At 39.3% G+C, this 144,179-nt stretch overlaps 1 pseudogene; it reads left to right on the top strand.

Moving 5' to 3' along the window:
- Positions 1–66,842: 66,842 nt before the first annotated feature.
- LOC101787755 (peptidyl-prolyl cis-trans isomerase A-like) lies at positions 66,843–127,127 on the top strand (annotated as a pseudogene).
- Positions 127,128–144,179: the final 17,052 nt, after the last annotated feature.

Below are 144,179 nucleotides of genomic sequence, written 5' to 3'. Positions count from 1 at the left end.
CAGACTGGCAAAATGGATCAAGAAACAAAATCCAACAATATTCTGTATACAAGAAACACATCTAAGGTAAAAGGATACTCACAGACTGGAAGTCAAAGGATGGAAAACAATACTGTTTACAGACAATGTCAACTTCAAACCAATAATGATCAGAAGAGATAGAGGTCACTACATACTGGTTAGGGGAAAACCACAAGAGGAAGAGATAATTACGTTAAATATATAGGCACCAAATTCCAGAGCATCCAGTTATATAAAACAAGTATTAATAGAAATGAAAGACCAAATTAGCAGTAACACAATTATAACAGGAGACCTTAACACACAATTGACACCAAGGGACAGATCAATCAGACAGAAAATCAGCAAACAAATTACAGAACTGAATTATACCCATGAACAAATGGACTTGATAGACATATACAAAGTGTTCCATCCAACAACATCAGAATACACATTCTTCTCAGCAGTACAAGGGGCATTCTACAAAATAGACCATATATTAGCTCACAGACCATATTTAGATAAATGCAAAAGAGCTGAAGTCATCCCTTGCATGTTACCAGATCATAGCACCATGAAATTAGAAATTAATGATAAGGGGCTGGGGATTTAGCTCAGTGGTATTAGCACCTGCCTTGTAAACAGGCGGCGGTCATGAGTTCGATCCCTGGTACCAGTAAAAATGAAAAAGACAAAAAAAAAAAAGAAGTTAATGATAAAAGATACAGAAAAAATCCCACAAACACATGGAAATGGAATAACACACTCTTTAGGAATCAGTGGGCCACAGGGGAAATTAAACAATACCTACAAGCAAATGAAAAGACAAATACAACTTACCAGAATCTATGAGATGCAATGAAAGCTGTCCTCAGAAGAAAATTTATTACACAGAGTTCCCACATCAGGAAAACAGAATGAACACAAATAAATAACCTCATTTTACACCTCAGACATCTAGAAAAAGAAGAGCAAGTCAAGCCCAAATCCAAAAGAAGGGAGGAAATTATAAAAATCAGAGCAGAAATTAATACAATAGAGACTAAGAAAACAATCCAAAAAATCAATAAATAAAAGAGTTGCTTCATTGAAAGAATAAATAAAATTGATAAGCCCCTAGCCAACCTTAGTAAAAAAGGGAAAGAAACAGCTCAAATTCACACAATAAGGAATGAAAAAGGCAAAATCACTAGACTCTGTGGAAATACAGAAGATCATAAACACCTATTTCTAAAACCTCTACTCTCATAGGTTTGATAACATAGAAGAAATGGACAGATTCCTAGAAATATATGAAGTACCAAAGCTGGCTCAAGAAGATGTAAAACTGCTGAATAACCCAATTTCTATTAATGAAATTGAAAATGTAATTGAGTCCTTACTTACAAAGAAGAGCCAAGGCCCAGATGGTTTCACTGCGGAATTCTACAAGAAACACAAAGATTAATGTCAACACTCCTCAGACTCTTCAATGAAACTGAAAGGGAATCAATCCTTTCTAAGTCATTTCTGCTAGCAAAAATTACTCTAGTACCAAAACCTGAGAAAGACCCAATTAAAAAGATAACTACAGACCAATCTCCCTAATAAACACCGAGGCAAAATCCTCAGTGAAATATTGACAAATAGGATGCAGCAAATCATCAAGAAAATTATACACCATGACACAGTGGGATTCATCGAAGGCATACAGGGATGGTTCAACATATGTAAATCAATAAATGTAATCCACCAAATCAATAAAGCCAAAGTAAGAATCACATGATCATTTCCATAGATGCAGTAAAAACCTTTGGTAAGGTCCCACATTCATTTATGATAAGAACCTTACAGAAAATTGGAATAGATGGTCTTTACCTCAATATGATAAAGGTCATCTATGACAAACCAACAGGCAGTATCATACTAAATGGCCAAAAATTGAAGGTCTTTACTTTAAAATCAGGCACAACACAAGGAAGTCCCTTATCACCCTTCCTATTTAATATGGTGCTGGAAATACTGGCCAGAGAAAGTAGACAAGACAGAGAAATAAAAGGGTTAAAGATAGGAAAATAATAAGTTAAAGTATCATTATTTGCATGGGGCATGATACGCTGCATAGAAGACCCCCAAAACTCCATTGAAGGAATCTTAAATATAATAAATAAATTCAGCAATGTAGCTGGATACAAAATCAATATTCAAAAATCAGTAGCATTCCTTTACACTCACAACAAAAACACTGACAGAGAAATAAGCCACACCCTTCATACTAGCAACCAAAAAAATGAAATATTTAGGAATTATTCTCATGAAAGAAGTGAAAGTTCTAAGTAGGGAAAATTATAATACACTGAAAAAAGAAATTGAAGAGGATCTCAGAAAATGGAAAGACATCCCTTGCTCATGGATAGGAAGAATAAATATTGTGAAAATGGCCATTATCCCAAAACTGTTGTGCAGATTCAATGCAATCCCAATGAAAATATCATCAACATACCACATAGATCTAGAGAAATCACTCTTAAAATTCATTTGGAGTGAGAAGAGACCTAGAATTGCAAAGGCAATTCTAAGCATCAAAGTCAAGGCAGGAAGCATCACAATCCCTGACTTGAATTTATACTACAAATCATGTGGTAAAATCAACATGGTACTGGAATCAAAACAGAGCTGAAGATCAATGGAATAGATTAGAACGTACAACCATAACTACAAACACACTCAACCACCTTATCTTTGATAAAGGTGCCAAACAGTTTCACTGGAAGAGTGACAGTTTCTTTAATAAATGGTACTGTTTAAACTGGTTTTCCATATGCTGAAAATTAAAACTAGACCCATGCCTATCACCATGTGCTAAATTAAAATCTAAGTGGATGAAAGATCTGAATATTAAAACAGAAATACTAAATCTATTGGAAGATGAATTGGGTAAAAACCTTGAAGACATAGGAGTAGGTGGAGAATTCCTGAACAGGAATCAACCAGCACGGGAAATATTTCCCAGAATCAATAACTTGGATCACCTCTTATTAAAAAGTTTCTGCATGTCAAAAGAAATTTCTAGCATAGTGAAAAGAAATCCAACAAGCTGGGCAAAATTCTTAGTGAACTGTCCCTCAGACAAAGTACTTATGTCTAAAATATATAAAGAATTTTTAAAAATCAGACCTCCATAAAATCAAAGACCCAATCCAAAAATTGGCATCTGAGATGAATACACAATTCTCCGATGAAGAAATACAAACGGGAAATAAATATATGTAAAAATGTTCATCATCATTACTCATTAGAGAAATGCAGATTAAAACCACACTGAGATTTCATCTCACTCCTGAAAGAATGGCCAGGATCAAGACAACCACCAGTAACAAATGCTGGAAAGGCTGTGGGGAAAAAGGAACTCTCCTGCACTGTTGGTGGGAGTGTGGACTGCTGCAACCATTGTTGATGTCAGTCTGGAGAATTCTCAAAACCTGGGATTGGAAGTCCCATGTGTTCTAGCTATTCCACTTCTAGGCATATTCCCAGAAGAATTGCAATCATCATATCACAGTGATATATGTGCACCTATGTTTATAGCAGCACAATTTGTATAGTCAGCTGTTGGAAACAATCTAAGTGAACATCAATTGAGGAATGGATAAAATTTGTGGTATTTTAATACAATGGAGTACTACTCAGCTATAAAGAAGGATCACATGGAGATATTTAGAAATAAATGGGCACCGCTTGAGAACATACTCACAAGTGAAATAAATCAAACTCACATGTATGAATACCGAATAGTTTCCTTAGTGTAAGAAATGATAAGAAAACTTAAAAGTATATGGTAATAATGATTCCCCATTATATTGCTTTGAAGCCTTATAGTATTTTCACTCATTAATCTGAATGTCTTTATTCTGGGTTGTTTGATTTTATTGTCTGTGATTGTATGAACAGCTATTTTGAAGAAAACAAGACATCATAATAGCTAGTGCCAATTTAATATCATCTTGTTTTGAATTCCCATCAGGTTTTTGTTCTTCTGTTTCCATCTGTTTTATCATGTTGTATTTTATTGGATTTTATTATATGTGATAGTGTAAACAAAAATTTTTGTAAGCAAGGAGATAATGTAGAAACCATTGTTTGTTTTCTGTTAGTTGGTTTTAAATACCCTGTGATACTTTCATTCTCTTGAATGGTTTCACACTGTCTTGATGTGTTAGATGCTATAACATATGAAGTTATACTCAAATATTTCAAGCAAAGAGACACTATGGTAAGTACTATTATGTCGGGTTTTCTTGTGGTGAAACACTATGTTGTTTAAATTGTTCTGTTCTGACCTGTGTTATGTAGTTATGTACTCTTTAACTCAATCTCCTTTTTTTTTAATTAAGGGAAAAATAAATAAAAAATAGCAGGATATATTATAGTAACTTTTGACTTCCTATTAACTTGATTTGAACCCCTGTATTGCTTTCACCATCTTTTTATGACTGATTTTACACTATTCTGTTTTGTTTGATAATATCAAGTTTGAGTGTATAGGCTACTCCTTTGAAGACAATAAGATTCACTATGATGCCCATTGTGGTTTGACTATTATCTTCTTTTGAAGTTGTAATGTCTCCAATGTTTAGATTTTATTGGTTTTTATTCTGTATTCTTTTATTCAATTTTATTATATCTGATGATACAAGCAATTACTTTTAAGGTACCAAGAGGCATTATGGTAACCATTCTTGATCATTCAGACTTGTATTCTGTTTTTACATCATGTACTATGTCCATCCTTTGTTTTGACTGACTCTGCTTTGTTTTGTCACATTTGGTTTTATTCTTTTCAAAAAAAGTAATAATTGTAGGAGTAATAAAACCCAAAATATGTAATTGTTATTGTAAAAATGAGAGGAAAAGAAAGTGCTCTAAAGGATACAACTGCATGTATGTTTAAGTGTGTATGATAGATAACCATATTACTAAGTTATTGTTGGATCACTGAACACAACTGTTTGCAGTGTCACTGTTTGAATGTCCACTTTGTATGCTTTAATTTTGCAACTTAAACAACTATTTCTAAGATGACAGTATGTAATCTATTAATTAGTGATTTCTTAGTGTTTATTTTTTTGAAGTTCTGTATTACTTTACCCTTTTTCTGTTTATTTTTCTTCTTAAATAAAATTTTTAAAAAAGAATTCTCATTAAAAAACTTAAAAAGCAAATGAAACAATCCAAATGGAAAATGGATAAAAGACATAAAGAGATATTTTACTGAAGAGAATATACAGATGGCAAAAAACATACAAAAGATTTTCAACATTATTCGTCATTAGGAAAGTGCAAATTAAAACCAGAAGGTATTGCTACCTGTATATCAGAGTAATTAAAATGAAAACAAAAAAGTGATAACACCAAATGCTGGTGAGGATGCAGATTAATTATGTTCCACATACATTGATGATGGGAGTGTAAAATGGTAGTCATGCTGGAAAACAATTTGGTAGGTTCTTATAAAACTAAACACACAATGACCATGTGACTCAAAAATTGGACTCCTGAGCATTTATTTAAGTACCTTAAAAGTAATTGCTTGTATCATCAGATATAATAAAATTGAATAAAAGAATACATTATTATTATTATGTTCACAAAACCCTTGCACATGATTGTTCATAGAAGCTTCATTCATAATAGCCCCAAACTGGAAATGCCAAAGAAGTCCTTCAGTGGTAAAATGGTTAAGCAACCATTCAGACTCTAGAAAATTAATAAAAGGAACAAACTATTGATGCATACAATCACTTACATGGACCTACAAAGTTGAACCTTAAATACTGTATGAATCAATTTATATAGTATTTTTAAAATAATAAAATTATAGAAATGAAAAACATATTAGTAGATTTTAGTGATGAGATAAAGGCGATAAATGTGCAGAAAAGTATAAATTATAAATATGCGAAATAATGATTCGTGTAGTGATGGAGTTGTTTTTTGTCAACTGGGAGATATATAAAATTCTACATGTGATAAAACCACAAAGATATGTTCAGCCACAAAGATTAGTGAAACTGGGACAGTTTGCATAAAATTAATGTATTGTTTTAATATCCTATTATATTAGATGATATTGTACAATAATTATATTAAATGCTACTACTGGAGGAAAGTGGATAAAAGACACATGTAATCTCCCTGTATTGTTTCTTTCAAGTTTATGTGAATCCATAATTATCTGAAAACTTTTTATTAAAAAACTGAAAATATTGATTCCCATATTCTTATTTAGGGAATAAACAATCTGATAATAACTATCTGGTCTTTCCAAATACTTTATTATTCCTGTTGAATTTCACATTTTTTTATTTCTTTAATCATAGGAGACATGCTTATATATTATGTATCTGAAAATTCAGTTATATGTATTTATTTCTATTTTTATTTTTGGTATCAGGGATCGAACTCAGGACTTTGTGCTTGGCAGGCCTATTATATGGTTTTCACAGACCTATGATTCTGCTGTTATTTCTGCCAATGCTAACTAATGTTGTCATATGTCCCATAACACATGTGCCATGCCCTTTTTAAGTTTTAACGTTATTTAAGGGAAATAAATAAATAATGAAACCCAGTTACAAAATAGGTTTGTAGAACAGTTACAATAGTTGGTGCATTACATATTGTCATCTTTGTAGTAGTTATTCACAGAGTACAGGTTTAGGAATGATATCTTGTCTAAACAATAGTAGCGTAAAACATTCTTTTCAAGAAACAGGGACAAGCTAGCTGTATGGCTATCTTAACTGTCTTGTGTGTATTAGTTTTTCTTTTTCCCTTTCTTCCTTTCCCCATTACAGTTTGCCTTTCCTTTAAACAATTTCTTCCCAATTCACAATATGTATTGTACATTGGATCCTGTTTATTTGTTCAGTTTCTTATACTAGAGAAACAATATGATTTTTTTTTTTTTTTGCCTTTTTCGTTTTTACCGGTACCGGGGATCAAACTCACGACTGCCTGCTTACAAGGCAGGCACTTATGCCGCTGAGCTAAATCTCCAGCCCCGAGAAACAATATGATTTTTACACATATGAATCTGATTTATTTCACTTATGAGTATGGTGTAAAGTTGAATGCATTTACCTATAAAAGTCTAATGTAAAAAAAATTCTAGAGACTGTAAAAGTCTCCAATTTATCCTTCTTTATGGCTGAGTAGTGCTCCATTGTATAAAAAATCTTTCATCCATTCCTTGTTTGATGGGCTCATGGGTTGTTTCCAAATTTAACTATTAGAAATTGTGCTGCTGTAAACATGGCTACACATATATTGCTATGGTATGATGTTTTTAATTCTCCTAGGAAATTTCCCAGAAGGGGAATATCTGGGTGGAATGGAGTCTCTAGTCCTAGTTTTTTGAAGAACCTCTACTCTGATTTCCACAGTGCTTGTACCAGTCTTCATTTCCACCAACAGTAGAGAAGGATTCCTTTTCTTCCAGAGCCCCACCGGCATTTGTTATAATTTGATTTCTTGATAATAGCCATGTTTTATGGAGTGAAATGGAATCTCAGTGTTGTTTTAAAGCACTTCTCAGTGCACTTCTCAAATAACCAATGATGCTGAGCATTTTTTCATATGTTTATTTGTCATTTATATTTCTTCATCTCAGAAATGTGTATTCATCTCATGTGCCCTTTTTTGGATTGGGTCTTTGAATTTGGAGAACCTGAGTTTTTTCAATTCTTTATATGTTCTAGATAGAAGTCTTTCATTGGAGGTACAGTTGACTAATTTTTTCCCAGTCTCTTCACTCTGTTGGTGTTTTCTTTTGATATGCAAAAAGTTTTTAGTAAGACAAGATCCCAGTTGTTGATTCTTTGAAGTATTTGCTATGAAGTTTGGGTTTTGCTCATGAACTCTGCCTACAACTGTATTGTCCAGATTTCTACTTAATTTGTCTTACAGTAGATTGTGTTTCTGTTTTTTTAATATTTAGATCTTTGATCCATTTTGACTTTTATTTAGAACATGGGTCTAGTTTTAGTGTTTTGCATATGTAAAGCCAATTTTTCTAGCACCACTTACTGAAGAAATTATCTATCTTCCAATGAAGTTTTTGGCTCCTTTGACAAAGGTAAGGTGGCTAACTGTGCTTGGTGATGCATCTTTATACTCTGTTCTGTTCCACTGATCCTCAGATCTGGTTTGTTTGTTTGTTTTTTTTTTTTTTTTTTGACAATACCATATTGATTTTATTGAAATAGCTCTGTACTATAATTTCAGGTCTGGGATTGTAATGGATTCTGACTTGCTTTTGTTGCCCAGAATTGCTTTTTCTATTCTAGGTTCAAATGAATTTTAGGAGTATTTTCTTTAGATCTGTGAGGTATGTTAATGTTATTCTGATTTTTATTGCATTAAGTCTGAATAGCAGTTTTGGGAGTATGGACATTTTTGCTATGTTGGTTCTTCCTATCCAAGAGCAAAGGACATATTTCCACTTTCTGATATCCTCATCAATCTCCTTTTTTAGGGTACTGTGATTTTCATTGTAGAAATTTTTACGTCTTTTGTGAGATCAACTCCTAAAAGACTTCTCAAAACAGACCCTAATAGCAAGAAGAGCTTAGAGTGAAGTATGTCAAGCCCTAAGGGAAAATATTCTTCAACCCAGATTAATGAGCCCTGAAATATTATGTTTCAAAATTGACAGAAAAGTGATACTTCCCTGCAAAGAACCCCTGAAGAAATATATGCTCTGAAAGTCATATTAGAGAAAATAATGACCACAAACACAGGAAAACTAATAAAAAGAAGCTAACATACAGGTCAACAGTTATGCAAACCAGAAGACAGGGAAAAAACAAGGAAACAACACATAAAATAAAATCCATTGCATATCAGTTATAACCATCAATGTAAATGGTCTCAACTCACCAATCAAAAGAAACAGGCTGGCAGAATTGATAAAGAAGCAAGATCCTAGAGTACACTGCATTCTAGAAAGACATATAACCCAAAAACAAACTCATAGACTAAAAGTCAAAAGATGGAAAACAATTCTCCATGCCACAGGAACCCAGAAAAAAGTGGAGGTAGTTACTTTATTTGCAGACAATGTGAACTTTAAGCCAAAACTGATCAAAAGAGCCAAAGATTACTACTTACTTATCAAAGAAAAATGCCAAGGAGAAGCAATAAGATTCATAAATATTTATGCACTAAACATAGGCTCACTCTACTACATAAAACAAATACTAACTGACATAAAAAACCAAATAAATACTAACATAATTGTAGTAGGGAACATTAATACCCCATCCTCACAAAGGGGTAGATCAATTAGACAAAAAAACCAACAAAGAAATATTAGAATTAAATCAATATGTGAAAAAATTGACTTGGTAGATGTCTATAAACTATTCAACCAAAACATGAGAATACACAGCTGCACATAGGACATTCTCCATAATAGATCATATATCAGTTGACAGCACATGCTTAAGTAAATGTAGAAGAATCAAATTCATGCCATAATACTATCTGATCACAATAGTAACTTTATTTTGATCATTGTTGGTTTGAAGTTCACATTGTCTGCAAACAAAATAGCTACCTCTGCTTTTTTCTGTGCTCTTGTTGCAGAGTATTGTTTTCCATTCTTTGACTTTCAGTCTATGAATTTCATTTTGAGTTAAATGTGTTTCCAGTGCATAGTATATTGTTGGATTTTGTTTCTTGATTCATTCTGCCACTCCATTTCTTTTGATCGATGAATGGAGACCATTTACATTAATGGTTATAACTGATATATATCATCTTATCATTGTCACTTTCTTAATGTTGGTTCCCTACTTTTCCCCTCTGTTTAATTGCTTGCCCTGCTTGGTGGTTTCTTTCTGTTGTTGTTCTGGAATTGTGGTCATTTTTATTTCTGCATAGAATATCTTCAGTACTCTTTGTAGTGTTGGTTTGGTGGTCATGAAATTCTTCAGTTGTTCTTTGTTGTGGAAGTATCTTATTTCTCTATTAATTTTGAAAGATAGTATTACAGAATACATTGATATGGGCTAGAAATTGTTTTAATTCACTGCAAGCTCTTCTTGATTTGAGGGTTTGTGTTGATAAGTCTGCTGTGATTCTGATGGGCTTTTCTTTATAAGTGATCTATCTCTTTTCTCTAACAGCTTTTAATATTCTGTTCTTATGCTGAATTTCTGAGACCCTGATAATTATATGTGTGGGTATAGATTTATATTGGTTATGGCTAGTTGGAGTTCTATATGCCTCACTTATCTGTGTGTCAGATTCTTTTCCCATGATTGGGAAATTTTTGCTATTATTTCTGCAAATTTTTTATGCCATTTGTGTTGACTCTTGCTTTTTGATTGACACCAGTTATTCTTATATCATTTTTCTTTGCATCATGCTGCAGCTGTTGAATTGTTATTTCCTTATATTTTGTTATTTTCAGAAGATCTTTCCTTTCATGGTTGCTAGCTGAGATCTTATCTTCAGGGTTTGAAAGTCTGTCTGAAATTTTATTCAAGAAGTTTTTCCAGCCTTCAGTGGAATTTTTAATTACCTGGATATCTGTTTGAATTTGTTTCACACATTCTATCTCTTTCCTATATTGATCACACTTGGCTTCTAATCTCTTCTTGTCATCATCTATTTTTTAATTGATTTCTAGTTGAGATTTGCTGAGCAGTTCCTTTATGAATGTTGACATTTATTTTTTAACCTGAGGGATAATTTCTGATATGATTTCCTCTATAACATAATGGACTTGTTTTTTAAAATTTTAGTGTCTTTCTTTCCAGAAATGTAACCTGTGTGTCTTCTATTTTCCTATATTTCATTGTCTCTTGAACTCTTTCTGGGAGGGCTGGAGGTCTGAGGTTGCATTTTGCTTCTATGTCTTGTCATTTTCAATTTTTAAAGTTTTTACTTTGTTTTCTGTGTTGATCTTTGTAAGTTTTTTTAGTTGGAAGCTTTATCACTAGTATCAAGGCCTCTTTAGGTAAGGTTTGTTCTTCAGGGATGTCTTCTGTGTGTAGGAAGTTCTTAGTTTGTGTCTGTCCCAGGATCCTAACTTTCCAATTAGTTAATGAGATGTTGGTATCTGTTTGTCTGTCTCCAAGTTCTTTGGTGCTTGGATGTAATGAGGGTACTACCATAGAACTTCTCAGTGTTGTTATAGAAGTGAGAAAAACTGAATAAAATAGATATGAAATCCTAGCTAAAGTAGTATAATTAGCAATAGCATCAGGCACAGTTTAGAACCTGACAAATTGTGATAACTATTAATTTTGTACCTTTAACCATCAGAGCAAAGTCTACCATTATATTACAGAATCTATAGTAACTTGGGAGCTTATATGTAAGGTGTTTCCCCTTGGTAGAGTTGTTTTACCCTGTGGTGGGAAAATTTTAAAAAGAGTGGATAAAACAAAGATAATTGAAAAGTAGAAGCCAGGCTGGAGAACAATGAATGATCACACAACGTTTGGGAAACTAGAGAAGAGGGTGAAAGAGAAAGAATAAAGGAGTAAGCAAAGGTTATCTGAAGTTAGTTATCTGAATGAGTAAACAACTTCATTATCCGGAGTTGTTCTCTGGGTTTAGGGGATGGGATTAGTATTTTGTGCCTAGATTTCTCCCCAGTAATTTAGAAAAGAAAATCTGAGAGAGGGGGAGAGAGAGAGAGAGCCCACCCATCTGCTTCTATTCTGTGTGTCTTTGTTCCCAAGCACTATGCTGGTTCACCTAACTTACCTCCTGTTGGCTAATTTTGTTACTGTTGTTTCATGTTACTAGTCCTGCCAGTGCATCCTGTGCACCCTGGCTGGGGGCCCTACTGTGTGGCTGACATTCCTATCAGACTCTGTGTCTTTCTGAATAGTTCACCTGGATCTCAGCTGTTGGGAGTGGAAGGACCAGTTTCTGGGCCTTCTTGTGCTATTCATCTGGATCCCAGCAGTTGTGTTGGCATATTTGCTTTTATCCAGTGTTTCTATATGTTATGTTGGAAGAAGTTATTATTTGGATACCTCATATATGCATATAATATTGCCAGACATGTAAGGTGCAGTTCCATTTCTATACTCTGATATTTTCTATACTTCTTTCCCCTCACATCCTCCTAAATTCACCATTGAGATCCTGACTACCATCTGCATATCTCCCATGTTCATGCAGTTAGGCAGAAAGGCAACCTTTTTACTACTGGGTAGCACAAAGCCTATTTGATTTCTATCTTTAGAAGCTATGAATACATTTCAGTTGTGAATCACTTTCCTTTACATCCTAGTGATACCTTTGATTTTCTTCTTTGTGTTCCAAAATTTTGATTTGCTTTGTTTTCTGCTCTTACACATTTTAATGCAGATATATTGATATATTAATATATCTGATATATTGACAGTTTAGGCTAGAAGTACCATACCCAATTTCATTCTCAGTCATTTTCTCCTGCAAATCACTGAGTGTCTCTCTCACTGTTATTCTAATGTTGCTGATATGCCTGCTACTGTCTATAGTATCTGGCCTTATAGTCTGACATGGGCATGTTTTCTAATCCCCCTTGCCAGTTAAAGTCATCTTGATCAGATCTACAAGTCTCCAGGCAACCGCATTCTTCCCTAGTGAGATGTGCTCGATACTTAGCCAAAAGCCTATCATTCCAGTATCTTAAGTCATCATCCAAAAAACAAATCTGCACAGCTTCAACCCTCCTTTGCATCTCCAGTTGTGCTGGCTGCAGCGACCCCCATAGTTAGCCTCAAGGGACCTCTGACCTCCAAGGTAGACCTGCCATGACCAAAATGTGACAAATTCTCTTCCTTTGGTTTAGATGGGACAATATAGGAATTTTTCAAAAGGAAATTTGCTAGAAAACCAAATGAAAAATGAAATCAGAGACAGGGAGGCAAAGAGGGAGAGAGAATACAAAAGCTTAGGGGAGGATGCATTACAGAGTCCTGATTCCTTATCCTGAGATAAGTACACTCTGGCTGAAGCTGGCTTGCTTGGCACAGCTCACAGTGCACACAGGATATGAAAATATAATCCTTCAACCTTTTCATAAAGTAATGAATGGAGATGGGTGGGGGAAGTGCTTACAGAAAGGCCAAAAGAGTCTGTCTGAACTATTTTGTTCCATGGAATTTGTACCCAAGGAAGTGTAAGGGCCACTACAACAGCTTTAGGAGGGACAAGAAACCCTGTCTAACAGCCCTTGCCACTCCAGAAACCTCCCCACAACCTTGGCAAACTAGTTTTTTGTTTTCATAAGTTTTTAGTGGGTTATTTAGCATTTCTATATACAAGATCATATCATCTGCATCAGAGGTAGCTTTATACCTTTTAGTCTAATCTGGATGACTTATTTCATTTTTTTGTCTAATCGCCCTGACTGGAACTTCCAGCATAGTGTTGAACACAGTTGGCAAGAGTGGGCATCTGCATCTTGTTCTATCATAGAGGGAAGCTTTCAGTCTTTTACTATTAAGTATGAGTTAGCCATGGGGTTTATGTAGATGCAGGCTCACTAACTCTCTTTTTAAAAAGAGAATAAAACAAAACAAAACAGAATAAAGCAAATCAGAACAGAACAATGCAAGTAATGCAGGACTTCAAAACAAGACACAGGAAATCAATAGTAGTTATCATAATGTCTCTTGTTTTCTTCAAAATATCTGTCCATACCATCACACATAAGAAAATCAAACAGAACAAAACCAGTCAAAACAAAAGAATGAAAAAGCATTATAGGACTTCAAAACATGATAACAGGAAATCAACAATGACTACCATAGTGTTTCTTGTTTTCTTCAAAATAGCTGTCCATGGCTCACTAACTCTTTCAGTGACTCATGTTTTCTTGAAAAGCCCTGCTGTGGTTTTTGCATTTACTTTTAGTCTCTTTTGCTTTTGCATATTTTATAAAGTCTAGCCTGTCTCTACAACCCTAGAGAAATTGAAGGGAAATCTTTGATCTTTCATTCATCCATTCAGCATACATTTGTTAAATGCCCACCGTATGCCAACACTGACTTGAATTCTTGGGGGTAGAACATTGGATAAAACAAAGACTTTATTTTCTGAAGTGTACATTCTAAGGTTGATAAATAGTCCAGATAGTTAAAAGACAATAAGGTGAGAGAATATAGAAATCTGTTGACAGGGAAGAATATGGTTAGGTACCAGGTAAGGCCTTTTTCTAGGGGTAACATTTTGGCTGGATCTGAACAATAATAAGAAGAGCTGGGAGAAGAGTGTTGCTGCAGAAGGCACATGCAGACAATTGGAGGTGAGAGCATGCCTGGTAACCTCCTCCTTGTTAGTCCAGTGTGGCTGTGGAGAGTAGGAGGTATTGAGGTCACAGCTGGGCATGGATCTTGCTGGCAAGGATATTGGAGTTCACTGAGGTGTTAAACAAGGCATGCTGTAATATAACATATTAGTAAGCCAGCTCTCTGGCTGGACTCTAGGTTTTGTCAAGTCCAGGACTACTTGGCATTGGCAAAGAGAGCCAGGGTGCTTAGCAGGCTTTTGTCAACCTCTGTGACTGCACCTCACACAGCATCCAAAAAGGTTCTTCTGAAACATAAGTCCGATCATGTTTCTCACTTCTGGAAAACCTTCCTATTGCTATTTCTCAGTAAAGTAAATACCCTCTTAGTGGACTTTAAGACTGTCTTTGTCCATTTTCTTCTACTTAACAAGACCACAGAATAGGTAATGTATAAACAATATGAATTTATTCAGCTCCCAGTCCTAGAGGCTGGAAAGTCCAAGACTGTGGGGTTGCATCTGGTGAGAACCTTCTTGCTACATCACAACATGGCAGAAGGCATCACACCAGAGAGAGAAAGCAAGAGCAAGGGGAGAAGAAAAAACACTGGAAGGGTTACAAACTGATCTTTCTGTCTGGAACCAATTCCCACAATAACTGATTGCCTCTTGTGATAATGGCATTAGCTCATTCATGAGGAAAGAGCCCTCATAACCCAATTACATCTTGAAGTTCCCAACTGTCAATATTTTCAACACATCATAAACTTTGGTAGATTCATGCAAACCATAGCAAAGGTGCTGTAATATGCTTTCATTCCCATAACTCTGTCTTCCTTCCTGTCACTCCTACTTTTGCTTTGTCTCTTCCAGCCATATCAGGTCCTTGACTAGTCTTCAAACAAGGCAAGCATGCTCTCACCACAGGACTGCTGTACTGACTCTTCCCTTTATCTGTAATGCTTTATGCTCAAACACTGCCTCTTTAGACAGACATTCCTTCACTAATACCATTTCCTTTGTGACATTGTCTGCCAATTTCTTGTTCTTTTGCTTGCTCTACTCCAGACACATTGATCTACTTGCTGTTGTTTTTGAAGTTCAGCAAACATATTATCCTATAGGTTTTTCTCACCATCTCCCTTGCTCCAGGTATAAAAAATTTCATTAAGTATACTACTGTTGTGACAGAAACGGGGTGATCAGGCATGAGAAAACAATGAATAAGTTGACCAGCTGGCCTGGGAATAAACTAGACAACTAGTAGATGGTGGCTACAGATCTTTTGTGATTTTTCTTGTTTTTTGCAAATTATTTCTCATAAAATTAGTATATATGTATAGTAAGAAGTTTTAAAACTAAGAAATGTAGCAGGCTGACAGTTTCCTAAAATACTAAATTGAGATATGATATAATACAATTATTTCACTCTGTTATCTATCCCAAAAAATAAAAGCTTGTCCAAAGAGTTGTCATATTTATAACAGTAATATTGATAATAACTAAAAAGTATAAACTACCCAAATTCCCACCAACAAATATATGATTAAACAAAATATGGTCGATTCATACAGTGGAACAGTATTCAGCCATAAAAAGGAATAAAGTATTGAGATATGTTACAACATAGACAAATTTTGAAAACATGTTAAGTGAAGGAATCCAGACATGGAAGACCACATGTTTTATGCTTTCATTTATATAGTGTTCAGAATGAGCAAACCTATAGAGACAAGGCAGAAACTTGATTAGTGTTAGCTAAGGGTAGGTGGAAGGAGGAATGGGGAGTGACTGTCAATGGTTCTAGAGTTGCTTTTGGAAGTGAAGAAAACATTTAAAAAAGGATAGCAGTGATAGTTTCACAACTTTTGTGAACATATAAGATGTGATAAATATATGATAAGTATTCAAAAAATTAAAATGTATTGTAGCAAAAAGCATATTATCATTAATTCCCTTCAAAGTACACTTATCCCACCATTCTTATGACTTTCTGAATCAGTTCTAAAGGTTCTCTTCCATGGGTGCTTTTATTTGTGCTGTTATGGTTGCTTCACTATCCTGAAGCTACTGAAAACATTTACCTTGCATGGTCATTTTAACTTTTTTTTGGTCTTTTTCCTTTTTATTGGTACCAGGGATAAAACTCACGACTGCCTGTTTGCAAGGCAGGTGCTTATGCCTCTGAGCTAAATCCCCAGCCCCTTCATGGTCATTTTAACTTGGGAAAAGAGCCAAAAGTTACACAGTGCCAGATCTGATGAATAATATGATGTGGATGAGGAAACATCATGGTGTTTTTATAAGCTTACCTTTCTTTTGGATGGCACTTGTAGCAGCATACCCCAATTTTTTATTATCCCTCATAAAAGCACTTATGAAGGTGGGTTTGCAGAACTGCTTCAGAAAATGTCAAGAATGGTGAAATAAGGGTGTTCAAAGTGAAGGGGAGTAATTTAAAGAGTATTAATAATGATGTGTCTTTTACTTTAACAATTTTTAATTTAACACTTCAGTGTATATTTTGATCACACCTTGTGTGTATGGGAGGTTGGCATATATAACTAGATGCTCAGGTTAACGTCTTTGGGACACCAACACTAGGTTTTTTTTTTTTTTCCTGTTTGGTGCAATTCTGCTTTAGTGGCATTTCTCATATATTGGTTGTTAGAAACATAGCTTGTTCTTTACATATAGGCTGGCATATGCCCTTCCTCCCTGGAAAGATTCTATGAAATTTCTAACCTCATTACATTCATGTCCTGAGAGAAATGAACAATACCACACTTTTTTACTTCTAATATGGGTATAGGTCTATAACCATTCATTTGACTGGATTCTATTGATAGATATCTATACAGGAATACCCCAAGGACATCAAATATTGAGCTCAAGAACTGACTGATCATTTAACTTAAACTCCTGGCCATGCTGATAGGAGCAGACCAGTGTAGAACCCACTTGAGGCAGATCAAGAGGAGCCAATGCATGACAATATGAGTTAGAGAGAGTCCTAGGTAATAAATAGTAGCTCAGTGGGCAGACCACAAGAGCTGCCTGTGCTCAATCCATAATGTGATAATAGCTGGGGATTTACTCAGTGGCATAAATGCCTGCCTTGCAAGCGCGCAGCCGTGAGTTCAATCCCTGGTACTGATAAAAAATAAAATAAAAAAAGAAAGAAACATAATGTGATAATATTGTAGCAGTTAGTGACAGAAAAATGAGATAGGCTCAGCCATAACCTTCATTTTATCTGAGCCCACACTGAGTCAGGAGGTATCCTGGTTATTAGAAATTGGAAACAGAGTAGTAGTACTCAGAAATAAATGCATCAGTTGTTTTTTAGGAAATTGAGGAATTGGGTCTAGTGGGCCCAGATATTACCTAGCCCAAGCCTGGCCCAGTTCTGTGGAATTTATTGCACAGTTCCCTAAGTTTTCCCATGTCATAGCACCACAGAGAATGATAGCATTTGTTTAATACATTGGAATCAACAAGAAATTATTTATGGTTGGAGGTGACTGGTCCAGACTCCAACTGCCTCAGTCTCTGTCCCAACACCTGAAACTGAGGAAGTTAAAAATCTGTGTTATGGCCCACAGGTCAGGAAGCTCTGCTTTATTGAAGAACATATGCTTTGAGGGCACCTTGGAGCCCAGAGACAAGTGAGTCAAATCATTGTTCTCTGGCTGTGTTCCTGCTTAACCTTAGATATATCTATCTAGAGATCCAGAAAGTTATCATCTTCTGGAGACCCTGAAATTCACCATATGATAAGTGCTGTCAGCATTATCTTTGAGTCAGGCTCATGGACAAATTATCCACTTTCCAAGTAAATTGCCATCTACTTAAGAGTATTTTTATGATAGAGGGTTGAAATTGTAGTTCTGTATCAGACATTCAGTTAATTGTTGTATCTTGTAATTGAGATGACCATCCTTGAAAGGAGAAGAATCACATTCTGATTCAGAAGTGCAGATTCCAGGACATTACATATAAAATGTATGCCAGAGGTTTATCAGATCTTCAAATTCCTCTACTTGGGAACTGGCTTTCTTTGTAAAAAAGGAAGAAAGAATATTTCAGGTGTTGGAAAATCTCTGGTGGTGAAAGGCAATGGTGTTTTTAGAGGAATTCAAATATTTTCTCTTTCTTTCTTCTTTTCTTTTCTTTCTTTCCTTTTCTTTCTTTCTTTCCGTACCAGGGAGGAACTCAAATATTTATGAATCTGAACCTGCTTGGAATCTACAAGCCTCATTCAAGTTGAGTGCAAAATGGCATTTCAGTCTTACTCAGGGCTAAAATAAGATGCAAATAATTCTTATTAGGTATGAATTAATCTTTGTCTTGTATGCTACCTAAACAATGAGATCTTTTATTCTGGTTGGCCTCAGGCCCTGAATTTATATTAATTTTCTTCCTAAACCTGGTTTCCTTTTATTTCGCTCTTGTTCTGAATCATAGTAGACCACTACAGCAGCTCCACCTGCAGGTCACACCCCTGAAATGCATATTGATCACTTGAAATTTGAATCTTTAAAAAGATAAATGATAGGAAACAGGAAGATAGACTTTGTGGAGATAAGAAAGGGACCTGGGATTGAGGGAAATGAGAGAAAGGGAAAGGAAAATAAAAGAGGATCAAGATGTAGTATGAATGTTACCAATTCCCCACAAAGAATGTATTTATTATGTACCCAAACACGTACTAATAAAAAAAGAGAAAAAAAAATATGTGTTCTGATTTTAAGAGATCTAGGCTAGTGGTTTGTGGATTTTGCTAGGCATCTGAATGTCAAGAATAAAAAAAAACAAAATCCAAATAAAAAGTATGAAAAGGAAGCAACTGGTCCTCTGGCCTAACCAAGACTATCTAAAGAAAAAATTCTAGCAATGGAAGCCTGGATTATTTTTTCAATACTGTTCTGATACCCTTAACTTTTAGGGGCCACTGGCTTTACTGATACCAGACAAAGTGCTTCAATATTTGAATGGCAACCTCTCACGTTATCAGATTTTGATAAGACTGAGACTTTCACATTCTCACTGAAGTTTTATAACCCATGTCTCAAGCCTAATCCTGACTCTCATTAGCGTCTGCACGAGGCAGTGAAGTGCCATCTAGACTATGGTTACACCTGAGAATTTTTGAAAGTTTTCTATCTTTTAAATGAACACACAGAGCTCTCAGTCTAGAATGTAAGAACCTTAGAATACCAAGCAGGATAAATACAAAACCGTACACCTAGATATATCATACTTAAACTTCAGAAAAATCAAACATAATGAAAAAAATCCAGAAGAATTTTTAAAAATACATTTTCTGTAGAGAAGCAAAGATGAGAACATCATCTGACTTCTCAGAAACCGTGCAAGTAAGAGGAGAGTAAAATGAAACAATGGAAGTATTGAGAGAGAAAAAACTACCAACCTAAAATTCCATACTCTATGAAATTGTACATCAAACATGCTGTTTAGAAGCAAGCATGGTGGTGCATGCCTATAATCCCATGTATCAGTCAGGGTATACTAGAGAAACATATATAATACAAGATATACAACTGTATATGAAATTGCAAGATTGGCTCACAATGGTTAACCACAAAGTTGAATAAGGGAGCATGCAGAGGGTGTCTGTGAACCAAATGTTGAAGGGTCCAACCCAAGGGCTGGAGCTTACTGCAGTGTCCCGTGCAAGTCCATATCAGGAGGCCATGGGTATGCAATGGAATGCTGAAGAGTCTACAAAGAGTCCCAGGCAGAAGCTGAACAGTCTGTTCCAGAAGCCAGGAGAAGACATCCAAGCTGAAGGTGAACACCGGAGCTCCTCCAAAGAAGCAGCAATCAGTCCGTCCTCATTTACCTTTTATTGTGTGCAGGCTGCTCCCCTGGGATGGGTACAACACTCACACCATCTGCATGCTCTCCCCTTGTACAGGCTGAGGATGTTACAGACTAGGGACCCTGGCCCCTTGCTGAATCACTTAGTTAAAGTTCTGACATTCTCAAATTGACACAATGAACAATATCCTTGAATGGTAATTGCTTGTTCTTTCCAATCCAGGATGTAGAGCTGCTGAATCATTTAGTTAAGGTTTTAGACTTCTCAAGTTGACACAATGTACAAACCATAACATCCCAATAATTGGAGAGGCTGAGGTAGGAGGAGGATAACCAGTTAGAGATCAATCTGGGAGATTTTGTAACTTAGTAAGAACCTGTCTCAAAATTTTAAAATAAGGTTGGAGATGTAGCTCATTATGAAGGCTCTGGGTTTGGAACTTCAGTGACACACAACACAAACACACACACACACACAAACACACACACGGTGCTTGGTTACTTTTCCCTCATTGTCGAGACAAAGTACCTGATGCTCAAAGTGAAGTAAGGAGAAGTTTATTGATGTTACAGTTTTTGGAAGATTCAGTCCATACTCAGCTGGCTACAAGGCAGGGTGGCCTGGATGAGGGGCAGTCATTCATGGTGGCCACAAACAACAAGAGCAAAAGGGCAAAAGAGGATGGAAAAACATCTCTCTTTCCCTCCCTTATATTGTATGGCATTTACCCGCCCCCGCTGGTTGGGTGCAGCACTCACACTGCCAATCCCAGCGCTAGACAATGAACCAATCACAAATGCTAGATTCAGCCACCTCCATGACTGCATGAGGCTTGGGGGCCACCCAGACACAAACCATAACATTCCACCACTGGGCCCCAAAGACTCATGCACATACTTTATGCAAAAGATATTTAGTCCATCTCCAAGAGTTGCCAAAATTCTAACAGTTTCAGCATTGCTGAAAAGTCAAAGTCCCAAGTCTCCTCTGAGATCTAAGGCAAACTCTTAGCTATAAGCCCCTGTACAAATGAAAAAAAAAAAAAATTTAAACACTCCCAACATTCAATGGCACAAAATAAACATTATCATTCCAAAGGGTACAAACAGGGAGATACAAAGGAATGGGACCAAAGGAAGTCCAAAATCCAGCAGGGCAAACATTAAGTCCTGGAGTTCCATACTCAGCATCTGAAACAATTCGATTGTGAGCTCCAAAAGACTTGAGTGAATTTACCTCCACCACACTTGCAGGGGTTTTAGCTCTCATGGCTTGTCTCTTTGAGCCACTCTGCTCCCTCCTTGCAGTTTCCTTACATGATTCTCCCTCCTGGCCTTTCCAAATTTTGAGGGTCTCCACTGAACCTTTGGCTTCACACTTACAGCTTCACATGCTACCCTCGCAGGGGCACACTGCCTGACCTCCCAGGTCCTCTGAAATCAGGGTTGAGGCCTTTTTAATCTCAGAACTCATACATTCTCCATGTGCCTAAAGTCAGCACCACGTGGATGCTGCCAAGGTCTGCTGCATCTGGAACACTAGCCAGGATTTTCTCTCTCTTGGCTGTAGGGCTCAAGTATCTGGATTGCTAAACACTCTGAACTTGATTGTGAGGAATGGATTCTATATGTTGCCTCCATTCTGGAACCCGGTGTGGCCACTGCCATTTTGGAATATATTGTAGCTACTGTCAACATTCTGGGTGCATGGTACTATGCAGCTTTCTCTTCTAAGCAAAGTCTTTGATACTGCAAAAGGTAGAGGCCCACCATTGATTCCCATGGTGCCCCCAAGCCATCTTTTTCTATTTTCCTATTTCTTCTCAGCAATAGAGATCTCAATTCTATATTTACAGTCCACAGCTTTAGTGGCGCTTTCTTTCTGGCCAAACTCACAACATTTTAATCACCCTGCTGGGCCGTTTGCTCTTGATTCACAATGTAAATCTGGCTAAAAGCCCCCAACAATGGCCATGTCACCATTTCAACATTTGACTGCCTTGAAACTTCTTCTACCAGATTAATCAGACTGTTACCCTTAATCTCAATCTCAGGCAACATCTCTGGACATGAACAAAATGCAGACAAACTTTCTGCAAAGCCATAACATACATCAACTTGAGTCCAATAACCAATGCAGTCCTTCCCAGCAGAAACCTCTGGATCCTGGTCTTTACTGGTTGTCTGGTCCCTTGAGTTCTAACCAGAATCTCCCATGCAGAACAGCCTAAGATGTTCCTGGGCCACTCTTTCAGGCAACATCATGGAAGCCTTCCAAAATATTCCCAAAGACTCTTGAACCACATGGTCATTTATAGTCACAACAATGACTGCACTTCACTGGTGCCAAATTCTGTCTTGGTTACCTTTTTCTTATTGTTGAGACAAAATATCTGATGCCCAAAGTGAAGCAATGTAAGATTTATTTAGCTCACTGCTTGTGGAAGTTTCAGGTTGTATTCAACTGGCTCCAAGGCAAGGTGGTCTGGCTGAGGGGTAGTCATTAATGGTGGCCATAAGCAACAAGAACAAAAGAGGAAGGAAAAGCAAGCCTCCTCATCTCCCTTATATTGTATGCCAGCTACCCACACCTGGTTGGATACTGCACTCACATCACCAATCTCAGGGCTAGAAAATGAACCAATCACAAATTCTAGACTGAGCCACCTCCATGACTGCGTGAAGCTTGGGGGCCACCCAGATGCAAACTGTAACATGGAATGAAGGATAAACACTCTCTAACAAACTAAAATTGAGAAAATGCTGTCAGAAAGATGGAAGAATAAGATTTTTTGGACACATGTTGTCTTAAGACATCAATTTGAAAATCAAGCCATGTAGAAAAACAGCTTCACAGGATCTATGACAACTAGATGAGAGGTCACAGCACTGGGGTATAATAGAAAAATAAGAAAAGACTCATTGAAGAGCATGGAAAATACAGTTTCCTAACACCAGGTGTGAGAGTAAAAACAAAGGAATGGGAATCAGACTTAGCTTTAAACCTCAAGTTGGCTAACCCCATAAAATCCATCACTAGGCAGGTTCCCATGCCTGAGACTCCAGAGAAGTCCCACAGACTCACTCACTAAGCTTGAACCACAGCCAAGGTAGCTCTCTCAGGCCCACAATCACTGGCAGCAGCTAGTCACATTGGAGGACTCAGTCTCCCTGCTGATCCCAGTTCCAGGTTAGTGTCAGCTTCCCCAGAATTTAAACCTACTCCCATGGACTCAGCCTCCAGGCTCATTTCAGAATTATGTTGGCTCTCAAATACCCAGGATTTATGTCCCCACCTGTGCCAGGTTGGTACTTTGGGACCTTGGGTCCAGGCCTAGCTTCATGGCATCAGACACCAGACTTGCACCTGCAGACTCATCACCTGGGCTAGCCCCTGTGGATAGACACTAGGGCAGACCCTGCACAGTAACCCCACACTTCAGCAGTTCTAGGTCTGCTCTGGTAGACCCAGGCTCTGGGCTAGCCTTCACAGGCCTCCTTCACAAACGTAGAGCCCATGGCCCCAGGCTCCAGGACCACATCTGTGGATCCATGTTTCAATACAGCTAGGTCCAGCAGAACCAGGGGCCAGGCTCTAAAAGTACTCATGAGTAAATTTATATTTTTGTCATTTTTAAAATAATGTGTAGAACATAAAAATATACAGATAATGGAATGTAATATATGTATGATGTAATGTTTAAATTGGGTTTAACATATCTATTTCCTCAATCATCTATAATTTATGCTGAAAACATTCAATATCCTTTCTTCTAGCTTGTGATATTAATTACATTATTATTTATTTGTATATATCCCACTGTGCAACAGCACATCAGAGCTTCTTATGGAAGGAATCTGACCACCACCATCCTGATGAGAGACCCTCTAAACCACCTTCTCCCAGCACAGATACACCTGGCAACTGAAAATGCTATCAGCCCTAGTACTCATAGTAGTCATTAACTCCCTGTCCTTTCTCAAGCTTTGGCCTTACACAATTGTGCCCCTTGGTGCTCTCTAAAGCCTTGTTCTTGGCAGATAGATGAGCCACCCCTCTCACTGAACTCTCCACTCCCCATGAGCATAACTTGTACAAAAGCATCTGGTCTGATCTCTAGTGCCAGAGTGATCCCTCTCAGGTTTGTTCTGCAAGAAATCTGTCCTGTTGAGCTCATACGTCAGATTGTTTTTCAATTCCCTAACACCTACTCTTATCTTCTCATGCAAAAGAGGTGAAATATCTATACACTGAAAATTGTATAACAGCCGTGAGAGATACATTCAAAAGGACCAAATAGTTGAAAAGATATTCCATATTCATGGATTAGAAGAATTAATATTGTTAAAATATCTAATGATCCACAGATTCATTACAACTTCCATCAAAATTCCAATGACATTTTTTCACACAATACACAAAAAAAATCCTAAAATGCATATAAACTCACAAAAGACTTGCTATTGGTTGAGTTTTTTCTTTTCTTTTCTTTTTTGTCTTTTTTCTTTTTTATCGGTACCAGGGATCAAACTCATGACCGCACACTTGCAAGGCAGGCGCTTATGCCACTGAGCTAAAACCCCAGCCCCTGATTTTTTTCTTTCTTCCTTTTTTTTTTGTACTGGGAATTGTAATCAAGTGCTCATACTTGCTAGGCAGGTGCCGTACCACTGAGCTATATCCCTGACCCTTGGTTGATTTCTTGGTGATAACCATTCTTTCTGGGGTGAGACTCTAAGGAATCTCAGGGGTATTTTAAAGAGGATAAAACAAGCCATAACAAAACAGAACAAAGAAGATAAGGAAACAATGTAAGCAACATAGATTTCAAAGCAAGACAAAAGGAGATCAATATTGGCTGCCATCATGGCTCTTTTTTTGTTCTAAATAGTTGTCTATAACTTCACACACAATGAATTCATACAAAACAAAATAGCATAAAACTGATCAAAAACAGAATAATGAAGGCATTACAGACCCTCAAAAACAGATATAGGAAAATCAACAATGGCTACTGTAATGTCTCTTGTTCTCTTCAAGATAGATGTCCATACCTTCATGTATGTTGAAATTAAATAATCCAAAATAGACTAAAGCCACTCTAAACAAAGAATAAAATCACTACTGGATTTCACAGCATGATGATGGGAAATCAGCAATGGATACCATAATGTCTCTTTTTCTTCAGAGTAGCTGTTCATATCATCATGTACAATATAACTGATTCTCGAAAATGTTTTAGGAGAAGTTATAGGCATGTATAAGCCTCAATATGTACATCTATCCTTTCTGTATTAGAGGGAAAAAGAAAACAAATTACTAGAAAAACAAGAAATAAAAAAGACAAATAAATGACAATAGCAAGGAGCCCAAAACAATGATGATATAGGCCTTAAAAATAAGGTGGTAGGAGCATAACTAAGGTTGTTATTTTACATTGTGACCTTTAAAAGAGTTCCTCAGATCACCAGACACAAACATGCAAAATTGATCCAGTCCTATGAATGCTAACCATTTTGTACAAAGAACTAATATCATTTGTAGCACAATCATCTTAGCTATCTTAAGTGTGTTTATAAAAATTTAGACTTTTTCTTTCCCTTCCTTTTTTCCCTCCTTTTTCCTGCCATATTATTTTATACCTTTGAGAATATTCTTACCCTTTCATAGTATTTATGGAGGACTTTGTATCTTATATACTCTTATGATTTCTTACATGAGGGAGACAATACAGTATTTACACATGTGAGTTTATTTATTTCACTTATTAATATGGTCTCAAGTTGCATCCATTTACCTATAAAAAATTATGTGATCATTCTTTATAGCTGAGTAGTTCTCCATTGTATAAAAGTACCACATCTTTTTAATCCATTCCTCAGTTGATGGGCATTTAGGTTGTTTCCAAGATCAGACTATTACAAATTGTGCTGCTATAAACATGGGCACACATGTATCACTGTGGTATGATGTTTTCAGTTCTTCTGTGCATGCCCAGAAGTTGAATAGCTGGGTCAAATGGGATGTCCAATCCCAGATTTTTGAGGAATCTCCAGATTCACCTCCAGAGTAGTTGAAGCAGTCTACAGCTCCACCAACAGTGCAGAAGAGTTCCTTTTTCTCCACAGCCTCTCCAGCATTTATTGTTAGTAGTTTTCTTGATCCTGGCCATTTTTTCTGGAGTGAGATGGCATCCAATGGGGATTTTTAAAAATTTTATTTAAAAAGAAAACAGAAAAATTGTACAAGTAATACAGAATTTAAAAAAAATAAACAGTAAGAAATCACTAGTTAATAGATTACATATTGTCATCTTAGAAATAGTTGTTCAAGTTACAAAATTAAAGCATATAAAGTAGACATTCAAACAGTGAGACTGCAAACAGCTCTGTTCAATGATTCAACAAAAACTCAGTAATATGGTTATCTATCTTATACACTTAAATATACATGCAGTTATATCCTTTAGAGCAATTTCTTTTCCTCTCTTTTTTATAATAAAAAATTATACATTTTGGGTTTTATTACTCCCACAGTTCTTATTACTTTTTTAAAGAGAATAAAATCAAATGTGACAAAACAAAATAGAGTAAGTCAAATCAAAAGGATGGATATAGTACCTGATGTAAAAACAGAACACAAGGTGATCAACAATGGTTGCCATAATACCTCTTGCAATTTTAAAAAGAATTGCCTATATCATGTTATAATAAAATTGAGCAAAACAGTACAGAACAAAGCCAATAAAATCAAAACATTAGAGACAATACAGGACATCGAAAGAAGATAATAGTCCACCAGAATGGGCACCTTAGTGAATCTTATTGTCTTAAAAGTAGTTGCCTATACCCTCAAACTTGATACTCTCAAGCAAAGCAGAAGATAGCAAAATCAGTCAAAACAAGATGGTGAGAGCAATACAGGGCTTCAAATAAAGTTAACAGGAAATCAAAACAGTTACTGTAATATACCCTTTTTTTAATTTTTCCCTTAATTAAAAATAAATAAATAAATAAAAGGAGATTGACATAAAAGAGGCCATAACAATACAACAGCACAGGTCAGAACAGAACAATTTAAGCAACATAGTATTTCACCACAAGATACACCAACATAAAGGTAGTTACCATAGTGTCTCTTTCCTTGAAATATTTGAATATAACTTCGTATACTATAGCACCAAACAAATCAAGAAAATATAAAACCATTCAAGAGAATGAAAGTATTACATGGGCAGAGGAGGAGCTGGGCAGATCTGGGGTGCCCTCAACGGCCTCTCTGCGTGTCTGGAGGACTCTGGATATCTGCGCCCAGACTGCTGGAGTTCCCTCAGGCTTCCAGGTGCAGTGAAGGAGAGAGGTGGGTTTGAGGCTTCCACATCAGCCTCCCCATTCCCGGCTTCACTTGGAGACCTGCTGAGCTCCCCATAGGTGGGCTGGCCCACACTACCAGCCTAGCCCAGCCTGTTTAGCTGCCGCGCCTGGCCATTGGTCTGCAGAGGAGGAGCTGGGCAGATCTGGGGTGCCCTCACCGGCCTCTCTGCGTGTCTGGAGGACTCTGGATATCTGCGCCCAGACTGCTGGAGTTCCCTCAGGCTTCCAGGTGCAGTGAAGGAGAGAGGTGGCTTTGAGGCTTCCAAATCAGCCTCCCCATTCCCGGCTTCACTTGGAGATCTGCTGAGCTCCCCATAGGTGGGCTGGCCCACACTACCAGCCTTGCCCAGCCTGTTTAGCTGCCGCGCCTGGCCATTGGTCTGCAGAGGAGGAGCTGGGCAGATCTGGGGTGCCCTCACCGGCCTCTCTGCGTGTCTGGAGGACTCTGGATATCTGCGCCCAGACTGCTGGAGTTCCCTCAGGCTTCCAGGTGCAGTGAAGGGGAGAGGTGGGTTTGAGGCTTCCACATCAGCCTCCCCATTCCCGGCTTCACTTGGAGACCTGCTGAGCTCCCGATAGGTGGGCTGGCCCACACTACCAGCCTAGCCCAGCCTGTTTAGCTGCCGCGCCTGGACATTGGTCTGCAGAGGAGGAGCTGGGCAGATTTGGGGTGCCTGCATCGGCCTCTCCATGTGTCTGGAGGACTGTGGATATCTCTGCAACCAGGGAGGGTCCACAGGTTCCTGAAGCACTGCAGCCTGTGGTGAGTACCCTAACCCGGCTGCGATTGAAGAATTGTGGAGCTTCCAAGGGGCAGGTGGGCTCACAGTGTCCCTGAGGCCCAGCTTGTCTGGAACTGCGGAGTTCTGAGCAGGCAGAGGAGGGCCACTGGTTCTGTAGGCCTAATGGCTTGGGGTAGCGCGGCGCCAGAGTCTCAGTAGCTCCAAACATAGAAGGGGATTTTCAACAGATCCTGAGGAAGCTTTCAAATAACACTTGAAACACAGAAATATAGCAAAATGACAAAACGAAAGACCAAATTACAACCTCAAACCTCCAGCCCATCTCAAGAAACCCTAGGAGCAATGTATGTAGAAGAAAATATATCCCATCCACCTCATATATCGGACACAATAGCCACTGAAATTGACAAGCAACTCCAGGAAGCTTTAAAGAAATTCAAACTCGAAATAATCTCCCAGATAAAAGAAGAAATGATAAAAGAAATGAAAGAGATTCTAAATATATCTAAAGAAAACAGACAAAAAATTGGAGGAACTAAACAAAAAGATAGAATCCCTAGACGAGCAATATAAGAAACAAACAGAATACATAATGCAGATGCACAGAGATATACAGGAAATAAAAAACTCCACTGAAAGTTGTAAAAACCGCCTTAATGAAAGTGAAGATAGAATTTCAGACCTTGAAGACAGGATTGCAGCTAGTGAACAGGAAAGGAAAGATCTTTTGAAAATAACAAGGAACCAGGAAACAACAATTCAACAACTGCAAGACGATGCAAAGAAGAATAACATAAGAATGATAGGGATTAATGAAAGAGAGGGAGACAACATGAAGGATGTCAGGAGGATATTTAGAGAAGTAATAGCTGAAAATTTCCCAAGCATGAGATCAGAAACTGACATCAGGATCAGTGAAGCATATAGAACTCCAAACAGTCATAACCAAAATAAAACTACACCCAGACATATAATAATCACCATCCCAGAAATCCAACACAAGAATAGATTATTAAAAGCTGTCAGAGAGAAAAGACAAATCACTTATAAAGGAAAACCTATCAGAATCACAGCAGACTTCTCAGCACAAACGATAAAGTCAAGAAGAGCATGGAGTGAAGTATTCCAGATCCTAAAGCAAAATGATTTCCAACCAAGACTGATGTATCCTGAAAAACTATCATTCAAAATAGATGGTGCAATACGATACTTCCATGACAAAGAACAGCTGAAGAACTTCATGAACACCAAACCAACCCTGCAAAAAATATCGAAAGACAGTTTAGATACACAAAGGAAAAAAAGCACTAAGCAAAGCAAATAATTAAACAGAACAGAAAGATAAAGATGCAACAGCAGAGAGATACCATTCCTACAATTACCAGCATTTAACAGTAATAACCATTAATGTAAATGGTCTCAATGCACCAATCAAAAGAAACAGACTAGCAGAATGGATCAAGAAACAAAATCCAACCATATGCTGTTTACAGGAAACCCATCTAACCCAGAAAGATACTCACAGACTGAAAGTCAAAGGATGGAAAACAATTCTTCATGCAGCAGGAATCCAAAAAAAGGCAGGAATAGCCATTCTGTTTGCAGACAACGTGAACTTTAAACCAACAATGACCATAAATGACAAAGAAGGTCACTACATACTCGTAAGGGGAAAACTCCAAGAGGAAGAGATAACTATCTTAAATATATACGCACCAAACTCCAGAGCACCCAGTTATATAAAACAATTATTAACAGAAATGAAAACTCAAATTATCAGTAACACAATTGTAACAGGAGACCTTAATACACCACTGACACCAAGGGACAGATCAACCAGACAGAAAATGAGCAAAGAAATAACAGAACTGAATCACACCTGTGAACAAATGGGTTTGATAGACATATACAGAATGTTCCACCCAACAACATCAGAATACACATTCTTCTCAGCAGTACATGGATCATTTTCTAAAATAGACCATATATTAGCTCACAGAACATATTTAAGCAAATGCAAAAGAGTTGAAATCATCCCTTGCATATTATCGGATCATAGCGCTCTGAAATTAGAAATTAATGACAAAAGATACTGCAAAAATTCCGCAAACACGTGGAAACTAAATAACACACTCTTGAGTAATCAGTGGGTCACAGAAGAAATTAAAGAAGAAATTAAACAGTACCTAAAAGAAAATGAAAATGCAGATACAACTTACCGGAATCTGTGGGATGCAATGAAAGCCGTTCTGAGAGGAAAATTTATTGCACTGAGTTCCCACATCAGGAAAGCAGAACGAATACAAATAAATAACTTGATGCTACACCTCAAACAGCTAGAAAAAGAAGAGCAAGTCAAGCCCAAAGCCAAAAGAAGAGAGGAAATTATAAAAATCAGAGCAGAAATCAATGCAATAGAGACTAAGAAAACAATCCAAAGAATCAACGAATCAAAGAGTTGGTTCTTTGAAAGAATAAATAAAATCGATAAGCCCCTAGCCAACCTTATTAAGAAAAGGAAAGAAAAAGCTCAAATTCATGCAATAAGAAATGAAAAAGGAGAAATCACTACAGACCCAATAGAAATACAGAGGATCATCAACACCTATTTTGAAAACCTCTACTCTCAAAAGTTTGATAACACAGAAGAAATAGACAGATTCTTAGAAGCATATGAAGTACCAAAGCTAGATCAAGAGGATATAAAACTGTTGAATAACCCAATCTCTGCTAATGAAATTGAGAATGTAATTGGGTCCTTGCCCACCAAGAAGATCCCAGGCCCAGATGGATTCACTGCAGAATTCTACAAGAAATATAAAGAAGACCTAATGCCGACACTCCTCAAACTATTCAATGAAATTGAAAGGGAAGCAATCCTTCCTAAGTCATTCCTGGAAGCAAATATTACTCTAGTACCAAAACCTGAGAAAGACCCAACTATAAAAGAGAACTATAGACCGATCTCCCTAATGAACACAGATGCAAAAATCCTCAATAAAATATTGGCAAATAGGATCCAGCAAATCATCAAGAAGATTATACACCATGACCAAGTGGGATTCATCCCAGGAATGCAAGGATGGTTCAACATACGCAAATCAATAAATGTAATCCACCATATCAATAAAGCCAAAAATAAGAATCACATGATCATCTCTATAGATGCAGAAAAAGCTTTCGATAAGGTCCAACACTTATTCATGATAAGAACTTTACAGAAAATTGGAATAAATGGTCTTTACCTCAATATAATAAAGGCCATTTATGACAAACCAACAGCCAGCATCATACTAAATGGCCAAAAATTGAAAGCCTTTACTTTAAAATCGGGTACAAGACAAGGATGTCCTTTATCACCACTCCTATTTAATATAGTACTGGAAGTACTAGCCAGAGCAATTAGGCAAGAAAGAGAAATAAAAGGGGTAAAGATAGGAAAAGAAGAAGTTAAATTATCATTGTTTGCAGATGACATGATACTCTACATAGAAGACCCCCTAAACTCCATTGAAATACTCTTAGATACAATAAATAAATTCAGTAATGTGGCTGGATACAAAATCAATACTCAGAAATCAATAGCATTCCTATACACGAACAAGAAAAGTACAGAGAGGGAAATAAGAGAAACTGGACTATTCACATTAGCAAGCAAAAAAATGAAATATTTAGGAATTACTCTTACGAAAGAAGTGAAAGACTTATACAGTGAAAATTATAATACACTGAAAAAGGAAATTGAAGATGATCTCAGAAAATGGAAAGACATCCCTTGCTCATGGATAGGAAGAACAAACATTGTGAAAATGGCCATTCTCCCAAAACTGTTATACAGATTCAATGCAATCCCAATTGAAATACCATCAACATACCTTATAGATCTAGAGAAATCACTCCTAAATTTCATCTGGAACCAGAAGAGACCTAGAATCGCAAAGGCAATTCTAAGCAGCAAAGACAAAGCAGGAGGCATCACAATCCCTGACTTGAAGTTATACTACAAAGCAACAGTAGTAAAATCAACATGGTATTGGAATCAAAACAGAGCTGAAGATCAGTGGAATAGATTAGAAGATACAACCACAACTACGAACACACTCAACCACCTTATTTTTGATAAAGGAGCCAAGCAGATTCACTGGAAGAACGACAGTCTCTTTAATAAATGGTGCTGGAAAAACTGGCTCTCCATTTGCCGAAAACTAAAGCTAGACCCATGTCTATCACCATGTACTAAATTAAAATCTAAATGGGTCAAAGATCTGAATATTAAAACAGAAACACTAAATCTATTGGAAGACAAAATAGGTAGAAACCTTGGAGACATAGGAGTAGGTAAAGAATTCATGAACAGGACTCAAACCGCACGGGAAATACTTCCCAGAATCAATAACTGGGACCACTTCTTATTAAAAAGTTTCTGCATGTCAAAAGAAATCTCCAGCATAGTGAAAAGAAAACCCACAAACTGGGAAAAGATTTTAGTGAACTCTCTCTCAGACAAGGGCCTCTTGTCTAAAACATATAAAGAATTAAAGAAACCCAGACCTCCGAAATTCAAAGATCCAATCCAAAAATGGGCATCTGAGATGAATATGCAATTCTCAGATGAAGAAATGCAAATGGCAAATAAATACATGAAAAAATGCTCATCATCATTGGTCATTAGAGAAATGCAAATTAAAACCACACTGAGATACCATCTCACTCCTGAAAGAATGGCCAGGATCAAGAAAACCGACAACAAATGCTGGAGAGGCTGTGGGGAAAAAGGAACTCTCCTGCACTGCTGGTGGGAGTGTAGACTGGTACAGCCTTTGTGGAGATCTGTCTGGAGATTTCTCAAAAAGTTGGGACTGGAAATCCCATTTATTCCAGCTATTCCACTTCTAGGCATATTCCCAGAAGAACTGAAAGCATCATACCACAGTGATATATGTGCACCTATGTTTATAGCAGCACAATTTGTAATCGCCAGATCTTGGAAACAACCCAAGTGCCCATCAACTGAGGAATGGATAAAAAAGTTGTGGTATTTCTGTACAATGGAGTATTATTCAGCTATAAAGAAGGATCACATTGAGATATTTATCAATAAATGGGCGCAGCTTGAGACCATACTCATTAGTGAAATAAATCAATCTCGCATGTGTGAATACCGAATAGTTTCCCTAATGTAAATAATGATTCAAATATATAAAAATATGTGGTAATCATGATTCCCCATTAGGTGGCCTTGAAGCCTTATAAAGTTTTCACTCATTAATTAGAAAGGCTTTATTCTGGGCTTCTTGATATGAAAATATTTGAAGCTAGAGTATATGAAGTTTTATCCAAATATTTCAAGGAAAAAGACACTATGGTAACTACTATTAAGTCAGGTTATAAGGTGGTGAAGTACTAGGTTGTTGAAAGAGTCATGCTGTGACCTCTATTGTTATATTGTTATGTCCTGTTTTATCTCAATCTCCCCCTTATTGTTTCAAAAAAAATTATTTAGTCATTTCTTATGTTTGTCTTAATTAAAGAAAAAATTCAAAAAAATTAGGATATATAAATAGTAACTCTTTTCGATTTCCTATTAACTTGTTTTGAAGTCCTGTAGTACTCCCACGATCTTGTTTTGACTGATTAGACTCTGTTCCATTCTATATGATAGTATCAAGTTTGAAGACATAGGCAACTACTTTGAAGACAATAAGATTCACTAAGATACCCATTCTGGTTTGACTATTGTCTTCTTTGGAAGTCCTGTAATGTTTACAATGCCTAAGTTTTATTGGTCTTGTTCTCTACTGTTTTGTCCAACTTTATAATATCTAATGAGATAGACAATTCTTTTTAAGGAAACAAGGGACAATGTTGATAACCATTGTTGATAAACTTGTACTCTGTTCTACACCATGTGCTATGTCTATCCTTGGTATTGACTGACAGCTTTGTTTTGCCATATTTGACTGTATTCTTCCCCCCCCAAAGAAAGTAATAAGCACTAAGGAGTAATAAAATCCAAGATGTGTAAAAAAAAAAAAAAAAAAAGACAGGCATGTATCCTGGGAGAGGCACTGAATCTGTCATGGGAAAAGTGGATCCCTGGACCTGCCCTTTTTTGAATCCTACTTTCTTGCTAATCTTATTTTTGCATTTAGGAGTTGTTTTTCAGTCCAGGACATACTGTATGTCATATAACTTTAATTATACAGAACTAGTCCAACAGACCTTACTGAGGTTTAACCCCAGACTTATGTTACTAATGTATACTTTCTATGGACAATGTAGCAAAGAAGACCTCAGGCTCCAAGCTTAGTCTGCATGTTGTTGAATTTAAACTCAGTCCCTTAATAGCTAGGAATCCTAGATAAATTATATAGCCTTCCTGAGGTTCAGTTTCTTTCACTGTAAAATGAGGACAATAAGAGAATTTCAGAATGGCTATAATAATTGAATGAAAATTAACATATATATTATATATAACCAGCATAATAACTGACACATAATAACTATTCAATAAATAATAACCATTAGATCATCATTGTGTTCACTATCATTACTATATGGAGCTCTGTAAAGATCCTATTACAACTAAAATCTTCCCCAGAGGTTCTGACTTCTGCTGACTTTTGATAAGTTCCTGACTTGTGGTTACTTATTTCTGTGGTAGGGCAGTGTTTTTCACCTTGATCTAGTGTTGTCAGCACTTAATAGTGACCTCTCGAGTAGCTGGACTGTGCACTGTGCCAGTAGCTGAAATGGCATCCAATTATATGGCTTCTAGGGGTTATATTCTTAGAGCTTAAGTTGAAAAAACATTCTCTGCCCAAGACTGGGAGGAACAGGGCCATCTTTCTTGTGTCCAGGGCCGATAGCTAGTGGAGTACATGGTATGAACTACTATTGTGAGAAATCTCTTGGGGAAATGAAGGGGGTTCCCACTTTTCAAAAACAGTCAGGAACAACACCCTTAGGACATCCAAGGTCTAGACATCTCACCACACAGCATAAATCCTGCTATTCTTTATTCTCTTTCCATTGAGCTAATTCAGAGCAGCCTGCACATTCAAAAAGTTAAGGCCTCAGCTGATGTGTATCTCCATCTGTGACCCTGAAAGAAGCAGATAAGCATAGGAGTGTCTCTCAGTATCTCATTCTGCCTGGCAGAACTCCTAGTATGAGCCATTCCTATTTCCATCTACATTGCTGGAACCCTCCAACAACATAGCTGGAACTGAACTATGACACCCTGAATGACTTGCAGCCTAAACCTTAAATTACTGCACAGTGTGCTTCTCAACTTGTTGGTTTTCTTGGCATCAGCCTTCTGATATGTTTTGCATCCTGCTCCTACCTCTCATGTCATCTTGTAACCTATGTCTGTCCGCAGACAAGTTCTTAGATTCAACTCCAATTTTTCAGCTTGTACTCTTTTTTCCCTCCTTGGCTTACAGCTAGGGGTCATTATGGTTACAGGGCTGTCAACTCATCCAAAAAAGCAGTGATCCTGGGGTCTTCACCCTAGTGTGGGCCTTTGGCAGCAGTGATCTCAGCAAGTGTGCAGTAACCTCATTAGCAGGCTGGACATGACCCTAAAGGATTGGCAATTTTATTTTAGCCATATGACCAGTTCTGGGAGTGTTCTACTACATGGTAGCCAGCATTCTGTACATTCTTTGAAGCTACAAAATGTAGAGACATTTGGGAAGGCATACATATCCATACCTAGTCCAACAGTTTGGGTGGCACAGAGAGCAATCATTCTTGGCTACATCAAGTTAAAGTTTCCTGGAACAATCCTCTTTCATCTTTCCATTTGGATAATGTTGAGAAAGGTGACTATGGTCGTGGAGTATGAGCTCCCTCAGAACCTTGTGATTACAAGGTTTCCTGGTTTTGTGGGCTATTATTACCTTCCTAACTACAGTATCCTGGCTTGTTTTCATATCCAGTGCTCCTGCTCAACTGAATCCTCACCATCTGTCTGTGGAACCACTGCAGTGGCCTAACTGATCTTTTTCCCTGCCACCCTTTAACACCTATAATCTGTTCTTCATAAGTCACCAGAGTGGTCTTTTAAATACAAATCATACACAACACTACCATGTATAAATCCTTTCAATATATTATGGTAATACCTAAAAATCAAAAGACATCATCTTTTGGAGCTATATAATAAAATATTTGTGAGTTAAAGGATATACTGTCTGAATTATGCTTAATTCAGTATATTTGAAGGAGTGGAGGGTGTAGTTGATACAAGATTGATCCTATGTTAATTGTTGCAATCAGGTAAAAAGTACATGAAGATTTATTAGTATGATTTACTCTAATTTGTTATAGATTTGAAAATGACAATGATTAAAACCAAAAAAACAACAACAACAACAACAACAACAAAAATAAGCAGCAGCAACAACAACAACCTAAGGCAATAATGTCTAAACATATTTAGAACAAAATCAAGTCATAACCTTGAACTATAAGACCCTGCTTAATGTTGCTGCTAACCACTTCTCTGAATTTATCTTTCAATGCTTTCCTAGTTAAGCAATTCCCTTTAGCCACACTAATCTTCTTGCTTTACATTAAACACAGTTTAAAATCCACCTCAAGTCCTGTTCCTTTGACCCAGAATATCTATTACTATTGCCACATGGTTTGCTTCAGTTCATTATTCAGCTTCTCAGATCCAATATCCCTTCCTCAGAGAGGGTATCTCTAACCATTTCTTACTGCAGTCTGGCAAAGATCTACTACACATTGCCCCCTATAGATATAGACATATCTTCTTATATAGACATTCTTACCTGACCATCCAACCTAAAATAGTCTCTACCCCTGGTCACAATAAAGTATTCTGCTTTGTTTTCTTGTGAATTTCTTAGTAATTGAAAGTTAATTTTTATTGCTCATTATACGTCTTTCCCCAAAGAATATAAGCTCCAAGAGGACAGAAATAAATGCATAGTATATAATAGGTGTTTCATAAATATTGGTTAATTAAGAGAATGAGTGACTTCCAGGCTGGAGATTGATAGATTACTGGCTTAGTTACTTTTTACTCGTTGCTGAGACAAAATACCTGAAGCGCAAATTTGGGAAAGGAAAGGCTTGTTTCTTACAGTTTTTGGAGGTTTCAGTCCACACTCAGTTGGCTCCAAAGCACGGGCATGGCTGGGCCGCAGTTCATGGCGGTTGCAAACAGCAAACAGGAACCAGCAAAAAGCAAGACACACCTTCTTCCTGCCGTTACATCACATCTTGGCTCCACCCTTTTGTGGGTGGAGCACTGACACCATCAATCCAAGAACTAGACAATGAACCATCAGAAATGCACAATGCAAACTCATGAGGCCTGGGGGCCACAGACATAAACCATGACAATTACTTTGTATATTTGGGAAGACAAGGGCCCACATTGGCCCTTATATCTGACAGAGAGGAGGTGGATGCCTCCAGTAATTTTCAGGGACATCATAACTCATTCATGTGTTATGTTTAATTTCTGCTTGAGCTGATGACAATAAGGTGTAGTAAGTGAAAAGTTTGTTGAAGTGTCTGGCATATAGTCAGCTCTGAATAAAGGCTAGCTGTTATTATCCAAATTACTAAAAGCCTAGAATTTTGACTTGCTTATTTACCTCTGGCCTTATTCTAGAACTTCTTGGACTGCTGACTTTGAAGTAAGTAGAACTGAGTTTTAATCTTGGAAAAATCACTTAAGAATGCCAAGTCACTAAGGTCACACTTACGTGCATAAACTTGAACTAAACACTTCATCTCTCTGAGCCTCTAATCTCTGCTTTTTATCCACTTAGATTTTAAACTGGTAGAGAAAAAATTTAAAAAAGAAAATTGCTTCTCTATTACAGCAGAAACAAAGGAATCAAGATGACAGGAAACACAAAATAAGGAAGACCAAGATATAACTATATTAATTATATATATATATATATATATATATACACACACACACACACACACACACACGTACACACACCCCAAATTTACCTACTAAATCATAGGGTTCTGCTTTATTTTTTTAATTTTTATTTAAAGAAAGACTAAAAAAATAGAACATGGGTAGAAATAATACATACGTTCATAGAAAAAATAAACAGTAAGAAATCACTAGTTAATGTTTACATACTGTCCTTTTACAAATAGTTGTTCAAGATACAGAAGTGGAAAATATAAAGTGGGAATTCAAACAGCAAGACTGCAAACAGTTCTGCTCAACTATCCAACAAAAACTTAGTAATATAGTTGTCAATCCTAAACACTTAAACATACATGCAGTTATCCATATCTTCAAATATGTTGAGACTGAACAAACCCAAGCAGTCTAATATCACTCTGAACAAAGAATAATGCTATTCCTGGGTGTCACATTATGACACTTCTGGATCAGCACTGGGTACTTTAGTATCTCTTTTTCTTCAAAGTATCTATTCATTTCATCATGTGTCATATTATCAGTTCTCATAAACTGTTTATAGATTCTACACATGCATGAGTCTTAACATGTATTTCTATCGTTTCTATATTAGAGGGAGAACCAAAACAAAGCAAGACAAAACAAAACATATTCCTATAAACACATGAAACAAAAGAGTCATATAAGACCATTGTACAAGGAGTTCTACCATAGTTCCTGTGTTGTCTCTTGTTATCTTCAATAGAATTGGCTATATCACCAGATGTAGCAAAATTGAATATATCAGTACATAATAGTATTAATAAAAACACAACTGTATATAGTATAAAACTTCAAAAGCAGGCAGTTATCAAACCAGAATGTGTATCATTGAGTCTTGTCATCTTCAGTGTAGTTGCCTATACTCTCAGACTGATACTATCAATCATATCAGTTTTGAATAAAATCTGTCAATACCAAATAGAAATCAAATAAACCAGATTTAACAAAGATCAGTCATGATAAAACAGTAAAAGTCCTACAGGGCTCTAGATTAAGATAATAGGAAATTAAAGATGATTACTGTGCTATATCCTGATGTCTTAGGGATAGCAGTCTGTATCCTCAAATCTAATGCAAGTATACAAGCTGGGACAGATAAAATCTATCAAAAAAAGAATAAAATCTATCTAAGCAGAGTGGTGTGAGTAATGTGGGTTTTAAATCCTGATACACTATTAACCACATCTTCTGCCATCTTTTTTTGAGACTCTCCCTCCCTTTTCACTTCCCCAGGGTACACTGTACGTTTTTGGGTCTGAACAAGACCCTTGGTTTTAAATTGTGGGGAGGGGCGGCAACCTGCTATTTACCTAAGTGGTTCCTAACCTTCTCCCTCCTGGATTTCATCTCTAGTTGTATTCCTTTACCTATTAAAGCCTGTCTTTCCAACCTGTCCACAAATACTGGTCTAGTTGCCCCTATTGCTCTCTGGTTCTGTCACATAGAGCATTGTTTTCTCATATTTGATTTTCAGTCCATGTACTCTTTTTCATGTTAATTATATTTTCTATAAATAGCATCTCGGTGGACCCTGCCTCCTGATCTACTCACATGTGGTTCTTTTGTTTTAATTTAGTGTATCAAAGCCATCTATATTAGAGATTATAGGCAACCTTCTCTGCCTCATTTCTGTTATGCTCTTTTTTTGCCATCAGTTGTCTGCTTAACTTCTTCATTCTGTTTTCTGCTCCATTCATTGAGGCCTCTCTGCCACTGTTCCTGGAATCCTAGTACTTTTCTCTCTCTCTAGAATGCCCTACAGTATTCTCTGTAGAGTTGGATTGGTGGTTGCAAATTTCCCAAGTTCCTCTTTGTCTTGCAAGCATCTTGTTTCTCCATTAATTTCTACAGCCAGTTTAGCAGGGAATATCAACCTGGGTTGGAGGTTATTTTCTTTCAGGGATTGGAATATTTCACTCCAGGCTCTTCTTGCCTTGATGGTCTGTGCTGAGAAGTCTGCCATTATTCTAATGGGCCTTCCTTTACAGGTTATGTGTTTCTTATCTCTAACAGCTTTTAATATTCTGTTCTTATATTGAATTTCTGGGATCTTGATTATTATATGCCTGGGTGTAGCTCTGTTTTGGTTGTAGGTGGCTGGAGTTCTGTATGCCTCTTACATTAGAATAGCATTTCCTTTTCCTATGTTTGGGATGTTTTCCTTAATTATTTCTGTGAATAGCCTTTGTAGTTCCTTTGTTTGTACCCCTGCTTCTTCATTCACATTCTTTATTCTCAAGTTGTAGATCCTCTTGTCATCTTCTATCCTTTGTATTGTTACTGCTTGTTTCCTTGTTATTTTTAAAAAGTATTTCCTTTCATAATCCCACATTGCAAAACTGTCCTCCAGTTTGGATAATATATCCTTAGTTTCTTTCAAGCAGATTTTCCATCTTTCCATAGAGTCTTTAATTTCCTGGTAATCTCTTTGAATCTGCTTCATGTATTCTATATTTTGTTTATATTCTTCATCAAATGGTTCTCTCCTTTGTTTGAGTCCCTGCCTTCTTCTGTCTGTGACTGCTTCAGGGGTGCTTAGCATCTCTTTTATTAATCTTCTTATTTCTTGCTTTACTTGGTTAAATAGTCCACTTTTGAACTCATCTATGAGTTCACAAAGATATTTCTTTATGTCCACTTGTGCCATGTCTGATATTGCATGTTTGCTGTTCTCATTCTCCTTTGTATTTACCTGTCCTGGGTCAATGTTCTCAGGGTTGGGACCTGGGAACATTTTGTTGTTGCTTCCTCTTCCCATCTTTTTGTTTCTTCCAGGAGGCCCTAGTTTCTTTCCTTGTGGGTTACAATTCTTCTGAAGCATGCTAGCTAGGTGACCCTTCCCACTGCAGTGTGCTAGTGAGTTTCAGACAGGGGAAGCATATGCTGGACCCTCCCCTTTGGATCAGTCAAGCTGCTGAGGCCTGCATTGTGTTACCATGCTCTGCCTCCCTTCCAACTCAGTCAAACTTCTGAGGCTTCACTGCATTAGTGTGTGCCACCATCATAGGGAATTGATTTCAGATAATCAATTGGGTCTCAACCAGGTCAAATGACCCAGGCCTAGCTCACTCCACTGATCCTGTTCAGGAAGGAAATAACTGACTGAAGTCACTGCTGCCCCTTGTACTTGCCTGTCCTGCCCAGTCACAGAATGCCATCCACTCTAGCCCCCCTTTCTGTGGAATGGCTCCACACTCCTCACTACCACAGGTCAGTGCTCGCTCCCCACCAGCTCGGCTCTCCATTTGGCTGGCCAATCCCCGACCTCAGTGTGATTGCACCTCTAGTGAGTCAAAGTGGTGGGATCTCAGAAGGCTCGGTAAGTTGCCCACTATGGCAGGAGCACTGAACCTTTAGCTGTTCCAATAATAGCACTGGAACTGTATGTTTGATTGGTTCTTCTCACCTTAGTTTCTTCTTGGGATGAGAGAATTCATCTCCCTCTGTTCAGATCTCCCCACTCTGTATTATGTTCAATTCTAAGTTAACTATTTCAGGGAACCTCTGTAGCCAGCTGTTATCTATCCACCATCTTTGCTCTGCCTCTTGGGGTTCTATTTTAAGTACTGGTGAGCAATAATAGATAAAACAAAATGGCACAGGAAGGTAAGCAATGCAGAGAGACAGAAAATGGTATGCTGGGCAATACTAGCAAAAAGAAAGCATTATTAGCAGATGAAATAGCATTAAGGGGACAGTGAAAGAAATTTTATATTGATTGAAAGGAGCAATTCTCCTGGAAAATACAATACAGGGAGAAAATTATATGCATCTAAAGCAATAGTTTCAAATATATTCAGCAATAATTACAAAGAGAAAATACCAGAGACTGGGTAGCTTATAGACAAGAGCAATGTATTTCTTATATTTCTGGATACTGCAAAGTCCAAAGTCAAGGTGCTGGGGATTTGCTTTATGGTAAGGGCCCATTTCCTGGTTCATAGATTATACCTTTTCCCTCTTATCTTCACATAGTGGAAGGGAGTAGCTAACCATCTGGAAGGTCCTTTGTTTCTGTTTTCTTTAATGGCGATTGAACCCCGGGTCTTGGGAAAGCTAAGTAAGTGCTCTACCACTGAGCTATGTCTGGCATGTTCAAATTTAATTTGGAGACAATGTATCATTAAGTTGCCTAAGATAACCTGAACCTTGAGACATTTTTGCCTCAGGTTTTTAAGTAGTTGAAATCACAATTGTGTGCCACCAAACCTGGCTTGGGGCATTTTACTCCACAAAGTCTTTGCTCCTAATACCATCACATTAATGATCAGGTTTCAAAATAGGGGATCATGGATATGAACATTCAGGTGATAGCAACATTCATAATTTGGATATTTTAAAATATATTCTAAATTAATAAAGAATATTATACATTTTTAGAAATCAATAGTTATGAAAACATTGCTTATCAAAGCCTAAAGGAAGCACCCAAAGTGATGCTCAGAAATAATATTTTGAGTACATTATTAGAAAACAAAGAGATGGGCTACCTGGGTATAATAATACAGGCCTATAATCCCAGAATTCTGGGAAGCTAAGGCAGGAGAATTGTGAACTCAATTTCAGTTTAAATGACTTATCAAGACCCAATCTCAAAATAAAAAAGAAGGAATGTGAATGTAGCTCAGAGTGAAGGTCCTGGGTTCAATTTCTAGTACGAAAAACAAACAAACAAAGAAAGAGACACTGATTTGCAAGATTGAAACCACTCATATCTCTCAATTTATACAAAAATCCACTCAAAATGAGTCCAAACTTAAATGTGAGACTTGAGGGGAGTCTAAGATCATTGTTTCCACGGACCAAGGAACGTCCCAGCTTCCTGCCACACTCGACTGGATCCACAGGTCTTGGGCCTGCCTGTACCAGCCATAGTAGCCCTCTCTCAATCCAGGGAATGGGGCAGGCAGAAGTGAGTGTCCGTGAGCCATCCCAAGCCCTGGAAATCTATCATTGCTCTCACAGGCCAGGGACCTTCCTACCTTCCTGCCACACTAGACCAGCCCTGCAGGTCTTGAGCCTGCCTGTGCCAACCATAGTGACCTTCTCTCAATCCGGGGAACTAGAACACTGGAGACTCCACAGGTTTCTGGTCTGACTAGGCCATGCAGTGAACTTCTCTCAATCCACAAAACTGAGTGGCTGGAATTCCAGGAGCTGAGGGCATAGAAGATAATTTCAAATAGGTCCAGGGGAAGCCTTGAAACAACACTTGAAGTAGAAATACTGGAAAATGACAAAACAAAAGACCAAAATGCAACCTCAAACCTCCAGCCCATCCCAAAACACCTTAGGAACTATGTACAGAGAAGAAAATATATGCCATAGACCTGAAATACCTGAAATAATAGCAACTGAAATAAAGAAGCAACACTGGGAAGCTTTAAAGGAATTCAAACTAGAAATAATCCCCAGGTAAAAGAAGAAATGATAAAAGAGATGAAGTAGATGCTGAACATATCTAAAGAAGACACAGTTTAAAAAATTGGAGGAACTAAACAAAAAGATAGAATCCCTGGATGAACAATATGAGACACAAACAGAACGCATAAAGCTGGTGCAAAGAGACATACAGGAAATCAAAAATTCCATTGAAAGTTGTCAAAACTGCCACAATGAAAGTGAAGGTAGAATTTCAGACCTTGAAGACAAGATTACAAATAGTGAACAGGAAAGGTAATATATTGAAAAATAACAAGGAATCAGGAAATAACAATTCAACAGCTGCAAGATCATGCAAAGAAAAATAACATAAGATTGATAGTGATAAATGAAAAGTAAGGGGACAACACAAAGGATATTAAGAGGATATTTAGGGAAATAACAGCTGAAAATTTCCCAAACATGAGAATGGAAACTGACATCAGGATCAGTGAAGCATATAGGACTCCAAATAGCCATAATCAAAATAAAATTACACCCAGGCATATAATAATCACCATCCCAGAAATCCAACATAAGTATAGAATATTAAAAGCTGTTAGAGAGAAAAGACAGATCACCTATAAAGGAAAACCCATCAGAATCACAAAAGACTTCTCAACACAAACAATAAAGTCAAGAAGAGCATGGAGTGAAGTATTTCAAATCCTAAAGGAAAATGATTTCCAAGCTAGACTGATGTACCCTGCAAAATTGTCCTTCAAAATGGATGGAGAAATAAGATGCTTCCATGACAAAGAACAGCTGAAGAACTTCATGATCACCAAGGCAACCCTGCAAAGAATACTGAAAGACAGTTTAGATACACTTAGGAAAAAACCACAAAGCAAAGCGGACAATTAAAGAGAATGGAAAGATAATGATGAAACAGCAGAAAGATAACATATCAACAATAAACCAATATATAATGTTATAACCATTAATTTAAATGGTCTCAATTCACCAATTAAAAGAAACAGACTGGCAGAATGGATCAAGCAACAACAACCAACCAAATGCTGTCTACAAGAAACGTATTTAACCCAAAAGGATACACAGACTGAAAGTCAAAGGATGGAAAACAATACTTCATACAACAGGAACCCCCCCAAAAAAAAAAAGCAGAGGTAGCTATTCTGTTTGAAGACAATGTGAACTTCAAACGAATAATGATAAGAAGAGATAAAGAAGGTCATTTCATACTGGATAGGAGAAAACTTCAAAAAGAAGAAATAACAATCTTAAATATACATGCACCAAATTTCAGGGTGCCCAGTTCTACAAAGCAAGTATTAATAGAAATGCAAAATCAAATTAGCAATAACACAGTTATAACAGGAGAACTTAGCACACCATTGACACCAAGGGACAGATCAACCAGACAGAGAATTAGCAAAGAAATAACAGAATTGAATAACACATGTGAACAAATGGACTTGATAGACATATACAGAGTGTTTCATCCAACAACATCAGAATACACATTTTTCTCAACAGTACATGGGACATTCTCTAAAATAGACCATATACTAGCTCACAGAACATATTTAAATAAATGCAAAAGTGTTGAAATTATCCCATGCATGTTATCGGACCATAGCTGCATGAAACTAGAAATTAATGAAAAAAGAAACAGCAAAAATTCCACAAACACGTGGAAATTGAATAACACTCTTGAGCAATCAATGGGTCACAGGGGAAATTAAAGAAGAAATTAAATAATACCTGCATGCAAATGAAAATACAAATACAACCTACAGAAATCTGTGCGATGTAATGAGAGTGGTCCTCAGAGGAAAATTTATTTCACTGAGATCCCACATCAGAAACACAGAATGGATACAAATAAAAAACCCGATGCTACACCTCAAAACATCTAGAAAAAGAAGAGCAAGTCAATCCAAAAGCCAAAAGAAGGGAGGAAATTATAAAAATCAGAGCAGAAATTAATGCAATAGAGACTAAGATAAACAATCCAAAGAATCAGGGAATCAAAGAGTTCTTTGAAAGAATAAATAAAATTGATAAGCCCCTAGCCAACTTTATTTAAAAAAGGGAAGAAAAATCTCAAATTCATGCAATAAGGAATGAAAAAGACAAAATGACTACAGACTCTATAGAAAAACAGAAGATCATCAACACTTATTTTGAAAACCTCTGTCTCATAGGTTTCATAACACAGAAGAAATGGACAGATTCCTAGAAACATATGAAGTACCAAAGCTGGGTCAAGAAGATGTAAAACTGCTGAATAACTCAATTTCTATTGATGAAATTGAAAATGTAATTAAGTCTTTACCTACAAAAAAGAGCCCAGGCCCAGGCAGATTCACTGTGGAACTCTACAAGAAATATAAAGAAGACTTAATGCCAACAATCCTCAAACTCTTCAATGAAATTTGAACGGGCAGCAATTCTTCCTAAGTCATTCCTGGAAGCAAGTATTACTCTGGAACCAAAACCTCAGAAAGACTCAACTAAAAAAGATAACAACCCACCAATCTCCCTAATGAACACAGATACAAAATTCATCAATAAAATACTGACAAGTAGGATGCAGCAAATTATCAAGATTATACATCATGACTAAGTGGGATTCATCCCATACATGCAGGGATGGTTCAACACACGTAAGTGAATAAATGTAATCCACCATATGAATAAAGCCAAAAGTAAGAATCACATGATCATTTCTATAGATGCTGAAAAAGCTTTTAATAAGGTCCAGAATTCATTCATGATAAGAAGCTTATAGAAAATTTTTATAGATGTTCTTTACCTCAATATGATAAAACCCATTTATTACACACCAACAGCCAGTATCATACTAAATGGCCAAAAACTGAAGGCCTTTACCTTAAAATCAGGTACAAGACAAGGATGTTCCTTATCACTGCTCCTATTCAATATAGGACTGGAAATACTAACCAGACCAATTAGACAAGAGAGACAAATAAAGGGGATAAACTTAGGAAAAGAGGAAGTTAAATTATCATTATTTGCGGATCACATAATACTCTACATAGAAGACCCACAAAACTCCATTTAAAGACTCACAGATATAATAAATAAATTCAGCAACGTACTCAAAAATCAATAGCATTCTTATACACTAACAACAAAATCACAGAAAGAGAAATAAGAGAAGCCAGACCCTTCACACTAGCAACCAAAAACATGAAATACTTAGGAATTATTCTCATGAAAGAAGTGAAAGTTCCATATAAGGAAAATTATAATACACTGAAAAAAGCAATTGAAGATGATCTCAGAAAATGGAAAGACATCCCTTGCTCACGGATAGGAAGAATAAATATTGTGAAAATGGCCATTCTCCCAAAACTGTTATACAGATTCAATGTAATCCCAATAAAAATACCAACAACATATCTCATCTATCTAGAGAAATCACTCCTCAAATTCATCTGGAACCAGAAGAGATGTAAAATAGCAAAGAAAATTCTAAGCAGCAAAGGCAAGGCAGGAGGCATCACAATCCCTGACTTGAAGTTATACTACAAAGCAACTGTAGTAAAATCAACATGGTACTGGAACCAAAACAGAGCTGAAGATTAATGCAATAGATTAGAAGATATAATCACAACTACGAACACACTCAACCACCTTATCTTTGATAAAGGGGCCAAACACATTCACTGGAAGAACAGCAGTTTCATTATAAATGGTGCTGGGAAAACTGGCTCTCCATATGCCAAAAGATAAAACTGGACCCATGCCTCTCACCATGTACTAAATTAAAATCTAAATGGATCAAAGATCTGAATATTAACACAGAATTCTAAGGCTATTAGAAGAAAAATTGTGTAAAATTCTTGAAGACATAGGGGTAGGCAGAGAACTTATGAACAGAAATCAAACCACATGGGAAATACTTCCTAGAATCAATAACTGGGATCATGTCTTATTAAAAAGTTTCTGCACATCAAAAGAAATCTGCAGCATAATGAAAAGAAAACCCACAAACTGGGAAAAAAATCTTAGTGAACTGTCCCTCAGATAAAGGACTTCTGTCTGAAACATATAAAGAATTAAAAAAAATCAGACCCCTGAAATTCAAAGATCCAATCCAAAAATGGGCATCTGAGATGAGTACACAGTTTTCAGATGAAGAAATGCAAAGGTCAAATAAATACATGAAAAAAGTTCATCATCATTACTCATTAGAGAAATGCAAACTAAAACCACACTGAGATTGCCTCTCACTCCCAAAAGAATGGCCATTATCAAGAAAACTACCAACAACAAGTGCTGGAGAAGCTGTGGGGAAAAGGAACTCTCCTGCAATGTTAGTGGGAGTGTAAACTGACGCAATCATTGTGGTGGTCAGTCTGGAGATTTCTCAAAATGCTGGGATTGGATGTCCCATTTTTTTCAGCTATTCCACTTCTAGACATATTCCCAGAAGAAGTGAAAACATCATACCCCAGTGATATATTTGTGCTCCCATGTTTATAGCAGCACAATTTGTAATAGTGAGGTCTTGGAAACAATCTAAGTGTCCATCAACTGAGGAATGGATAAAAAGTTGTGGCATTTTTATACAATGGAGTACTACTCAGATATAAAGTATAATCACATTGATATATTTATAAATAAATGGATGCAACTTGAGACCATACTCATAAGCAAAATAAATCAAACTCACGTGTATAAATACCATATAGTCTCACGAGTGTAAGAAATGGTAAGAATACATAAAAGTACATGGTAATCATGATTACCCATTATATTGCTTTGAAGCCTTATAACATTTTCTTTCATTAGCTGGAATGTTTTTATTAGGGTTGTTTGATTTTATTGTCTGTGATGGTATGAACAGCTATTTTGAAGAAAACAGGACATTATAATAGCTAGTGCTGATTTAATACCATCTTGTTTTGAAGTTCCACCAAGCTTTTGTTCTTCTGTCTGCATCAGTTTTATCATGTATCTTATTGGATTTTATTATATGTGATAATATAAAAAATATTTTTCTGGACAAGGAGATAATATAGTAACCATTGCTCATTTTCTGATAGTTGGTTATGAATGCCCTGTAATAGTTTCATTCTCTTGAATGGTTTTATACTATCTTATTATGTTTGATACTATAGTTTATGAAAGTATACTGAAATATTTCAAGGAAATTGACACCCTGGTAGCTACTGTTCTGTTGGGTTTTCTTGTGGTGAAACACTATGTTGCTTAAATTGTTCTGTTCTGGTCTGTTTTATTATGTCCTCTTTTATCTTAATCTTTTAAAAATAATAAATAAATAAATAAATGAATGAATAAATAAATAGATAAATGTGAGACTTGAGACTCTGAATGTACTAGAAGCAAAATAGAGGAAATCCTTTAAGAGTTGAGCATTGGGATCAGTGGTTTATCTCAGAGCGGTAAGGGCCTGCGTGGCAAACTCGAGGTCATGAGTTTGCTTCCTGACACACACACATAAAAAAAAAGATGAGCATAACATCAAATTTAAAATGCTGCACAGCAACGGAAGTGGTCAACAAAGTAAAGACACGACTTCCAAAATTTGAGAAAATATTTGTAAACTATTTATTCCTCAGAGAGTTAATGTCCAGGATATTATAAGCAACCAGAAAAAGTTAACAACAAATAATACAATTAAAAATGTGCAAATGATTTGAATAGACACTTCTTAAAAGAAAAAAATACAAATGGTAAAAGGGTGCAAATAGTCAAAATACTTTAATTAGCTATCAAAACTTCAATGAGAAACCATCTCTAACCCATTTAGAACAACCTATTATAAAAAAAACAAAAAAATAAATTAGGAGTTGCAGATATAACTCTGCAGTGCAGTGCCTGCCTGGCAAGCATGAAGTTCTGAATTTGATACCTGGTTCTGGAAAAAAAAATTAATAATTTCTGGTGAAGATTTTGAGAAAAAGGAACTCTTGTACACTATTGTTGAGAATATAAATTAGGACAGCTATTATGGAGGACAGTGTGAAAGTTCCTCAAAAAACTAAAAAGAGTTCCATCATATGATCAAGCAATGCCACTTTGGATATATTCTCAAAGGAAATGAAATCAGCTTACCAAAGACAAACCTGCATACCCATACTTATTGCAGCAATATTCACAATAGCTAACATCTCAAATAGGTTGAGACCCTCATCAGTACATGAATGAAGAAAATGTGGCATATAGAAACAATGGAATATCATTCAACCATAAAGAAGAATGACATAGTGCCACTTGTAGGACACTATGCTAAGTGAAGTAAACAAGATGTAGAAAGATAAATATTGCTTGTTCTTTCTCATATGTTTACTGGAAAGTAGACACTAGGGGTGGTAGAAGAGTGGCTAGATTTGATCAGTATCAACTCTTTAACAAATGGCCTTAACAGTACTAAATTGAATGTTACCTGGTGATTGCCTTGACAGTATTCATTACCAGCTTGCTAAGTAACAGAGACGGAGGAGCTCTTTCCCACAGAGTTCACCTGATAGGCACTGATACCGTATCTAGGCACTGATACCATATCTTTCCCACAGAGTTCACCTGATAGGCACCGATACCATATCTAGTCCCGAAATGGGTACAAACAATCTGCCATAAAAGAGGCTACTTCCCTAAATAAGAAGGGCAAGGCTACATGTCTACACAACTGTAATCTGTGGCCAGGAGAAATAAAGTTGAATTGTATTCATTTAAACCAGTCATACCTCCCCTAAAGGGGAAGAGACACATTTCAGGAGTGTTGCAGTATATTAGGGAGATGCCCATGTGGTGGAGAATGGGAGAGCTACATCCCAAAGCACAAATGTTTGGCTCCAGGAAAACATAAGGGGTGAAAATATTTTAATTAATCCATATTTCATTAACTGCTTTAATAAGCCCTTAGTTTTAGATTTAATTTAGTTGGCTAGCAGACAAAGATACACAGCCTACACAAAGACTCACTCCAGAGATAAAAGTCTTGTCATATCCAGGGAAGCCAATAGGCTAAAAATAACTACAAAGAGGAATACAAAAGGAGGAGGGCATAAAAATGGAAGGTGGCAATAGGTGCGGGATGAAATAGTTTCCTTGGGATAGACTGTGAACCCTGTATCCCAGGCCATGGGAAATGGGGAAGGGACTCTTGTGAGTTAGGAAAAAAATCAGTTTCTCAACTGGAGTATGCCTGTCTCTGTGTAGGCATCACTGTTGCAAGAGTTTGGATGAAAATCTTGCTTTTAGTGCCTCTGGAGTACAATTTGTTTCTCTCTCCTTTCTTTTTTTTCCTTTTGTCTTTCTTTCTTTCTTTCTTTCTTTCTTTCTTTCTTTCTCTTTCTTTGTCTCTTTCTTTCTTTTGTGAGATCATTCCTTACAAAAGGCACAAAGGGCCTCTAATAAGTGAATTATTGTATAAGGTGCTACAATGCACTTGAATGGGTGATAGGGGTAAATACAAGATCGCAGAAATACAGCCCTGTGGTGGTGTGGGTAATACATGATTCTGGATATTTAGTGGTAGGGATCTGATGTGGAGTTAAGTTACTTTGGCCCAAAATAACCAAGGAGATTTAAGGGAAATATGACAACTATATCCCATGCATTCAGTAAAATCACTGCCTGTGTCAATACCCTGTTTGGAAATAAATTACCTCATCAGATACCTGGAAGTGATTTTTTCCCTGTAGGATAAGATAGTCACTACCTGAGCAGCATACTGGCATCATACCACTTGTGCCCAGTAAGCCTTTCCGTGAAATGTATAGGAGTGCTGGGAGGAAGTTTGTGCTTGGATGAATTGTTTCCAAGGAAAAATTATAGTTTGTTGTGAGAACTATCTCAATTGATAGAAATCAAAAGGTACCAGGCATGGTTGCACAGGCCTGTAATCTCAGGACTTTGGGAGGCTGAGGCAAGAGGATTGCCACGAGTTTGAGCCCAGTCTGGGCTACATAGTGAGTTCAAGGGCAGCCTTAATTACATAGTGAGATTCTGTCTCAAAACAAGCAAACAAACAAACAAACAGAAAAGTCAAAAGGTGACAAGTTCTTGTATTAATATTCATAAAACTTCTGAATTGAGATTTAAAGAACTTTAATAAAACATGGTCATGATCCTCTGCCCATAACAGAAGTGGGTAGAAAGAGTATGTGAGCTTTTGAGTCCATCCACATAAAACTATGAGGAATGCCCTGGTCTTGCACTTTCCTTCCTAATATTTGAAGGATGCCCTATTGTGACCATTGGCATCCTTGTCAAGGAACTAGATGGAAAGATAAAGGCCCATTTTGTAGATAAGCTAACAAATATTTAATGCTATTTTCAAATATATTTTGGTTGGTCATAATAAAAGTTTTTAAAATCTTATGATTCACTATACCTTTGTAATAAATCATGGAACATAATTGCAGTGTTATATGAATAAAGTACAGAACCTGGCACAAAACAAAAAAAAACATCAAAACTAATGTTTGTTAAACACATAATCTGTGCCAGCTTAAACACCAAGTACTTCATCTGCATTATCTTAATTCACTCTTCCAACAATCCTATAAGATAGTGTTAATGGATAGTTCTGTCAGAGGTGGCTCACCAATTAAGCATACTCCAGGTCCTTCTTTCCTCGAACAAGGCATTGCACAAAACAAGCAAAAAAGTGTGTCAAAAATGTATTTCAAAAGTGAGGAATAAAAGGATAATGGAAAAGTTAGCTCTTCAGAGCAAACTTGGGCTGAACAAAGAGAATAAGAGCAAAAATAGATGTAAACCCTGGTCTAGAAGACACAAAGCAAACTACTGTGAAGAGTCATGATAGCTGGTTCCACATGATGTTCTGGCTCTTTTATGCCATCAGCTTCTCCTGAGAACCCACGAGAAGTTCTATGTATGAGGCCCTGGGAATTATTTAGTGTTGTCCTGGCATTTTATAATTAACAGTTCTGTTTATTTTCCCAGCCAGCTTTCCAAACCTTACCTCTTATCTCAGTACATCCTAGCATTTTGTATATGAGGAACTAAAGTTCTGAGGGATGAAATAATTTACCCTGGATGACATAACAAGAAAATTCTCAATTTGGCTGAAAAAAGAACAAAGTAAATCTAAAGCAAGCAGAAGGAGGTAAATAATAAAGATTTGAATGGAAATAAATGAAATATGGAGAAAAATAATGAAACAAAATTTTTTTTAAAATATCAACAAAGTTTACAAATTTTTAGATAGATTAACCATAAAATAGAGGGTTCAAATTGCTAAAATCAAGAATGAAAGAAGAGACAACACTACTGACCATATAGATATGCAAATGATTATACAGGTAACTATATGCTAACAACTAACCACTTAGATGAAATGGACACATTCCTAGAAAGGTACTAGTATAGTATGAATGTGTCTGTCTCCTGAGATTCTTGTGTTGGAAACCTAATGTGCAATGCAACAACATTTGGGACTTGGGGCCTTTGAGGAACCATGTAAATCACAAGGGCATAGCTGCTTTAAGCAGCACTTGTGGAATTAAATGTTACTTTTTCCATTCTTCTGCCATATGGAGACACAATGTTCATCCATTTGCCTTTCCACTTTTACCATGTAAGGATGCAGCATGCAGGTCCTCCTTAGATGCTGGTATCTTGACCTTAGATTTCCCAGTCTCCAGAATTGTGAGAAATTAATTTTCTTTTTATGTATTACCCAGCTTTGAGTATTCTTCTATAGCAACACAAATGAGCAAAGGTAGAAAATGTTAGCAAAGGAGTGAAATGTTGCTATAACTAACATGTGGTAGTGGCTTTGGGACTGGGCAATGAGTAGAGGCTGAAACAATTTAGAAATGGTTACTAAAATCAATCTGTATTTCATGATTGGAGCACTAAGGGCAATTCTGGCAAGGGCTCAGAAGAAAAGTAACCAGGTGTGGTGACACATGCCTGTAATCCACACTCTGGGAGACTGAGGCAAGAGGATCACAAGTTCAAGCTCAACCTGAGCAACTTAGTGAGACACCATCTCAAAAATCAATCAATCAGTCAATCAATCAGGCAGGACATGTAGCTCAGTGGGAAGGCCCTGAGTTCAATCCCCAGTGCCACACAAACAAAATTCATAATTAAAAAGGAACAAAAACTTAGTGATTTAGAAAGTGTAGTGGAGTCAGCAGCTCCCAAGATCCAGCCATGTTGGAACTTACAGCATTGAGCAAGAAAGCAACCTGCCCACCTTCCTGGTCAGCAGCCGTGGCTCCAGCAAGCGGCAGGTGAGAAAACCAATCAGCATCTCCCATGAGCCTACCAGTGTGCTGGTTGAGAATCAAACATCCTATCTTCCCCCGCTCCATTAACAACTGGGAACCAGAGGTCTGAGCATCTCTTGGCAGGATGACCAAATGCAATATAGCAAAGATGGATTTCCTTCTATCATCTCTTTGAAGGCAAATATTGTTTTCATTGTTTTTCTTTGTTCTGATTAATTGTTTTGCACTATTCAGTATTCTGTTTTGATAGGTTTTATAATGTTCTGTTTTGGGTTTGATTTTGCTATACCTGATTGAATGGACAACTATTGTGAAGATAATGAGATGTATTATATGGTACCTATTACCGTTATCCCAGTATCCTGATGTTAAGTTCTGTACCAATTTCACTGCATTGTCTCAATTAGCTTTGTTCTATCTTACTAGCTTCAAAACAAAAAAATTAAAAGTGTAGTGATTTGCAACCCCAGTACCAAAGGAAAAGAGTTACAAGCAGCATGTAAAGATTTGGAAAATTTTTAGGCTGGTCATGTAAAGAATAAAAAAAAGTGATTAGAGGAGAAAAAGTGTGGGGCTAAGTGACTGATAAAGATATTAGAATGGATACAAGGAAGTCAGATGCTAGTCATCAAAACAATGGGAGAACAATTTTAAAGGCATTTCAAAGATGTTCAAGGTTCTCTCACCCATCACAGGTTCAGAATACTAGGGCCTTAAGGGCAGAAAGGGTAAAAGGCAGGTATCAAGGCATGTGTGAGATTTCAGGGCTTGCTGCCCAGGCCCACTACAGGTCTCTGCTTCCTGCATTCCAGAGAAGCACTCTTCAGTCACCATTCTTGAGGGTATATGCAGTAGGCTTTGGTGGCATCCAATTGGAGCTAACACTGTAGGTACACAGATTCTAACAGCTATTGAGGCTTAGCAGCCTCAACTTATATTTTTATGGATGTTTCGGAGAGTCTTTTGCAGGGGCAGGGCTAGGACAATGCTCCATGGAGCTGTGGGGCAAGGCCATCCCTGAAATCACAGAATTGTACAACTACCAACACATAGTACCAACCGGTGAAAGAACTAGCCATGTGATCCAATGCATGAGAACTGAAGCATGCTTGTACACAGCAAAGCCATGGGAGTCCTCCTACCCCACTGTGTCTAGGAGATGTAACATGGAGTCAAAGATTACTGTTCATCTTTAAGATTTAATGCTCTTTGCCTTCTTGGCTTTTGGACTTACTTGGGATCTGTTACTTTTTCTTTTTGCTTGCTTATATCTCTTGAAATAGAATATTTGTCCATTATCTATCCTGCTACTACTGTATTTTGGAAGTATGTGGGTTATTGAATGCATGCCTTGAGTCTCATCCTGTCTAATTTAGATGTCACTCTGGGTTTTTGCTTTGTTTTTTTCTGGTGCTGGAGATTGAGTCCATGGCCTTTTCACTGAGCTGTATCCCAAGCCCCTCTTTTATACATTGAGGCAGGATCTTGCTAAATTATTAAGTTGCACAGGCTGATCTAGAACTTGGGATTCTCCTGCTTTGGCCTACAAGGGTGCTGAGATTTACACAGGACAAATATAACTCCCAGCTTGCTAAATGTCTGATGTGCTGAGTTTGTGTCCCCTGAAATTGAAGACTGAATTTTAAAGGATAAAGGAGGTTAAGAGTAGGAAAGTTTTATCAAAAGATTGCTCCTTACAAAGTCCCCTGTGAGGGTTTATTCTCCCAATTGGCAATGTGACAGCTGGCTGAAGAAAGACAAAGACAGATCTGCAATTTCAAGGGCCTTTGGGATGACCAATTGATCTTAGTGGAACAAAAGGCCAATACTCAGAGTAGCCCCAGCGTTTATTAATAACAACAATAACAGAAAGCAGGTAGGGACTATGGCAGACTGCATGGGAATAATAGCTTTTGCAGGCAGATTTTAGATGGTGGTTGAACAAATAACTTGATGTTTGAAGCATCTTTACTCCTAGGAAGGTATTTTTCAATTTGAGTGTCATGGCCTCAACAGAGACACTATCTCATCTTAACCCTGGAATTTTACAGGTTCTTGCTTGAGCCTCCATTCTATCCCAGGGTAAGTTGGCAATTTTGCTCCATGTGCTGCCATTTTGCTGCAGTGAGACATATTGTTGCTTTGGCTGGACTCTGTCACATTCTTTTTAACCAACTAAGGGAATATTTACCTATATATATGGCCAGCTCTGCACATACAGGCAAGCAAGACAAAAATGATGGCTAAGCAGAATGGGGCAAGGGGCTTTATTTCTCGGGGAACATGGGTTGGAGGCCCACTACAGCCCCTGAGAAAAGGGGGGGTCCTTAGTGGGTTGCCACCAAGGCCTTTTGTCAGGGATAATTTACACAGAAAAGTCACAATGTGGATAAGTTGTGGATCAAAATATAACCATCAAATAAGATTACAAGTATAGCTGCTTGACTAATATTGATCCAATAAGTGGCACTTATAACAATTCATATGGCTAGCATTATTAACCTTGGCTTACCTATGACTCCTAAATCAGGAACAATTTTGGGAAGGGATGGGTCTAGCTGTCCAGGTCACCTGATGTATATCTGGACTTAATGAACTAGGAGACATAATCTGAAGTTTGCATTTATCCTTTAGGGAAGTATGTGAGTCTGGCCATTGTGACTCTATTTTGAGGCCTTACCATTCTCAGATGCACTTCTAGCAACAATAATGAAGCCTTTCAACTGACTTCCTTGAGAACACTGTCCCTTTTTGACTGTATAATATTTTCTATCTAATTTAGCTGCCTATAATAAGATCACACCCAGTTGAGACTCTGAATTTTAGACTTTTGAGTGGATGTCTATCTTTGTTAATTTCTTCTTGCTGGGACACAATACAGTGACAATTTAAAGGAGTCGAGTTTTATTTGATCACATTGGTTTATATCTATATACCCCCATCCCACAAAGTCTCATGTACTCAGAGGCAAGATTTTGGAAGACAACTGAGTTTTGGTGCACTATAGTTAGATGTGATGTAGGAGGTCAGACATAATTGGAAGAGGATGTTCACTGAGGTCATGACCTGGCTCCTAGCCACCATGATGTGAGCAATTTTCCTCCATTTGAACCATTCCACCATGCTGCCAGCCATGAAAAGACTGAAACCTCTAAAAATGTGAGCCAAAATATACTTACTGTTAAAGGCCTGGAAGATGGAGAGAGACAACTTGAAAAGCTCTGTATAAGTAGCCATAGCATTTATTCACTTCTGTGGGAGTGGACTGAGTTAAGAGTATAATCAGTAGAAAATGAAGATGAAACAAAGAATTTAAAAGGAAAGTGGAGTTTTCTGCCTTAAGGAACTTGAGGGCAGAGATAGTGTGGTTGCGCTTTTCTGAATGGGCAATAGAGATAGACATGGCTTTGTTCTTCTTCTGTGGTTTCCCACTGTGCCTGCCAGTGTCAGCCTCACCTGTCTGGTGTGAAATTCCTGTACTTTTGTTGCTATAAAGAAAAAAAGAGTAGACTGAGCAACAATATGGCAGCTTGCTAGGTAGCTGCGTAGAGAGCCTCTCTGGGAAAAACAGCTCAGATGCTGGAATTTGACAACATGGAGAGGGCCGAATGAGTGGAGAGGGATTCTCATGACCCCAGGAGGAAACTGAAGGAAAAAAAAATAGGAAGAGGAAGGAAAAATGCACGTGGAGGGCTGGAACCAGATGCGCTCACTGAAAACTGACCTGAACTGTGCTGAGCACACCATGGAGTCAGATGATTCAAGATCACACTGAAGCCACAGCCACTGATAAAGGGAGTTAGTGAGTCCTGGACCCTTGGCAGGAGGAGGCAGCGCAGAGTGGAATGGAGTCAAGGTGGAGAGCTGAATTAATTCTTGGTGAGTGCAGGAAATTGAGTCCTGCAGCAGGTGAGGCCGTCTGGAAGACATCTTGGAGTGGGGCAGAGTCTGGCACAGCAGTGGCGTCAGTCAGTCACCCCTCACCCAGAGAGGACTGGTGGGATCAGCTTGGGCTGAGTCACACCCCCGGTCGGAACCCAATAGCCGGGGATGAAACTGTCCCAAACCTGTGACATCTGCAAAGCAAAGGCTAAGTTGCTGAAGGCACTTGCTGGTTGACTGGCACAGAGTAGAGGGGCCAGCCCACAGTCCCTGCTTGCACCTCAGCAAACTGGAGAGGGCAGCAAAACTCCAGCCAGCATGCTTCGGAAAAACTGTAAGCAATATGGAGAGGGCCTGAGACCTCCACCACACACCTATCTGAAAAAAACTAGAAATATCACAAGAAAAAAAAATAACCTTTGGTTAAGAATATAAACAAAATCTAGAATACATGAAACAGATCCAAAGAGATTACCAGGAAATTAAAAACTCCATTGAAAGTTGGCAAAATGTATTGACAGAAAATAAAGTTAGCCTTTCAAAACTTGAAGAGAGATTTACAATGTGTGATTGTGAAAGAAAAGACCTATTAAAAATAACAAGGAACCAGGAAGTAACAATTCAAAGGCTAGAAGATGACAAGAGGATCTATAACTTAAGAATAAAAAATGTGAGTGAAGAAGCAGGAGTAACCACAAATGAATTACAAAGGCTATTCACAGAAATAATTAAGGAAAACTTCCCAAGCATAGGAAAAAGAAATGATACCCAGATAAATGAGGCATACAGAACTTCAGCCAACTACAACCAAAACAGATCTACACCCAGATATATAATAATCAATACCCCAGAAATCCACCACAAGAACAGAATATTAAAAGTGGTCAGAGAAAAGACGCAGATCACCTACAAAGGAAAATTCATCAAAATAACAACAGATTTATCAACACAAACTGACAAATCTCGAAGAGCCTGGGGGAAATAGTCCAAGCCCTGAAAGAAAATAACCTCCAACCCATATTGATGCACCTTGAAAAGCTCTCTCTCAAAATTAATGGAGAAATAAGATGTTTCCAAGACAAAGAAGAACTGTGGAAGTTCATGGCCACCAATCCAACCCTACAAAAAATACTGAAGAACATTCTAGAGAAAGATAGAAAAAAATACCTGGATTCCAGCAACAGTGGCAGAGAGACCTCAATGAATGGGGCAGACAGTGGAATGAAGGAGAAAAGTGGACAAATAATAGCAGAAAAATAGAATAGCAGAGATGAGGCAGAAAAGGTGGGCTATAATCTCTATTAGAGAATAGATAGCCTTGATACACTAACAAAAAGAAACACAGGCAGAGTAGATTAGGAGGCAGGATCCATCAAGATGCTCTGAATAGGAAATATACTCAATCTGAAAGAGGGTTAATAAACTGGAAGTCAAAGATAAGAAAACTATGCTCTACATAACAGGGAACCAGAGAGAAATAGGGACAACTTGCCCAGCAGCCACAGATAGGTTGGAAAATTATGACACTTTTGTGTAGTGTATAACTACGCAGCTAGAAGCAAAGAAAACCTTGTGGCTTTAGTAAGTAAAGAAATACAGCACAAGATCAAGCTCAGGGGTAAAAACTTTCAGCACCACTCAGATAGATAATGGGTTGACCCCCTAATCTAAAAACTAAAGGAGCTAGTGCGACCCAAAATATACAAAGCATCCTGAGAAAGAGAAAGGTGAAGAATTGCCTAAAATGTAAGGCAGAGGACATTGTTAATAGTGTATCAGGATTTAAAAGCCACAGTAGTCTTACTGCTCTGTTTAGTTTGATTTTATTTTGTTCCAGTCTGTCTACTCTGATTTGAGGGTACAGACAACTATCCCAAAAATAGCAGGTAACTATCCTTAATTTCCTACTAACTTAAACTAAAGCCCTATATAACTTACATTGTCTTACTATGACTGATCTTATTTGAAGCTGGTTTGTTAGACCACTGTTTGGCCTTGACTGATTTTATTTGAATTTGATATGCTTGATAGTATCAAGTCTAAGAGTAGAAGCAACTACTCTGAAGATGACAAGATATAATAAGATACCCATTCCAGTTTGATTATTAACTGCTCTTGAAGTTCTACAACATCTCCAAAGTTGTGTTTTTATTAAAATAGTGATATAATGCTATGTTCAATTATATTCTCTGATGATGTAGAGAATTCTATTGAAAATAACAAGAGAAAGCATAGTAACTACTGTAGATCACCTAATACTATGGTTTTATATGTCTTTTTCATTTCATGTTTTTTCTAGGAAATTGTTTTATTGTCTGGTTTTGGTCTGTTTTTCCATGTAATACAGAAAGGATAGATATACATGTAGAGATTCACACATGGGGAGAATTTCTAAACAGTTTAAAGGAATAGATTATATAATGCGTGATGTAATGAACAGATACTCTGAAGAAGAGACACTAAGATACCCAGTGCTAATTCTGTGCCATTATGATATAAAATCTAAAAATACTATTATTAATTGTTCAGAGTGATATTAGTCTAGTCTCTTATGTTCAATTTCAGCATATGTAAAGATAAGGACAGCTACTTTGAAGAGAATGAGAAACATTATGGCAGTCATTATGATTTCCCCAATGTCAGGTCTTGAAGACCTAAAAAGCCTTCGTCATGTTCTGATTGGATTAGTTCTATAATATTAAGTATGTATTCAATGTGTGTGAAGATGGGGACAACTATTTGGAAGAAAACTAGAGACCAAAAGATAGACAGTGAAGATCTCCTGTGGACTTGCTTTGAGATCTGTGTTTCTTAAAATTGTTTCCTTATCATCTGTTTTGTTCTGTTTAATCTTACTCTGTTTAAAATAAAAAGTAAAAAAAAGAGTGGAGGAATTGGGCCTTGTTTCTCTTTGTGGGGGACATGTTGGAAGAGAGGCCCTGGAGGATGGGATGATATGGAGGTAATATGTGAGGTTAGTAAGGACCCAGACCTGGAGAGGGGTTGGAGTGGCTGTCTAGGTGGCTGAAGATGTGAAGATATAAAACCAGTAATCCTGGCTAATGAAGGTCTGGACTGGGTTAGCAGGGAGTGAGTAAACTGCAGAGTACAGTAGGAATGATCAGGGACCATTGGGAGGAGTGGTGGGGGTACAACTGTTGGGCATGGCAAAAGGAATCAGAGGACTACCAGACAAGAGAGCACAGAGAGGAGGATAATTTGACCCCATCTAAGGACAAGTCACACAAAGTGTTGTGGAAAAAGGAGATTTTTTTCCCCACATAAGGTGAGGGGTCTGAGGGTGGAATCCAGAAAGATCAAGATAGATTAGGTGAAGGAACTGGGTGAAGCAGCAGGGTAGGGAGCAGCAGGGCATTCAGGTGACCTCTGAAATTTGGGTCAGCCTGAGGAAAGTAAGATTGATTTCTATAAGGAGTGTGGTAAGGGGCCAAGGCAGGCTTCCCTGCAGTTAGCCAAACACCAAGGGAAGTTAGTTCTTCCTAGAAGGTGTTTCCATGACCAGTGCTGGGTTTAAATGGCATGGGAAGTTGGGCAAATCTCTCTCTGTTCTAGTGGGCTGAAGGGTGGAATGGGAGGAAAGGGGCAAGGGGAAATTGTGAGACATGAGAAGAAAACATGAGTCCTTCAAGATTATGGGATGAGCAGAAGATGGCTTTTCAGACTGTTAAAGTCTGAAAAAAATAAGTGAGGAATGCTCTTGTAATCTAAGGGCTCAGTTGGATCTCTCTTTTTGAGTTTGCGCAGGAGTTTAGTAAGGAAAACAAAACTGGAAACTCAGAGGTGGAAGTAATCTATTACACAGAGAAAGAAGAGGAGATGTTGTTTGGTTGTGGGGATTAGGCACTATGGCATGCATGGAAAGGACAATCTAGCTGATAGTGTGGTAATCTTGTACCAGCCTATAAGAGTCTTCTGCTTTTCATATCAGGAGAATTGGAGTGCTATAAGGGAAGTCAATGGGGATTTAGAGACTGTGCTGCAATAGGAGAGAAATAAGTTGTAGTCCCCGTAAACCTGGATTTGGGTTGGGATATTGTTACTGGGCAGAGCAGGAGTGGTTAGGCTTAAAAAAGATGGTAAGTTGTTGGAATGAAGTAAGGGATATGGCACAAATAACCCAGACTCTGCAGTTGAAATAAGGAGAGATGATGGGAGGCACAGTGGGGCAGGGAAGGAGTCATTATGGTAATTATAAACACTGGTTGTATCCTGGGGCTGGCCAGAGTAGCAGAAAACTTGGTTAAGATGTCTCACTTTAAAAGGGGAATGGGACATGAAGACATGACTAAAAATCAGTGTGGGAAAAGGTTTTGACCCAATTGACACCAGATTTGGGGAGTTAAGGGTCTGGAGACTTTACCATCAATGCCAATAACACCAATTGCGGCCAAGGAGGTTGGCCTTTGGAAGGATGGCAAAGTACAGTGGCAAGCATCCATATCAATTACAAATTGCGTGGACTTTTATCTCCACTGTAAGAGTTACCCTGAGTTCTAGGAGGCCTCCTTTGGACAACTTCAGTCTTCAGTTTGCAATCCAAGAAGTTTGGGGAAGAAGCTAGTTGGGGGGTACCTGGGGACCTCTAGCGTAATTTATAATTAATTTGGTCTGTAACAGTCATGTTTAAAGAAGGAAGTATTGGTAGAAAGACTAATAATCAAGAGATTTAAACAATTGTTTTTTAACTTTTTGAGAGAGAAGGATAAAATATTAAAGAGCAAGATGGAAAATAGTTGGAGCACTTTTTACACTGTAAAAGAGATCACCTCTAGGGACAGAAGAAACAAATGGCTTGGAGGAATTCTTCCCTGGGCCATAGGGCAAAGAAGCCTACAAGACATGTGTTATCTATCTAATCATCTAGGCAATGCCTTTAGCAGCAAGACAAGGCTACATTTTGTTCGAAGTCCTATCTAAAATTTCTGTGCCTCTGAAGCTCACAGGTTGAATTTAAATTCATTATTTTAACAACTATGATTTACAAGTCAGTTTTTATATGCACATGAAAGAAAAGAAAGATTTAACTGACAGAAAATATTCTGTAATTTATTAATAGGCATGTATATTTTCTAAATATAAACTAGATTTAACAGTAAGACCCATTTTATAGCATTTTCTAAACTTATCCTGTAATTAGTATCAAAGTCTTCCAGATGGAATTTTTAAGCAAATTTAAATGCAGCATATGTAAAGTAGCAATATAAGACCTTCCCTGCAGAAATGAAATGTTTGGGTCATCCCTTGGGGAGCAGGTACGCTGATCCTTTTGTTGTTATCTTGAAGCCTGGCCTTTAATTGACGTATCTCTGGCCATAGTAGTGGTGTGTTTTTACCTTTTGTCTTGCCTTCATGGAGGGCTCAGTCTTACCTGACAGACTATAATATTTTTCTCTAACTTAGCTGTCTGTAATGTTCCCCCTTCTGAAGAGGTATTTGATATAGGGGAATGACACCCCCAACCTACTATGTCCACAAGTTCGTGTTCTCTAAAACCGAAGAATGAATTTTAGGAACAATGGAGGTGAAGAGTAGAATATATTTATTGAGAGAATAAAAGCTTCTGTCTGAAGAGAGACAGAAGGGGTCCTGAGCGGGATACCAAGGACTTTGGCATTTGGTATCCTGAGCGGGATACCAAGGACTTTTGGCAAACAGGAGGGTGAGTTGTAATTACGGCTGAGGAAGAAGCAGGAAGTGGTAGGCATTCCAGCTTTGGTCTTCTGCCTCGTTAGACCACTGCCATAATTTCTACTGAGACAAGAACATTTCACAGAAGGCCCAGGGAGTTTTAGAATCTGACATGACATTAACCTGTCATTCAATATCTTGAATAGTTATCAAGACATTAGCAATAGGAATGTATACACAATATTTAGTCTTTATAATTATACAAGTATCCCCTTGTACTGCTGTCAGGATATATAAGGACATTAAAGTTTGGAGGAAGCTTTGTTTCATTAATTTAGTATTTTTTAAGAGAGAGAGGGACACCAGTCAAGATGTCCTCTACAATGAATGATTGCTACTATTTAGAGCATATTAGACAGATGAAAAAAATTATATATCTTTTTTGTTCATATTTTTGTGCTGGGTGTTCAAAACCAAATTAAAATAAGACCTATGTTAATCAAAATTGACCTCTTGCTGCCTACCAAGGTCAGGGATTACTCTTGGATCCATGTACAGAGCCTCTCAGATCCTCTGTCAGTGTCAGTTGCCAGGATGGATCACGACCTTGCTGAGCCATGTCACTTTCTTTGAAAGCACAGGAGACTTTTTTATCTTGGAGACCCTCCTTTGGCAGACTATACATTTGGAATGTCCTTTGGGTTACAGCAACTTCCTTACTTGGGAGACTAGGGACTCAGCAAAGTTGTAGGATCCTGCAGAAAAGATTGTTTCATGCTCTGGATATCCGCTGACCTTGAAAGACCAGAACTAAAATACTGGCTGTTTTTGTGTTTTTTAGCTCAGTTATCTCTCTAGTTCTGGTCTCTAAACTTTAGCTGTTGAACACTCTTCAGAAGAGAAGAACCAGTTATATCAGCCTTAGCATATGTAAAGCACAAGTGTAAGTTGCTTTTTGATAGCTGTTGTTCTCTGTTAAAGGTAAACAGATGTTGTAAGCTTTATTAATTTAACCTCTTGGAGGGACAGGCAGTCTCAAATAAAGGAGTTTAAAGTTAGCATTTGTGAGTTGAAGGACAATTTAGATTTTGAGTCTGAAAAGAAAGAGCTCAGACCCTGGCTAACCTGGGAGAGGTCTGACAGAGAGAGAGGGGAATATGGGCTCTTGTTCTCACTACTTTGTAGAGTGAGTACAGAGGTGCAAACAACAAGAGAGTAAGGTAAAACTGTAGTCTGGACCAGATGAATGGCAAGGTGGGGTTTGGGAGAGCATATGGTACAAGGTTAGAGGACCAGCGTACAGCCTGGGCAGCCTAAGAACTACAACCTGGGCCCATTGTGTTATGAGTGGTGGTAAGGCCTTTGGAAAGTAGTCCTGGGCCTGTACAGACTAGCTCACTCCTGGAGCCAGGGAGCTATGATGTGTTGACAGCAGGGAGAGTAAGGGTGGTGCATTACAGGCCAGCAGGGTGGTGCCATAGCTGGGCATGCTACGCGGCAGAGGTGAAGCCAGGGTTGTGGCCTGTTTCAGGCACAGGCATTTCTGGTGGCACAAGGCAAGGCAAACATGGCACAGGGTGAGGTAAGGAGAACTCAGGACCACATTTTCCTTACCCAGGCTGGGCTCAGGTGTGCTTGCATGAATGGAAGACTTGATGCAGGTGTTGTGGGTGGCTTCCAGGCACTGAACAGTGGACTATGCATGCAGACACTGTGGAGTACTTCTGGGTACACAAGTACCAGTTGGACCTTGGCCTTTATGGTGATAGATCCCCCATTTGAAAGACAGCACAATCATCATGTTGATGGTTCAAAACTGCCATGATAATGCATAACCCCTTCTTCCCCGAAGCCCCTGTGGCTTCTTCCTCCCAAAAGTATTGGCCAAAGCTCATGCATGTAAAGATTTACCCAATCCCCTGTACTCTCACAAAATAAATCAGCCCACATCTGTACCTGGAGCCCTTCCCCCATCAGAGCCTATATCAAGAACCTGTCCTTTGTCTACAGAGATTTAACACAGCCTTCTTTGTGGCGACTCCCTCTATGCCCTCCTTAAACTCTTTCTTATCTAGTTGCCTTCTCTCTTTTAATATTCTGTGCTGCTCTAAATTGAGTACAAAGTTTCAACTCAATCAGTTGGTGTTGTGACTCCAATGGTCAGAGGCTGTGTGGCTCCTGGTGAGGTCTGCACCCCAGTCTGAGGCCCCCCACTAGCCTACAGACCTTTCATCTCTGCTCCTCCTTCCATTTCTCTGTCTCTGTCTCTGTCTGTCTCTGTCTCTGTCTGTCTGTCTTTTTGAGACTGGGGACAACTCCACCTTGCCATTTCTAGCCAACATCTAACACTAGCCTTCATCTTAGGTCCAAGGTAAGCCTTTCCTCTTCTCTACTTCTGGGATGCCTGTCCCTAAATTGTGGCCACATCAGGACACCCCCCTGTTCTTCTCTACCTCCTTTGGGACCTCCTCTTTGTTTTCTCCAGTGATAACTGGTGATTTCATTGTTGGGACTACTCTACGTCCTTTGGGACCCTTGGTCATGCCTCACTGAAGAGTAATGACTCTTCACTGATTTATGACCTTCCCTTTCCCCGGCTCACCTATCCAATTCAATCATGATTGACAGTTTTCAATCTTTACCCAACAAAACCACTCCTCTGGGCTGCACTTAGATACACTTTGAGCTAAAACAAACTCTTTGGCCAAAGAGACTAACATTAAGAGATTTATATGACTTTTACTACTGAAATGGCAAATGGGGGTAAACACTTTATGTCCGAGCATTCTTAGAGCTGTGGGCATGCCCTAATCTAATCCAAACCTGCAATGCCTCCCAAATTCTTTTGGCTCACACCACAAGTTCTCCTCTTTTATCAGCTAGCCACCATGACTTTCCCCCTTCTTGTTTCTCAGACCCAATAGATGAAATACCTCCACCCCACTATTACCGTAGCTCACATGGGGGCCCCCACCGTGGTCTTATTCCTCCTCTTTATCTCGTCACACTCAGATGACTACACCACTTGGTACATCTGCTCCCTCTCCTACTACTGTGAGCTCCTCCTCCCTTTACCCAACCCTGCCCTCTCCTCTCCCCCTGTCCATCATACTTGATCCCACAGACCCCCTAAACTCTCATTTTATTTCCCAAGCAGCACCAGACATTCAGACTAAATTCAGAACATCAGACCTTGGTCCTCAACACCCCCAGGGAGATATCTTACATATGAATTTCCATGTCTTCAACAATAGACAACAACAAAAATAGGATGACCTTTAAAAGGTTACATTCCAGGACTACCTCAACAAGCTTATATTCCAGGCTAAAACTCCAAGGCAAATTTATGGCCACAGCAGCTGCAGCTGCAGCGGTGGCACTCCAGGCTCCAGATAAAACACAGGACAGAGGAAAAAAATCTAAACCTGAACTCCCCACCCCATCATGCTTCAAGTATGGCAGAAAAACAACACTGGACGTGAGCCTGCCTTGACCTGCAGCTATGACTGGGATCCAGTCCCATCTGCAACCAAGAGGGCCACTGGAAGTGTGACTGCCCTGTCTGCCAGAGAGCAGGTAAGTCATCCCCTTCCCTGCCCTCACAGGATGGGACACTGCCACCTCAGACTCATCACCTGCTGATCTGCTCGGCATCACCACTGAAGGGGATTGATGGGGTTTGGGGCACATGGCCTCACCAAGATATCTCTCTCAGAGCCCTGAGTCTTGATGGACGTCTCGGGTAAAACCTTCTCTTTCCTTGTTGACATGTAAAGCCACCCATAATGTTCTTCCTGAATTTTCAGGCTGATGTTCCCAGTCTGCAGTCTCCATTGTGGGAGTTGATGGCCAAGGTACATGACCTCCGCAAACAAAACCTACTCCCTACAGATTCCAAATCCTCTGTTTAGACACAGCTGTCTTATTATCCCAACATGTCCTATACCTCTTTTTGATAAAAATTCTACTCCAAAAACTCAATTTCTCTTATATTCTCTCCCTCTCCCCATGGCTGTCATACTCCAATCCCAACCATAATATGCAACTGACTCAGCCTCTCCTCTTTCCTCCTCCCTCATTGACCCTACAGTCTGAGACATCCCCCTTCCCACTCATGCCAGCCACATTACTCCACTGCTATAAACAGGGGCTCAAACCTATTACCTGTCACTTGTTAACTAATGGGTTTCTAAAAGTCACTCACTCACCTTACGACACCCCTATTCTCCCTGTCCTCAAATCCAACAGCTTCTATCACCTAATCCAAGATCCCCAAACTATTATCTGTATAATAATGCCAATTCACCCAGTGGTGCCAAACCCTTACACTACACTGTCTTAGTTTCCACGTACCTCTCACTGTCCTATATTAGACTTAAAAATAAAATTTTTCACTGTTCCCTTACATCCACAATGCCAAGACCTTTTCACATTTACATGGACAGATCCAGATACCTTTCAGTTCACTCAACTAACACACACAGTACTACTCCAGGAATTCAGAGACAGCCCTCATTTCTTTAGCCAAGCCTTAGACAATGATCTCACAACTATAAATCTACAACCTAGTACACTCATTCAATACACAGATGACCTTCTACTCTGCTCCTCTTCCTATGCCACAACAACACAACACACGGCTGCCTTACTCAACTTTCTCTATAGTAGAAGATTCAAGGTCTCTTGGTCCAAAGCTCAGATTGCCTCACCAAAAGTCAAATACTTAGGCCTCATGCTTACACTCACCACACAGTCCATAACCTCTGACCTAAGATTCTCCTTTGTGACTCACAGACGTAAGTCACAAAACAACAAATATTATCCTTCTTAGGCCTATCAAACTTTTTTTGCCTCTGGATCCCCAACTTTGATTCCTTAGCTCAACCACTATGCCAAACCTATAAAGGGCCTCTTTCAGAACTGCTAGACCCCACTATGCCAATTGACACTTCCTTCATGAAGTTTAAGGAGGACCTCTTCAGAGCCCATGCACTTACAATTCCTAATCCTACTATACCCTTTATTCTACGCACTACAACAAATAAGAATAATGTGATGGGAGTATTGGGACACAGTAAAGGACTTTCATTCCAGGCCATATCCTACCTCTCAGAACAGCTAGACACTACAGTTAGAGCGTGGCCTCCCCACTTTCAGGTGATAGCAGCGACACCCATCCTGACACAAGAAGCCAAAAAGTTCACTTTAGGACAGACAATCACAGTCTACTCACCACAGGATCTAGTCAATCTAATTTCTCCAAAGACACTCCCCGCTCTTATGAGCCAGCCCATCACAGCTATAACAAGTACGTCTAACTCTAGCATGAGACCCCATTTTGACAGTCTCAACCAGCAACACCTTCAATCCAGCTGTCCTATTGTCCACTCCCACAACAGATACAGATATCATCCCCAGGTTTGGACTTCCACAAAATATATACAATCTGACAATGGCCTGACCTTCATTTCTCAGTATCACCTAAAAACTACACATACCATACTATCTACAGTCCTTAAGAAAAGTCAAAAAAGAGCAACGGGCTCATCAAGACTCACCTAACCAAATTTATTCTAGAACTACATCAGCCATGACCAAAACTCCTAATTCTAGACTCTACAAAACTGTGAGCATTCCCCGGGTCGCCTACTCAGTTAAGTCCCTTTGAGCTTATGTATAGTACACTATTTGTCTTACAAAACTTGCTTTCATGTAATCTTCCTCCCTTAGCTGACTACATTATAGTTCTCTCATTCCTCTGACACCTTCTTCAACAATATGCAGATCTTTTCCTCTCTCAACTCTTCAAGGGACACACACCAGATCCTCCTTTGTCTCCAGAAAACTCAATCTATATTAAAATTCCTAAGCCCACAGGTTCAACTTCAACTCTCCAACCTAAGAAAAATGGACCCCACTTGATATACCTTGTGACTCAAACTGCAGTAAAGGTAGAGGGATTCCCATGCTTGTTTCACACCACTCAGATGAAGAGATGTCATCTGCTGCCTGGTAATCTAAATCCTGAACACACTAAAGGGACTTTATGGACCTCATGTCCAATAGCTCCTACCCATCTCTGATTAACACAACACAAATGCTAATGCTTTGCTACCCTACCTGATTTTGGCCTATATGTGTCTCTATAAATCTCCTCTTCCTCTCAGGTGCTCTAACACTCTACTCCAAAAAAAAAAAAATACACCATTCTCCAAAGGCTTACAGTTATCACAGTCTTCATATTAATAATCTTACTGTTTATATTCCTGAATTGCCATAGTCAGCATAATAAACTCCCTCCTTTACCTCATTCTATTCCTTCACCTAACCCCACAAAACTCAGACACCGCTGTCAGCAACAGGTAGGGTGGGAAATCACAGAATAACATCCCCAACCCTATTTTTATTGTTTAAGACAGAGTTTCACCAAGTTGATGTGTTGCTCCAGTTGGGCTCAAACTTGTGATCCTTTTGCCTCAGTGTCCCAGAATATAGGCATGAGCCACTATGCCCAGCTTCTGAATCTAATTTCTTCTCTCCCAGTGGATTTTGGGTATATTCAACTTCAGTTAATAACAAGTATTCTCCCCCATCACAGGATTAGGAAAATCCTGGGACTTTATGCATGTGAAGCACTTTGGTGAGACCGGTCTCTTCCTCAGCCCCTGCCCTGATTGGCCTTCACTTTGTTCTGGCTGGTAGAAGAGTCTGCCTTTTTGGTTGTTAAATATTTGACCACCACCCTTGGGCTATAAGAGGCACATGACATTATAGCTTCCTTAGTTTGATCCCCAGGTCCTCCTGAATCAACCTCTCAGTCCTGTCTCTTGCTATCCCTATCCCTGAAACACTTTCTGTTTCAGCTACACTAAAATACAAAGTTGCCTGCCTGTCTTCATCCAGAGATTGCCTCGGCCTTCTTTGCCTCTCCTCTTGGCTTTCTTCCTTCATAGCATTAATTGCAGTACATTGTACCTGTTTCCATTCTATGTCATTCCCACAGATCTGGAGGCAATTAGAGTGGGGACTACATCTTTTGTCTCTGCCCCCATCAGCTTGCTAAGGGCCTGGTATAGTGATAAGGAAATAGCCAATCAACCTGAATTGGACTTTTACTGTCATTTCCCATTCATTCATTTTGATGAATGAATGAAACAATGGAATACATGATGGAGATAGGGCAAAACTGACAAGAAATCCATGATAATATCCCATAAGTAGAACTGCCCAATGTGACTAAAAGAGTTTTTCCCTCAGCACCCTTCCTGGGGCCTGTCAGGCTTGGATAATAGAAAAAGACCTTTTGTGATGCAATTGAAAGTGGAGCAAATCAATAGGAGATTCTTTAGTACATACTGGGAGCATGCTAAGAGGTAGTCACTCTTGTCATTGTGAAAGGCCTTATTGTCTTGTAAGCACTTGACCCTGAAGCTTGACTAGTCAGGATTTCTTCATCTCCTTTTCCACCTGCAAGGTCCAAAGCCCTTTCTAGCACCACTCAGGGGCCACCACACTAGCCTGAATAGTATAACTGATGCCAAAAATCTCAGAACAAGAAGCAAAAATGATGGAATCTTAAGGGACAGAGAGCTTAAAAGGCCAAGGAGCCTTGATGGGAAGGAGAGGACAAAGTCTCAGAAGAGAGGCTCCTGGAGACAGGAAGAGAGGGCAACTCTGTGGGTGGCCCTGAAAGTGAAGAACAAAGGCCTGCAGAGGCCATTTATCTGGATAAAGGAGCTAATCTAAGAGAGGGGAGGAGAGGGCAGAAAGAGGACTTTCCACTTCACAATAGGCAACTGGAGCTGAGAGTAAAGATCTGTTCTTTACATGCTCTAGGCTCTGTGTGTGTGACTGATCAGGTAATAGTAAAACGTTTTCCCCAGTAAAGAGCCATACTAGCCAACTCTTCTGATGTTAGAAGGCACAATAAGGAGATTACCTGGGGTGGGGGTAGGGGACAGGGCCCATCTGGATTTCTGGACAGATTCTAGTTGCACTCAAAGGAAATCCTATCAAAGAACTGAGTGCAGGTGGGCCTTTGTGGCCCCTGAATTGTTATCAGGATGAACCCCTGGATGTCTGGGTTGGAGACAAGGTGGAGGAAGCACGGGCAGTATGACTCTGCAGAGTCCTTCTCAGTGGGACAAGGATATGGAGAAGATAGCTGTGGTCTCTACACTAAAGTACCAGGAAGATGGTCATATTCAAGTATTATAGATATCTAAGTTATATAGAAATTAAAATATAGTTAGAGAGGGACTAGGATCTCAAGGAAGCCAGTGAAAAATACACAGGTATCAGAATTGTGGCTGAAGGTAAATCTGATAAAGAACACACCTCAAAATAAAGTCACAATTGCCCAACTTATATACTTCCAAAGGGATAAACAGAACTATACTTAGTACCACCCAGTCCATTAAGTCCGGATATGCATTAGACATCCTTGTGAGTGACCAGGACACCTGGACCCGTCATTTCCCCAAACTGTTACGTTGTAGAAGTCATAGACAATCCAATGTTAATGATATTAGCCATATGCCTTTGCTACATACCCAGCTTTCCTACTGGATCAATACTAGCTAAGCAGCTATACTTGTAATCTTATTGGTTTGACCTACATTGTACCTACATTGTGACTTTGCTGCATAAATTACTCCTGACAAAAGGCCTTGGTGGCAGCCCCACTTGGGAACTCCTCTTGTCCCTCAGGAGTTATTCCCATTTCCCAATAAACCTTTTGTACTCTTAACCTCCTTTGTCCTTTGCATTTCATTGTTCAAATTCGGCCCACTTGACATTTAGCAGGTTGGGAGTTACATTTCTTTTATATCACAGGAACATATGCTTCACTGAAGAGCTGGGACAATTTACACTAGGAATTTTCTGGGTTGGTTCAAGCCTAAGATTTCCCTCAAGAAATCATAGACAAATAATTTTTAAAGTTGAAACCTTCTATATTTTCTGATGGATATGGTAGATTTGACAGAGCCAAATACACATTGAAGCTTGTGGGACACCAGATACTGAAACAGGTGACAGAATAAGAGGCACACTCCAATAATTCCAGAATTCTGTGAGGCTGAGATAGTAGAATCACAAGTTCAAGACCAGCCTGAGCAGTTTAGCAATCTTGTGAGACCTTGTCACACACAATAAAAAAAAAAAAGTTAAAAAGAGCTGATGATATAGTTCAGTGTGCATGCCCTGGATTCAATCTCCAGTATAAAAAAAGAAGCAGTCTGTGTTACATATTATTAGACACCAAAAACTTGGGGGGTTTGTGGTATGTTTGAGTGTGAGTATGCTGCAGGAGACAGGTGGCAGATCATAAAGAACTACTGTAAGTAAACTGAAGAGAAAGTATGGGGAATCATGCATCAGGTTCTAGGCCACCTAGCAGAGAAAAGATGCAAAGCTATCTCCTGAGAAAGGAGAATGAGAAATGTGTCTCAAATAAGCTAACTAATATGTATTTTTTTAAAGTGGGCATGGTGGGGTGACATTCTTTCAATCTGGATAACTGGGCTGCCAGAGGTGAGTTCCAGCACACCAGCTTGGGGTTCAGAAGAGTTGAAGATTATCACTCTCAGTGGTCAAGGACCCGCCCAGCTTCCAGCCACACTAGACTGGGCTCTGCAGGTTTGAAAGTCTGGCTAGGCCACGCCAAGTGACCTTCTTTCAATCCAGGGAATTGGGGCTGCCCAAGGTGAGTTCCAGCACACCAGCACTAGCCCAGGGAGAGTTTAAGATCATCACTCCCAGTGGTTAAGGACCTGCCCAGCTTCCAGCCACAGTAGACTAGGCTTGGGAGGTTTTGCAGCCCAACTAGACCACTCCCATTGACCTTCTTCAATCAGGGAGGTGAGGGCATGTGAAGTGACATCCAGCACATCAGTGATTGCCCAGGGAGAGTTTGAACCATCATCCACAGTGGTTAGGAACTTGCCCAGCTTCCTGGAATATAGAGGTGGCATGGAAGGTCCAGTGGGCCTGACTGGATCATGCTAAGGAACCTCCATTCAGTCCCAAGAGCTGAGGGTATAGGAGGCGATTTACCACATGCCCAGGGGAAGCTTTGGAACATCACTTGAAACACGGAAATACAGGAAAATGACAAAATGAAAGATCAAAATGCAATCTTAAATATTCAGTGCATCCCAAGAAAGGCTAGGTGCCATGTACATAGAAGAAGATATATGCCATAAACCTGAAATACCTGGAATAGTAGCAATTGAAATAAAGAAGTAACTCCTGGAAGCTTTAAAGGAATTCAAAATCGAAATAATCTCTCAGGTAAAAGAAGGAAGGACAAAAGTAATGAAAGAGATGCTGAACACATCTAAAGAAGACACAGTTAAAAAATTAGGGGAACAAAACAAAAATATAGAATCCCTGGATGAACAATATAAGAAACAACAGAATACATGAAAAAGACTCAAAGAGAGATATAGGAAATCAAAAATTCCATTGAAAGTTGTCAAACCTACCTCAACGAAAGTGAAGATACAACTTCAGACCTTGAAAACAAGATTACAGCTAGTGAACAGGAAAGGAAAGACATTGAAAAATAACAAAAAATCAGGAAATAACAATTCAACAGCTGTAAGATGATGCAAAGAAAAACAACATAAGATTGATAGGGATAAATGTAAAAGAAGGGAACAACACAAATGATATCAAGAGGATAGTTACAGAAGTAATAGCTGAAAATTTCCCAACCATGAGAATGGGAACCGACATTAGGATCAGTGGAGCATATAGAACTCCAAATAGCCATAACCAAAATAAAACTATAACCAGATATATACTAATCACCATCCATCCTAGAAATCCAACATAAGAATAGAGTATTAAAAGCTGTTAGAAAAGATAGATCACCTATAAAGGAAAACCCATCAGAACCACAAAAGACTTCTCAACATGAACAATAAAGTCAAGAAGAGCATGGAGTGAAGTATTTCAAATCCTAAAGGAAAATAATTTCCAACCTAGACTGATGTACCCTGCAAAATTGTCCTTCAAAATGGGTGGAGAAATAAGATACTTCCATGACAAAGAACAGCTGAAGAACTTCATGATCTTAGGAAAAAACCACTAAACAGGGCAGACAATTAAACAGAATGAAAAGATAATGATGAAACAGCAGAAAGAATACATCTAAACAATAAACCAATATATAACAGCTATAACCATTAATGTAAATGCTCTCAATGCACCAATTAAAAGAAACAGACTAACAGGATGGATCAAGCAAAAACAACCAACCATATGCTGTCTACAAGAAATCTGTCTAACTGAAAAAGGAAACTCATAGACTGAAAGTCAAAGGATGGAAAACAATGCTTCATGCAACAGGAACCCCCCAAAAAGTGGGGATAGCTATTCTGTTTGCAGACAATGTGAACTTCAAACCAAGAATGATCTGAAGAGATAAAGAAGGTCACTACATATAAGTTAGGGGAAAACTTCAAGAGGAGGGGATAACAATCTTAAATATATATGCACCAAATTCCTGAGCACTCAGCTATGCAAAGCAAGTACTAACAGAAATGAAAAATCAAATAACCAATAGCACAGTTATAACAAGAGATCTTAACACATGATTGACACCAAGGGACACATCAAGCAGACATAAAATCAACAAAGAAATAACAGAAATGAATCACATGTGCGAACAAAAGGACTTGATAGACATATAAAAAATGTCCCATCCAACAACACCAAAACATACATTCTTCTCATCAGTACATGGGACACTCTCTAAAATAGACCATATACTAGCCCACAGATTATATTTAAGTAAATGAAAAAGAGTTGAAATTATCCCAGGCATGTTATCAGATCATAGCACAATGAAACTAGAAGTTAATGATAACACAAACTGCAAAAATCTCACAAACACATGGAAATTGAAAAACACACTCCAGCAATCAGTGGGTCACAGAAGAAATTAAAGAAGCAATTAAACAATACCTACAAGCAAATGAAAATACAAATACAACTTACCAGAATCTGTGGAATGCAATGAAAGCGGTCCTCACAGGAAAATTTATTGCATTGAGTTTCCACATCAGGAAAACAGAACAAATACAAATAAACAACCTGATGCTACACTTCAAACATCTAGATAAAGAAGAGCAAGTCAAGCCCAAAGCCAAAAGAAGGGAGGAAACTATAAAAATCAGAGCAGAAATTTATGCAATAAAGACTAACAAAACAATCAAATGAATCACAGAGTTGGTTCTTTGAAAGAATCAATAAAATTGATAAGTACCTAGGAAAAGGAAAGAAAAAACTCAAATTAATATAATAATGAATGAAAAAGATGAAATCACTACAAACCTGTGGAAATAGAGAAGATCATCAATACCTATTTCAAAAGCCTCTACTTTCATAGGTTTGATAACACAGAAGAAATGAACAGATTCCTAGAAATATATGAAGTATCAAAGCTGGGTCAAGAAGATGTAAAACTGCTAAATAACCTAATGTCTATCAATGAAGTTGAAGATGTAATTAAGCCCTTACCTACAAAGAGGAGCCCAGCCCCAGCGGATTCACGGCAGAATTCTACAAGAAATACAAAGAAGACTTATTGCCGACACTCCTCAAACTATTCAATGAAATTGAAAGGGAAATAATCCTACCTAGATCATTCCTGGAAGAAAATATTACTCTAGTACCAAAACCTGAGAAAGACCCAACTAAAAAAGACAACTATAGACCAATCTCCCTAATTAACGCAGATGCAAAAGTCCTCAATAAAATATTGGCAAATAGGATGCAGCAATTCATCAAGAAGATTATACACCACGACCAAGTGGGATTCATCCCAGGCATGCAGGGATGGTTCAACATACGTAAATCAATAAATGTAATCCACCATATCAATAGAGCCAAAGTAAGAATCACACGAGCATTTCTATAGATGCAGAAAAAGTTTTTGATAAAGTCCAACATTCATTCATGATAAGAACTTTATAGGAAATTGGAATAAATGGTCTTTACCGCAATATGATAAAGACCATCTATGACAAAACAACAGCCATACCAAAAGGCCAAAAACTGAAGGCCTTTACCTTAAAATCAGGCACAAGACAAGGATGCCCCTTATCACCAATCCTATTTAACATAGTGCTGGAAGTACTAGCCAGACCAATTAGACAGGAGAGAGAAATAAAAGGGGTAAAGATATGAAACGAGGAAGTTAAATTATCATTATTTGCAGATGACATGATAGTCTACATAGAAGACCCCCAAAACTCCATTGAAAGACTCCTAGATGTAATAAATAAATTCAGCAATATAGCTGGATACAAAATCAACACAAAAATCAATAGCATTCCTATACACTAACAACAAAATCACAGAAATAGAAATAAGAGAAGCCACACCCTTCACACTAGCATCTCATAAACTGAAATGCTTAGGAATTAATCTAACAAAAGTAGTAAAAGATCTGTACAGGTCCTTTCTGTCTTTTTTTTTTTTTTGTAGTTCTGTATTACGTGTACCCTTACACCGCTTTGTTTTGTTCTGTGTTTTTCTCTTTTTCCTTTTAAATAAAATTTAAAAAAAAATCTGTACAGGGAAAATTATAATGTCCTGAAACAAGAAATTGAAGAGGATCTCAGAAAATGGAAAGACATCCCTTGCTCATGGATAGGAAGAATAAATGTTGTGAAAATGGCCATTATCTCAAAACTGTTGTGTAGATTCAATGCAATCCCAATGAAAATATCATCAACATACCGCATAGATCTAGAGAAATCACTCCTAAAATTCATCTGGAACCAGAAGAGACCTAGAATAACAAAGACAATTCTAAGCATCAAAGGCAAGGCAGGAGGCATCACAATCCCTGACTTAAAGTTATACTATAAAGCAACTGTAATAAAATCAACATGGTACTGGAATCAAAACAGATCTGAAGATCAATGGAATAGATTAGAAGATACAACCACAACTACAAACATACTCAGCCACCTTATCTTTGATAAAAGGGCCAAACATGTTCACTGGAAGAATGGCAGTCTCTTTAATAAATGGTTTTGGAAAAACTGGCTCTCCATATGCTGAAAACTAAAGCTAGATCCATGCCTATATGTACTAAATTGAAATGTAAATGGATGAAAATCTGAATATTAAAACTGAAACACTAAATCTGTTGGAAGACAAATTAGATAAAAAAATCTTGAATACATATGGGTAGGTAGAGAATTCATGAACAGGAATCAAACCACATGGGAAATACTTCTCAGAATCAATAACTAGGATCACATCTTACTAAAATGTTTCTCCATGTCAAAAGAAATCTCCAGCATAGTGAAAAGAAAACCCATGAATTTTTAAGAAATCTTAGTCAACTGTCCCTCGGACAAAGGACTTCTGTCTAAAGCATATAAAGAATTAAACAAAATCAGATCCCCGATATTCAAAAACCCAATCCAAAAATGTGCATCTGAGATGAATACACACTTCTCAGATGAAGAAATACAAATAGAAAATAAATACATGAAAAAATGTCCATCATCAGTAATCATTAGAGGAATGCAAATAAAAACAACACTGAGATTTCATCTCACTCCAGAAAGAATGGCCAGGATCAAGAAAACTACCATCAAGAAATGCTGGAGAGGCTGTGGGGAAAAAGGAACTCTCCTGAACTTTTGATGCGAGTGTAGGCTGGTACAACCACTGTAGAGGTCATTCTGGAGATTCCTCAAAAACCTGGGATTGAAAGTGCCATTTGACCCAGCTATTCCACTTCTAGGCATATTCCTAGAAGAAGTGAAAACATCATACCATAGTGATACATGTGCACCCTTGTTAATAGCAGCACAATTTGTAATAGCCAGCTCTTGGAAAAAACCTAAGTGTCCATCAACTGTAGAACGGACAAAAATTTGTGGTATTTTTATACAATGGAGCACTACCATAGAGAATGGTCACATTGAGATATTTATAAATAAATCGACACAACTTGAGACCATACTTATAAGCGAAATAAATCAAACTCACATGTATAAATACCATATAGTCTCCCTAGTGTAAGAAATGGTAAGAGTACATAAGATATAGTAATCATGATTCCCCATTACATTGCTTTGAAGCCTTATAATGTTTTCATTCAGTAGTTGGAATGGTTTTTATTTTTTTTGTTTGATTTTATTATATGTGAAAATATGAACAGCTATTTTGAAGAAAAGAAGACATAATAGCCAGTGCTGATTTAATACCATCTTATTCTGAAGTCCTACCATGCTTTTGTTCTTCTGTTTGCATTAATTCTATCATATTGTATCTTAATAGATTTTATTATGTGTGATAGTATAAACAAATTTTCTATGGAAAAATGAGATAATATAGTAGTTCATTCTCTGTTATTTGGTTCTGAATGCCTTGTAATACTTTCATTCTTTTGATTGCTTTTGTACTGTTTTGTTATGTTTGATAGTATTGTATATGAAGTTATGCTCAACTATTTCAAAAAGAGACATTATGGTAGTTACTGTTAATTATGGGTTGTCTTGTGAAATACTGTGTTGCTTACAATGTTCTGTTCTGATCTGCTTTGTTATATCCTCTTTTGTCTTAATCTCTTTAAAATAAAATAAAAAACAACTATTTTGAAGAAAACAAGACATTATAATAGCCATTGCTTATTTAATATCATCTTGCTTTGAAGTCCTACCATGCTTTTGTTCTTCTGTTTCCATTGGTTCTGTCATGTTGTATCTTATTGAATTTTGTTGTGTGTGATAGTATAAACAATTTTTTATGGAAATTGAGAAAATGTAGTAGCCATTGTTCATTTTCTGTTATTTGGTTCTGAATGCCCTGTAATGTTTTCATTCTCTTGAATGGTCTTATATTATTTTGTTATTTTTGATACTATTGTATGTGAAGGTATGCTCAACTATTTCAAAGAAAGAGACATTATGAGAGCTACTGTTAATATTGGGTTTTATTGTAATGAAATACTGTGCTGCTTACATTGTTCTGTTCTGGTCTGCTTTGTTTTGTCCTTTTTTGTCTTAATCTCTTTAAAATTAAAAAATTTAAATATGGGCTTGGTATTACATGTCTGTAATCCCTGCACTCTGGAAGGCTGAAGCAGAAGGATTGCAAGTTCAGGCCCAAGCCTAGGCTTTAGCAAGAGATCTTGTTTCAAAAAAAAAATTAAAAAAGAGTGAGGATGCACCCCAGTGAGAAGACCCTGGGCTCAAACTCCAGTACACCTAAAAAAAAAGAGAGAATATGTACTTTTTAAACAGGAATATATGGGATGTATCTATAATCCCAGCTACTCAGGAGGCTGAGGCAAGAGTATTTTTCAAAGAGGGGCAGTGGGATCAAAATCAGCACAGACAATTTAGCAAGACCTTGTCTCAGAGTAAAATGAGAAAAAACAGGCTAAAGATGTAGCTCAATAGAAAAGTACTTGTGTGTAGCCAGGGTGGGAGAAAAATTGATGAGAAGAGAGGAGGGGAAAGGGAATGGGAGGGAAATGAAGGAAAGGTACTTGAGGGAGGGAAGAAGAAAGGCGGGGAGAGAAGGAGGAAGAGAGATAGAGAAATTAAGAAAGAGATTATAATGAAGATTAGAGATTATAATGAAGATTCTAATCTCTTAGAGATTATAATGAAGATGCATGTTAGAGAGTTTCCAGGATGCTTCTGATGTGATACAGTGGTTAAAGGCATGAAATCCTTCAGCTATGATTGGTAATTGATTTTAGTGTACTGTGCTTTCACTTATTATAGTTTTAGTTGCTGGCCTTCAAACTGTGGGCTTTTTGTACTTAATAGAAAACTCTGGAAACAAACAATTCACAAGTTTTAAATTGCTTGACACTTTGATTATGTGATAAAATCTCAAATTGTCCTACTTCATTCTACTTGGGACATGAATCATCCCTTTGTTTCTGTGGTCACTTGTTGCTTATTGTTTCTTCACTCCTTCACTGTTTTGCTGCCTTCTGCCCGCCATGAACTGTTTCTCCTCTGCAGTGCCCCTCTGCCTTAGAGCCAGCCAACTATGACTGAAACTTCTAAACACTGTGAGCTACAATAAACCTTTCCTCCTTTAACTGTGGGTGTCAGGTATTTTGTCTCAGAAACAAGAACAGTAAGTGTAATAAGGATGCTCTACTGATTACTGTCATTCAGAGATCCAGTTTCATCCACCTTGTAGTGCTTCCATCCCCAACAAGGTCCCTGGCGTGTAAGTAAAGGGGAAGAGTGGAGGGAAGGCATAGCTGTACTTAACTAGCTCAGCTTGTGAGTGACATCCGTCATTTCTGCTCATTTACTGTTACCAAAAATCAAGTAATGAGGCCTAACTTTGATGCAAGAACACTGGGAAGTATAGTCCTTGGTTTAGTGGTTGATTCTCAGCAAATGCTCTGTACTATGGAAATATATATCATTGTTGGACAGCTGGTTGTCTCACCTAGAAGTATGCCTGTGACACAATTATTCGGTGCTATGAGATTGAAGTTGAGACTCTTAGGAGTCATTAAAGATAGGTAGGAGTAGCTAAGCCTATGTTTTAGGACCAAACACAAGTCCTGATTTTTGATAGCTGGCAAAAGCCAAACAGAGTGGCTGGCAATGGGTATCAGGAACTCCTAAGCCTTGCTTTAGATGAGGAGAGAAAGCCCAGACAACCTGAAGGAAACCTAGGCTGCCATCAGCTAATTCCTGGACTAACTGCCATCAGTTAAATCCTGACACCACAGAACCAACTGGTGGACAGCTTCTCCAAGATTCTCCCTCTGGAAGAAGTTCCCACCAAGTTCAGGCATTATTCCCCATGGCAAAGGTAAAAATAGAGATTTCTGACAGTCCTCTCACAAACAACATTGAATCTAAGTCAGGCGCGACTGTTGGCCATATACTTGACAACCCCTGCTCTGCTCCCTGTCATTCCTAATAGGTTGCTAGTCTGCACTGGTATTGACATGAAGTGTGGATGTTCCCCTGCATGAAAAATGGAGCCCTGCTGTCGAGTTGAGAGCTCCATAGGTCTAGTGGGAGTGGAATGGCTTGTGACTTGGGGTACCCTACAACAATTTTGTAGGGATAGAGGCAGAAGTCTGTGTGAAGAGGTCACAGGTTGGAAAATAAGAAAGTGTATTTGAGTCAAAGTCTGGGTAAAGTTGGAAACCATGAAGTCTTTAGCTTAGACAGTTGAAAGTAGGTCAGTGTGGAATGTGAAGCCTCGGTGAAGGTGGGTAGCGATAGACTGAGGCTGGGCAGTTTCAACTGTCCCATTTTGGACATTCACATAGAGCTGTTCTGAGATAAGAACCACACCTCTTGGAGAAGCAAGTTAGAGAGGCTGACCATAACAGTGTGCTCTGTGACAGTGGTATAGACTGGAACCTGAGAAGACTCTGAATAGCTCTGTTAATGCCGGAATCAAATACAACCCACAACTTCTGAATGATTGTTATAACATTTATTGGGCAAGAAGGGAGCAGTGATAATTGACCAGCTTGTTTGGGAGCATTCTCAAAAATAGTTAGGAAACAGCAGAGAAGTCAAAAAGGCAATAGCAATCCTCCTTCTGTTACACTCCTGGCAGCTACAGACAGTTCTATGATCTCAGCAAAGCCAGATGCTCTTATTTCATGGCAAGTATTATGGCTTGTATATAGATATCCCCAAAGCCTCAGCTTCTCACAGGTAGGGCTTTTCAGAGGTGGCTGGTTCTAGGATATGTGAATATGGATTAATGATACATGTTAACTGAATTGGTCCACTGATTGATAGTTCTTGGGTGTGGATGATAGGAAGCCCCACTCTGGGTGTGGATGGCCCCAAAAAACAGGCTTGCAGCCTAGATATGGATACAAAGGAAAGGAATTCTTGCTGCTTTCTGCCTGCCCTGCTATGGGCTATTTGTCTTATGTGATGCCCCTCTGCCTTGCCACCCTCCCTTGTAGCCAACTTTCCATGGACTGAAATATCTACAAATTAAAATAAACTTTTTCTTCTTTAACTTGTGGGTATTTTGCCCCACTAATGAGAAAATAAGCTAAGACAGCTAGATATTATGTGTGATATGTGATGGCAGCAACAAGGCCAAAAGTCTGTGGGTACAGCAGCAAGTGTTCAGAGGTGGTAGTGCCAGTGACAGCATATTCCAGTCTGCTGCTAGTGGAGGATCTTGGCTGGGCCTCATTTCTTTGTCCAAGGATTAGATCTCAATTCTGTGAGCTAGATTCTTCCAATATGAGGGGGTAAGTGAACACTGTTTCTAGAGTGTATAGTCCAATATCCTGACTGACCCAATGCCTATCTTGCCCAGAAGCATAAGATCCAGTCTTCCTACCATGAAGCTCACAGTCTTGCTTCTGCTTTGAATATTTTTTGGAACAAAGTGTGTGATGAAGAATTAAGTACAGTCTGGGTGAGGAGGGAGCCAAGCAAACATGAAAACATTTAGATATAGTTCAATATGACATTAGAATAAATAGTAGGTAACTGAATAGTGAATTCTATAAATGCCACCTCCTGCAGGAGCTCAAAGGACAGAGCAGTCAGAAGGTTGGTAAAGTCAGGGAAAGCAAATCCTTCAAGACTTAGAGATGAAGTAGACTTTCATCTTGGTCTAGAGGCTGGGAATTTCTGGGGGATACAGAAATGTTGCATGGGGGAGGCAATCTCTTCCAGCAGAGTAGCACCAATCATCTTTGGACTAGAGAAGTGTAACCTGGAATGTCCTAGAAGGACAAACTCTTTTGCTTTGTTCTTCTCACAGCACTCTTATGCATGCAGCATCCTCTTTAGGCACTCAATTCTTTGTGATAGAGGTAGGACAGGGCTTTTTATTGTTCCCTCATCTGGAACTTAAGATCTAGACCAGTGATGGCAAATCTTTTAGAGCTTTCAACAGTAACGAACAGCTGGCTGTGGCATGCAGATCACAGGCTTGCCACCACTGATCTAGATCATCCAAATGATTTGCTTAAGGTCACAGAACCACAGACCCAAAGTGAGAAGAAACTGTCTCTCACTTCCCTATTTTTTCCTGAGTTCTTTTAGCAGCATTCCAATTGATAGGCTAAGCCACAGTTCCCTTAGCACACCTTTCGTGTAAGAGTTCAGGATTTTGCCCTTAGGGACCTCAAACTTGCAAAATGTTCTCCCTCGCTTTTCATACATGTCCTGTTAACCTACCAGCACCATAAAACTGATACACTCCAAAAACAAACCCAAAATTCCCTGTACTCCCAGGCAGGCTCTTTGCTTTGTCTCTCAATGCAAACTATGGGCCTTGTCCTCTGTCTTGTGACCCTTTCTTCTGTGTAAACAGTGAGTAACAGCTGGCTCTTATCAGAGGAAGATAAATGGGAAAGGCCAGAAGTTGGTGAGCTGGGCATGGGGTGGGGCACGAGGTACCCAATATAGTGGCCCAGCATCTGGTTGGCTCCATTTCCCTGAAAACAATTTTCTTGTCTGGTGTACTAATTGGCTTCATGTCTTCTCTTATTAATGACATTGTTTTGCACAGGCCTGTGAGCTTCAAATGTGTTTGTTATGACTACAATTATATGTGACTGACCATGAACTCAGTAGTCTGGAAGTGGGATATACTCCCTCCCTTCTACTCCCTGATTCCAGGGCCTCCCTTACAGCCCCAGCCTGTCCCTCTTTGCAAGGCTGCATACAGTGGTGGGCTTCTTGTAGGCTCATTCCATACCTTTGCCTGTGGTGCCTAAAGCTGCTTCCCTTTAGGTAATTGGATCTCTTTAGGGAAGGCCCATCTTTCTTCCTCTAGTGTGGATACCTGCACCCTCCCAGGAGTATAGTGACAGACATGAGAGGATGAAATGACCAACCTTAAACACATGAGAAAGCAGCCCCCAGACACACTTCCACTTGTCAGCAAAATAACCAGGATTTGCCTGAGAAGTGGAGTGCTTTCCAATTGCAAAAATCTTAATAGGAACCAGCTTGAAATCCTGTGAGCCTACTGAGAGCCTTGTTCCTTTGTAAAATGCCAGATGGGGTCTATTATTTTTATATGTCAACTGGATGGAGGATATGACAGGGAGAAGAATGAAGCTCCTCTTCCTGCAGGTCCAGGGAAAGGGGTCCCACATTCCTAACACTCTGGGCTCTTATTGCTTCTCTACAAGGTGCCCACCAGGAATCCCCCAGCACCCAGAACCAGGTTGAGGCCCTGTCTAGGTGACCTCATGGAGGAGGGCCAGCAGCATATCTGCTTTCTATTAGCCTCTCTGCATCCCTCACCCCTCCATCATTTCCCTCCTGTACTTATTGGTAACTGACTGCTGAAGGTGTCTTGACAGAAACCCTGCCTAGGGACTTTCAGTATGTGTTGCCCCTCTGCTTGATGTGCTGGGGTTCTTCCACACTAGGGGGTCATCAGAGAATTGGTCTATCTGTCAGTTCATCAATCTGTCAGTCAGTCTGTCCATCAACCATCACTCTCCATTAGCCAATAGGGATGTGTCAGTCAACCAGACAGTCAGACAATCCATCTGTCAGTTCACTGTGGCTAGCTAGCTATGAAATCAGCAAGTCAGTTCATCTGTCAGTCAGTCTTTTTAGAGGGGGAGATGGGACACACAACACAGGAAGGACATACCTTATACTGCATGAAAGAGGGGGAGCAGAGGCATCATGTGCTGTGAACATGGCACTAGCATGCAAGATAGACAGAATGGGTCAGGCCTAACTAGGTTGGTATCCTAGAGGAGGCTATCTGAAAGGGCTCCAGTGACCCTTGACTGGGCTAGGGCTTTTCAGTGCTCTCTTTGACGCCAATCAAAGCAGTTGGGGGCAGGGCAGCCCTAAATGAAAGTATTAAGGGCTGGAAATGAGGATTGGTGGTGCCATAGAGGGAGCTCTACTCCCAAGTCTGCATCTGATTAGCTGGAGAACCTGGGAGAAGTTCTCTGGGCTATGGCTCCCAGCAGCACCTCAGGAGCCAGAAGGAGTAAGGAGTGGAGGAATAGAGATGGTAGTGCTTCAGACAAGCCCCAGAGCTACCTACCAGCTCTACTGTGCATTGCTTCTTTTTCTGGTGTGTGTCTGGGAGAATGGACTCCCTCCGTCCTAGCATGTGCACTCAGCTGGGCCTTCTGGTCTGGTCAGCTATCTGTGCACAGTCCCTCCACACAGAGGACAGCAATCTTAACAGAAATAGGGACAGACATACTGACAAACAGATACTAGAGCACAAGTCCCTGGCTGTGGTATCCTTCAGCTTGAGAACAGACTATAGCAGATGATCTTATGAAATGGATGAGCCATTCCTAGCACTAACTTAGAGGCAGGAAAGACTGTTGGGAGGAGGAGAGTTTCCAAGCAAGTTCTGAAGGGTGAGGAAAGAAGGTTGGCAAGGAAAAAGCGAGAAGTGATGGCAGGACTTGGAATCTCTCCCCTCCTGCCTAAGCCCTCTCTTTCCTGAATGTCTCCTCCACCCCAAACTGTTGAGAAGGCCAAAGCCAATCTAGAGCTCACTCAGGTTGTGATCTCTCAGTCATAGGGAAGCAAACTTAAGGGCCTCTCGAAGTCATCCGCCTATTCACTGGGTTCATCAAGGTTCAGAGTGGGGAAGAGACTTGCCCCTTAGAATGCAGTATAAGAAACACAATAATCAATACACAGAAAAATGTTATGGGCACACAGAGATGGAACCTTCTGTCTGAAAATGTCTCTGCAGGTACTAACAGTTGGCATCAGTCTTGAAGAATGTGCAAGAGGGCAGCAATTATATGAAGAGGAGAAATTCCAAGCTGGCAGCTTCATGAAGGACAGACTCGGATTATTGAATGCAAATGAGAGCAAGTAATTAACATGGTCTCAAATGGCTCAAAGGAAGCAAGACAAGGCAAAGGCTAAAATATTGAATCAGAGCTAGGTTATGAAAGACTAGAATAGGGAATTTGAGCTTTATCTTGGAAGTATTGGGGAGCTATCAGTGGTTTTCAAGCTGGGAGATATCAGATCATTTTTTTTCAGTGATAATACAGATTGCATTATATTAGTTTCCATTAATGGAGTCCCTATCTACAGACTCACGTGTCAGTCAGCCTAGGTTCAAAGCCTGGCTTCACTATATTTACTAACCATATGACTTTAAGCATGGCTTGCAACTTTTGAATGGTTAGGTTTCATCGCCCGTGAAACAAAGCTAACAACAACACCTTGCTCATAGTGCTTTTCTGCGAAAAGCATGTAAGATGCTTAACATAGAGCCTGGCTCTTTGTAAGCACTCAATAAATTTCAGCTAGAAACAATGGCGGTGGCATCTTCATTTGTGCAGGAAGAATTTGAAGCTCTGAGGAATGAAATCACTTGCCCAAGACCACACAGCCTGGATGTTGCAGTGCTAAGTTCTAAAACCAAAGACCAGGCAAGATTTGTACCTTAAAGTGCCTCTGGAGGCCCTGCAAGGTATTGCCTAAAGCTAGAGAGAGCAGAGCCCATATTAACTCTTGGGAGGCTGTTACAACCCATGGGACATGAAGATGCAGCTTGAGACCTAGGAGAACTTCTTTTACCTAGTCAGACAATCATTTGGGAGCCTCTGAGGGGCTGTCCCAGACCAGGGAAGACCTGTTCTTTCCATCAGTGGGACTAGAGAGGTTAATGACATTCCCAGGAAGAGCCAGGGATTAGGGGAGCCTGCACTTTGGAGTCAAATTCTTTCACCTCTAGTGAGTTTTCCAGAGTTTCTCTCTCTGCCCCCCACCCCAGTGCCTGGCCCCAGGAAAAAAAGAGGAGGGGATGAGCTGAGACCTCCTGCTCCCCAGCCTAAAGGACCAGGCTGGAAGAGAGTGGGGCCCCCCACCAGGCTGGCCCTGGTCCTGGCTGTGGCTCTTCCGCCCAAAGCTTTGGGAAAGAAAGAGGTTTCAGCAGGCTCACTGGGGTGCAGCAAGGGCAGATGGAGAGGAGGGGGCCAGTACCCTTCAGAGGCTGGACAATTAGAGAGAAGGCACATTCCAGGGGAGTCCACATCTGGGATGAGCCTGAGCTGGGGCCAGCCCTGTAATCCATTGCAGATGTGACGGCCAGCAGCAGATGTGTGCAGGACCTCCCTCATGGGCAACTGGGGGTTGGGGGGTTTCAGGACAGGGGGAGGAGAAACAGCTCCAGACAAGCACCAGGCAGCTCCTTTTGGGCAGCTGCTACCTAGCTACCATTCTGTGCATGACACTTTGCCCATGGTGGCATAGCCAGGCTGAGAGACAGGACTTGCCTGAGACTCTGGCCTCAGCTAAGTGTTTCTGGGAGAGATCTTGAGCCAAGAGGCCACCACCACACAGGCTGGGATCTCTTGCACCCGATGAAGACTTTGTCTTCAAATGCAACTGCTGAAAAGCAGAACTCTCAGTGGCTTCAAAACCTGAGAAGAGAGAAGTTTGGGACTCCGAGGCTAATTGTGCCCAGCTCCAGCATGTTCATCCTGGCCCCAGTTCAAGTCTCTGGGGACCCTGAGTCTGGTATTACTCAGAGGAAGTCTAAAGGGACTTTTAAATGCCAAGAAATGCTGGTCTTCAAGAGCCCAAGTGGGCAAAGCTAGATAACATCTAATCCTCCATATCTGCCATGTGACCTAATGTTTGGCCCCAGAACAGTGGTCTAGAAATGACAGGAAGATTCAGTAAAGGGCATAAGGGTGTGGTGACAGAGGCCATCCAGAGGCATAGGAGGTGGATAGAGGAACTCGGGATGGTACAGGGCAGGATATTCCTGGTCGAGATCAGGTAGGGGTGTTATCACTGATTATCCAGCATGTCTTACAGAGCACCCTCAACTGGTGGATCATCTTAGAATGGCAGGATACCGAAGGGAATTTCCACATCTGTGTCACTGAGGAGGGAGGAGAGCCTCAGGGTGATGGGCATGCTCAGGTTAGGAAGATAAGGAGCCAATGGCACAGCTGAGAGTGAAGATTGAGCTCCTCGTTCTTCGCTGAGTAAGTGCTAATTCACACAGCCCCAGGTGGCTTGGTGTAATGAAGGAGTGAGTAATTAAGTGAATAGGCTTGTAGACACAGTGAATGCCTCCATTTCCAGCTTCTCAGCCATGTACTGCTTGTCTCACAGACAGGAGTCAGTCTCGTCACTCTTCTGTCAACTGTCTCACCATATCATCCATTTCAGGATGATAGGCTCCGAAGAAGGGAAGGATTCTTCCTAGGTCATCCACCAGGCCAAAGGCAAGGGCAGGATTTGAAGCCTTAGGTTCCTTTGAGCTCTTGCTTTCCCTCATCTCTGCCAGAGCTGAAGACAATTTCCATCCATTTCACAGGCAAGGAAACCGGAGACAGGCCCAGAGGGGGTGCAAGATGGATTGCAGGATGAGCTTTAAATCAGGCCTGGCAGGACACTGCATGTAATGGATTCCTGTTGGCGGGAGCAGCATTCCTGGTCCCTGTGAGCCAGGCAGCCTCAAGAGCTATGTGACTCCAGACTAACAACAGGTGGCAGCAGAGGACTATGGTAGGCAGTGTGGGCATTGACTGTCACCCAGCCCTCTTTCTTTAGACCCAAAACTGGCCAGATTGATACTTTGAGTGCAGATGGGGTTGCAGTGGCAAAGAGGCTCCCAGAGCTGGAATAAGGGAGTGTTTACTGAGTACCAGTGACCTAGAGCAAGCAATGGTGAAAGGCGGGAAAGGACATTTGTGGCAGGGAGAGATGAGGGAGCTGGAGAAAGCCTAAGGAGAAGGAACAGGAGAGGGAGAGGAGGAGGGAAAATTCAGAGAAAAACAAAGATGTCCAAAGACTCTGTGATACACACACACACACACACACACTGAAATCATGGAACTTGCCAGCTGCAAAGACTTTTAGGGGATACCTAATTCAAATCTTTCATCTTACAGATGACTACACAGATTCAGAGAAGATGTGATTTGCTTGATGTCACACAGCAGAATTTAGTACCAGTCTGGATCCCTCCCCGAATCTCACACTCCAGCTCTTTTGTGGAAACCCTTCCCCTTGGACAGTATGCATGATAGCTGCTAGGAGAATCTACTCATTATTTGCCACAGAGTTAAAGAGCCTTAAATTTTTCTGCCTCTGCTATCTATTATTTATAAGATCACTGCCTGATTTAGCTACACACAATGGACAGACACATTGTTTTCCTAGGAAGCAAATGCATCCATTTTAAGCTTGATGGTCTAACCTAGGGCATCGATGCTGTGTCATCATCAACATGACCATATTTTTCAAACTAAAAAATTCAGACCAGATTGTCTAATGCATGATCTGATCACAAGGCAGAATATTTAAAATTAAGCTTGTCCCCAGAAATCTGGGCCATCTGGTTACTGTCCTGTCACTCTACAGATTGGCCTCCCCTTTATATATAGGCCTGGGGATGCCCCCAGATGTTAGCCACACTCTGGGACTGAGAATGAAGAAGGATAAAGAGCAAATAAATATTGAGCTCTTGCCATGTACTGCATGTTTTCTGTCTATTATGTCCCTTAACTGCCTTAGCAACCATATGAGGTAGGTCCTTTTATCATCTTCATTGCACAGATGAGGAAACAGATTTAGATAGCTGGACTTCTACCCAAGTGTGAGAGTCAACTCCTTGACTCTAGCATAGTGAAGTGATCTCCCCAACACAGAAAAGTCTTCTAAGCAGAAAAGTCACCCAGAAAATGACTATGGATTTGGAATATATCAATAGATATAGAGAGAACAAATAAAGTAGATCACAGAGTAACCCTTCGCCACCCTCTGGAATATCTTTCCAGCCTAGAGGCCCTGTATGATACAGTGGTGCATGACTTTAGAGGGTTGAGAAGATTGAGAGAGGGACTGGGAACACAAGTTCTATGACCTGGGATCAACAGTTCTATCATGAGTCGTGGCAATTTGGCCTGTGTACGTGACTTCAGAGACACACATGTTCTGTATGACCTCATGGGACCAAGATAATAACTTTAGGGAGCTATAGAGAGATAGATTAGGAATTTTCTCAGAACTCAAACTACACTGTCATGCTACCAACTGCTCTGAGAGACAGTAAGCTCTTCATCACTGGTGGTATGCAAACTGATTCAATCTGAGCACTTGATACAAATGCTACAGAGAAGGCTCAAATGCTGGATCAAAGGTTACACTGGATGTTCTACATTTATTTCGTTACTGTTTTTCTACCATTTTACAACTTCTTAAAGTCAGAATGTCAGCTTAAATTTCACCTAAATTGTTTATACTGAAATCATTCTTATATCCATGAAGGACTGGCTACTGAGGAATAATAGAGAAGGCTGTAAACCAGTGTCACCAGAAACCTAAAGAAGAATCATTATTTTATTTATTTTTTTGAAACAGGGTCTCACAATGCAGTTCATGTTGGCCGTGAACTCACTATGTAGTCTAGGCTGGCCTCAAACTGGCAGTGATTCTCCTGTTTCTGCCTTTGGAGTGCTGGGATTAGATGTGTATGGCACCATGCTAAGCTAGGAGAATAATTCTTATATTTTTATTTTTCTTTTACCTTAAAGAGGATAAAACCAAGGAAAATAAAACTGAATTAAACCAATCAAAAATAAACCAGTATAAGTGATCCGGAACTTCAAAATATTACGAAACCAACAATAGTTACCATAATGCCTTTTGTTGCCCTCAAAACAGCTTTAGGTAATTTCAGGCATAGTAAAAATCAAATGGAACAGAATAGAATAGAAATAATAAAACCAAAACAATGAATGCAATAAAGAACTTCAAAACAAGCCACTAGTAAATCCAAAATGGCTACCATGATATATCTTATCTTTCGAATAGCTGTTCATGCCATCAGATATAACATAATCAAACAAAACAAAAGAGAATAAAACCCAACCCAACAAAACAATAGAAATAATATGGCTTTCCTGCCGGGATGGCTTCATGGTGAGGTCTGGATCTCCCCCAACCCCATGCAGTATGTGAATGGTGCAGACTCACAGAAATAGCCTTGGCTGTAGTTGTTCCCACTCCAGCGGTAGCTGGCATGTGGCACTGGTTTCCAGGCAGGGTGAGAGGCCCCTGGTTCTTTCCCCAAAGAGTCCATGAATGGTCAGGAGTATCAATTCTTAACTAGTAAACATTAAGCAGACAGATGACCAGTGATGAATGAGGGTGAAGCATTTATTTGGGAAATAAAGCTGCTTTTTCTTTAATGATACTATCTTTACAGATTGATTTTGTGAGTCAAGTTGCTAACACTTGGAAAGTGATGAGGGTAGCAAGTTACATCTTCATTATTTGGAATATGACATTAGCTAACCACTCTAAGTAATGCTAATGTCAGAAAATCCTTTCTTAGGGCTAATGTAGATGTCAATTGCACCTCCAACCAACCATTGTTGAATGTTATCTTTGCAAAATGCTATATTGAGTGAGAGGTGCACAGTGTCAGATGGTGGAATGGTTTAAGAGACTGATGATGGCCCTGACAAGACCAGAGGAATGTCATGAACTAAAGAAATTTGACCTAAAGTGGATGGATGGCCCATTTCTGCTGAATCAAATCTTATTTCTCTCTGTTCTGCTGAATCAATATCTATTTACTGGTTATGTGTACAGTACCCAGACAATGGTGGCCTGAAGAGCTACCATCTCTATTCTGGATGCTCTGACTCTCACTAACATTGTTCTTCTCCATTGCCTTCCAAATCTACTTCCTCCATCCCTGCGATCACAGACAGCTGTCCTCATGAGGGAGTACTGGCTTGAGCACATTTGCTGAACAGGTTATCCAACTAGAAAAGCCAAGTGTTATGATTTGGCTCTAAAATGCCTCTTAAAGGCCAGCTTTTGGGCTTGAGGAAGTGTTCAGTTCATGATCAGATGAGAGAACAAACTAATTACTGGATTAATCCATTGATGAGTTCATACATGAAAGAGCTAATAGGAGGTGGAGCTTACTTAAAAAGAATGAGTCATGAGGACTATATCTTGTCCCTGCCCCATGGCTGCTCTTTCTCTCTCCTTTCCTTCCTAGCCACCATGAGATTGGCAACCTTGCTCCACCACACCCTTCTGGCATGATGCTATGTCTTTAGAACAATAAAATCAAGTGACCATGGGCCGAAACCATGAGCCAAATAAATCTTCCTCCTCCAAGTTAATTTTATCAGGTATTTTGTCACAGTGATTGTAAGATAACATACCAGGAGTCTGTGGAGTAGTGTGAAAAATGGCTGCATTCTTGCCTGTGGCTTGAGTATATGTTGGAATTCTGTATGGTTTAGGCCAGCTTCTACTTTCACTCTGGAACTTGTTTATTTTTCCAAGAGACAATCCTCTCACAAGGGAGGTTGAACACCAAGACAAATTCTACCTCTGGTGAGTATCTTAGGTCAAGTTCCTGAAAAGTGAAGCCAGAAGCTTGTATTTAGAGCATGTAATTTATCAAGGGGATGCCCTTCTTTCTGGAAAGGCTTGTGAAAAAGTTGCCCTTCTTTCTGGAAAGACTTGTGAAAAGTTAGGAGACAAGAAAAGGTTGAGTTTCTGGTAAAATGTTGCCTAGACCTGATCCAGAGTGAATATGCGGCCTCTGAGTGTAAGTCACATCATAGAATCACTTCATCTTGAGGAGGGGATTGGACTTTCATACCCCTGTATCAGTCACTTCTCATTCCACATCCAAGTGAGGTCAAGGTGTAGCCTCCCATGCAACTCTGAATGGAATGGTTTCTGTTAGCCAAGGCAGGTCTTGAGGTCCTGCTCCTACCCAAATATTATAGCCTGTATTTAGATGTCCACCCCAAAAGCTTTGTGCAGTCATAAGTGGAGCTTTCTGAAGATGGCTGGATCTAGAGTGCGTAATACTAGGATAAGGATGTGATACTGGAATTGATTTATGGTACGATTCTAGGTTTAAGAGTGCCCCACCCCGGATGTAAGTGCTTCTTTGACATTTTGCTGTTTTGCTGCTTTCTGCCTGCAATGAAGTTTTCCTCCTCTGTAATGCTCCTCTGTCATATCACCCTGCTTTGGAGACAGCCAGTTATGGACTGAACCCTCTACAATGGTGAGCCAAAGTGAACCTTTCCTCCCCTAACTTTGTGTGTCAGGGATTTTGTCTCAGCAGTGACAAATTAACTAAGACACCAATGTAACTTATACAAGCTGAAGGATGGATAAAAAGGGGGATCTAGCCCAACTACCAACATTATCTATGGGTTGCCATCCTACAAAGCCAGAGAATTTCAATCACTATGACTCCACCAATCAGCTATGAGTCAGTTGTGTCTCACTGGCCAGAGCCATTGAGGTGTTGGACATGGAAAAGTGGGGAAGTTGACCCTTGTGTTAGAATGAGGCCAGAGTTAAAATGTCTAGGTCAGGGAGGCCACATGACTGAGAGACAGGGAACTAAGGCAAAGGTACTAAGTCAAGGTACCTCTAGGGCTATGTTAGGCCACAAGGTGTGAGAGTGTTCAAGAGATATACTTTAAGGGTCCTCTATAATTATTAGCTTTTTCATTGGGATTAAACTAGAACAAATTCAAATACATTCTTTTTATGTGCCTAGGTATTTCCTTTTTCTTCTCCCTGTTCATTTTCCTTATGAAAATGTCAGCCTAAACTAATATGGGACCATGGGAGTACCTTGACACCCATCCCAAGCCTGGTACATTGCCTGATAATGATAACAGCTACCACTTGTGGATCATTTAATATGTACCAGGCACCAACTGAGTACTTACTTTCAGCATTATTAGTTCATTCAGTACTCCTAACAGGGCTAGGAGTTGTACTGTGTATGGGCAACGGTGATGAGAGAGGGAGATCTCAAAGTTGAATCCTGGCTTCTGAATGAATGGTGGTGCCATTCTCTGCTTAGACAAAGACACTGGAGAAGAGACTCTGTTCTGTCTCTTCTCAAGGAGGAAATATTCTAGTTTCTGTAAACCTTTTTTTGTGTGTGTGTGAGCACTGTTTTGAAAACTCTAGAAAAACTTATAGATGTATCCAATGATACTGAAAGTTTCGGAATTGCAGAAGACTTGCTAATTCCCTGTTTCTGTAGTTTCTTTTTTTCTGACATAACTGCCAGCTCAAAACATCCAAGTTACACTCAACCCATCTAAGTTTTTAGAGTAACACCAAAGTTTGATTTGTTCTAGAGCAGGACCAAGGTTGGCTCTTTCCCTCTACCTCAGCCCCAGCAAGGTAGTAACCATTAGGATGTATGAGAAGATGTATGTTTACTAACTGTTCCTGCTTTAAAAGAGTGCCACAAGACAGTTCCATATTGGTCACTATGTAGCCCAGGATGGCCTTGAACTCACAGTGATCCCCCTTGCATTTTAATTTCTAAATACTTAAAGGTAATATGTATTGCATACCATGCATTTTACATGGATTATCTTAGTTTATTCTAAAGTCTGTGTGAAAGAGGTACTTGTATCCATTCAAATGCTTTTAGCTGAAATTAAGAGAAATTATGATTCTGACAAGTATAACTAATTAGGAAATTTGTTATTACAAATAACAGGATTCTACTAGAGTTGACTTAGGCATGGCTAAATCAAAGGCTCAGTGAAGTCTTCAGAGAACTCTGATTTTTCCACCTCTCTGTTCTGCAATTTTCAGCATAACTTCGTCTTAAAGCTGGTCCCCTGATAGCTGCAATAGTGTTAAATATAACTTCCATTCCTCATCATTTTTGTCTCTTTAGGTGAACATAATTATTTTCCAGAAGACTCCAGCTGAACTTCCCTTCATGTGTCATTGACCAGGATTGAATCCCATATTCATCCCTGAATCCATTACTAACAAGGTAAATGAAAAGAATGTGGCATAGCTGTCTCCTTTGAAAGGAAAACAAGAATGCTGAAACGCTACCATGTTCCTACTCTATAGAGCAGTTGATTAAATTTTACTGAGCTGAAGTAACAAAGGAACTTGTCCAAGGTAATACACCTAGTAAGTGACAGAACTAAGAAGTAAATGTAGTGCATCTCTATTTTGCTGTACTTATTAATTGATAAATATTTCTTAACTGTCAAGTGCTTACGGAAGCAGGACAACTGATTATTTTCTAAGTCCTTGTAGTCACAGGATTGAGGAGAAAAGCAAGGACCATTAAGATATTCACTAGTGAACAGATCAATTATGAAATTACACTGGCATTCTTCTTAGATTAACCCTAGCATCTGGACCAGTCTTTTCTGATTGTCAGATATTATAAACATCAGAGAATAAAAAACAAATAGAATACCAATCAGTTTGCAAAGTAAACCTGCAAATATGAGAGAAGATTCAGGAGTTCATGAAATCAACAAAGTGATATTTGAAAGTAACTAACATCTCAGGAAAGCCATTGATACACACGAGCCTAGTGGAATTAGACCAGTTAACAGCTGAACAAAAGTAGAATGAGGTAGACTTCCAAAAAGAATGAATTGACATTCCAATTATTAAGCAATATCTTGGAAAAACCCAAAGATCTTGTTGTTTTTTTTTATAAAATGGCTTTCTTTATGCTATGAAAAGCAAAGTAAAAGATGTTATGCTATGTTGTCATGCAGTTTTGTCACAAGTATCATAACACAGAGCACCTAATGTTTGAGTCATTCTTTGCTTTCCTAAGAAGTGGGGCATAACTGTAATTTCAGACTAAATTTGTGAAATACAAGTTAAACTGCCTGTCATAATTTGTGTTCCATTTTTATGATAACTTCAAATTCACTTATTTTTTTTTACTATTTCCTATGATAGTAGAAACAGATTCACTTAAAGTGGGGATTTTCCCCCCAGTACCAATTATCTGCAGATGAAGAGAATCTTTTCTAGAGGAGCTAAGACCAACCTTAGATCAAATCAACTAGGTTCAGTCTTTCACTACGTTTTTGTCTTTGAGCATCTCAGCTATTTTTAGTCTCTGTTTTATCATTTGTAAAGTGACGAGATCTCATAGGGTTGTAGTAAAGGTCAAATTAGATTACTCATATAAAGCATTTGTTATTGCCCTTCATGCATGGTACTCAGTCAATAACTGTTAGCTATGGTTAAAGAGGCTGTGCAGAATCATGGAAAGAGCCAGGGATCCATAATCTGTTATACCTATTTCCTTATTATGTGACCTTAGACAAGCTGCTTCCCCTCTCTGAGCCTTGGTGATCTCATCTAGAAATTGGATCACATGGGATTGCTGTGACAGTCAACATAAGAAAACTGGCACACAGTGGTCACTGTCATTTAAATAATAGTGATTTTCTCATCTCTGTTGACTACTGTGTCAAGTGCTGTGTGCATTAGTATGTGCAAGTGTATGCACAAGCAGTTGTAAGTCCCTTAAGGGACTTACATGTCATGAAGAAAAACACTATTGTGTTGTGTCACCTACAAGCCCTCTCTGGGCCTCAGTTTTCTCTTCTGTAGTATTAAGATCATAAGCAAATAGCTATATAAGGCTCTAAAATTCTGGGCTTCAATATGGTCATGTAGAGTATGAAAACAAGTAGAGAGCAAGCAAAGGTAATTGTGAGGTGCTGTGGGTTGTAAAGAACTTCAGAATCTGGGAGGGAGGGGAGGAGTCCAGGGGAACAAGAACTGGCTTTGGGGCCAAATAGATCTGGGTTTAAAACCAGACTCATGGGCTAGAGTGTAGTTGAGTGGTAGAGCTCCTTCTCCTCCCTGAGCCTCAGTCTCCTCCTCTGTATGATGTGATGAAATATCCTTATAAGTATAGACTGAAAAATAAGCCCAAGTACAGTGATACCTCAGTTATCGAATGGCTTCAAGCTCAAACTTTCCAAGATTCAAACAGCAAAGTTTTAAAAAAAAGATCTGTTCAGTGTTTGTGATGGTATCAACTTTGCTGATAGTCAAATGGAAAATCCAACTTGAAAAAACCTTTACAGTCCTAGAAAGAGGCATGCGTCATATCTCACAGTGGACACAAAGGGGTGATACTTTTTCAGTCTAAGTGCTACTCTTGCCAAGACAGCATATAGTGCTTATGTTAATACATTTGTCATTGTGTGCGTTTTTTGTGCTTTATTTGTATAAAATCATAACCATGGCTCCAAAGAAAGTTAGTGATACCAGCAGTAAAACTACCACGATAGAGTTAAACAAAGAAATTATTCTAAAATTTGTTAAAAGTCCTGGAAAAATGAACTCATAAGTATAACTTTGGGGCTTCAAAACCAGTTATTTGGTTTTCTGTTATTTCTTATGGGAAAAATGTTTTCAGTTCTCAAACTTTTCGGTGTTCAAACACAAATTTGAAATAAATTGGATTCAACAACCAAGGTGTCACTGTATTTGAAAACTCCTCATATGTAGTAGGTGCTCTTCTCTCTGCTGCAGGAGACTCCCTGGGGGTAGGAACCTGAGCCATGAGTCTTTGGTGTGAAGAAAGCTGCTGGACAACTGGGTACAGTTGGGCAGAATAGCAGGAAGTGGCTTTTTGGCAGATGCCTTTATCCGTAGGGCAAAGTGCCAGGATCCAACAGGGCAAGCCCACTACCCCAAGGTCCACAGAAGAATCCACCCCTTGCCAGTGATGCCTGGTATTCTCATCAAGGCTAAGAGTGAAAAAAGAAAGAAACAAAAATGAAATATATATTTATAACAATAATAACTATTCTTTCACCAATTTTCTATTCCTCTGATGGAGTCTGGCAAGGACTACATAGCAGGAAAACTGTTAAAGTTGAGAGTAATGGTGCCCCCAGGACAAATAAAGAGGGAACTTCAAACCAGCAGATGCTGCTGAAAACCCCAACACAGGAAATATCTGCAGAATGAATTGAGAATTTATGGGAGTTTGGGTTTTTCAGGATGTACAAGCAAGTTCCACGCAAAGAAGGAAGATGGAGGAAAGAGAGCAGGACAGTGCAAGAGTACTGAGCTAACAGCAAAGACCACTGTCCTCCCACCCTTTACTCCTCTACGCGATGCTGGCCACAGAGGCAGACCCGGCATCAGTGGGGACCCAGGAGCTATTGTGGCCTGGGTTGTTGTGGCCTGAGCTGAGTTGGAATGGATCCCCATTTTCCTCTGGCACTGGTGTGAACCTCATGGTAGGCACATGAATGGGTAGAGGTGGGCACGTGGAGCTACAGGCAAGTGTGCATGGGAAGGAAATGTGTGTGATAATGATTGTGGGCATCTCTAGGCTTGCTAATAGTGAAGTCTTGCTAGGGTACAAGGCTCTGAGCTTTCCATAGGCCTTCTCCAAAGCCCACCTGCCTGAATTGGGTGAGACAAGGAATGCCCAGATAGTGCAAGGAAGTCAACCTAAGGACTCAGGAGAGGTGGAGTCAATGAAGATGGCATTCCTCCAAGATCAGAGGACTCTTTGTTTTTCCCTCTAATACAGAAAGGATAAATGTACATGTAGAGGCTTACACATGCCTAGAATTTCTCTTAAAAGGTTTATAAAAACTGATTTTATTACATGTGATGGTATCAACAGCTACTTTGAAGAAAATGAGACATTATGGTAGCCATTGCTCATTTCCTATCATCTTGTTGTTAAGTCCAGTAACGCTTTTATTCTTTGTTTTGATCGGTTTTAGTCTGTTTTGTATTTTTTAATTTCAGTATGTGTGAAAGTATGGACAGCTATTTTGAAAAGAACAAGAGACATTATGGTAGCCATTGTTGATTTTCCTATTGTCTAGTTTTAATAGCCTGTGATGCTTTTATTCTTCTGTTTTGATTAGTTTTATACTATTTTGTCTTGTTTGAATTCATTGTGTGTGAAAATATAGACAACTATTTCGAAGAAAACAAGATACATTATGGTAGTCACTGCTAATTTCCTATTGTCTTGTTTTGAAATCCTGTGTTGCTTGCATTATTTTGTTCTGATCTGCTTTGTTTCGCTTTGTTTTAATCTCTTAAAAACATCGGAGGACTCTCAGAGTGCTGAATCTATGCATTTGCAGCAGCCCAAGCCCTTTGGGAACTCTATTTTCTCACCTATAAAATGATGGAGATGTTTAGACTACAGTAGATGATGGACCTTGTTATTAAGGCATCAGTAAGGGAGAAGTGGGAGCATGGCAAGAGGGACATTAAGCTGCCAGAAATGGGGTATGAAGAAAATAGGGAGGGGCCTTTCCCCAAGCAAAGGTGGGCCCTGGAGTTGTTGACAATTTCTAGAGCCACGGGAGCTGGGGAACACCTTTTTCCACCAGCTTAAACATTGGGCTGTGAGTTCAGACTGAATTAGGCCACCCTGAATGGAAGCCCTTCAAATATCCAAAAGGACCCTGAAATTTTTCTGTTTCTGGTCTCTGCCCAAAGTGGGATTTGGGGAGAAAGTCATTCAGCTACATTTAGAGGTTAGTGAAGCTCAGAAATTGTATGTTGAGCCAGACACTGAAAACAGAGACCTTTTGCTTCAGTTCTGCAAACAAACCCCGGCCACAGGCAAAGGAGAAGAGTAGGGTGAGAGGGAAGGCAGAGACAAGACTTTCCTAGGTCTCCCCTATAGGGATTCCATAAGATAGGTCTCACCATGATTCATTCAGGATTTGGTGGACATGAAAGGACTGCACTTTCTCAACTAGCCCACTTGTCCTTAGAAGGCCACAAATGCTAATGTGTATTGGGAGAGAGTAAACACTTTTTTTTTTATTTTGTTGGTTTTTTTTTTTTCTGTTTTTTCAGACAAGGTCTCACTATGTGTAGTGCAGGCTTGTCTTGAACTCACCATATAGCCCAAGCTGGCCTTGAACTCATGGCGATCCTCTTGCCTCATCCTCCAGAGTGCTGAGATTACAAATATGTGCCACCATGCCTGGCTCAGTTTTTTTTTTTTTTTCTTTGCTTTGCTTTTTCTTGTACCATGAATCGAACTCAGGACCTTGTGCTTACCAGGTGCTGGGTCACTGAGCTGTATCCCTGGCCCAGGCTCGGTTTTTAAAGATGTTTAAGCCACATCCTGACAACCATCTGTCATTAAAGACACTGTGGAAAGCATTGGGGGTTGAGTGGAAAAGCTGAGTTATATATGAGATATGTTCCAGCCCAACAGTTCTATGCGCTAATCTCAACTGTTAACTGACTCATCTCCAGATGTCAATCTCCTTCCATTTGTAAAATGAGATTGAGTGGACTTTGTTTTCTAACGGTCTTTCTTGTTATGTCATTTGCTTAGTCTGCAACTGCAGTCTTTGGTGTGTGAGAAGGACAGAGCAATAACACTTGCCCATCCTCATCCCTTGGTTATTTTCTGACTCTAGCCTGCTGCGCCAGCCCAAGTCTCTCTGTGGCCATTTCATTATTTCTTAGTAAAAGGATAGAGCATCAGATTTGCCACCTGGAGGCGAAGTTGTTGCCAGAGTCATCCTAAAAATGCAGGAGTAGAAAGGCACTAGCAAGCCACTCTGAGGGTGAGTCACCTTGTGTGAGTAGGGGAACTGGGACCGATAGTCCTTTGTCCAATCTAAGATACTGCTTCCCCAGTCTAGAGATTACTGTGGCTTTGCAATAAGTTTTGAAATTAGGAAGTGCATATTCTTCCTAAATAACTTTATTCTTTTTTAAAATTTTATTTAAAGAGAAAAAAATGAAAACTGAAAAAAAGGTTAGAAATAATGCAGAATTTCAAAAATTAAACAGTAAGAAATCACTGGTTGATAAATTACAGAGTCATTTTAGAAATAGTTGAAGAACTTTATTCTTTTTCAAGAATTATTCAGCTATTTGGGCTCACTTGCAACTCCCTATACATTTGAGCACTGTCTTTTCAATTTTTGCAAACAAATTACTGTCAGAATTTGATAAGATAGCAGTGAATCTGTAGATTGCTTTGGGTAGGGCTATGGCTTGACATTTTGTGTTTTTTTCAAAATTCATGTTGAAATGTAATACCCAGTGCAATGGTACTAAGCGGTAAGGCCCTTAGAAGGTGATAAAGTCATGAAAGCTCCACCCTCACGGATGATATTAGTGATGATAAAAGGGGTTGAATTCAATCTACCATGCTTTCCACCATGTAAGGACACAACATTCATCCCCTCTGGAGGATGCAGCAACAAGATGGCATCTTCAACATAGAGAACAGCCTTCACCAGGCAACAGTCATGTCGTTACATTGATCTTGGACTTTCCAACCTCCTGAACTGTGAGAGATAATTGTCTATTCTTTATAAGTAACCATCTTTGTGCTATTTCGTTTGAGCAATTCAAACAGACTGAGACAAGTAGTACTGACATTTCAATAATATTAAGTCCTCCTACTCACGAACACAGATTATCTTACCATTTCTTTAGGTCTTCTTTATTGCTTTTCTGCAATGTTTTTGTAAGATTTATCTTGTTTAAATTTATTTGTAGACATTTTATGCTTTTCAGACTGTTTATTGTGAGATATAAAAATACAACAGATTTTTGCCTGCTAAATTTGTACCCTGAAACTTTGCTGAGTGTTTACTAGCTCTATTAACTTGTTGGTGAATTCTATAGAATATAACATTCTACAGAATTCACCAAGTTTATATATATATATATATATATATATATATATATATATATGTGTGTGTGTGTGTGTGTGTGTGTGTGTATTTATGTCATCTATGAATGGAGATAACTATACTTTTTCTTTCTAATTTGGATGCTATTTATTTCTTTTTCTTGTCTAATTGCTCTGGCTAGGACTTGTGATACAATAGAATAGCAGTGAAAGCAAGCATCTTTATTTTATCCCTAATCATAGGCAAAACACTTTTGGAACAGCATCAATGAGTATATTAGTTTTTAAAATTTTTTTCTAACATATATTTGCATACAACAAGATTATATTCATCTTGGGCAGTTGATACATATATTACAACATATTAATTCCATTTGCTTCCCTTTTACTTCCTCTCCCTCCCCTATCCCTCCATCTCTATAATCCCTTTCTCATTTGTAAAAGATATCCCTCCCCATTCCCTGATATCTGTCTTTTGTCTTACTCTTTAAATTATTTATCTTTTGAGTTTTTAATATAAGAGAAACCATGTGATATTTAAGCTTCCATGTCTGATTTTTTTCAACTAACATTATTGTCTTAAGGTGCATCCATTTTCCTACAAACTATTCAAGTTTATCCTTATTATGGTAGAGTAGTACTATATTGTGTATAAACACCACATTTTACTTACCTATCCCTCTGTTGATGGCCATATGAGTTATGTTAGCTGTAACATTCTCATAGATGCTGGTAGCTTTTATGATTTTTAGAAAATTTTCTTCTTTTCTAAGTGTTTCCTTAATCATAAAATGGTGCTGAATTTTGCCAAATTTTTTTTTCTGTATCAACTGAGTTTTTAAATTTGTAGTGTATTTATTGAGGAGGTGTATTACACTGACTGATTTTTTTAAGTTAAATCATCCTTACATTCCACAGGTAAATCATTCTTATTTGTGTGTATAATCATTGTTATATGGATGGATTTAATTTGCTACTATTTTGTGGAGCACTTTTGTGTAGGAGACAGTTTGAATGACTCTCCTTGAATACAAAACAATTGCTGCAACATTAGTCTTGTTTCTTTTTTTCCTTTTTTTAAAATTTTATTTAAAGAAAGACTAAAAACTGAAAATGGGTAGAAATAATACATTCTTTCACAGAAAAAAATAAACAATAAGAAATCACTAGTTGATTATTACAGATTGTCTTCTTACAGATAGTTATTCAAGATACTAAAGTGGAACATATATAGTAGGGATTCAAAAAGTGAGACTGCAACCTGTTCTGTTCAACTATCCAACAAAAACTTAGAAATATGGTTATCAGTCCTATACATGTAAACATACATGCAGTTATCCATATCTTCAATTATGTCGGGATTGAACAAACCCAAGCAGTCTAATATCACTCTGACAAAGAATAATACTATTGCTGGGTTTCACATTATGACACTCCAGGATCAGCACTGGGTACTTTCATTTCTCTTTTTCTTCAAAGTATCTGTTCATTTCATCACATGTCATATGATCAGTTCTCATAAACTGTTTATAGAATCTGCACATGCATGAGTCTTAACATGTATTTCTATCTTTTCTATATTAGAGGGAGAAACAAAATGAAGCAAGATAAAACAAAACATATTCCTATAAACACATGAAACAAAAAGACATATAAGACCATTGTACAAGGAGTTCTACCATATTCCTTGTGTTGTCTCTTGTTATCTTCAATAGAAATTGCTATATCACCAGATGTAGCAAAATTGAATATATCAGTACATAACAGTATTAATAAAAACACAACTTTGTATATAGTATAAAACTTCAAAATCAGGCAGTTATCAAACCAGAATGTGTATCGTAGTGAGTCTTGTCATCTTCAGTGTAGTTGCCTATACTCTCAGACTTGATACTATCAATCATATCAGTTTTGAATAAAATCTGTCAATATCAAATAGCAATCAAACAAACCAGATTTAACTAAGGTCATGATAAAACAGTATAAGTCATACAGGGCTCTAGATTAAGATATAGGAAATTAAAGATGATCACTGTGCTATATCGTGATGTTTTGGGGATAGCTGTCTGTGCCCTCAAATCTAATGCAATAAAACAACTGGGACAGAGTACAATCTATCCAAAAAAGAGAATAAAATCTATCTAAGCAGAGTGGTGCGAGTAATGTGGATTTTAAATCCTGATACACTACTAACAATATCTTCTGCCATCTTTTTTAAGACTCTCCCTCCCCTTTCAATTCCCCAGGGTACACTGTGCATTTTTGGGTCCCATCAAGGATCTTGGTTTTAAATTGGGGGGGGGGGCTGCTATTTACCCAAGTGGTTCCGAACCTTCTCTCTCCTGGACTTGATCTCTAATTGTACTCCCTTACCTATTAAAGCCTGTCTTTCTAACCTATTCACAAATACTGGTCTAGTTGCCCCTATTACTCTCTGGTTCCTGTCACATAGAGCATTATTTTCTCTTTTGATTTTCAGTCCATGTACTCTTTTTCATGTTAATTATATCTCTTATAAACAGCATCTCAGTGGACCCTGTCTCCTGATCTATTCCATGTGTGGTTCTTTTTTTTAATTTAGTGTATCAAAGCCATCTATATTAGAGATTATAACCAACCTTCTCTGCCTCATTTCTGTTATGCTCTTTTTTTGCCATCAGTTTTCTGCTTATCTTCTTCATTCTGTTTTCTGCTCCATTCACTGAGGCTTCTCTGCCACTGTTCCTGGAATCCTAGTACTTTTCTCTCTCTCTAGAATGCCCTACAGTATTCTCTGTAGAGTTGGATTGGTGGTTGCGAATTTCCCAACCTCTTCCTCTTTGTCTTGGAAGCATCTTGTTTCTCCATTAATTTCTACAGACAGTTTAGCAGGGTATATCAATCTGAGTTGGAAGTTATTTTCTTTCAGGGCTTGGAATATTTTGCTCCAGGCTCTTTTTGACTTGATGGTTTGAGTTGAAAAGTCTGCTGTTATTCTGATGGGCCTTCCTTTATAGGTTATTTGTTTCTTGTCTCTAACAGCTTTTAATATTCTGTTCTTATATTGAATTTCTGGGATCTTGATTATTATATGCCTGGGTGTACCTCTTTTGGTTGTAGGTGGCTGGCTTTCTGTATGCCTCATACATCAGAATATCATTTCCTTTTCCTATGTTTGGGAAGTTTTCCTTAATTATTTCTGTGAATAGCCTTTGTAGTTCCTTTGTTTGTACCCCTGCTCCTTCATTCACATTATTTATTCTCAAGTTGTAGATCCTCTTGTCATCTTCTATCCTTTGTATTGTTACTGCTTGTTTCCTTGTTATTTTTAAAAAGTATTTCCTTTCATAATTCCACATTGCAAAACTGTCCTCCAGTTTAGATAATCTATCCTTAGTTTCTTTCAAGCAGATTTGCCATCTTTCTGTAGAGTCTTTAATTTCCTGGTAATCTCTTTGAATCTGCTTCATGTATTCTATATTTTGTTTATATTCTTCATCAAATGGTTCTCTCCTTTGTTTGAGTTCCTCCCTTCTTCTGTCTGTGTCTGCTTGAGGGGTGCTTAGCATCTTTTTTATTAATCTTCTTATATCTTGCTTTACTTGACTAAATATTCCACTTTTGAACTCATCTACAAGGTTGCGAAGATAGCTCTTTATGCCCACTGGTGCTGTGTCTGATATTGCATGCTTACTGTTCTCATTCCCCTTTGTAAATACCTGTCCTGGGTCAATGTTCTCAGGGTTGGGACCTGGGGACTTTTTGTTGTTGCTTCTTCTTCCCATCTTTTTGTTTCTTCCAGGAGGCCCCAGTTTTTTTCTTTGTTGGTTACAATTCTTCTGAAGCATGCTGGCTAGGTGATCCTTCCCACTGCAGTGTGCTAGTGAGTTTCAGACAGGGGAAGCATATGCTGGACCCTCCCCTTTGGTTCAGTCAAGCTGCTGAGGCCTGCACTGTATTACTATGTGCCGCCTCCTCTCCAGATCAAACTTCTGAGACTTCACTGCATTAGTGTGGTTAGTGTACGCTGTCACTGTAGGAAATTCATTTCGAATAACTTATTGGGTCTCAGCCAGATCTTCTGATTGTCTGAGCCAGGCCTAACTCACTCCACCAATCCCATTTGGGAAGGGAATAACTGACTGAAGTTACTGCTGCCTCTTGTACGTGCCAGTCCTGCTGGGTCCAAGAATGTTGTCAGCCAGAGCCCCCCTTCCTGTGCAATGACTCCACTCCATCACTCACCACAGGTCGATGCAGAATCCCCACCTGCTCAGCTCTCTATTTGGCTGGCCAACCCCTGACCTCAGTGTGACTGTGCCTCCAGTGAGTCAAAGTTGCAGGACCTCGGACAGCTCGGTACATCACCTGCTTTGGTAGGAGCACCGAACCTTTAGCTGTTCCAATAATAGCACCAGGACTGTATGTTTGATTGGTTCTTCTCACCTTAGTTTCTTCTTGGGACAAGAGAATTCATCTCCCTCTGTTAGGGGCTCCCCACACTGTGAATTCTAAGTTAACTATCTCAAGAAGTCTCTGTAGCCAGCTGTTATCTATCCACCATCTTTGCTCCGCCCATTATTCTTGTTTCTATATACTGAAACTATATATGTACAGAATGGGCTATGCTGTTCCCTTCTCTCTTCAATTGGCTCTAAGCAACGCAAATAAGGCCAGCTGAAGTGCTGACATGTAATCTTTGGGGTCATTTTGACAGTCTCCTGTTTGCCCACATAGTGTTCTCCATAAAAGATCCAACTGCAGTGGGATGGTAGAGCCAGTCAGCTCCAGGAATGTCAACTGAATATCAGCCTCAAGGTAAAGAGGTTATGAGTCCCCAGCGTGCAATAGTTTACATATCAGAAACTGAAGCAACAGCTTCCAAAAACAAATCAAATGCTTCCTTAATCAAACTACACAATTTGATCCTTCTGCATGTCATTCATTCTTCTTGAATTTTTCAAGGATGCTTTTCTCTTTAACGGGCTAGGCAGCTCAAGTTACTCATGTAGTTCCCACCATCCTTACTGTCACTCTTTCTTGAGCCACCTCCTTTCTAGACAAGATAATAAATTCTGAGAGAGGCCTTCAACCAAGGTCTTTGTCTGCATATATTCATTTGTATCTGGCTTAGGATTCTTTGGCTGCCCTTAATTTTGAATATGTTTTTGTATCTTTACTCTTGCTGTGGGTTGCACTGGAGGTGGTAGCTTGAAATTAATTTGCTGGGATTCCAAGAATGTTTCAATGGGATTACAAATATAACTTTCTGAATTGGGAGGAAGATTACAAAAGGTATTATAATACTTGGATTACAATATTCTATATTTGGATCATAATGTTTTAATATAGAGATGCATATTTATAAAGGATATTAATCTGTAATTTTCTTTTCTTATTGTATCTTTATATGACCTTGCAATGCCACCCACATTGTGTGAGTTTGGTAGTGTTACTTCCTGTTCACTTTTCTGGAAAAGCTTTAGAAGTATTAATGTTAAAAATTTAACTCCTTTATAGAATTTACCAGTCATTTGTTCCTAACTCTTCTTTAATAGGAGTTTGTTTTAAATTTTCTCAATTTTTTGTTATTAAGATTTTTATGTTCTTCTTCAGTCAGTTTTAGTAGTTTGTGTGTTTCTAGGAATATCCCCTTTTCATCAAGATTATCTGGTTCACTGATGTTCATAGTATTCTCTTTTAAATGTTATCTCATTGCCTTCTCATGTGCATGATTTTCACGAGAAATCAACTACCAATCTTAATGATATTCATTGTATATTATGAATTACTTCTGCTTTGTTGCTTTCAAGATCAATTATTTATTTATTTAGAGACAAGGTGTCATTGTGCAGCTCAGGCTGGCATTGAGTTTACTAGATAGCCCAGGCTGGCCTTGAACTCACAGCAATCTTCTTGCCTCAGTCTTCTGAGTGCTGAGATTATAGGCATGGACCACCACGCCTGGCCTCGGGATTCTTTATATTCAAGATTCTCTCTATAAAACTGTCTTTTTAAAGTTTGGAATTTTTTGAAATTTTTAGGTGTATAGACTCGGATTTTTCATCAAGTTTGAGACATCTTCAGCCATTATTTGAATCCCTGTCATCTTCCTCTCTCTTCTCATTTTGAGATTCCTATAATGTATATGGTCCACTTGATAGTGTCCTATAGGTCTCATAAACTTTGTTCACTGTTCTTCATTTTTAAATGCTTCAATGGGTAATTTGTGTGTTCTTGTCTTTTTTATTTTTATTTTAAAAAGAATAAAACAAAGCAAAGCAAAACAAAACAGAAGAAAACAGAGCAGAGTAAAACAATGCAAATAACACAGGATTTTAGAAAAAGATAACAGGAAATCAACAGTGGCAACCATAAGTCTCTTATTTTCTTCAAAATAGTCATCCAAACCTTCACACACAATAAGTTAATACAAATCAAAATAGTATAAAAACAATCAAATCACAAGAATGAGAGCCTTAAGGGCTTTCAAGACCAGACAGTAGCAAATCAATAATGGCTACCATAACATCTCTTGTTTTCTTCAAAATAGCTGTCTGTATCTTCATACATATTGAAATCAAATAATTGAAAACAGACTAAAACCAATCAAAGCCAAGAATAAAAGCATTATTGGCTTTCAAATCAAAATGATAGGAAATCATCTATGGCTAGCATGATGTCTCATTTTCCTCAGTGTAGTTGTTCATACTATCACACTTACTAAAATCAATTCTTGGAAACCCTTTAGGTGAAGTTTTAGGCATATATAAGCTTATGTATGTACATTAATCCTTTCTGTTTTAGAGGGGAAAACAAAACAACAGAAAAATGACTATAACTAATAGCCCAAAATAATAACAATATAGGCTTTCAAAGCAAGGTGGTAGGAACACAACAGTTTTTGTTGTTTTGCATAGTTATCTTCAAAAGTGTTACTCAAATTACCAGATATAGTCATGCAAAATTGATCTAATCCTACTGATATAGTACTAATTCTATTAGTTCTTGGAACAAAATAACGTTCTTGTGTTAAAGTTCACTAATTCTTTCTTCTGTTTGCTCAAATCTATTGGAACCCCTGTAGTAAATTTTTTTAAATTATTATAATTTCAGTTGAATTGTTTAGTTCCTTTTAATAGTTTCTATTTCTTTATTGATATTCTAATTTTATTTCTATATTTTTCCTGATTTTCTCTAGGACTTTGTCCATGCCTATCTATATCTATATTTTTAAGGAGAATAAAGCCAAGCAAAATAAAACAGAATAAAGCAAATCAAAACAAACCAGTGTAAGTGATATAGGACTTCAAAACAATAGGAAATCAACAATGGTTACCATAATGATTCTTGTTGTCTTCAAAAGAGCTGCAGATACTTTCAAACATAGTAAAAATCAAACAAAAGAGAACAGAATAGAACCAACAAAACAAAACAATGAATGCAATAAAGGAATTCAAAACAAGATAAGAGTAAATCCAAAGTGGATACCATAAATATATCTTGTTATCTTTGAAATAGCTGCCCATGCCATGGGATATAGTAAAATCAAACAAAGCAAAACAGAATAAAACACAACCCAATAAAACAATGAAAATGACACAGGACTTCAAAATAAGATAATTGAGAATTAACAATGGCTACTACCTTCAGAAGGAGATCCCCATACATGTTTTTTTTTTTTATCCTCTGAATAAATGATTAGACTACAGGCTTTGGACCTGCAAAGTCAGTGAAACACTAAATACTACCAGCATTAAATTGTCTTTTACCTCACTAGATATCATCATACCCTGTGTTTCTCTGGATCAGCTGGTTGTTTACAGTGGTGCTGCTGGTGGTGGTGGTGGGGTGTTGGCTCTTCTAGGTTCCCAGTCAGAGTGTCAGAAGGAGCTGGTATCTGGCTATTCCCCCTAGGGGCCATGCAAGGCACCAGTTTCTCTTCCCCACAGTCCATGAATGGCCTGTCCGTGGCTTTCTTTAGGATTTTGAAGTCTTTATCTGAGCCAGACCCCTTCAATGGGCCACATTTTCCTTGTATACTGTAAAATTTTTGTTGAAAGCTGGACTTTAATAGTATAATGTTGTAACTCTGGAAATCAGACTCTCCCTCTTTTCCCATAGTTTGTCATTCTTGGGTATTAGAAGTTGCACCTGCTTCTTGCATACTAATTTGCCAAGACTAGTTCTTGTCACTTGTGGTCACTGAAGTCTCAGTTCTTTTACCTTATGTTCCACTAGTGTTTTAATAGAAATTTCCTTGAATTCCAGGAGCATTTTAAATTAGTCTTTTTCTCAAGTCAGTGTTTGCTTGGTTGCTGTCAAACTTTTACCTGTTTTCCAGAATTCTCACCAAGTTGATAGTGGCACATTCTGCATTCTTTTGCAATGTTTCTGTGGGAGGATGAGTGTTTGAAGTTGCCTATTCTGATGTCATTCAGATCTTTACTTCTTGCTTATAGGTACCAAACAGTGGAACCTGTGTCTTCAGCTTGTATCTCCTTGGCAAGAGACAAAGCTGGTGATACTTTGCTCTGTGAATGATGAAATCTCTAGTACCAAGTTGGGGTAGTTTCCCTGGAAGGAAGGCGGAATGATCTGGAATGCAGAGCCAGAGCTCAAGGGAATGGTTGGAATGCAGACCTGACTACAGACAGGGATGGCTGAGATCATAATATTAATAATAATAGTTACTATTTAAAGATCCCTGACCACAGACCAGGCACTGGCCTAAGTGCTTTGCACGTGCTTCTCATTTTGTCTTCCGGGAAGACTAATATTACCATTGCTGAAGCCAGAAAGGGTAATTCCCTGCCCAGAATAACTGGGATTGGATTCCATCTCTCTGTGACTTCAAATATTGTGCTCTTAATAACAACAAAATTTTTCTTGGAGTCTCATGTGATTTGTACCTAAAACCCAGAGGCTTTGGCCACCTCTCATGGTCCCTCAGAACAGAAAAGAGGGTATCTAAGGCTCACATTCAGTTTGTATATTTCAGTTCCCAAATTTCTACTTAGTTCTTTTTTATGATTTATATCTCTTTAGTAATATTTTTATTTTAGTCGTACATTGTTTTCCTGATTTATGTTAGTTCATTGTCCCTGGTTTTCTTTCACCCTTTTAGCACGTTTAAGAGAATTGACTTAAAGTCTGTTTGGCTCACTCATCCCCTAAAAGAACTTGAATAACGTGCTCCCTTCTACCTACGTATCCTTTACCACCATATCATATCTAGCATCACAAAAATGAATAAGATTAAGGTTATTCAACCCGGAAAAGGTGACTTGCTGCTCTCTGTTTCTATTGAAGGCAAAACCAGAAAAATTAGGTGAAAACTTTACGGGCTGTTTTAATGACCAATAATTTTTACTGTCAGATACTGCGATAATTATATTTACTATCTCATTTCTTACAGCAGCTCATGTGACATTGTCACAGTTGAGCAGCTGTGTGTTTATGTGTGGCTCCATAATGTAGAACAGTACAGTGCTCAATCAGAACCCAGGATGTCTGGAAGAGGAAAACCAGTGGAGCTGTGGAAGAGACTTCGAGGAAATAAAAAACACTAACCATGGAAGCCAAAGTGAAAATAATTGAGAGACTGGATCAAGCAAAAAGATGATAGACATCATTTATTCTTAAAACAGGAATCATTCAGCCATTGGTACTATTCTAAAGAATAAGGACGACACAGTGGAATGTAAATGTAATTCTGCCCATCATAGAGACAAAGAAACAGAAAAGTCAGAAGGGTTAAATAATTTGCCCCAAAGTTATATAGCCTATAAGCAACAGGGTTTTTTTTTCATACATTTAACACTGCTGGGTATCTACAAAGCATGAGGCACAGCTCTAGGCACTGGGAAATATCAGAGGCAGCTAATGATCAAATATATAAAATCTAATACCAATAAGCTATAATGCTTTGAAGAGAAATAATGGCAAGTTATGAACTACAATGTTGTGGGGCTGAGAGGGAGGCAGGGGCTACCTTTTCTTTTTTCTTTTTTTTTTTTTTTTTTTTTTGCTTTGTTTTGTTTTGTTTGTTTTTCTTGAGACCAGGTCTTGCTATGTAATTTAGGTTAGCATTGGAATGACTGTGTACCCCAGGCTGGCCTTGAACCCAAGGTGATCCTCTTGCCTCAGCCTCCCAAATTTCTGAGATTATAGGCATATACCACCACAACCAGCTCAGCAGGGGCTACTTTAGCTAGGATGGTCAGAGCGTCCCTTGTGGAAAAGGCAACTTTTGACTAGAGATTTGGATTAAGTGAAGGGACACGGAATGTGAAGACCACAGTGCAGAGGTTTGTTTTAGGAATAAGGTACTGGGTAAAACACTAAAAAATCACTGGCCTATTTTCCAGAAAGATGAGAGTACAGCCATTGTCTTGGTTGGCTGAGGCCTGACCTGTTCTGAGGCACAGCTAAGCTAGATGGCCCCTTAAAGTCCCTCCTGGCTGGAGGATTCTCTTTTGTGATCCACAACCCAGAGGCAAGAGCAGGAATTTTCTCTTTCAACTAATATTTTTCTTTTTTCACAGGCTGATCTCTTTTAGATCCAGTCTAATTTCTTATAGGCCTTGGGCCAATTTGCACAGTTGGGTTTTACAGCTGGTCATTGCCATCTGCACCAATTGCTTTGTTGCTTGCAGGCAGGATGAAGCTGCAACCCCAGACAGGCTGTAAGCCCTGGGAGCTGCCTTTGTAAGGGTGCCCTGAGCCCCAGGATAGAGTTGGCCCCCAAGCCCACTACCTGCTGCAGTCTGTTTTGTCCTTCCAATTCTTTGGCAGGGGAGCCGTGAGCCTCAGGTGGGCATGAGAGACACCAGCACTAGGGAGGTCAACAAACAGTTTGGGGGATACATATACATGCCCACACTCATGTGAAATAGAAGAAAACAAATGAACATAGATAGAAAGCAAAAGATAGTGAAAATACAGACACAGGGATGGTTAAAATGATGATTATGGGGCAAAATAATGAGACACCTATAAGAAAGACAGATATGAACAGAAAGAATTAGAAAGAGCAGAGGACAAAGAGAAAGAAATCAGTATTAGGTGGGAAATAGCCACACACAGAATGTACAGTGGAGAGAATGAAACCAAGATATAGAAGAAGTCATGCAGAAGCAGACAGAAAAAGTCCCAAATAGGTGGACAGATCACAGGAGTACAACAGTGAGGAAACTCAGGTGTGATGTGTTTGGGTACATGTGTAAGTATGAGGGCTTCTTAAACTCAGATTTACGAATTACAGTGATACAGTTGTATCTTGGTTCACAAACTCAACTGTCTACACAATTCTGATTACAACCAAATTACAAGCATGTAGTATTATAATAACCATAGGAAATTGGCGTTTTTTGCAGGTCACAAATGAATGTCAGTCATTTCATATGGTTCAGCCTTAGTATGGTTATTTAACTCACTAGGACCCTTACAGATGGTGGAAACATGGTAAGACCCTGAGTGGAAGCATGGCATTATCAGAGCTGAGTGTGGAAAAGGTATGGAAGCCAGTGTAAGTATCAACAGGTAAGAGTGGAAGCCGGGAGGCCAGGGAGAAAGAGATCAGCTGAGGAACCAGGACGGAAATGGGAACAATCTGAAGTCTCACAGGGCCAAGAGGAGTGGAAGCTAGAGAAGGAGCGTGATAAAGGCATGTCCAGTAAAATATCCAGAGAACTCAGAAAGCAGCTGGGTAGAGGGGGTGACAGAAGGGCCATGGAAGACAAGGCCAGGTTTCTAGCCAGGGGAATTTGTCTCAGTTCTCTTTAGATTTCAAGGCCACAGTTGCAACAGGAAGCCTGGCTCAGCTTTGGCTCCTTGCTCTCAGCCCCCCTCCCGCCAGCCTCTAAGCTCCCACTATACTTGGCAGCTTTGGGGTAGAGTTTGCTTAGTACTGTTTTGTGCCCTTAGTGTTTTCAGGGGCTCTCTCTGGAAGAAAGTCACTGTGTAGACAGCAGTTACAGCCAGACCTGAGCTCTCAGTGCCTAATTGCTTCTGTTTGGAATTTCATTCTGTGTACATTTGGGTAAGTTATTTAATATCTTTCTGGAGGCCCCACTTCCTGCCTGCTTCAGAAGCCTGAGCAAGGATGCAATGGGGGGGGGGGCAAAGAGTTGGTGAGTACTAGCTCTTGTTATTATTAGTGGCCCTGAGATCCTTAATTGCTTGTGTTATATATCCAATTACATTTGAATATCCATTGTGCCAGCTCCAGGACTTAGCTCATGATGGGTCACAGAAAGACTGGCCAATTGTCCAATCCTTTATTCAGTCCCCTGTTAGTCAGCAAGGCATGGAAGGACCTCTATCCTGGCCTGTCAATTCATACACAGACCATATACACTGTTCTCTGCCCATGAAACCCTCAAGCTAACAGTGCTAATAAAAACACATTTATTGAGCACTACATCTACTGGAGTGTGAGCAGGGAAGCAGAACTGCTGAGAATGACATGGAATGAGTAAGTTATAATAAGGATTAGAATTCTCACATTTTAGGCACTGATGAAGAAGCCTACGGAAGCCAGTGACCTTGACAGATGGCAGGTAGGACTGAAGTGCTGTAAGTGAACAGGGCTGGCAGTCAGGAAGAAAGCTGGATCTGAAGTGGAAAAGAATGAGGACTAACAGGATGCCCTTCTGTCTTTCTTGGCCTCTGGCATGGGTCCGTGCCTGAGCATCATAGGCAGCTGTTGTCCTGCACCACCATGCTGCTCATTTTTCATCCTAGGGCTCGTGGAAGCTCAAGAGCAGCAGTTAGGGAGAGAGGTGAGTGGTATAACAGGCTATTGTCCCATGCTGGCAAGAGGAGCCAGTGGCTACAGGGCCTAGTGGTCTCTGCTATCTCTCTTCCTTCCAGATCTTGTGCAAGTTTCTCTTGTAACTAAACCCCAACCTGAAATTATCTGGAGAAAAGTAATCTGGGATGAGGTGCTGCTGTTCTAAATGTAGCTCATTCTGGGTTTCCCTCATAGTCTTTTCACATGTAGAAAGCAGAGAGCTCCCTGTCCTCCATAGGATGTGTGACAGTAACCTCATGAATATCCAGTGCTTGTGGGAATAAAGGAAGATGGACAGGCATTGTGGGAGGGCAAGGGAACAGAAGCTCAGGAAGTAATTCCCAAGCGGGTGGATTAATGTCTCTGGATCCCAGCCCCACTGAGGTCAGGGTAGTTTGAGGGTTCATAATCTAGAAAATTGCCTCAATTCTCCATGTCACCTGTGTGCTCTGTACCATGATTTCTGGTACTCTAAGGACTCTCTCTAGTCCCCTCCCCAAGTCAAGGAGGATGTGGTTTCCATTAATGCTTCAGCTAAAAGCAAGTTCAAATCCATTTTGTTTAGAGAATTAGAAGAGAGTTTCATGGCACCTTTGGGCTATCATTGTGTTGTCACCAACCCAAGGTCAGAATAATGAAAAGGAAGGCAAGAAGGCAGGGAATGAGAGGGTGTAGGTGGCAAGACCACCAGTTTTGAATTAGCCCTTGTTTGCTTTCCTTTAGACCTCATTGAGAACTGACTAGAATCATGCCCTCCTCAGGGCCAAGAAAAAGAAAGAAAAAAATTAAATCCCTTTAGGAAACCAGCCAACGTCTTCGTTTAGAAAAAAAAAAGAAGCATCTGTTTGTACCTGGCCCCTTTGATTACAAATTATTTGAGTTTCAAAACAAATCATCTGTATTGGGAATAAATATAGCTCCTCTTGGTGGGGCTAGACTAGGACATACTCTGGAGCAGATATCACTGCTGCCTTGGGTGGGGCCTTGGCCCTGTTCTCCTGGAACCTGGAGGAAAGATGGCAGTGGGGAACAGAGGCAGGAAACTGAAGCTTGGCAGGAGCAGGCAACCTGACTTCAATCCCTGCTTCCTCACTTGCCAGCCATGTGACTCTGAGGAGGTTACTAAACCTCTGGGTTTATATATTAGTCAGCTTTTCATAGCTGAGACAAAGTACCTGAGAAAACACATTAAAGGAAAAATGATTTATTTTTGAATCATTGGTCAGCTGGTTCCACTGTTTTTAGGTCTGTGGTGAAGCAGGAATATCATGGTGGAAAGGTATTCAGAGTAAAGCAGCTCGTATCATGGCAGCCAGGAAGCATAGAGGAAGGGAGCTAACGAGGAAGGGACCACCAGAGGAAGGGACCGCCAGGGACCAGAGGTAATCCCCAAGGTCACAGCCTCTTCACCCACTCTCTTCAGTTAGACTCTACCTCTTAAATTTCCATAGCCTTCTAATAATACCATCAAATTATGATCTTATCAATGAACGAATTTACTGATTAAATTAGAACCTTCACAATCTAATCACATCTCAAAAAACCAACTAGCTGCAGAACCAAGCCCTTAGCATGTGTATTCTGTGAGACATTTCAAATCCAAACCATAGCAGTCTGAGTCTCCATTTGTAAAATGGGAATGACAATGAGAGTACCTGCTTAATATAGGATTGCTGCTCAGATACAGTGGTTCCCCCTTATTCCATGATTTGTTACCCATAGCCTGAAAATACTAAATGGAAAATTCCCAAAATAAATAACTCTTAGATTTTAAATAACTTTCATTATACTGTATTGTAATTGTTTTATTTTTTAGTTATTGCTAATCTCTTACTGTAATTTATAAAATGTAATATAGTTTATAATTATAGTTATAATTACAAAGTACAATTTATAAAATCAATTTATCGCAAGTATGTACATATAGGAAGAAATATAGTATATATAGGGTTCAGCACTACACATGGTTCCAGGCATTTGTAGACTATCTTGACATGAAGGAAGAAAAGTTGAATGAGGGGAGCAGAAAGTGCCAGTGGGGTGAAACAGTAAAGGCATTATTTGGTATAATGTGAATAGGAAGAAGTCTTTTCCAGTAAGGTGGACGTGGAGCAGAGATGAGAGGTAAAGGAGTATAGGTTACGTCAAATTCTGTGCAGAGTGTGCCTGAGACGGAAGAGATAGTACCGAAGCATGGAGGTCAGAGTACACTTGGTGAGATTGCCAGCAGGAGTGCAGGGAACATCTATGCAGAGAATGGCTAGCAGGAGATGACGCAGATCGTGTAGGGCCGTGTGAGTTATTTGGCTCTCAATCTCAATTTAGAGGGTTTTGAGCAGGTGACGGGCTCTGACTCATAACTCGTGCATGTGTGTGTGTGTGTGTGTGTGTGTGTGTGTGTGTGTGTGTGTGTTACTGGGGAGTGAATTCAGGGTTTTTGCACTCAGCTATATCCCTACTCGTTTTGTTTGGTTTTGTTTTTTGAGGCAGAGTCTTTCTGTGTAGTCCAATCTCTCCTTGAAGTCACTATGTAGCCCAGGCGCTTCCCTCAATTTTCCTGCCTCAGTCTCAGCTTACCAAGTGCTAGGATTACAGATATGTGCCACCATAGCTAGCCATAGTCCTTTTAAATTTTTTTATTTTTTATTCTGAGACAGATATTGCTCAGTTACTGAATTACCAGGCTGGGTTCAAACTTATGATCCTCCTGTCTCAGTTTCCCAGAGTACAGGAATTGTAGGGATAGACCACCACGTCCAGCTCAAACTCATTTTGACAGAAATACCATAGGTGCTGTGAGATAACAAGCAACAGTGAACATAGAGGAAGGAAGCTGTAAGGAGACTGTTGGCATCAACTCCATGAGAGATGATGATGACTGGGACCAAAGGGGATGTGGTAAGGTGGTTCAAAAATGGTTCAATTCTGGATTTCTTTTGAAAAGCAGGGCTAATAGTATCAACAGCTGAGCAGCAGGAATGATGAGGGGATTTGGTCTGTATTAAGAGAGGGAGAGTGGCGACAGACTCCTATGGAAAGATTGGTTGTGTCTGGGCCTCCACGTTGCACTTTCCCAGACTCTGTTTAGTACCTCACATCAACACAAAGCATCCAGTAAAGCCACACCTACATGAGCTTTGAATCTCAGGTCAGCCTGTGAGGCAGTTTCAGTGACTCACAGTTATCCTGAAGAATCTATTCAATTGCCATGAAGTTGGAACCAATCACTGTTGCTTCATGAGTCGAGCCCCAGATGAGCTGTTAGGAGCAATGTGACATGAAAAAAATCAAAAAGGCACCATCTGACATTTCACTATGCTCAGTGTGGTGAGATGCTAACCTATGAGAGGCCCACAACTCTTTAAGCCCATGGTGAGAGAAAAGCAGAGCCAGCCACATGCCTAAATACCCATGCAATGGACTGAATCTAGGTGATGGAGCTGGGCATGATAGGGTGGCCAGAGGATGCAAGGGACCACTCCATCTACTCTACATATCCACAAAGTGGCCATCTAGCCATTTTCCACACACCTCCAGTGATGGAGCACTCACTACCTCCCTTACCCTTCAATTTTATGCTTTCTCTTCAATTTCATGTGCTCAATCTCACAACTCTTAAGAAAATTCCATTTTAAATTGAGTCTCCTATCTGGTCCTGGTAATACAAGCCTGTAATCCCCATACTCCAGGAGGTTGAGGCAGGAGGATAGCAAGTTTGAGCACAGCCTGAGCAACTTGGTGAGATCCTGACTCAAAATAAAAATAAAAAGGGCTATGGATTACTAGACTTCACAACATGATGATAGGAAATCAGCAATGGCTACCATAATGTCTTTTTCTTTAAAGTAGCTGTTCGTATCATCATGCATAATACAATCAATTCTTGTAAACTCTTTAGAAGTTCTAGACATGTATAAGCCTCTACGTGTACATCTATCCTTTCGGTATTAGAGGTAAAAGCAAAACAAAAAAGTTACTAGAAAAACAAGAAACAAAAAAGACAAATAACAAAGACCCCAAAACAATGACAATATAACTTTCAAAACAAGGTGGTAGGAACATAATTAAGGTTATTATTTTGCATAGTAATCTTCAAAAGAAAAGGGCTATGGATTTAGCTCAAAATGAAGGCACTGGGTTCAATTCCCATGACTGCAAAAACCAAACAATGACAAGAGAATAAAGATTTAGCTTCTCTGTGGCTTTCCCCCATGGGATCCCTCAGATACCATCTGCTCCCTGTGCTCAGCACAGCCCCTCAGAGATGTGAAAGAAGAGGTGACCACAAAGCTCCCTGGCCTCCTCTGCTCTAGGCCCTGGGGCTCCAGCCACCCCCACCCCCACCACCTCCTCATGGGGCTTGAGTTTAGGCCCCTCAGTTCCCTCATGCAATACTGTAGTCTCCTTCTCTCCTGTTCTCTCATGAAGATCTCTCTCAAGGAAGGTCCACAAGGACTGGCCTCCCCACATGGGGAAGCCCTTGCCATCTACATTGTTTTCAAGCTCTCCTTCAAAGCAGGCACCAGAATCCATCCCCATGCTGGCCTGACCACATACTGCTGCCCCCACCCATTCAAGCAAGAGTTGCACGTAGAGCCCATGAATTTAGGGGGCTGGGGGACTTCCTCACCACCTGCCCTCCAAAATGGTTCTCCCAAAACACTGAATTAAGTCAGCTGAGGATGGTGGCTTCCCTCAAGCTGCCCCTCTTGCCTCTTCGTTCTCCTCAGACTCATACCCCTTCTAAGCTACTATATGCTCCCTGAATCATCTCCACCTGGCTTCTCATCCTCACCCTCAAGGGAGAGCAAGGCCCAAAGCCCTCAATTCTGGGGGTCCTTCCTCCACACCAGGTCATAGAAAACTTGATTGCATGCAGATAGTTTTCCACAGCTGCTTCTGGTCCACAGCCCCTTGAGGCCTGGCACTCTTTGGTTGGTTTCTTCATGGTCCAGGCCCCAATTTCCTGCCCTGCCAATCAGAAGGAAATGGCACCCCCTCCCAGCCTGAAGTGTGTGTCTCAGTTCTCCACTTCCTGCCACACCAGATGCCATGCCAGATGTGACAGATGCTCTTCCAGCAGCCATAGTCTCCCCCGCAACGGATCTCCTTTAGCCAAAGTCCTCTGACTGGTCAGGAAGATGGTGTTAGGGAAGAAGTGGAGGTAGGCACAGGGGAAATGCATGGGTTGGTATTTCCTCAGCACTGCACAGATCCAGGGGCAGGGGAGCTAGGGGTGGCTAGCATCAGGCCAGAAAGCAAGACAGGCCTTTTTATCAGGCCCTTCTGCCTCCTGCCCTCTTGTGATATCAGAAGCTTCTCCTGATCACTCTCAAACCCAGGTGCCATGTGGTGAGCAGCTGCCCAGAGGTGTCTGCAAAGTCGTGCTCTCAGCTCACCAGAGTTAAGCCTGAAAATGAATGGACCTTGGTGTGCAGCTAGCTAAGGAAGGTGAGCCCTCAAGAGTGTTCTCACCCTTCCCTTCTGGGAAAAGCTTACGGGGCTGCAGGAACTTGAAAGCCTGGGGAAAGGACCATTCTTTGACACTTGTTCAAGACATCTTTACTACCTCCCAATAAAAGTCCCTGGCCCCCTGGAAAGCAGAGCACAATGTACAGGGGATTCTGGGACTCTGGGACCAAGGGTGGTCACTTCTCTGCCCAGGCAAAGTCCCCAGAAAGCTGTCTGCCTTTCTCCCAACACCAGGTCTGTCATGATAATAATAATGAGTGATGATAAGAGCCAAGTGTGGCACCTCACACCTGTAATCCCAGTTACTCAGAAAGATTGCTTGAGTCCAGGAATCAGCCTTATCTCAAAGTAAAAATGAAAAGGGATGAGGCTATAGCTCAGTGATACAGCATCCTGAGTTCAATTACCAGAACTGCAAAAGGAAGGGGAAGAGGAGTAGGAAGAAGAGGCAGGGGGTGGAGGGAGAAGGGGAAAGGGGGAGAAGAAGAAAAAAAATTCTATCTGATGAGGAGTACCAATGAGGTAGGTGTTATTATTAAATCCATTTTACATGATCAAACTTCAGTGCAGAAAATTACTTGCCACAGAAGTAAGAAGTCATGAAGGCAAGATTTTAACACAAGTTTGTATTGGTTATGGCGCTAGCATTTCCAGCTTGTCTGCTTTCACAGTTCTGCTCAATCCCCTTTCCACTTCTCCATCTCCTTTCCTCCTTTCCCTTCCCTGCTCTGCTCTTTATACCTACCCCCATCTCTGATTCATGTCCTCTCCCCATCTCCCACCCTGCCCCAACTGAGGCTGAAGCAAGCTCAGAGCTCAGCTGCTCCAGACACATGCTTTTTACCAGCCCAGATAAAGTTTCACCACTGGGGCTGTGAACAATTTATTTCTAAGTCTGAAACTGAAATGGAAGAGTGGGGGAGTCCTAGAATTTAGGCTGCTGAAGCAAAAGGGAATGAAACAGTACTTGTCTGTATGTGTGAGAGTATGTACTTGTATGAATGTGAGAGCTGAGGACCTCCTCATAATGGCAAGTAGTGGAAGCTTACTGGCCCTTCACTCCTGAGCAAAGTAACATGATCAAAGGAACAAGGATATGACAGCTCCTACCTTTTCAACTGCTGCAGTCCAGGCATCATACCCATTGCCCCTGGAACTATTCTATAGAAAGTCATCAAGGACCTCATCACCAACACTGCTGGCACTTGTGCTCCCTCATCATAACTGGCTTTGTAACATTTCAGCCAGCCAATCACCTTCCTCCCTTGGTAATATTCTCCTCTCTTGGCTTTTCCATTTCTCTCCTCCCTAGATGTCCCTCCTTTCTCTCTGAGTCACCCTGCTCAGCATTTTTAACTGACTTTTTCCTGCTCCACTCATTCCTCAAAATGTACCCAGGCCCTACCCTGAGCCTTCACCTCTTCCCTTTCTAATCTCTGGCTATGAGCCAGCTCAGCCAGACCCTTGGCTTCAGTGAACATCTGCCACTTCTTGAGTTGCATTCCAGGCCTCTTTCAGAGCCCCAGGATCCACCCATGCCTGACTTCTGTGTCAGTCTGGATGATCTATGAGCACTGAGAACTCCATGTGGCCAACCTAGATCTCAGCTAGCCTCCAAACAGTTCCTTGGCTTGTGTTTCTTATGCCAGTAATGGTTACCACCAGCCACTGTCTTGTGAAGCCAAAATGTGCTTGAAAACCACCCTCTCTTCCATGCCTACAGCTAATCAGCCACCAAGTCCCATTTCCTGCATCCTAGGTATGCCATAAAAAGTCCATGTCTCCATATCTGCTGCCACTGCTCTGGTCCAAGCCCCATCATCTGTCACCTGGACCACATGAATAGCCTTCTCACTGGGCTCTATGCTTCCAGTCTTGTCCCTCTACAATCCAGTATCTACCCAGGGTCCAGAGGGATTTCATAACTTGCAGATCAGGTAATTTCCCTTCCCCTGCTTAGCAGCCCTTAGTATCTCCCTAGTAGACCCAAGATTAAATTCAGGCTCTACCTGGGTTGGCCCCACACTACCTGTCCAGTCACACTCCTTTGACATCTCCCACCCCACCTGACCTGAGCCCTCTCCTCTTCTCATATCCTGCTTGCTCATGGCCAGTCATGTTATCATTCTACACTCTATATTCCAACAATGCTAAGCTTCTTTCCACCCTTTCAAGGGTAGGCAGCCAGCTCTTTTGGAATAAGGCTACAGTCAGAATGGGACAAAGCACCAGCTGCAAGGAGTTGCCTCCAGATATGGACAAGGGTAGCCATGGTGGAGATGGTCTCAGAGACAAGGCTTCTGAAGTGTCCTTTAAGTTCTGAGCAGACTAGCCATTTCAGCTGGCATCTGACAGAGGCTCAGGGCATCACTTCCTCCATTTGCAAGAGAGGTTGTAGGATGCATGGTTTCCTCTAATTTCTCAGGGGTCAAGGTGATCTTGCTCCAACCCAGCATCAGAAATACTAAGACACAGAAATATCCTTTGTAAGTATCTGAGGAAACAGCCCAGTAAAGCCAAGCAGGCCCTCAGCCAGGGAGGATCTGAAAGTGGGGCTGGGGCAGGAGGGGGACACACCAACAAAGATATGGTGAGGAGGTGGGATAAAGGAAAGCAAGGCGGAGATAGAGACTGTAATGGAGGTAGCAGAAAAGAGACAGAGATGGACCTCACACAATACACAGAGACAGTTAAGGTAAAAATAAAAGAAAAAAGGAGGAGAAAGTCATTGAAAGACAAGGATGTAGAGGGGAGAAAAAGAGGAAGACTGGTGGGGAACAGAGACTGAGAAGTAAGAATGGAAAACAATAGGAGTGATCCCAAAACCTGTGAACATTAGAAGAAGATCTAACATATGAAAATATCTAAGTCAATAAAAATTACTGGAGGGATCTCCGCTCAGACAGTCCCACCTAGTGCCAGGGCCTGAGGAACTGACCCTGCCCATCAGTCTCTGGACAGCTCTGGAAGGAAGGTGGCTTGTCCTTTTGGCCTGAATCTGGAAGCTGGGTGGACAGGATGGGGGCACAGGGAAAGCTACCTGGGCTGGGAGAGGTGTCAAATCACCCTGCAAGGGAAGAGAGTCTGGGGGTAAATGCACTGGAGAGATTCTCAACTCCACCCCACCCCTGCCCCTCGTGAGCAAGAATGCCAGGGGCAGATGCAAAGCTGAGCTTCAGGCCAGAGGCCCAAGGAGGGTGGGGGTGGAAAAGAGCTAAAGTGAAACAGGGAACAGCACCCTGGCAGTTGCTGTGCCCAGCACATGGACATAGGGATGCTTTGGGGAATATCTTAAAAAGGTCACTATCCTGATCCCAATGCTGCATATTTGTTCCCTTTGTGAAGTGGTCTCTGCAGTAACGTGTCAAGTGATCTGGCTTCAAAAGGCTGCTCTACTACTTCCTGAACATGTGGTCCTGGGCCTCTGTTTCCTCATCTAGAGAATGTGGACAATAATCTTGAACTCAAAAAGTTATTGCGATGATTCCATGTGATAACAGAGTGAAACCAACAGGAACATGGCTTAGCTCCATTCTTGAGACCACATGGGACAGAGCTCTTGGCTGCTTCTGCCTGTGACAACCCTTGTGACTGATGGCAAAGACTCAGCTGGGCCTTCTCTTCATCAGTTCCTTTAGCCATTCCTCAGAGGACACAATTTTTGTGTTTGTGCTGAGGATTGAACCCAGGCCTTGTGTGTGCAAGGCAAGTATTCTATAACTGAGATACACTGTAGCACTGTGATGTCTTTTGAACTAGTCATTTAACAGAAGGTATTACAGGGAGAACATTAGAAGGTAGGAAGTGGGAGAACTTGGATAGGTAAAAGCTCAAATTTTTACAGACTCCAGCCCAGAAAGAGACCATTTGGCCCCAACCACTTTCCTTTTGCTAAATTAAAACCTCCCAGAAAGCCATAGGGAAAACTTCCTAGAGCAGGCCCTCCCTGAGCAGGTACTTTATGAGGTAGAGCATAGGGGCCTTCAACAACAGTTGTTCCTCTACTCCTCAGGAAAAATCAGGGGACAGGCCACTTCCAAGAAAGTCCTCACAGAGTTGGGGCAACACTGCCTCAGGGGCAAACCTCAACTCTAGCCCTGAGGGAGGCTGGGGAAGGAGGTTTCTATGGACTGCTAGACAGGGCAGGTGGTGGTAAAGGGAGGAGGTGGAACTCAGGTGTATGCTAAGGGCTGCCTGGCAACTGCCCATATAAATACCCAGGAGCAGAGAAAAGGCTCCTTGCTATGGATGATGGTGGGGGATGAGAGAAGGCTATTCTGCAGCACTAATTTTGCAGCCCACAAGCCCCCTCAGCGAGTCCCCTTATGCCTCACTGCCTGCTAAGGCCAGCTCCAAGTTGCAGCAGATAGAATTCACATTTTCCTGGGAGCTGGGGGCCTGGAGGAGGGGAGAGAAGCAGCAGCTGTGTGGAGAGCTGTCCTGAAGGGGAGGAGGGAGCCAGAGAGGAGAAAGGCAGGCTGGTGTAGCCCTCCCCCCAGCAGGCACTTCAATAATCTGATTTCCATAAAGAGAACTATCCCGGCCATAAAGATTTTATTGAAACTCCCAGCAGCCTGATAAAAGCGTAATTCCACTGACCACAATCTACCTAGGAATAGCTCCAGGATATTAGGCTGAAACACTGCAAAGCTATCCCTTCTGTAAGTCTGCTCCCCTCCCCTCCCCCCTTTCTCCTCCACTCCAAGGCCAGGAGCAGCCTCCATTGGGCTCAACTGTAGACCATTCACACTCTTTAGGGAAAATGATAGTCCAACTCTGAAAATAAGCCCCGCTCTACAGGTCTGGGACAGAGAAAAGGGGGCCCTGGACCAGAAGCACAGCAGTGTGTGGGATTCTTGCAGTTCCTGGGCCAGTCATGGCCTGTTTTAGACCTGCTGCTCCCAGAGCCCCTGGCTGAGACTCCTACCTAGAGCTGAAGTCCCCAGAGAGCTGGCTGGAGTCCTGAACATCAGAGAAAAACTCCTGATCCTGCAGGCCCACAGATTTGGATCCAAAGCCTGGCTCCACCACTTAGTGGCTAATGTGACAAGTCATTTCTCTTCTTAGTGGCTATGTGACGTTACTTCTCTTCTGGTTTTCAGTTTCTGTACTGGTAAAATGGAGGAAGGATTATTTATTCACAATCCTAAGAGTAATGAGAGAGTATGAGACACTTTCTGTAAAGTGTCTAGCATAGTGCCTGGCACAAAGCAGGCATTCCATACAGTTTACTCCTTAGCATCCTGGCTCCTAAACCCCAACAAGCCCGCCCCTCCCCTCCGGCCTAGATGAGGCTTCTTGGTAAGATAGGGCAACTCCTAAGAAAACAGGCATGGGAAGTCTCCTCACTTCTAAGGGTTAAATTGTTGACTTCCAATTAAACTAACCGACTGAGACTTTGGATGAGTTATTTCCCCTCTCTGAGCCACAGCCTCTCCACTTGTCCAATGAGAGCAGGCAGTCAGATGTGGTGATCTAAGTAACTTCCTGGTCCTGACTTTGCATTACTCAAAAACCTGTCCAAAATTCTGATTATCAAAAACTTTTCATTAGACAAATGTGCTTGAAGTACCTACTATGTACTAAGCACCACTCTTAGCACTACGAATAAAGCATTTGGAAAGCCAGACAGAAATTGCTGCTTCATAGAGCTCAGTGAAATCAATAAAGTCAACCAATACCCAATGTGCTATGTTGGAAGATCTGAGAAGAAAAATAAAGTATAAGAGATAGAGATGTTGGGGAGGAGCTGGGGATAAAAGTTTTAAGGCAGTAGCCAGGGAAGACCTCTCCAAGGAAGTACTATTTCATTCAAGACTTGAAGTGTGATGTAGTGACACACATTCATAACCCCAGCTACTGTGGAGACTGGGATAGCAGGATCACAAGCTCAAGGTCAGCATGAGCCATTTAAAGATACTTTGTCTCAAAAAATAATTTTAAGCATACCACACAGATATCTGGGAGACCAATACTCTGGAAGGAGTGAACAATCTGTTGAGCTCTCACAAATTATGGGGTGTGCACGTGGGTGGCTGTGTAGAAAGTCAGGGTGCTAGAGAAGAGCTGAGCTATAACAGGAATTCAGGCCATCTCCCACTATTCATAGTCAATGCCACTGTGTTCTTTGACATTGCTGTCCATGGCAAGCCCTTAGACCACATTTCCTTTGAGCTATTTCCAAAGTTCCAAAAACAGCTGAAAACTTCCATGCTCTGAGCACTGAAGAGAAAGAATTTGGTTACAAGGGTTCTTGCTTTCACAGGATTCCTGGATTTATATGCCAGGGTGCCATAATGACACTCACAACTCCATCTCCAGGAAGAAATTCAATGATAAGAATTTCATCCTGAAGCATATAGGTTGTTATGACTTATATCTAGATGTCCCCCCCAAAGCCTCATGTGGTCATAGGTATGGCTTTTTGAAGGTGACTGTATCTAAAATATGGGATGCTGTAATTAAGAATGTGATGTTAGGATTAAGGGTGTTCCATTCTGGGTGTGAGTGCTATCTGCCCAAAGGACAAGTAGTCTGGATGCAATATAAAAAATGGAAAGAAGGATTGCTTGCTTGCTGCTGCTGCTGCTTCCACTGCTGCCATCACTTGTTACTTGGTGCCTTCTTCCTTTCTTGCCACACTAAGAACAGTTTCTCCTCTGTGATGTCCCTCTGCCATGCTACCTTGCTTTAGAGCCAGCCAATTATGGACTGAAACCTCTACAAACTGTAAGCCAAAATAAAACCTTACTCCTTTAACTTTGGTTGTGGGAATTTTGTTCCAGCAACAAAATCTAGTTCATGGCATATACTGGACCAAATAAAATTGTTCCCAGTTCTTTACCTGAGCTACCAAGACTGAGTGGTTGGATGGCAAGCATGTGGTCTCTGGGAAGGTAAAAGAGGGCACTAACATCATGGAAGCCATGGGATGCTCTGGCTCTCAGAATGGCAATACCAGGCAGAAGTGTACCTTTGCTCATTGCAGACAACTCTAATATATACAACTCATGTGTATCTTAACCATGAGAGCGTTCCTTCAGGAGGGCACCCCTCTGCCCCATCTGCTTGTAATATCCTATGGTCTTTGTGCTGTCACTGTAGTTATTTGGGTTCTATATTTTCTTTTCTCTCTTTCAAACCTAACTGAATTAGTTAAGTTTATGATTATGAATTAAAAAACAAGGATTTAGTTTGTGTATGTCCCATAGACTGTTACAAGGATTTCATATTTTTATTCTGAGTGAGATGAGAAGCTTGTGGGAAGGTTTTCAACAGAGAAGGAATGTAGAGTGACTTCTGTTTTAACCTGATCACTCTAACTTCTTAGTAGAGAATAGACTGATGGTTTCAGGAGAATGAGAAGCAGAGATCAACCAAACTGTAACTTCAGGTGATCCAGGAAAGAGGTGATGGTAGAGGGGTGAGACTTGTGTGAGGCCTCAAGAGAGGGATCAACAGGGAAGCCAATGGAATAGCTTCCAGAAAAGGGGACATTTTTATGGGGCTTCAGGTCAGGACATGCACAGGTGACCTCACTGATGTGTGACCCAGAGAGGTCCCAGCTTGGTGATACATAGAGTGAGGTTACACGGGTGATTCTCAAAGCATTTCTGTGATCTGTTCTATGCCTTTCCCATCCTTTGCACATGCTTATATTTCTGCCTGGAATTTCTCCCCCTTTGTTCACAGATGTCTGCCTAGCCTAAAAGAGTCACTCAAAACAAGATGTCTGGAATGGTGGAGAAAGGAAAGCTGAAAGTCTGCTCCTCCTTAAAAACAATGAGAACTCTGGCACAAATCATCAATATCAACTTTTCCAGATCTCTGGACATTAACCAAAAGCTTACACCAATTCAAAGAATTTTATTAAAAAAACTTACTGACTCTTGGTAAGAACAGTGAACTTTGTGGAATTTAGACCTGCCCTGTTCCTCACTGTCATGTCTCTGAACTAGACCCCCCCCATCCAACTAGGAGAGAAAAACTCCCCCAAACAGATCTGTTATTCACACTTGGGGGAGCATGGCATTCAACAGGAATGCAGCCATTGTCCCCACACAGCTCAGCCTGAAAAAAGCTGGTTCCATGAAAACCACAAGAGACATGCTGTGCCTGCCAGCACCCTCTGTACCCAACACTGCCTTGTCCATCACCTAGTCTTAGGCCTGCACAGAGACCCAAAATTTTGTACCTCCCTCAGCAATATGTCCCTCCCCTACCTAAAATCCCCTGTAAAAACACGTCCTCACCCCTTGCTCAAGGATAACAATCTTTTCACCCTTGACCTAAATGCACCCAGTCAATAATAAAGTCCTCAGAAGTTGCTTCAACTTTGCTTGCCTCAGTGGTCTCAGTTGTGCCTCAGTTTCCCTAACACTCATCTCATTCTTTCAAGTCCCATGGTCACCTTAAAAATCAGCGGCCTAATACTAACCAGAATGACTGATTCCAGGGAACTGTCACTATTTGATCTGTCTAGGAATTTCCTGAAAAAGCATCAGTCACAGAGCTTGTTTCTATTTGACCTGGCTCAGAGCTCACTCAGAAGAATGTATCCCATCCCCCAGACAATTTATAAAAAACACCAATGCCAATCATTTAACCTCATAGCAGCAGTACCAACTGGGGCAAACTAGAGATTATCTGATCAGAAATCTTGAAGAACTGAAAAATGAGGCATTCACATGGGGCTTTGACCTACTCTGACAAACTCTTGGAGTTCTAGAAGGCTACTTGCAGAAGTAAGGCCATGATCACACTCTAGATACACCTGATAAGGATCTAAATTCTCACCTCTTGCTGACACTGAGACTTAGTAGAATTGCCATGGGAGCACTAAGAAGGTGTCCAACACACACACACACACACACAGAACCCTCATCAAGGGGTGGATAATTACTGATTTATTGGTTATCGGCACTTAAGGAAATCTCTGTCCAATCATGAGCTAACCACTAACTAACCAGCATACACATCAATAGCCACATATGACAAGGACTCCATTTATAGAATTAGTTTGGAAATGTTACCAAACAAACAGCTAAAATAAGAAGTCATAGAAACAAACTCTAAGAAGAACTGATTTCTAGAACAGCCAAATTACATTATTTGAAATGTCTTTTTAACAAATAATTATGAGATGCACAGAGAAAAAAGTATGGCCCATATGCAGGAAAAGAGTAATCAATGGAAACTATTCTTGAAGAAGCACAAAGGTTGGATTTACTAAAAGACTCCAACTCATTTATTGTTAATATGTTCATTGAAAATCAATTATCATATCCATCATAACAATATCTTAAAGAAGAAAAATATGACTGTATCAATAGGTACAGACAAATAATTTAACAGAATCCAACTCTGATTCTTGACAAAAGCTCTACAAAAGAACATCTATAAAAAGCTTACACTAACATCACAATGAACAATGAGAAACTAGATGGTTTCTTGCTAAAATCAAGAAGAAGGCAAGAAAGTCTGCTCAGTGTCACTACTCAAAATCATTCTGGCAGGCCTAGTTAATACAATGAGACAAAAAAGGGATAAAAATTTCCTGAATTATGGATGACATAAAATGTATCTATTCACAGATGACATGATCATCTACTATCATATCCTGAAGAATCAACAGAAAACTGCAATTAATAAACAATTATAGTGATGTTATAGGGTAAAATGTTCATAGATAAATAGATATTCTAAAGTTCATGAAAATATTTCTAAATAATTAAAATTCATCCATATTAGAAATGAAAAAGTAAAATTATCTTTATTGCAGATGATATGATCTTATAGATAAAAAAACTTCAGAATCCACAAAAAGCTGTTAGAACTCATAAATTCAGCAGTTTCAGAGTATAAAAGCAACAAAAATAAATTACGTATACATACAATGAACAACCTGAAAAGAACATTAAGAGAGCAAATTTATTTACAGCAGCATCAAAATAGTAAATAAATTTTAAGATAAATTTAACCAAGGTGGCAGAAGAGTTATACATTGAAAGACTACAAAATGTTTCTAAGGAAATTAAGAAGAAACATAAAATAGAGGGACATCTTGTGTCCATGCTTTGAAAGATTTACCATTGTTATGATGACAATATTATCCAAAGAGATCTATAGATTCAATGTAACCCTTATCAAAATACTGAGTTGTTTCATTTGTTTTGTCTTGGTTTGGTTTGGTTTTACTGAAATAGCAAAGTACATCTTAGAATTCATATGAAATCTCAAGGGACCCTAAATAGACAAAATGTTCTTGGAAAAGAACAATATTGGAGAACCCACACTTCTGGATCTCAAACTTTCCTACAAATCTATAATAGTAAAAACAACAGAATAGTACCACAAGGACAGATATATAGAGCAATGGAAGAGAACAGAGAGACCAAAATTAAATCCTCATATAAATGGTTAAATGCTTTTTGACAAGAGTCCCAAAGCATCCAATAGGCAAAGAATCACCTTTCAGTAAATGATTCTGGGAAAACTCGATGTTGACATACAAAATAATGAAGTTGGACCATTACCTCACCATACACAAAAATTAACTGGAATGAGTCAGATGGCACATGACTATAATCCCAGCACTCTAGGAGGCTGACACAGGAGAATCACAAGTTTGAGCACAACCTGGACAACTTAGTGAGTTTGTCTCAAACAAAAACAGTAAAGAACTGTCTCAATGCTTTCCCCAGTTAAACATAAATTAGCAAATGATTGAGCAAATTCACTTTTGGGTGTATAGCTGAAACAATTAAACCAGGTCTGAGAATGTAGTTCTGAGCAAAGGCCTTGGGTCCATTCCCCAACACCGTCAAAAAAAGTTCAAAATGGAACAAAAATAGAAACATGAGTTAAAATTATAAAATTCTTATAAGAAAAGTTGAGGAGAAGATTTCACTTTTTAGTGTTGGGGATTAAATTTGGACCCTTGAGCTTTCTAAACACATGCTCTACTAAGAAGTTGCATCTCCAGCTCCAAGAAAGGATTCTTCATGTCAGTGAATTTGGGAATAATTCCTTAAATATGACACCCAAAAGTGGAAACAACAAAAGAAAAAATAGACAAGTGGGACTTTGTTGACATTAGAAAGTTTTGTATATCAAAAGACACCACAGCACAGTATAATGGTATAGGACAGAATATTTTGCAAATCTATAGGACAGGAAAAAAAATATTTGCAAGTCACATAGCAGATAAAGAGTTAATATCCAGAATATACAAATAACTCCTAAAACTCAGCAATAAAAAGAATCAGCTTGAGTGGTGAGTTTCTGTACTCCGTGGCAGGGCCCCGGGAGAGGTTAAGATCATTGCTCCCCAGTGGTTAAGGACCCACCCAGCTTCCAGCCACACTAGACTAGGCTTGGGAGATTTTGCTGTCAGACTAGATCATGCCCAATGACCTGTATCAATCAGGGGAGTTAAGGGCATGTGAAGTGAGATCCAGAGCATTGGCACTTACCCAAGGAGAACTTTGGACCATCATCCACAGTGGTTAGGTGCTCACCCAGCTTCTTGGAACAATGGAGGTGGCACAGGAGGTCCTGTGGGCCTGATTAGACCATGCTCAGCAACCTGCATTCAGTCCCAGGAGCCAAGCGCATAGGAGATAATTTCCAACACATTCAGGGGAAGCTTTGGGACATCACTTGAAACAAGGAAATATAGGAAAATGACAAAAGGCCAAAATGCAACCTTAAACCTTCAGTCCACCCCAAGAAAGGAGCCATGTACATAGAAGAAAATATATACCATACACCTGAAATACCTGAAATAATAGCAACTGAAAAAAAAAAAGAAGCAACTCCTGGAAGCTTTAAAGGAATTCAAATTAGAAATAATCTCTAAGGTAAAAGAAGTGAAAGAGATGCTGAACAAATCTAAAGAAGAAGTTAAAACATTAGAGGAGCAAACAATAGAATGCATGGCTGAACAATATAAGAAACAAATAGAATACATGAAGCAGAACCAAATGGATATACAGGAAATCAAAAATTCCATTGAAAGTTGTCAAAACTACCTCAACGAAAGTGAAGATAAAATTTCAGACCTTGAAGACAAGATTGCAGCTAGTGAACAGGAAAGGAAATATCCTTTAAAAATAACAAGAAATCAGGACATAACAATTCATCAGCTGAAAAATGATGCAAAGAAAACCAACATAAGATTGAAAGGGATAAATGAGAAAGAAGGGAACAACACAAATAATATCCAGAGACTATTTACAGAAGTAATAGCTGAAAATTTCCCAAATATGAGAATGGGAACTGACATTAGGATTAGTGAAGCATACAGAACTCCAAATAGCCATAAGCAAAATAAAACTACACCCAGACATATAATAGTCACCATCACAGAAATTCAACATAAGAATAGAGTATTAAAAGCTGTTAGAGACAAAAGGAAAACCTATCAGAATCACAGCAGACTTCTCAGCACAAACAATGAAGTCAAGAAGAGCATGGAGAGAAGTATTTCAGATCCCAAAGGAAAATGACCTCCAACCTAGACTGACATACTCTGCAAACTGTCCATAAAAATGGATAGAGAAATAAGATACTTTCATGATAAAGAACAGCTGAAGAACTTCATGATCACCAAACCAACCCTGCAAAGAATACTGAAAGACAGTTTAGATACACATAGGAAAAAGCCACTAAGCAAGGCAGACAATTAAACATAATGGAAAGATAAAGATGCAACAGCAGGAAGATAACATGTCAACAATAAACCAATATACAACAGTTATAATCATTAATTTAAATGGTCTCAATTCACCTATTAAAGAAATAGACTGGCAGAATGGATCAAGAAACAACATCCAAAAATATGCTGTCTACAAGAAACCCATCTAAACCAAAAGGAAACTCAGACTGAAATTCAAAGGACAGAAAATAATTCTTCATGCAACAGGAACCCAGAAAAAGCAAGGGTTACTATTCTGTTTGCAGACAATGTGAACTTCAAACCAAGAAGGATCAGAAGAAATAAAGAAGGTCACTACCTACTAGTAAGGGTAAAACTTCAAGAGAAAGAGATTACAATCTTCAATATATATGCATCAAATTCTAGAGCACCCAGTTATACAAGCAAGTATTAACAGAAATGAAAAATCAAGTAAGCAATAACACAATTATAACAGGAGACCTTGACACACCATTGACACAAAGGGACAGATCAATCAGACAGAAAGTCAGCAAAGAAATAACAGAACTGAATCACACCTGTGAACAAATGGACTTCATAGACATATACCGAGTGCTCCATCCAACAACATCAAAATATACATTCTCAGAAGTACATGGGACATTCTCTAAAATAGGTCATATACTACACCCACAGAAAATTTTTAGATAAATGCAAAAGAATTGAAATTATCCCATGCATGTCATCAGATCATAGCACCATGAAACTAGAAATTAGTGATAACAGAAACTGCAAAAAAGACCACAAACACATGAAAATGGAATAATACACTTGAGCAATCAGTGGGTCACAGGGGAAATTAAAGAAGAAATTAAACAATACCTACAAGCCAATGAAAATACAAATACAACTGAACAGAATGTGTGGGATTCAATGAAAGCAGTCCTCAGAGGAAAATTTATTGCACTGAGTTCCCACATTAGGAAAACAGAATGAATACGAATAAACAACATGATGCTACACCTAAAACATCTAGAAAAAGAAAAGCAAGTCAAGACCAAAGCCAAAAGAAGGGAGGAAATTATAAAAATCAGAGTAGAAAATAATGCAATAGAGACTAAGAAAACAATCCAATGAATCAAAGAGTTGGTTCTTTGAAAGAATAAATAAAATTGATAAACCCCTAGTAAACCTTATTTTTAAAAGGATAGAAAAAGCTCAAAATCATGCAATAAGGAATGAAAAAGATGAAATCACTGCAGATTCTGTGGAAATACATAAGATCATCAATACCTATTTCAAAAACCTCTACTCTCATAGGTTGAACAACACAGAAGACGTGGACAGATTTCTAGAAACATATAAAGTACCAAAGCTGGGTCAAGAAGATTCAAAACTGCTAAATAATCCAATTTCTATTAATGAAATTGGAAATGTAAGTAAGTCCTTACCTACAAAGAAGAGCCCAGGCCCAGATGGATTCACTGTGGAATACTACAAGAAAAGAAACAAGACTTAATGCCGCCATTCCTCAAACTCCTCAAAGAAATTGAAAGGAAAGCAATTCTTCATATGTCATTCCTGGAAACAAATATTATTCTAGTATCAAAACCTGACAAAGACCCAAATAAAAAAGAGAACTACAGGCCAATCCCCCTATTGAACACAGATACAAAAATACTCAACAAAATATTGGCAAAACAAGATGCAGCAAATCATCAAGAAAATTATACACTAGGACCAAGTGGGATTCATCCCAGGCATGCAGGGATGGTTCAACATACGTAAATCAATAAATGTAATCCACCATATCAATAGAGCCAAATGTATGAATCTCAAGATCATTTCTATAGATGCACAAAAAGCTTTTGATAAAGTTTAACATTCATTCATGATAAGAACTTTATAGAAAATTGGAATAGATGGTCTTTACGTCAATATGATAAAGACCATCTATGACAAACCAACCGCTAGCATCATATTAAATGGCCAAAAACTGAAGGCCTTTACCTTGAAATCAGGCACAACACATGGATGTCCCTTATCACTGCTCCTATTCAACATAGTACTGGAAATACTAGCCAGAGAAATTAGACAACAGAGAGAAATGAATGGGGTAAAGATAGGAAAAGAAGAAGCTAAATTATCATTATTTGCAGACGACATGACAGTCTACATAGAAGACCCCCAAAACTCCATGGAAAGATTCCTAGATATAATAAATATTTTCAACAATGTGGCTGGATACAAAATCAATACTCAAAAGTCAAAAGTATTCATATACACTAACAACAAAATCACTGAGGGAGAAATAAGAGAAACCACTCCTTTCACACTAGCATCCCAAAAAATGAAACACTTAAGAATTAATCTCATGAAAGTAGTAAAAGATTTATACAGGGAAAATTATAATACCCTGAAAAAAGAAATTGAAGAGGATCTTAGAAACCGGAAAGACATTCTTTGTTCACGGATAGGAAGAATAAATATTGTGAAAATGGCTATTCTCCCAAAACTGTTATACAACTCAATGCAATCCCAATAAAATATCATCAACATACCTCCCTGATCTAGAGAAATCACTCCTAAGATTCATTTGAAACCAGAAGAAACCTAGAATAGCAAAGACAATTCTGAGCAGCAAAGGCAAGGCTGGAGGCATCACAATCCCTGACTTGAAGTTATACTACAAAGCTACTGTGATAAAAGCAACATGGCACTGCAATAAAAACAGATCTGAAGCTCCATGGAATAGATTAAAAGATACAACCACAACTACAAACACACTCAACCACCTTATCTTTGATAAAGGCACCAAACATATTCACTGGAAGAATGACAGTCTCTTTAATAAATTGTGCTTAAAAAAAAAAAAAAAACTGGCTCTGCATGTACCGAAAACTAAAACTAGACCCATGCCTATCACTATGTACTAAACTGAAATCTAAATGGGTCAAAGATATGAATATTAAAACAGAAACACTAAATCTATTGGAAGACAAATTAGGTAAAAATCTTGAAGATATAGGGGTAGGTAGAGAATTGATAAACAGGAATCAAACTGCACGGGAAATACTTCTCAGAATCAATAACTGGGATCACATCTTATTAAAAAGTTTCTGCATGTTGAAAGCAATCTCCAGCATAGGGAAAACAATATGCACAAACTGGGTAAAATTCTTAGTCAACTGTCTCTCAGCCCAAGGACTTCTGTCTAACACATATAAAGAATTAAACAAAACCAGACCCCCTAAATTCAAAGACCCAATCCAAAAATGGGCATCTGAGATGAATACACACTTCTCAGATGAAGAAATACAAATAGCAAATAAATGCATGAAAAAATGTTCATCATCATTGATCTTTAGAGAAATACAAGTTAAAACAACACTGGGATTCCATCTCACTCCAGAAAGAATGGCCAGCATCAAGAAAATTACCAATAACAAATGCGAGAGAGGCTGTGGGGAAAAGAAACTCTCCTGCACTATTGGTGGGAATCTAGACGGGTGCAACCACTGTGGAGGTCAGTCTGGAGATTCCTCAAAAACCTGGGATTGGAAGTCCCATTTGACCCTGCTATTCCACTTCTAGGCATATTCCCAGAAGAACTGAAAACATCATACCACAGTGATATATGTGAACCCATGTTTATAGCAGCGCAATTTGTAATAGCCAGATCTTGGAAACAACCTAAGTGTCCATCAACTGAGGAATGGATAAAAATGTTGTGGTATTTTTATACAATGGAGTACTACTCAGCCATAAAGAATGATCACATTGAGATATTTATAAATGAATGGATGCAACTTGAGACCATACTTATAAGTGAAATAAATTTACTCATATGTATAAATACTGTATAATCTCCCTAATGTAAGAAATAGTAAGAGTACATAAGAGTTTATGGTAATCATGATTCCCCATTACATTGCTTTGAAGCCTTGAAATGTTTTCATTCATTAGTTGGAATGGTTTTATCCTGCTTTGTTTGGTTTTATTATTTGTGATGGTATGAATAGCTATTTTGAAGAAAAGAAGACATTATAACAGCCAGTGCTGATTTAATGTCATCTTACTCTGGAGTCTTACCATGCTTTTGTTCTTTTGTTTCCACTGGTTCTATCATGTTGTATCTTATTGGATTTTACAATGTGTGATAGCATAAATAAATTTTTATGGAAATTGAGATAGCCATTGTTTGTTTTCTGTTATTTGTTCTCAATGCCCTATAATACTCTCATTCTCTTGAATGTTTTTATACTATTTTGTTATGTTTGATACTATTTGTATAAGAAGTTATATTCAACTATTTCAAAGAAAGAGACATTGTGGTTTTTACTTTTAATTACGGGTTGTCCTGTGGTGAAATACTGTGTTGCTTACATTGTTCTGTTCTGACCTGCTTTGTTATGTCCTCTTTTGTCTTAATCTCTTTAAAATAAAAAAAAATTAAAAACAGCTCAAAAATGAGCCATAGACTTCAATAGACATTCTTCTAAGGGGGGTATACAAATGAGGGGCCAGGTGTATAGCTTAGTGGTGAGGCCCTTTGCTGTGCAGGCACAATGCCTTGGGTTTGACCTCCACTGCCAAAACACAGGAAAAAAGATATTCAAATGACTAATAAGCATATTCAATTATGTTCAACCTCATTAATGATTAAGCAAATGCAAATTAATACCACAAGTGAGAAACCATATCTCATTAGGATAGCTAAAACCAAAAATAGAAGCTGAGGCAGAAAGATCTCAAGTTCAGTGTCAGCCTAAGCTACATCATGAAACACTGCCTCAAAAACAGTTTTTCAAAAAGCAAAAGCAGAGTAACAAGAAAAAGAAGAAATTGGAACCCTTGTGCAATGTTAGTAGGAATGCAGAATGATGCAGTTGTTGAAAACAGTATGACAAAAAATTAAACATAAGCCATGTATGATGGCACATGTCTGTAACCTCAGCACTCAGGAGGCTGAGGCAGGAGGGTTGCCTGTTCTGGGCCAACCTGTACTACAGAGTAAGACCCTGTCTCAAGCTCCCCCCTCCCCCCGTTAAACATAGAATTGGCAAATGAGCAAATTCACTTTGGTGTATATAGTTAAAACAATTTATACCAGGAACTTGAGTAAATATTTTTACACTAATATTCGTAGTGGCATTATTCACAATAGGCAAAGGGTAGAAACATCCCAAATGTTCATTAATGGACAAGTGGATAAGCAAAATGTAGTATATACATACCATGGAATATTATTCAACCTTTAGGAGGAGGGAAGTTCTGACACATTGTGTTACAGGTGTATTAGTTACTTTTTACTCATTGCTGAGACAAAATACCTAATGCCCAAAGTTGGGAAAGGAAAGGATTATTTCTTACACGTTTTGGAGGTTTTAGTCTACACTCAGTTGGTTCCAAGGCAGGGTGGCATGGCAGAGACGCAGTTCATGATGGCTGCAAACAACGAGCCAGAAACCGGCAAAAGAAAGCAAGACATACCTTTTTCCTGCCATTACATTACATCCTGGCTCCACCCCTAGGCCAGTGTAGCACTCACACCTCCAATCCAAGTGCTAGACAATGAACCAATCACAAATACACAATGCAAATGCATGAGGCCTGGGGGCCACCAACATAAACCGTGACAACGGGTAAACTTTGGTAGTGATACTTTTTTTTTTTTTTTTAAATCGGTACCAGGGATCCAACTCACGACCACCTGCTTGCAAGGCAGGTGCTTATGCCACTGAGCTAAATCCCCAGTCCAATAATGGGTAAACTTTGAAGACATTATGCTAAGCATAATATGCCAAAATAAAAGAACAAATATTGTGTTATTGCACTTATACATATTCATTGTACTAGAGTAGTCAAATTCACGGAAACAAAAAGTCAGGAGCTAAAGGGAGGAAGAAAGCGAATGTTATTATTTAAAGGGTTTCAGTTTCAGTTTCAGAAGGTAAAAATGTTATAGTGTTGGATGATGGTGATAGTTGTACAATAATATGAATGTACATAACATATTAATTGTAATCCCCAAGGTGAGCACTAAGAAGCTAACAAATATATATATATATATATAAATTATAAGAGAATTTAGATGATATACTATATAACACCTATTTCATGTGGAAGAAGGCAGTATGGAGACATAGAAAACAAACAGCAAAATGGCAAGTATAATTTCAACTTTACTAGTGATTGCAATAAACATCAATTAAATATTTAAAAAGCAGGGATTAGCAGAATGGATTAGAAAAACATGATCAGCTGTACATTGTATACAAAAGACATATATTAGATTCAGTGGAAAATTTTGTTGAGTATAAAATTATGAGAAAAGATATATCATGCAAATAGGAACCAAAAGAGGGCTGGAGTGACCATAATAGTCTTTATTAAAAAAGTAGACTTTAAGATACACATCATTATTAGATTAGAAGAATGGCATTTTATAATGATGAAAGGATCAATTCAAAAGGAAGACTTAAAAACTATAAAATGCACCTAATAAATGAGCCTCAAATTACATGAAGCAAACACTGACAGAACTGAGGAAAGAAATGAACAATTCTGGATAGAAAAACTAAGAAGATAGTCAACAAATATATAGATGATTTGAACAACTGACCTAATGGGTATACATAGAACACTCCATACAACAATTTAAAATATTTACAAATAAATTTTATGAAAGAAATACAAGACTTGTACACTGAAAAGTATGAAATACTGCTGAAATAAATTTTAAAAGACCTAAATAAATGGAAAAATATTCCATGTTGATGAAGGCTTAATATTGATAAGATAGCAATAAACCCCAAATTGATCCACAGATCAAATGCAATTCCTATTTAAAAAAAAAAAAAAAAAAAAAACTCTAGCTATTTTTTGGGAAATTGGATAAGCTTATTTTAGAATTCATATGGACCAAGAAGAATCCAGAATAGTCTAAACAATCTTGAAAGATGAGAATAATTTCAAATTTTTATACTCTTACTATTCCTAATTTCATATTTACTATGGAACTACTGTAATCAAGACAGCAAGTACTCTCCTAAGGGTAGACATTGAGAAGTGAGAATTGAAAAATATACCTTTGCAGATATGGTACTTTACTTTTCAACAAGAATGCTAGAACAACTCAATAAGGAAAGAATAATATTTTCAACAAGTGGTTTTAGAAAAACTGGATATCAACATTCAAAAGACTGAAGTTGGACCCCTATCTCACATCAATTTTTTTTTGCTTAAAATGTCTTGGAAATTTGTATGTGAGAGCCAAAACTATAAAGCCCTTAGAAAAATTAGCGAGTGTCTTATGAGACTTGATCAAATATATGATGAATGCTGCTGCTGCATACCACCCAACAAAAAGTCGGCTCATAAAAACATTATACTGTGTCCTCATCCAGTTTGTTTACCAGAGATGGCACTGTGAGACTTCTAACTCTTTCCCAAAATAAAAATGACCATGAAAGGTAAATGCATTGAATGGATTCAGCACACTGAGATAGCCAAGACAGTGAAATTAAGATACAAAAGATTTCCAGAACTGCCTCAGAAAGTGACAAAAACAATGGGGTAAGACTGTTCAAAGCAAGAGGGTCTATTTTGAAGGTAATCAATGGCAATGTGTCTTTTACTAAGATTTAAAAATAAATAAACATTCACCCCAGTTTTTGATCATAGCTTCTATATTTGGCAAAGGACTTACATTCGGAATATTATAATGAGCTCTTACAATTCAACAACAAAAGATAAACTAATAAAAATTGACAAAGAATATAAATAGTTTTTTACTCAAGGAAGGTACACAATTGGATAACAACACTTGAATCACAACATGATCAGCTATCAGGAAAATACAATATCAAAACCACAATAGGATGTTAGTTCACTCCCATCGCATGGCTTAAAAGGAAAAATAATAGGTTTTGGTAAGGATGTGGAGAGATTGGAACTAATATACACTAATGGTGGAAATGCAAAATAGCACCACTGCTTTACAAAGCAATTGAGCAATTCCTCAAAATGTTAAACACAGAGTTACTTTATGAATCAACATTTCTACATATGGATATACAGTGGCAACTTAGTTTGTGAATGCATTTGTTTGAAAACAATTTGATTCACAAACAGAGGCATTTGGCAAATTTTGTTTTTTTGGCAAACCCTGCATCAGGTGACAAACATAACCATACCATCTTTCCCATGCAAACAAAAACATGGCCATCTTTTCTAAAATCACAGACACACAGAACAAATTAAGTTTGTGAACTGAGATACCACTATATATGTATGTGTATATGGTATGAAAACATATGTCCAAAGAAAAATTTTGTACATGAAAGTTTACAGCAACATTATATATAATAGCCAAAATGTGGGAACAACCTAAATATCAATAAGTGATAAATGTTACTGACATACTACCATCTTATGTTGAAGTCCTACTATGCTTTTGTTCTTCTGTTTTGATTGGTTCTACCCTGCTGTGTTTTATTTGATTTTATTATGTGTGATGGTATAGACAAATTTTTTGAGGAAAATGAGATATTATAGTAGCCATTGTTCATTTCCTGTTATTTGGTTTTGAAGTATTGTAATGCTTTCATTCTTTTGAATGGTTTTATAGTATTTTGTTATATTTGATATTGTATGTGAAGGTATGTGCAACTATTTCAAAGAAAAGAAACACTATAGTAGCTACTGTTGATATCCAGTTGTCTTGTTGTGAAGTGATGTGTTGCTTGCATTGTTCTGTTCTGATTTGCTTTGTTCTGTTCTCTTTTGTTTTATTCTCCTTAAAATAAAAAAAAGTGGAAGAGGAAAAAAAAGTAAAAGAAAGAAGTATAACATACATGAAGTTTGAAATATTATGCTAAGCTAGACCAAATGGTACATGCCTATAATCCTAGTTATTTAGGAGGTTGAAGCAGGAGGATCTCAAGTTCAAGCTCAATTTGAGGAGATTCTGTCTCAAAATAAAATTTAGAAAAAGTACTGAAGATGTAGCTATGCCCTTCCCAGGTTAATGAGCAAACAAACAAACAAATGTTAAGTGAAAGAAGTCAGACAAAAATGTTGAATATTGTATGAGTCTATTTATATGAAATATCCCATAAAGGCAAATCCATAGAGACAGGAAGTAGATTAGTGAGTACTGAGGACTTGGAATGGAAGGGTTAGAATTGGGAGAGATTGCTAATGGGCATGGAGTTTCTTTTCACATAGAAAAAATGTTCTAAAATTATATGATTGTGATGGTCATATGACTGTGTAAGTCTATGAAAAAAATCACTGGATTGTGCCCTTTAAATAGATGCACCTCATGCAGGGGTTCATTCCTCTGTGAAATGGTCCTGAGTTTTGGTCAAGAGAATTGAAAGGGCACCCAGCACTATTGCCCAAGTACCTCACGTGGGCTGGGATGCTTTCCATACCTTAACCTGATGGAATCTAGGGCTAGTTCTATAAGGAAAGAGTTCTTTTCTCCATTTTACAGCTGGTGAAACTGTGCCACTTTGCAGGAAGCAGCAGAAGTAGGATTCAAACCCAGGTCTTCACTCCTCCTCGGTCCCGGGGCCTGGTGATGGGGCTCCCAGACACCCTTTCCTTTGTATGTCTCCCTGGAGATAGAGTGGCAGAAGTGGGCACTGCCCACTGCCTTGCTCTCAGAGTCTAGTGCACAGTCCTGCTGAGCCTCCCTGGGATGAGGGCTAAGGTGGAGGTTGTATCAATGAGCTCAGCCAGGCTGCTGAAAACCCGCCTCAAGCTGCAGCGTCTCAGGCTTCATGTATTTTTATCACAGGTCATGGGGAATTTCCCGAGCAGGCAATCAATACCAATTCATTATTCACGGTGGCCCAGAGGTGGGGGCAGGCAGCTCCCATGCTGAGCTTCAAGGCTCCTGCATGCATTCCCACCCAGAGACAGCAAAGCAACCTCCTTGTCCCTCACCCTAACTCTGGAGAGCACTGTGGGGTGCTTCATATGAGCAACTTCTTTCTTGCATACTTTCTTATAGGTGACTTGTAAAGGTGATTTCATCTCTGATCTACTCAGTACAGGGGGATCCAGTGACTGACCCAAGGTCATGCAACTACTAAGTGCAGGGCAGAGTTTTCAAACAGGTGGGAGAGGGCATTGTCAGTGAAGATCCTGCTGAAAAGGTAATTCCAGCTCTCCAGACTCAACTGTCCTCTTCCCTGCACAGCTGCAAAGCCCTGCCATTCTAACCTGCTGCTGCAGTCATCCCACCTGCTTGGGCTCGCTGAGGACACTCTTCCAAACTGGCTCAGCAAGCATGCCACAATTCTGATTTGACAGATGAGGAAACTGAGGCTAGGGATGAGAAAAATCATACAGTAGCATAGCAGCGGCAGGGCCACAATCAGAACCCAGTTCCTTGCCCTTCTGGCTGGGCATTTTCTCCACAATACAGTATAAAGACACATAACCCCATTTTACAGGTCATTCTGGAACTTTTAGGAGAAAGACCATTAACCACAAAGCCCAGAGAATAGTGTTAATTCAGCAGCTTTCTCCCCCAACCCACACTGTGCCTGCTGCCAGATGGTCCCTGTAGAAGTATAGAGGAGACACTGAGGAACATCAGTTTCTGGGTAGATGGCAGGAGCAACCTCCAGACTCTGCCCACCCCCCCTCCCCCCTGCTGCCCCGTGCTCCTGCTGTCCTGGGTTTCTCCCACAGTGGCAGGCACTTTGCTCCTCCTCTCCTGGCTTCCCTCAAGACCCAGGCTGCTACCTGGAGCCAGGCAGTCCAAGGAAGCCCCATCTTCTGTCCCCAGAGAGAGCTCAAATGACCATTAAGTCCTGAGCAGATGTAAGCAATGGTAGGCAAGGGCCCAGGGCAGGAAGCATTTTGTTCTCTGCTAATTTGCCTCCCATGGTCACCCGAGAGGGTCTGGAGCCTGGAAGGGAAATAGCCACATCAGTTCTCCATGATGATTTTTCTGTGGTAAGAAACTGAAGCACTTCAGGTCTGGTCTGTGAACAGATTCCTGGACACCTCAGAAGACACAGCAGGGAAGGTGAGAAGGGGCTTTCACACATGACCTCTGCTCCAGAGTCCACCCCTAAGTGCCTCCCAAAGAGTTGAGGGAAGGCCAGGAGCAGGTCGAGGAACAGAGAACACCTTACAGCTCAGCCAGAGCTTTGGGGCCTTATTGCTCTGAGACCATGAGCTCTACAGACCCTTGCATGACTGCTGAGTCTCCTTAGCAGCTCAGACACCTAGGCCTTTAATAAAGCATCTATTTCCCTTCCTTCTCCCATGGTACATATGGGATAGCTGAGGCTCAAGGTAGAAGAAGGCCATATTAATGAAATCAAGGGCAGAGCTGAGATAAAGCTGCATACACACTCTCATGACTTAACTTTCTTGTGCCTTAGATTTCAATTTACAAATACCA

This window comes from Cavia porcellus, unplaced genomic scaffold (assembly GCF_034190915.1).
Source record: "Cavia porcellus strain 051 isolate PalLab524CR breed Dunkin Hartley unplaced genomic scaffold, mCavPor4.1 scaffold_3, whole genome shotgun sequence".
Lineage (NCBI taxonomy): Eukaryota > Metazoa > Chordata > Mammalia > Rodentia > Caviidae > Cavia > Cavia porcellus.
Note: the sequence above shows the minus strand (reverse complement) of the source record. Positions and strands in the feature narration are given on the sequence as shown.